Source organism: Neolamprologus multifasciatus, chromosome 17 (assembly GCF_963576455.1).
Source record: "Neolamprologus multifasciatus chromosome 17, fNeoMul1.2, whole genome shotgun sequence".
Classification (NCBI taxonomy): Eukaryota; Metazoa; Chordata; class Actinopteri; order Cichliformes; family Cichlidae; genus Neolamprologus; species Neolamprologus multifasciatus.
The window spans coordinates 275,904-420,082 of NC_140455.1; the positions used below are offsets into that span (position 1 = coordinate 275,904).

The 144,179-nt window shown below is 42.1% G+C and overlaps 4 protein-coding genes and 2 long non-coding RNA genes across 13 annotated transcripts in view; 4 read left to right on the forward strand and 2 right to left on the reverse strand.

Moving 5' to 3' along the window:
* The first annotated feature begins 7,035 nt into the window (after nt 1-7,035).
* Nucleotides 7,036-53,729, forward strand: slc38a2 (solute carrier family 38 member 2). Of its 2 annotated transcripts, XM_085136998.1 has the most exons (16): nt 7,055-7,413; nt 8,622-8,726; nt 8,845-8,923; nt 9,024-9,139; nt 10,690-10,763; nt 10,854-10,946; nt 11,295-11,370; nt 12,715-12,797; nt 13,000-13,058; nt 13,332-13,484; nt 13,582-13,661; nt 13,783-13,883; nt 15,186-15,310; nt 15,411-15,555; nt 15,649-15,746; nt 16,130-17,888. In XM_085136998.1, the coding sequence occupies exons 2-16, from the start codon at nt 8,629-8,631 to the stop codon at nt 16,229-16,231; spliced, it is 1,482 nt and encodes a 493-aa protein (XP_084993124.1). In that variant the 5' UTR covers nt 7,055-7,413; nt 8,622-8,628; the 3' UTR covers nt 16,232-17,888. The 2 variants fall into 2 exon arrangements, with proteins under 2 accessions (XP_084993125.1, XP_084993124.1); XM_085136999.1 differs by lacking the exons at nt 15,411-15,555; nt 15,649-15,746; nt 16,130-17,888 and adding an exon at nt 52,471-53,729 and having other exon boundaries at nt 7,036-7,413.
* LOC146498621 (uncharacterized) lies at nt 40,497-41,146 on the forward strand. The gene is made up of 2 exons (XR_014870061.1): nt 40,497-40,901; nt 40,942-41,146. It is a non-coding gene; the product is annotated as an uncharacterized LOC146498621 (long non-coding RNA).
* LOC146498622 (uncharacterized) lies at nt 46,503-48,423 on the forward strand. The gene is made up of 2 exons (XR_014870062.1): nt 46,503-47,108; nt 48,153-48,423. It is a non-coding gene; the product is annotated as an uncharacterized LOC146498622 (long non-coding RNA).
* Nucleotides 53,730-57,903: 4,174 nt separating the features above from the next.
* On the reverse strand, nt 57,904-72,072 carry scaf11 (SR-related CTD-associated factor 11). 3 transcript variants are annotated; one of them, XM_085136981.1, is made up of 15 exons: nt 71,872-72,072; nt 67,674-67,720; nt 67,404-67,549; nt 66,596-66,673; nt 66,152-66,231; nt 65,962-66,041; nt 65,840-65,877; nt 65,675-65,745; nt 64,571-64,696; nt 64,113-64,213; nt 61,170-63,473; nt 60,393-60,721; nt 60,078-60,251; nt 59,849-59,968; nt 57,904-58,724 (listed from the first exon to the last, which is right to left on the reverse strand). In XM_085136981.1, the coding sequence occupies exons 2-15, from the start codon at nt 67,690-67,692 to the stop codon at nt 58,629-58,631; spliced, it is 3,762 nt and encodes a 1,253-aa protein (XP_084993107.1). In that variant the 5' UTR covers nt 67,693-67,720; nt 71,872-72,072; the 3' UTR covers nt 57,904-58,628. The 3 variants fall into 3 exon arrangements, with proteins under 3 accessions (XP_084993107.1, XP_084993106.1, XP_084993108.1); XM_085136980.1 differs by having other exon boundaries at nt 66,596-66,679; XM_085136982.1 differs by lacking the exons at nt 57,904-58,724; nt 59,849-59,968 and having other exon boundaries at nt 60,393-60,602; nt 60,683-60,721; nt 66,596-66,679.
* Nucleotides 72,073-76,868: 4,796 nt separating this feature from the next.
* On the reverse strand, nt 76,869-116,116 carry arid2 (AT-rich interactive domain 2). The gene is made up of 21 exons (XM_085136979.1): nt 115,584-116,116; nt 115,367-115,460; nt 114,299-114,396; nt 100,938-101,071; nt 94,431-94,649; nt 94,028-94,095; nt 93,092-93,161; nt 92,730-92,980; nt 89,395-89,491; nt 89,085-89,294; nt 88,604-88,768; nt 86,696-86,774; nt 86,445-86,579; nt 85,891-86,120; nt 81,954-84,397; nt 80,108-80,262; nt 79,887-80,025; nt 79,692-79,777; nt 79,460-79,583; nt 78,710-78,801; nt 76,869-78,611 (listed from the first exon to the last, which is right to left on the reverse strand). The coding sequence occupies exons 1-21, from the start codon at nt 115,673-115,675 to the stop codon at nt 78,500-78,502; spliced, it is 5,094 nt and encodes a 1,697-aa protein (XP_084993105.1). The 5' UTR covers nt 115,676-116,116; the 3' UTR covers nt 76,869-78,499.
* Nucleotides 116,117-125,222: 9,106 nt separating this feature from the next.
* gas2l3 (growth arrest-specific 2 like 3) overlaps nt 125,223-144,179 on the forward strand; it is a 28,080-nt gene continuing 9,123 nt past the window's right edge. The window contains exons 1-2 of one of the 5 annotated variants that reach the window (XM_085136984.1): nt 125,223-125,467; nt 138,439-138,494. In XM_085136984.1, the coding sequence (XP_084993110.1) occupies nt 138,471-138,494 (24 nt within the window). In that variant the 5' untranslated portion in view covers nt 125,223-125,467; nt 138,439-138,470. The other 4 variants (XM_085136987.1, XM_085136986.1, XM_085136985.1 and 1 more) reach the window with 4 other exon arrangements.

The following is a 144,179-nucleotide window of genomic DNA, read 5'->3' on the forward strand; positions in this document are numbered from 1 at the left end:
AACATTTTTACACTCTGAGGCAAAAATGTAAACTTGAAACTTCTTCTCATTCATGAAGACCTGTTATCAGTGTTTTACACCTTTATCTGCAAAGGTGTGGTGCCGCTAAATCCCTCATGATTCGCTCTGAGCACAAACACATACACACGCCCATGCAACTTTGGTTTGTTGAGTTGCATTGTTACAGGCTTTGCAGACAGACAGCTCATTTTTGCTACAGTACAGTCTCTGTGCAGTCACTCAGATCCAGTCATTGTTACAGTGAAAGCATTGTTTCTTTAACTTCTCAGAACTGGATGTAATTGAGCTGTCACATGCCAAAGTCAGCAGTTATAGTGGCAGCATCAGTATTACCGCTTTACACCAAAAATTTATTTACGTTTATTTAAAATGCACATAATCCTATTTCTGCTAAGACCGCCCATCCCTTTGTTGTTGTTTCTTGAGGTTTAAGAAAAATTTAAAACTTAAAAATATATTTACTTTATAGTATATTCACTAATTGTACATTGTACATACAGAATAACATTAGCAAACTAATTTTCTCTTTAAAAAAAAACACCTATATTCACAGAGATGACCCCATCATACCTGTTTAGGTTCCCTGTCCCTCAATTTTAAAAGCTCTTATGCTCTACTTTAATATTTTTATAGGAAATTGTTTATTATTGTAATTGAAAAAGGGAGATGTCATTACTCATTGGGTAATGACATCATTACTCGTTGTGAAAGTGAGTGGAAGATGACCATCCACTCACTTTCTTCTGCTTAAAAGAACATTTCCCCGCCCTATAGCCACCTCCACCGGCTTATCCAGGGAAGCATCGAGGCATTCCCAGGCCGGCCGACAGATGTCCTGGATCTATACAACTGCATACTTCACTACCCAAATCGTAAAACCAGAGGTGAGTGGAGTCATAGACTGACTGGTAAATTGACGCCTTTCTTTTTACGCTCAGCTCTCTTCACCACAATCTCCAGTGTAAGTTGGAGACCACCACCTGATGGAGCAAACAGAACCACATCATCCACAAAAAGCAGTGATGACATTCTGAGGCCATTAGAGTGGAAGTCTTCCACCATAGATAGCAGTGCCCAACATCCACTGGAAATGAGTCTGACTTATTGCTGGCAATGTGGTCCAAACCCTTGCAACAGTTGCACAAGGACTGAAAGGCTCGTATCAATGGGCCAGAGCTTTTCGGTCCATGTGCAACCGTTACAAGGGCTTGGACTGCATTGCCGGCAATAAGTCAGGCTCATTCCCAGAGGATGTTGGAAACTGCTATCCCATTTTTAGAAGCACACCGAAAGGATATTCCGAGGGATAATGTCGAAAACACTAGTTGGGCTAACTCCCACATACCATGAAAGGATAAAGAGCTGGTCCGGTGTTCTTCAACCACAATATCTGCCAATCCAGAGGCACCACACCAAATCTTCATGCAATTCTGTAGAAGTGTGTCAGCCAGAACAGCCTTACAAAGTACCCATATACCAAAAGGTCATAGCAGGGCCCTGAGTTTTGCTTTCCTGTCTACTCTACTGTGCACTTTAAAAATAAAGGCTAATGTGTCAATAAATAAATGTTCATACAGCTGGTACAGTCAGTTCTCTCCCCTGGGGTGTTACTTAATTCTGTTTTGTAAATACTAGTGAAGTGGCTTATTTAGTAGAACGTGTTCTATTGTATTAGAGACATATGACTGTCACTCCCAGCTCATCATTTATCAAACAGCATGAAGGCCAGAAAATTAATGCAAACCACAATCTTCCTAAACCTGACCAAGTTTTTTTTAAAGTTCAGTAAGTCAAAGAAAAAACGAGCTATGCAAAGTGTTAAACAAGTGAATCGGGAGATTCTGCTTGACAAACCTGCAATTTATGGTTTCTTTGAGAATAACTGCACACTGGAATCTAACAAGTCTGTCATTCAGTCCCTGACATGATAACATGCTTGTTTAATGTTTTCTTTTGTTTTTTGTCAGTGTCTTTGGATGGGGTAAAGCACCTCTGTCCCACTTCAATTTCCTGATCCGTCTTAGACCTGCAGGGTCAAGCCAAAGTCCCAAACAAAGGCTCACACAGAGAGCCACACACAGTCTCATTCTTGTTTGACTGAGAGCAGAGGAATGCAAATGTGTGAGTGTGGGCGAGAGGGGGAGAGAACAAGAGATTATGAAGAATAGTGAGTGAGAACATCAACAGAAGTTCTTTCATTCATGAATGTCTCGTCTTTACACCGAGAGTGTGAATATTTGTTCACTTTCTCTTTCATTCACAAGGAAATTACTGTAAACATTTGATTGTTTTTATGGTAAATGGACTGGTTCTTATGTAGCGCTCTTCTACTCTACCTGAGCACTCAAAGGTCTTTATACAACATACCACATTTACACAAGCACCTTTTCATTCTTTTTCTATGTAAGTACTTTCTAACATTTAAACACATTCATACTCCGATGGATGCATCAGAGAGCAAACTGGAGTTAGTATCTCGCCCCCAATATTTGTCATGCAGACTTGACCAACCAGGGATCAGACTACCAACCTTCCTACAACCACACCTAAATATCATCTATATCTTTTATATTTTTTATCAGATAAGTAATAGATAACTACAAGTCATAGAATGGAGTCAGACAAATTATTGAGATGCAGCAGCTGTTTTAGCTAGCATCTCTCTATTTTGGTTTTTTACTGTATACACACTCGGCCCACTTGTAGCGGTTGCATTCAAAAATTTACCATTACCTGCTTACCACTGGGTACAAGTGGAATACGTTGGAGAAAAATGGAAATTTGCAGCTTGTATTATCTTGGAATGTGAGTAATTCAAAAAACTGAGTAATTTTACATTAGCAGCTGGCTAAGCTGATGACAGTAGCATGCTAACCTTTGCTTTCTAGCAGCTAAATAGACCCATCATGCTAACATAATGCTTTAGCATTATTAACTACTGTGATGTAGTCACCCCAACCGGTCGCAGCAGATGGCCCCGCCCCTCCCTGAGCCTGGTTCTGCCGGAAGTTTCTTCCTGTTAAAAGGGAGTTTTTCCTTCCCACTGTCGCCAAAGTGCTTGCTCATAGGGGGTCATATGATTGTTGGGTTTTTCTCTGTATCATGAAGCGCCTTGAGGCGACTTTTGTTGTGATTTGGCGCTATATAAATAAAATTGAATTGAATTGAATTGATGTTACCCATCGGTTTTAGTTTCTGATTGGCATGTTGTTTCTTTCTTTTTATTTATTTTATTTTATTTTTAGACAGAAGTCACTTTATATAGAAAAGCCTGATAAACAAGCTGCATCCATAAACAGTACTGGTGCACTGTACAGATATGCATATAATAAGTATTTGGTAACAGACTAATGCAACTCTAGCATTTCACTCACCCAAACTGAAATCTAAAGTTTTGGGTGAGTCCGTACCACAAAGAAAGCCATAATATTAGTTAGATAATTTATTAAAAATGCTGCAAAAAGAACCATCATTACAAACACGGTGGAGTGACTCGAACACAGCTGACTACAGACATATTAACTAGACAAGACAAGATGCAGAAAGGCATGGAGAACTGAGAGATCAGTTACGGGGACATGACCAGGCAGACAGAACATATAACAAAACATGGAGATGAGACTAGGACAGACTGGACTCGAAAGGGGCATTCCCATACTAAAAACAAAACATAAACATATCAGAAATTCGAAGGAATGACTAAAGCGTCGTTCAAACTCAAAAACTGGCTGAACAACTCAGGACAATGACAATCAGTGGCTAACACCTTGATAAGCCACTAGCCAGAGGACCAGTAACACCAAACACCAAGATAGCAATGCTGAAAACCAATTCAACCAATTCAAAATTTCACAAACCAGTGTGTGACGTCACAGTAGCTGGATCCGTCTTTTATAAAGTCTGGGGGGACTGACTCTGTTTTGGCTAATATGACACCTGACTGGGGAACAAACTTCAGTCAATAATAGCTGAATACATGGATGTTTGTATATGCCCACTTCCAGAATAAACTAAGCTGTCGCTTTCCTGCTTTGTGCCCTTTTTTACTGAAAATGTGGCTTTAGATAAACAAATTCGCTGCAGCTTTCACGGGCTGTTTTTATTCCAACCCAGTGTCCCTCATCAGGCTGTAAATTGGTTCACTCTTAACAGAAGTGGAATGTGTGTAATTCGAACTTGTGTCACAAGATCACAAAGCCAAAGTAAATGTGAGGCCATGAACATTAACATTTAGCAGCTCAGGGTGTAAAGAGATAATAATGTTGCATAATGTGTAGGAGAAGAAAGTTCTCTTTACGCGCTGCTCCTAACGTTTCCCCTCCAGCTGAGACATTGACTGCGCACTGGACTTGCTTTTTGCTTGTTGTAAGCAGGTATTACAGACAACTTGTTCCTTTTTTTGCAATTCAGATCAGCTTCATGAATCACTAAATTCCACTGAAGATGTTTAACCACAAAAACCTGAAGTTGACCTCTAATTCCACTTTAAAGGGAGGACAAATAACCACAGACAACTCCCAACAGAAGTCACACTCAGCACACTGTGTTTAATAATATCCACAGTAGTCACTGTAGTATTATAAGTAGTAATACAAATCCAGGCAATACCTTTTCTAAAAATTGTTAGATGTTGCACAGCCGGTAGTTGCAATCCAATCTTAATCTTAATCCAATAATACATCTTGTATTATTTCAGTTGTATTACTGATAGTCATGGTTCAATGAATAGTATTAGCCATATGAGTAAGCAACTGGGTGGCAATGAGACAGTACAAGAAGGTGTAATAAGCAGTTTTAAAAGTAATATTACCAATAAAAACAATCTACAAGGTGCTAAGAGTAACAGTAGGAAGTCCAGTTCATGCAGTGGTATAATGCTATGTTTTTTGTAAGTTAAGTAGTTATAGTAGGAAGTGCTTAACCCTGAGCCTGGTTCTCCTGGAGGTTTCTTCCTGTTAAGAGAAGAGAGTTTTTCCTGCCAAATGCTTAGTTGCTGGGGTTTCTTCTCCATCACTGTAGGGCCCTAACCTTACAATAAAAAGCACCTCAAGTGAACTGTTCTGGTAATTTGGTGCTATATAAATACAACTGAATTAAATTGTATTGAATAGTATAAAGTCGATAGCGGTATTACAATTTGACTATTAGATAGTAGTAAGTCATTTTATAAGTAGTATAACCTGTACAAAATGTCTATTAGATGGAAGTAGTAAAAGTAAAGGGCTGCAAACACTACTACAACTAGTATGTGTACTTGCAATGCTTCTATTTGGACTTTTTACTTTTTACCACATATTAATACTACTACCTTTATGTTGTGGCAAAAATCGTTAATAAATTTTAACAGTACAACTAGTTCTGCACATGCATCAGTACATTTAGTGGTTTTATATATAGAAACAGTACTCTGGTAGAAGTAGTACTAGTACAAGAACTACTGAGAGTAGCACTGATGCAGGTAGTAGATCTTGTAGTAATGGATATGTTGTCCACACCCCACCAGGTGTGGTTCTGAACCTCACTAGCATATTCTAGTATGTTGTGTATTGAAGGGTGTCATTGAGCTGGCTGTTGACCATTGAACGGTTGGAATATGGTGGTTGGAATATGGCGGTTGGAATATGGCATGCATGTGGTCGGCTACTCAACGTTTGGCGGTACAGTTGCATCAGTACAATCAGTTCTCATCTTCTAGGCATCAGTTAATGTTGCTGCTTCACAGCCTCTGAAATGCCATATATAGGCACGAGTTGTCCTTGGGCTGTATTTAAGGGCTTATGGCATTGGCAAGACAGGGATGTCATTCCAACTCGCCAACGTTACCAATAAGCATGGTTCCTGCTGCAAAGGGATCAAGCCCAGTGGGTGAAAATGAAAAAACCAAAGTGAGTAAAAACAAATACATTGAGATAGTGGGGGGAAAGCCAAACAATGCACAAAACACAAAAAAGGTCAGTGGGATGTTAAGTGAGTGTACTGACTAAAAGAAATTTTAAATCCAATTCACTTCCATTCAACTAAAGATGAACTGCACCTGTCTGTCACTCAGTAGCCACATGTGTGATTATGGGTTTATTGCTTATATTGTTTAAACAAATAAGAGAAGGACAGAAGAAACAGTTGAAAATCTAACACATGTAAGAGTATTGATAACACTGTAGCAGTGAGCATAATCTAAATAGAGGGTAGTGAACAGCCCAGTGCTAATGCAAGTACTGCCTCCCATGTGTTGTATATGACTTCTGTTTGGACTGTTATCTGAAGTGTAGCAACAGAAGGAAATGTTTTATCTACAGGTAAGTCAAAAGCCAGACCATAAACTGTACTGTTCTCAGTCAGCATTAATAATAAACTTAAAACCAGAGCAGTAGAAGATTATACACCACACACACACACACACACACACCTGACCTGGCAAGATGAGCCAGCAGCGTGAATAAGGATCAGGATAACCGTCACATGATGGCGTTTGTGCGTAATCTCCTTCAGACGGGGAGGTCTGCTTTGAAGCTCCGCGCACATCCTGATCTAGACTGACACTAGATCAGAGTGCACTCTGAGTCTTCACTTTACCTTAATTTAAGAAAAAAGAAAGAAAGAAAAAGCGTTTAACTAGCTTCACAGTGTATCTGTGGGGTTCAGCGAGGCCAAGTTCTGCCTTCAAAACAGAGCAATCCTAATCGCAAAAAGAAGCCATGAGAGAGTTCCAGCGTAGAGCTACTTGAGAGTAAAAATAAAATTAAACAAAAGTAATGAGAACGTTTAAACGGAAAATTCTGAACTGATATAAATGTTACTATAAAAAAATAAAGTAAAGCCTAGTTATCCACGGATTTAGACATTTGTGTGTGTTATGTAGCACTGGTTTAGTGTTTATGTGGTTTGACTATTGTAAATGTATCAGAGAGCGCTCGTGGTTTTCCAGCGAGGGAAAGTCAATCTGTTTGTACACAAACCACGTCACTGTGCGTAAAAGGTCTCCACCCTCTTCCTCCCTCTTTGCTGGTTTGGGCTGATGCAATGTTCATCTATAAAAGGAAGAGCCCTCGCCCCTTTTTTATAGCAGAACAGGGTTTTCTCTCCGAGTGCGCCGCATTTCTTGGACTTTGTTTCAAATAGTCAATACATCGAAATTCTTTTCGCGTTTTTGTTTCGGTTTATTTATCTTTTTGCTCCTTGGCCTGTTTCAGTTTCTGCTTTTTAAAGTCAGATCTGGTCTACTAGTAGGCCCATTCATTCATTCAAAATTTCAGTCTTTATAAATATATATATATATTAAAAAAAAAAAAACTAGTCTTTTCAAGGATCAGCTGATTTTTGTAAAGAAATCGTCTGGACGTTTTTTTCTTCTTACTGAAAGGATCTTCAGGCATCCTAAGACATCTTCAAAAGGTAAGAATGTCGACATTCTCGTTTACCGGCAGAGGGAAAATTGGCGGATGTGGGCGGAACAGTATTTGAAATTTAAAAAATCAAATCTTTACAAGTTTTAACACACTGCACAGTTTCTGATTGCACATTATTACAGCATTTTATGTCTTTACCTTTTTATTTTTAATGCGAGGTATTTTCTTTAATTAAAAATCGTCTGTTATCGGGTGTTAAAAGCTAATCAGTGTGAAACAGAATGATTTCCTGTCACAGTACATGTGCAGATCTCTCACTAAAGACTCATAACATGTCATTGTCTGAGAATCCCGAGGCGTTTTCTCTTATTAGGTCAGCCCTGATCCAAATAAACGAATAATGAAGTGTCCGCTTGACAGTGATGCTGCAGTGCTGGGCATGTATTAGGACACGGGCTTTTTACTGCCACACAGATCACAAAACACACACAGTGCGAAATGGAAGACATATAAAAGTGTCTCTTGTGTGTAATCTGAAAAGGCTCTAAAGATAACCCTGTGCCTGAGCCACGGCCGCTGCGCAAAATGGGAGAGCCATGCCCATAAAGGGACAACACGTGTCATTGTTTCCAGTGGAGCCGGTCGGGTCATGGGAATAATGGCATTAAATGGCTCTGACCATTTAATGCCATTGTGGCCCTGTTTGGATCTTCATGTGCGTAAAAGTCATCCAAGAAGGTTATTTTACTATATGCCCGATTTAGACAGCTATGTCTGATTGTCACCTCGTTTTTGTTTCATTGGCAGTTTCTAAAATGTGATGTTTCAAGAAAAAGGAAAGTGAAAAGTCCAGATTTTAAGACGATTTTTAAGGGGAAATGTGCGCAAAGTGTCACATTTGTCCGCGTGTACTGCGGCTTTTTTCTTTTGTATGTGTGTCAGTATCTACGGAAGAGTTGGGGTGATGCCGGTCTGGTATTTTTCCACTGCCGGTGCGTCACCCCTCCTCCCTCCTCTCTTCTTCCTCATCTGACTCCGCCGTAGCTAAAGCATGGTCACGTGGTCTCAGATTCCTGAGTAACGCTGCGGTGGAGCCACTATAATATTGATTATTCTCAAGGCAGCGTGAACGCCCACAGCTAGAAATGGGGGGAAAAGACTGAGGAAATGACGCAGTATACAGAAATATAAGAAATACAGTTAATTTACAGTTAAAATAACTTTTTTTATTTTTTTATTTTTTATTTTTTTTAGCTTTAAAATGCCCGAGATGAGAGATTTCAACAATGCTCCAGAAGATGACAGCAGCAGCTCAAACAGCAGTGAATACCCATGCCCAAAGAAGGTGCCACTGGATGGGTAAGGCTCACTTCACACACACTATAGTGAAAAATATATACTCAAGAACTGAAAACTGCACATGGTATAAACCACACTTCACAAAAATAACTCTTGATTCTTCTCTTTTCTTTTAAAGCCAATACCCTGATTTTGACGCAGAGTGCCAAAACTTCCTCCCTGAACACACGGGCAAGAAGAAGTATGCTACTGAATCTGTAAGAGCTTCTCTTTTTCCTCCAGCACATTTATCTTTTCTCCTTTAACCAGTGATGTGATGTCTCATCTTGCCCTAACCGTCCTGCGTCTTTTCCACAGCACCAGGGTAGTGCCTCCTTTGGCATGTCCGTCTTCAACCTGGGCAACGCCATCATGGGCAGTGGCATCCTGGGTCTGTCCTTTGCCATGGCCAACACTGGCATCGCCCTGTTTGTGTAAGCATCTATTACTTACGTCTGTCCAATGCAAAGAGGCAAAAGGAAACAAACAAAGAAACTCCTTAAGCTAACACCAGAGTCAAGAGGTTAAGATGTAAAGAAAACCAAATAAGCATGACTCAAAACTGGTGTGTTTTTATTTCATAATCCGCATTCGGCTCAGACGAGCACGGGCAGGTATGGTCTGTTGCGTTGGTGTGACAGCTTGTGCTGTAGACCATCTCTGCACGACGACTTTTCGCCGCCAGCAGAGTGTTTATGTGTCCTTTATGCAGCTGCTCGACCCTGAGAGTCAGGGTTGAAAGTTTACAATTGTTCAAATGTTGCTCAGCTGAAGTACCAGCAATCTTGAGATTTTTTTTAAAGTGCATCTCATTGTGAGTGATAGTGCCCCCTGCTGGTTATTCAGCACATTATTTGTGTGTGTGGAAACACTGAAGCCACCTTGCATCAGCCGCGTGCTGCATTTCTTAATTTTTCCTTTTTAGCCCTCCGTTTCTCACTCACGGTGGCAGCATCTGCTGGAACTTTTCACAATCAGCCTGTCAGCAACCAATTGAAAGAAATCAGATTATTGGGTCCAAAAAAAAATCTAATATTTTTTTGAGTCCACTCGCAGTATTCGACATCTCTGGGAGTCAGAAACAAAAGGGAGTGGCAGGAAAAGCAGCTAAGTCGAGTTAGTTACGTAAATGGAGAGATAATGTACGCTTGCAGGAGATCATGAATGGAGCTGCAGCTGACCAGTCTGATCCCTGCATCTGCAGGAAGCTGGGGATTACAAACACCTAATGGCTCCTACCCAGCTGACAAACCTTGCTACCTGCTCCTTATGTCTCTGTGTTTATATGCTGAAGTACTGTCTGGTGCTAGTAAAGCAGATCAAGCCTTTGCAAACTGAGATGAGACAGAATAAGGACGTCATAGACAGACGAGCAGCCACCAAAGCAGCTGGACACACAGCTGAACATTGCATTTATCAAAGACAAGTCTCAGAAGGCCAAGAGATTTACTTTCATCTGAACTATTAATAATGCCGAGTGTACAGTGCTGCCTCTGCAGCATCCCAGGGGCAGGGAAACCTTTCGTCCTTTGTATTCCTGCTGATGCTGCTTGTGACTCAAAGAACTTAGAGTTCTGGGTTTGTTTTTGACAAGGCAGATTGCAAACTTGCGCACGCTCAGGTCTCGAAATAAACACTAAAGGTACTGACACTTTGCTCTTGGAGCAGAAATCATCCTAACGGCAAATTCTCCCAAAACACACGAGATCTGAGCCATCACAAGAGAGAAGGGATGTGAGACATGATCAGTAAACCCTGCACAGCAATATGTGACCTTCACGTCAGCCAAATGTCAATGTGTTTGTTCACCAGTCAGGAAAATACATTTGTCATTCAACTGGCCTTCAAAGGCCCATGTTCAGCACTTCAGCCTTGATCAGAACATTTCATCATTGATTTTTCTGCTTTTCTTTTTTTTTTAAATCTAATTATATCAAGGTCGCAGGTAAACATACAGCTAAAGCTCTCCCTTGTCTGTTTACAGGATTCTTCTTGCGTCTGTCGCCATCTTCTCCTTGTATTCTGTGCACTTGTTGCTGAAGACGGCCAATGAAGGGGGTAAGTCTATCAGACAAACATCCCCAAATGCCAAGTGTGTATTTTTTAAAAATACTGTTGTTCTAAATCCACAATTCTTTGTGTATTTAGGTGCACTGGTGTACGAGCAGTTGGGTTACAAAGCCTTCGGAACACCGGGGAAACTCGCAGCCTCCCTCTCCATCACCATGCAGAACATTGGAGGTAAGAAAAATGAATGTTATGTAACTGTAATAGATCCAACATGTGCTCACTCAGAAAGCTAAAACACTGCTCCTCTGTGTCTGCAATGAGAGCATAGAGGGGGGAAGGCACGGGGGGAAACCTTGGTTGATAGAAACCAGCTTGTTTTGTTTGTTTTTGTAGCTTCCAGTAAAACCTTGAGTCATTTTACAAGCATGCCATGATTCTTTTCTTTGGAACATCTGGGCCCCTTGCCAAATATTAGAGATCGCTATTTTTATTTTTCCTCCTTTTCTTTTTTCTCCCTCAGTTTTACAGGAAAATGTGCTAACTGCTGTTGTTGTTGTTTTTCTGTTTTTTCCCCAACAGCCATGTCGAGCTACCTCTACATCGTGAAATACGAGCTGCCCACTGTTATAAAAGCTTTCACAGGAGCCAACGACGAGTGAGTGACTTTGATATTTTAGCAGCTTCCACACACAAACGCAGGTCTGGAAAAGTTAGAAATGACTGCATGTCTGTGCGCACCGCTCCAACAGACACAGCGCCTCAAACTGGCCGACATGACCTCTTTAAAGGCACCGTGTGGTGTTTTCTTGTAAACAAACATAAGCTGTGTTTTCATGAAGAGGGGAAAGTCATACAAACACTGCTGGATGGCTCCACTAGCAGCTAAACACTCTGCTTGGTGGCTTTGAATTTTCAAGCTTTATAGTAATACTAGCCATTTCTTCTTTTTTTTTCATGTTTCACTGCTTTATTTCACCTAACACAAGAAACACTGCTGAAACTGGCGCATTACTTATATGAATATTTTTAACAAATCAAATGATGAACCTGGAGGTTGTAGACTTATTTCCAAGAAATCCAAGGACAAATCAGTCAAGCTGGCCTCTGTCCAAGGAACATCTGATTCGATTTTGGTAGTGGTTCAGATCAGACCACCAGACCATTTGTCGTGCAGCCAAAGATGTAGATTAAATGTCAATACAGCATGGTTTACTCGCCCCAATAGGAATGTTTGCTGGTTGCACTAGGACTACAAAAGGGAGGTGTTGGTGTTGGTGAAAAAGATAAATTCCCAGAAGGAATGAAAGAAGCACTCGAGGTGGACATGTTAAGCAAAATGGCTGCCAGTTGTTTTTCAAGTGCTGAGTGTCGGGGAAGGTGAAGCAGCGCCTTTGTCGCTCTGCTTGGAGCACAGGCGGGATGTGTAGGAGGACTGTCTGGCTGTTTTTAAATGGACGGACAGTGTTCTGTCTTTCTGAGCGGCTCTTTCAAAGAGCCCTTTTAGAAAATGCAGCTGGTGCCGCACAGAGATGGAGCGCGGGATGATCTCACCGCCACCCGGCTTCGAGTTTAAAAAATTGATGTAGTTCACTCTCCTCTGTGCCTCTTTGTTACATCTATTTTTGTAAGCTATGCAGTCATGCTTGCGAAGGCCAGTTCTTGTCAGCTAGTGCGCAGAGGCCTAGCAAGACGTGTCAGAGCAGCAGCTGAGAGGTTTGATCAGCCCTAAAAGCTGCAGAGGATTTCACAGGAAAGTAGATTCAGCGTGCTGCTTTCGGCATCACGGAGCTAATTAAATTACTTGTGGTTCTTAATATGCAAGATATACACAAGAAAGATGATAAAACTAACAAAAAATTCAAACTCATTGACAGTAGATTTCACAGTAGAACACTGCAAAACAACCTGTGTTGCCCCTTTAACACAGCTACAGAAATCTTTACCTATTCATTGGTGATCTCCATTAGCTAACACTGACATGCTCTGTCTTGTATTTCAGTCAATGGTACGTCAACGGTGACTACCTGGTGTTGCTGGTTAGTGTTGGCATTATCCTGCCCCTGTCGCTGCTAAAGAACTTAGGTAAGGAAAGTGTGTGTGTGTGTGTGTGTGTGTGTTTTGTGGGTGGGTGCTGCGAGTCAGATGCATTTCTGAACAGGGTTGGGTTCAAAGTCAGTGACGCACTTGCACGCGTACAAGATTTCAAAAGCTTTAAAATCTTAATACCATAGTGTGACGTGATAGAGGAGGGCATCGCTAATGATTGTGTTTTTCACTCTTTCAGGTTACCTTGGTTACACGAGTGGTCTGTCACTGCTGTGCATGGTCTTTTTTCTGATTGTGGTGAGTATGACACACCTTTCCTCATTCCTCATGTTAGCGCATCACCGCACATCCTTTACGCTGTTCTTGTTTTGCCAATTGAGTTTCAGTCTTCCAGTGAAATCCCTTCCTCCTACACAACAGAGCGGGATTCCTTTGTTTTAAAAAATGTAGTCAAATGAATAAAACAGTCAAGTCTTTGTTTCTGATCATGCCGTAAATGTGGTTTTAATGAACCTTTGCTTCTTTACAATAAGGAGCTAAAATGGGAAATTTGCTCTCTGCTACTTCAAGGTGATCATCAAAAAGTTCCAGATCCCATGCCCTCTCCCTGATATTAACGACGACAACTCGACTCATTCGTTGAACATCTCACACAGCTTACACAGCGACAATACTTCTGACGAGGACACCTGCAAGCCAAAATACTTTATCGTCAACTCACAGGTAACGACTTAGAACATCTGTAGAACTGAAATAAACCATAATGAAATCATTTCTACTTTTTAGACGTTAGTTATAATGAATTTTTTTACCTCCCTAGACTGTTTATGCTGTCCCTATTATTACCTTCGCCTTTGTGTGCCACCCCGCCATCCTGCCCATGTACGACGAGCTCAAAGAGTGAGTATACACTGCTGTCTTTTTAAATTTCCCTGACATATAAAACACAATTTACAACTTTTGTACAGTCATTTTTGTCTGCTGTCTAAATAAAACATGTCTTCAACTCTCTGCTGAACAGCCGTTCCCGCAAGAAGATGCAGAATGTCGCCAATGTTTCTTTCCTGGCTATGTTCATCATGTACCTGCTGGCTGCCCTTTTTGGATACCTGACTTTTAACCGTAAGTCAAGACAGTAAAAATTTAAATATGTACACTAATTTTTTATGTGGGGAAAAAATGTAACCAAATTTAGTTTCTTGAGGCTGTTAATGTCAACACACACCTATACCAGTTCACAAGAAGTTATACGAAATGTTAAATGGGCTCTGTCATCTGAGGTTAAGCGAGAAACTTTCAGGAACAGTAGTTATGCAAGACTGTGAAAAAACCCACCTGATGCCACTGAGCAGTGTGCTAGCATGTTTGTGTTCCCGTGCTTCATGACAAAAACAACTGATAGACCACCAAGAAATGTTCCCGGAACTTACCAGCAGTTATACAAGAGAGTGATAGTGAAAACTGTGACAGTGTGGCGTGCCGTCCCCCCCCCCCCCCCCCCCTACCAGTTTGTAGTCGGGATGAGTCGACATTGCAAAATGATATTTGTTTTACCTACTTAAATACTCCTAAAACAACATAGAAGTCTAGTGGTCTGTGGTCGTAAGCCTCTTGCTTAAATATACATGTAACAAAAAATGCTTTTTTGTTCTAGTAAAACACTTATTTTACATTAAAATATCATAACAGGGTGTTAAAAATGAAACAAAATGTTTTTTGTTGCTGTGCATGCTAATGTCAACCTGCAAACCTTTGTAAAACCACAAGGCTGAGCAAACCATTGTTTCAGTTAGCTAAGCTTGCGGTTTACCACTTGGCTACATGTTTATTATGTGGAACATAAATTTTAAATGGGGAAAATTTAAAAAATCTGAATAAGCACACAGCTTAAGGCAAAGGAAAATGTAAAAACTAGACCCCAAAAAACGGAGTGAAAACATGTTTGCTTTTTTTCATTAGCTGGTTAGCTTAGCTTGATCCAGAGACGTCTGAAGCGCTGCATTTTTCTCATTATTATTTTACTATTTATGTAGTAGAGATTCTTAAAAATCTAAATAGCGTGTAGCCAAATTACTATACTAAGATAAGCTAATTAGCAGCTACTCCCACCTTTACACTGATTGCAAAGATATGAAAGCGGAATTTAGCTTGTCATGAAGATAATTTTTATGCTATTAATCCTAATGGCACATATACACATATAAATATGGGTGATATAATATATAAGGTTTTACTTACTTTGCGTTTATAGAACTTCATAATAAAAAATCTTTGACTAACAATGCAAATTTAAATTTTTTCTAAAATTTAATTTATAAAATGGTATCAGGTCCTAACCATTAGTTATCCATATACAGTCCTCTAGATGAGTAGATGACTTTAACCCTGACTTAAGTGGAGGACATCTGCTGTCTTTGTCTATAGAGCACGTGGGAGATGAGCTGCTGCATACCTACACCAAAGTGTACAAGTTTGATGTGCTACTGTTGATTGTCCGTCTGGCCGTGCTGACCGCCGTCACCCTTACTGTTCCTGTTGTCCTCTTCCCTGTAAGTTTGAAAAAAAAATGTCACAGAGATTCTAAAATATGAATTACAACAAATAATAGGTCATGTGGAATAACCTCCCTGTGTTTTTCTCATTGTGCAGATTCGTACCACTGTCAACCAGCTCCTGTGCCCTTCTAAGGGATTCAGCTGGGTTCGCCACACTGCCATCACTGTGTTCTTGCTGGCTGGCACAAATGCCCTGGTTATTTTCGTTCCCACCATCAGGGACATCTTTGGCTTTATAGGTATGTGTCTGCATACAAGATACTGTAATAACATCTTAGCAACAGTAAAAGAAAGGATTGTGACTAAAATGCCAAATATCTTTACTCTGTCAGGCGCTTCTGCTGCTGCCATGCTCATCTTCATCCTGCCTTCAGCTTTCTACATCAGACTGGTCAAGAAAGAGTCCATGAAGTCTAGGCAAAAGATCGGGGTAAGATGGAGTTCGATGAAATGAACAGTTTTGGAACTTTACACTTATTTGTTTCCTTGCCAAGAATTTGACACGGTTGTAGCTGCAGTAATTAGCCCTTTAGTTTAACTTCATATTAAGCAAACACTTGAATTAACTCTGTTCAAAACCACAATTCTTATGTTTGATTGTTTTTTCTTTAATTCTCATATTTTTAACTAAAGGATAACACAAATAGTGCAACAAATGAGCTTTATCTTCTGCATTGCTAAGCTAAAGTAAGATAATTAGCTTTATACTGAACCGAAGACAACAAATTACACATTTGTTGAACTGTGAAAGGTTTCATTTAACTTGGTGTGAATGAACACATTAGCTAACTGTGATCTTGTTTTCCTCTCTAGGCATTAGTCTTCCTCATTCTCGGTATCGTGGTCATGCTTGGCAGCATGACCCTCATCATCCTGGACTGGATCAAGAACGCCACAAGCGACAGCGGACACTAAACCTCCAGCTCTCCTGCTGTGTGCTGCTGGCTCTTCGACATCCTTGTAACCAACATCAAACCTATTGTAAACAAAGAAAAACACAAGAACTCACTTCATGTTCAGCATCGACTCGCTGAGCGACGGACCATGCCATTCCAAGAGAATGTATCTGAACTTTGTACAGTATGCTGCGATAGACCACAACGTCGGCGTTTTACTTTTTTTGTTTGTTTCTCTTTTTATTGCAACTTTTTTAATTGTCATTTTCGCTCGTTTTTATTCTTCGTGTTTTGATAGTTTGAGGTATTGTTTTGCTTTTATTTTTGAATAGTTACTAAAGGTACAGCTGAAAACAAAATTCTTTTAACGTGCCTCACGCCACAGAAGAAATAGTCAGAGTTCAAAATAGAGCTTACGCTCAAGTACGCTGCAACTGTGTCCTCTGAGCTCGGCAACAATAGATCCTGCTGACAAAACAAAAGAAAAACCTTGTGAATTTTCCAAATCCTGACAAGTGGGAACAGACTTGAAAGTTTAACCTTCTTAGTTACGTTCTTTACAACAGTTTTTCTTTTTTTAACTTTGCCAAAACTGTGTTTGTAAAGCATAATTATATAGTGAAAAGCACTTAAAATCAGCACACTTGTCAGTTTTCACAGGCAAGGCCTAACACAGCCTATTTCAGTATTTGTACCAAGTCTCTGCAACCTTGTTAACAGTGTCAGCTTTCCTTGTAAAACTGTGCGTCACTCAACAGAACCTGCCCTTTCAAACCTAGCACTGGGCGCTGCAGAGGTTCTTGCGTGAGGTCTCTCCTGAAACTGTATTTAGTCTTTATAACCTGCTGAAGGTCTGCGCAGCGACGACACTACTGCTTTGAGAAGGCCTGCGAGCCTCCCAGTTCCACTTCCTCTATTCAGGGGTTGTGGGAAACTTGAAATTTTTTCTTTATGGGAGAATACTTTGAATTTTGACCACATGCCGTGGTTATAAGATACCTGTTAAACTTGCAAAAAACCAACAACCTAAGAAACAACTAAAAACAGGTTGCACTCTTGAACACCTTCAACCAAACAATAACGAAGAGAGCGCGACGCGGATTCCTTCCCACCGAGTGGAGAGTCTGTCGTAGATGGCACACTGTGCTTCCAACATTCACACGTCACCGAAATGTTGTCATCTATTTATGGAAGACCGTGAAATCAATGTAATTTAAAATATTTTACTATATTTATATAATATTGTACGTGTACATGTATATGTGTGTATATATATATATATATATCTATTGAGTTCACCTGTAAATATGCTTTTTTTTGTACAATGTTGTATTGGAGCTGTAAAACAAAACAAATCCCAAGGTGGTTAATACCGAATTTGTTTCAGTGCATCGGAGCTTCAGCGGTTCTTCTCCGTTAAGACTGACTGAAATTCTCGTTTAGGAACTGTGTGAAAGCCCCGTTGTTGAGCGGTATCAGTCTTCTTTTCCTTTTTGGCCCCTGAACACAAACACAGCAAAATGTTGTTTCTGCACATCTCTGCTTGAGAGTACGTCAACCATCTCTTGACCTCAGGAGCAAAGAGGGCTTTGCCCATCAGTGTTACACTGTTGTTTCAATGAAACACTATGTATATCCTGTAATTACTGTCCAAATAAATCAAAGACAAATGGTAACTTGAGCTATGTACACTCTTTCTTGTCCTCTGGTGGACTGGGTTTTTTGTTTTGTTTTGTTTTTTTTGGAGGGGGGGAGGGGGGGGATGTGGAAGAACTACTATGTTTAGTTTTTTTATGTCCAAAACTCCTATGCACTGTGCTAAAGACAGTGTTGGGAAGGTTACTTTTAAAATGTATTCCATTACAGAATACAGAATACATGCCCCAAAATGTATTCTGTAACGTATTCCGTTACGTTACTCAATGAGAGTAACGTATTCTGAATACTTTGGGTTACTTAATATATTATCATGCTGTTTACAACTACGTGAATGTCCTATTGCTGTGATTTATTACTGTTACTGAAGGTTCGCGGCTCCGAACCATAGTAAAGGGACCTCTGGCTAATATGATGGGTTCTGTGTCGGGCTCGTAGCCGAAAACTAGCTTTACTTTGTTGTTTGGGTCAACTTTGCTAGCGAGAGACAGAGAGAGGCGTTGAAAGGCTGCTCCAACGGAACTTATTGTTTCGGAGGAAAACACGAACACAGCGTACAGTCGAGTCTTAATAGCTTACTTACAACTGGGCTCCTCAGGCACTCTTCTTGGCTGCAGTGGTTATTATTATATTTACATGCTTCCAGCTCCCGTTTTTGCTCGATGACAGCTCATACTTTTCCTTTATCTCCCTCCCTCACTCACAGACACATAACGTGTATGGCAGTCCATTCTCCCTGCAGCACGGACTACACTGCCTATGATGCTACATTCTTTAGCACTATACCTGTAGCATTCTGCCTATTAGCTTAGCACAACAACAACAACAGGCGCTCTCTCACCCAGGAAACACGCAGAGACCCTGTAACCATGGCAACCGTAACGCTGCCGCCTGGAACAACAGAACGTAGCTGTCAAACAAAACCCAAACAGGCCTGACCCGCGACAATATGAAACAGGGAAGTACCGCCGTGTAATCCATTTATTTCAACAAAGTAACTGTATTCTAAATACCACCTTTTTAAACGGTAACTGTAACGGAATACAGTTACTCATATTTTGTATTTTAAATACGTAACGGCGGTACATGTATTCCGTTAATCCCCAACACTGGCTAAAGAGAGAGACCAAGTTCAGCTTAGATAGACCCAGGCCATATTTTGCTGTAATACCATTTTGTACCATGAGATGGTGCAGCAGGTCAATGTAAACTTTATTATCAATGAAAATAAATTTTTATTTACAACAGTGTGAGAAAAGGAAAAGCTTCATGAGGGAAAAGAGGACCTAAAAAAATTAAAAACATCTGTCAAAAAGAACACTGCCGGTGCGTCACCCCTCCTCTCTCTTCTTCCTCATCTGACTCCGCCGTAGCTAAAGCATGGTCACCTGGTCTCAGATTCCTGAGTAGTGACCCATCACTTCCCATACCTGTGGCACCTGGATGTCTCTAAACCACATACAATGTCCCCACTTTGAAGGTGTGATAAACATAAGGCTCACTTGTGATAACATTCTACATACATGCAACTAGTTTCTGTCAAAAAACCCATATCTTCAGTATTTCTAGGAATTAGAATTTTTTTTTTTAGAAATATTTAAACTCCTCCAAGTGGAGGAGTTTAAATATCTCGGGGTCTTGTTCACGAGTGATGGAAGAAGGGAGCCGGAGATCGACAGACGGATTGGTGCAGCGGCTGCAGTGATGTGGACGCTGTTGTGGTGAAGAGAGAGCTGAGTGTAAAAGCAAAGCTCTCAATTTACCGGTCGATCTACACCCCTACCCTCACCTATGGTCACGAGCTGTGGGTAGTGACCCAAAGAACAAGATCGGAAATACAAGCGGCGGAAATGGGTTTCCTCCGAAAGGTGGCTGGCCTCTCCCTTAGAGATAGGGTGAGAAGCTCGGCCATTCGGGAGGGGCTCAGAGTAGAGCCGCTGCTCCTCCACATCGAAAGGAGCCAGTTGAGGTGGTTCAAGCATCTGACAAGGATGCTTCCTGGGCGCCTCCTGGGTGAGGTGTTCCGGGCATGTCCCACCGGGAGGAGGCCCCGGGGCAGACCCAGGACACGCTGGAGAGATTATAGCTCTCGGCTGGCCTGGGAATGCCTTGGTGTTCCCCCAGATAAGCTGGAGGAGGTGGCTGGGGAGAGGGAGGTCTGGGCTTCTCTGCTTGGGCTGCTGCCCCCGCAACCCAGCATCGGATAAGCGGAAGAAAATGGATGGATGGATATTTACTATATGCAATAATGAATTTCTATACATTTTACATCAGATGACCACTTTCGTTGTAAGATTCAGATAATTATTTATTAAAAGCTGGACATTTAAAATGAAAATAAGAAAGAAAAGTATTTCTTTGTGCCCCCCTTTCCCTGTTAATGCCCTACCTGGCCCACCTGGCAAAACTTTGCTAGACTCACCCCTGCACAGTTACCAGCCGCCAGCTACATAAAAAAAGGATCCTGGTGTTATTTGTCTCTCAGAAACAGTTCATAACTTCCCTTCAACTCATTCATGTCACCTAAAAGGTAAACTTGTTTCTCCATCACCTGTTCAGCTCTGATGATTCAGTAAGGACATCTCCTGGTTTCATCTTCATGTTTCCCTCTCACCACATATCCAAACCGACATCATGACCAGCAGCTTTTACAGCTGTGGCTCCAGCAAACATCAGCTGATACTAGAAAGTAATATTAAATCAATTCTAACAACAGCTGATCAAGCTTAAATGTGCTGCTGTTGTTTAGCGCGACCTCCACCTGTTTCCTCTTTCTGGCGCAAAGGGGACGATAAACAAACAAGAGAGAAAAGCTGATCAACTGATCATTGATCAATTTCATGATTGAAATAGCAACAGGAGAGGGAGGGGGAGAAAATGGGAGAAGAAGAGGCAGCTGTGCAGCATAAAGACGCAGAAAAACTCCAGCTTTGCGTCTTTTTTTTCATTCTAGCTGAAGTATGGGACAAATCGCGTTCCTTTTCACCTCAATACAGAACTTTAAAGTTCAACCTCATTGGCTGTAATTGGTCCAGCCTAGAGTTGATCATGACCAATTAGCCAATCCACGCCTTTAAATGTTTATACCATTACAAAAAACAAACAGACAAACAAACAAATAAACATCAGCCCATAAAAACAAAAAATCACCATCGGGCATACCAGTCCAGCTATGCTGAGAGCCAGGGTTAAACGTTTACACTTGTTCAAATTTTGCTCAGCTGAAGTACCAGCAGTCTTGTTTGCCTCATATTTTTTTAAAAAATGCATCTCATTGTGAGTGAGAGTGCCCCCTGCTAGTTATTCAGCACATTATCGTCAGTCTGCTCACTTGTGTAGAAAGACTGAAGCCATCTTGGATCAGCCAGGTGCTTTTTAGCCTGCTGTTTCTTACTCACACTGGCAGCATCTGCTGGAATTGATCACAATCAGCTTGTCAGGAACCAACTGTAGAGAAATCAGGGTCAAAAAATTGGGTCAAAAAATATTTATATATATATTTTTGATAGTCCACTCGCAGTACTCGAGATATCTGGAAGTCACCCAAATGGTGTCCCTTCAGAGACACAAGGGGGAAAGCAGCTAAGTTGAGGTAATCCTGCTGCGCCAGGCATGAGTTACGTAAATGGAGAGATAATGTACACTCGCAGGAGTTCGTGAATGAAGCGGCGCTTCAGCTGATCCCTGCAACTGCAGGAAGCTGGGGATTACATATGCCTAATGGATCCTACATAACTGACAAAGCTGGCTATTTGCTCCTTGTTTTGTGTTTATATACTGAAGTGCTGGCTGGTACTATTGATGGTCCAATAATCAGACAATTGACATTAGAATTCCACCTTTAATGGTCGCCTTCCTTTTTACAACAAGTGGAAAGTCCCCACATAAAACCTCCGCCCCCCCTTTCCCGCCTGCGCATAGCCAGTAAGTAGGTTACATACATCTTAACAATTTCCCCTTTTTCTTTAAGAAAAAGAGACTAGAGATTAGAACAGAATGTTTCCTTTTTGAACAATATACCAGGCTAACATAATATAGCAATAAACCAGAGGTGGGTCGAGTATCCAAAAATTGTACTCAAGTAAGAGTAGCATTACTTTAAAATATATTTACTGAAGTAAATGTGAAAAGTAGTCGTCAAAAAAGTTACTCAAGTAAGAGTAAAAAAGTATTTGGCGAAAAGACTACTCAAGTAGCCAGTAACTGTTTGAAATGTCCGATTTATTTTTTAAATAAATGTTATTAGACAAACAAAAATAAATAAATATACAAATTTTACCATTTTCAAAAGGAATATATGTAAAAACATCAACAAAATAAGGCACAACAATTTAATTTCCAGATTTCAGTTTTTCACAACATAAAGCTTTTTTCACCAATACCTACAGTAAATAATATAAATATATAAACACTGCAAACAATTTCCAGTGACAAGATATGCTGTAAACTTTATATTCATTTTGGCTCCAAATGGCACAGCAGCCTCAGAGAAAACAGAACGAGGCATCTTCAACGTATGTTCATACAAGGCAGCTCAGTTGACCATTAGTTGTGTGGGTGTGCATTTATTTCTGCATATTTAGCAAAAATGTGTCATTTCATCACTCAGTGAGGTGATGGTTAAGCTTCAGCAGCAGTTTGCTCTCAAGGTTCTTTCTGTGAAGCTCTAACTGTTTAGCAGTGAAGAGGAGTCCTGCATGACTAAGAAGTCCTTCACAAGCTCCAGATGCAGAAAGAGCTGTATTGACTTTGATCAACAGCTTCTTGATGTGAGGAAAGCCATGCAATAGATCCACACCTCCAGTGAATGGACATGAAAGGTACCTCTCCAGCTCCCCTACTTCTGGCTTTCCTTACCCCATGTATCCTTCATCTTCGTCGAATAGGCCGCTGTTTGTGCTGGCCTCATCCAGCTCTGTGTCTAGTTAATGTCTGATGAAGTGGAGACCTGTGGAAAGATGTAAGGTTTTCAAAAGAATTAGGTCTGGTCATTATAGTGCTGTAAACACTGCCAAGCTGCAGATGTTTGTTTGGAGCTAGCCTCCAAAAACATGACAGACTGGTACACCGTCTGCATCATTGCAGCCAGAGCACCAATCCACTTTCGATCTCCCGCTTCCTTCTCCTGTCACTCCTGAACAAGACCCTGAGATACTTAAGCTTGTCCACTTAGGGCAGGTACTCGTCCCTGATCTGGAGTGGGCACACCACAGCCACGACCATGGCCTCAGATTTGGAGGTGCTGGTTCTCATTCGCACTTCTTCACACTTGGCTGCAAACCATTCCAGTGCGAGCTGGAGGCCATCACCTGACAAAGCCAACAAAACCACATCATCCGCAAAAAGCAGAGATGAGATTCTGAGCCCACCCAAGTAAAGCCTTCCGCGACTTGGCTACGCCTAGAAATTCTGTCCATAAAAATTACAAACAGAATCAGTGACAGAGAGCAGCCTTGGCAGAGCCCATCACCCACAAGAAACGAGTCCGACTTATTGCTGGCTATGCGGACCACTCTTGCAACGGTCATATAAGGACTGAATGGCCCGTAGCAATGGGCCAAACACCCCATACACCCCATATGTCCACAAAACACATGTAGACTGGTTGGGCAAACCTCAAGTATTTTGAGAGGATACAGAGCTGGTCCAGTGTCCCTCTTTTGGGCTGTGCCCGCCAGGGACCCATGGACTAAGGCCCGGCCACCAGACGCTCACCCTTCTGGTGGCCGTGATATTCTGAAAACATATAAACAATACATAAAAGAAAAGAAATTCCCTTTACACACACTAGCACACGTGCAAGATTTCAAAAGCTTTAAAACTTTAATAGCTTAGAGTGACGTGATACAGGAGGACATCGCTATTAATTGTGTTTTCCCTCTTTCAGGTTGCCTTGGTTACACAAGTGGTCTGCCACTGCTATGCATGGTCTTTTTTCTGATTGTGGTGAGTATGACACACCTTTCCTCATTCCTCATGCTACCATATCATCCTTTACGCAAATCTTTGGCAAATGCCTGTTCTTGGTTTGCCAGTTGAGTTTCAGTCAGAACATATTTCAGTCATCCAGTGAAATCCCTTCCTGCTACACAAAAGAGCAGGATTCCTTTTTTTTTTTTAAAATGTAGTCAAATGAATTAATTTAATAGTGGAACAGGACAGCACAACAACGGTCAAGTCTTTGTTTCTGATCATGCTGTAAATGTAGCTTGAATAAACCTTTGCCCCTTCACAAGAAGGAGCTAAAATGGGAAATTTGCTCTCTGCTACCTTTAAAAACTATTTACTTTGCCTTGTTTGGTATCATCCTTTTCAGCACAACCTCACGTGTCTGAATTTACAGTTATGTTTTCATTTTGACAGACTGTATTAACACAATTGATCTAAAATCAGACAAAAAACATAAAATCCGAGTAGAAAGTTATATTTTTTACTGTAACAACCACAAACAAGTTTACTGAATCATATTTCATAACTTTAAATGCAAATATAAATGGTCAATTTTATTCTTTATTCTTTTATTCTTTAATTCTGACACACAACACAAAACTATCCACAATACTACACACTAACTACACAAGACAACACACTAACTACACACTCCAAACACGCTAAATGTCACAAATCTCTCACATCTCAAAACTCGCTCTCTCTCTTTTTCTGCTGTCTTTCTCGCTCTCTCTCACTGTCACTCCAAAAAATTCCCCCTCTTTCTAAACAACCAAATGTCATGTTGCCATATCATTTTTTGATTGGTCGACATGGTACATTTTTCCACCAACACAAATGGGCTGTTTTTTGTTTTGTTTTTTAAAATTTTTTGCTCATAAGCAGAGAGTGCTTGCTAGCACTGTCCTTAGACAGTAAACGTGACGAAACTTTGAGAAAAAAACACATATATATTGTTTATCATGACTCTGGTTTCACGAGGCCTATCAACACAATTTAAAAACTGGTATATATCACCTTGCTGCTTTGTCATCTTGAAGTGGTCATGTGATTGGCTTACCAAGACTACTTCCTCAGTCAAACAGCAGCACTCATGCGATTGTTTTGCCCCCCTGAGCTCCAGGTGTTGCGCCAAAAAGTGATCGTGATTGCCGTCCGCGGAATCGCGACCGCACTGCCTTTTCTTGTTAGTAACAGTAACGGCGTTGTAACAATAGAAATAGTAATTAGTTAGATTACTGGTTACTGAAAAAAGTAACGCTGTTACTTGTAATGCCGTTATTCCCATCACTGGAAAAAAACCACCTGATGCCACTGAGTAGTGTGCTAGCATGTTTGTGTTCCCGCACATCATGACAAAATCAACACAACAAAAACATGGCAGTGCGCTAGGTCTCAGCGGCTACACCAGGTCCAAACTATGGTGCTATTATTTATTTTTATAAAGTTCTATTTAAGTTCTGGTTTAATGTAAAGTTGTAATGTGTGTTGGAACTACAGGCAAACACGTCTATAACTGCCAACAACTTTTAGAGTTAAGAAAACGCTAGCAAACTCAACTAGATCGAGACACACTGGAAAAACTGTGCTGCTGCGGCATTTTGTGAGCTCTGAACAGACGGTTTATGGCCCCATCGTGTCTCAGCATCCGCCGGGAAGTCTGTCAAAAACCGTGTGCAAGGAGGTGAAAGCGCAATAAGCAAGCCGGGATCCATGCTAGGATAAAAGCTAACCGTAGACAAGCGGCGCTTCCATCTCTTATGCTCTCCAATGTGTGCTCCATAGAAAATAAACTGGACTGTTTAAGGCTACTTCGAAACTCCTAGAAAGAAATAGGACACCACTGTGTTCTTATTTGTACTGAAACATGGCTACACGGAGGCACGCGGACTCGCAGACTGCCCTATTCAGCTAGATGAGCTAGCCAGCTACCGTACCGACAGAGACCCCTTATTATTTGGTAAGACACGCGGTGGTGGACTGTTTACTGACATCAAAAACAGCTGGTGTAGAAATGCAGTGATTGTTTCAGTGCATTGTTCAGAACTTGTGGAGGTCTTGGCAGTCAGATGCCCAAGAGTGTTTACTGTGGTGATCATCATTGCTGTTTACATCCCACCGAGTGCTAGCATTAATGATAAAGCTAGTGGAGCACTCAGTGAACACTACAAGATTATCAGTGATGTGCAAACAGTCAATGTGACAGCTTCTTCATTGTCACTGGGAATTTTAATAAGTTTGCACTTAAATCAGTTCTACCCGAATTTCATCAAAACATTGACCTTGCAACAGGAGATGACAACATGTTAGACCTTGTTTACAGAAATATCCCTCCCTCACATTGGACAATCGAACCACATCTCCATACTTCTCATTCCGGTCTACAGACCTATCAACAAACAGACCCGACCAGTTTTGAGAGAGGTGAAGACATGGCCAGAGGGGGCCATACCTGTCCTGCAAGACTGTTTTGAACGCATAGTCTGGCACATGTTTAGAGAAGCTGGTACATATACGGACACCATGGACCTGGGCCTTGTAGGTCACTAAAATCAATATTGAATCTGTGTGTAACTTTGCCAAAACAATGTCAGACTCTGTAGTTTTCTCTGGTCCCCTCCCCAATCAGACCAGGAGTGACATGTTTAGCCGCATGTTCTCCTTAAATTGCTGGCTGTCTGAGTGGTGTCCCAGAAACGATGTGGGCTTCATAGATAATTGGCAAACCTTCTGGAGGAAACCTGGTCTTGTTAGGAGAGACGGCATCCATCCCACTTTGAATGGAGCAGCTCTCATTTCTAGAAATATGGACACATTTATTAACCCCCCCAAAATATGACTATCCAGAGTTGGGACCAGGAAGCAGAGTTGCAGTCTTACACCCCCTCTCTGCAGCTTCTCTCCTCCTGTTACCCACCCAAAACCCCATTTCCATTGAGACTGTGTCAGCTCCCAAACAGACAAAAAACAAACTAAAAACCAGCAATAAACAACTTAAACATAAAAAATCACAAAGAAAGAACAATACAGTGAAATGTGGATTATTAAATATTAAAAATTAAACAATTCGATTTACTCTGCCTTACACAAACCTGGTTGCAGCAGGATGATTATGTTAGTTTAAATGAATCAACACCCCCGAATCATTCTAACTACCAGAAATCTTGAAGCACAGGCCGAGGGGGCGGTGTGGCAGCAATTTTTCACACCAGCCTATTAATCAACGAAAGACCAAGACAGACTTTTAATTCATTTGAAAGCCTGATGCTTAGCCTTGTCCACCCCAGCTGTAAAACTCAGAAACCAGTCTTACTTGTTATCATATATCATCCACCTGGGCCTTACACAGAGTTTCTGTCTGATTTCTCAGACTTTTTATCTGATTTAGTTCTCAGCTCAGATAAAATAATTATTGTGGGTGATTTTAACATCCATGTAGATGCTATAAATGACAGCCTCAACATGGCATTTAATCTGTTATTAGACTCAATTGGCTTCTCTCAAAATGTAAAAGAACCCACCCACCACTTTAATCACACTCTAAATCTTGTTTTAACATATGGCATAGAAACTGAACATTTAACAGTGTTTCCTGAAAACCCTCTCCTGTCTGATCATTTCCTGATAACATTTACATTTACAATAATTGATTACACAGCAGTGGAGAGTAGACTTTATCAAAGTAGATGTCTTTCTGAAAGCGCTGTAACTAAGTTTAAGAATATAATCCAGCCACTGTTATCATCTTCAATGCCCTGTACCAACATAGAGCAGAGCAGCTACCTGAACGCTACGCCAACAGTGGTTGATCATCTTGTTAATAATTTTACCTCCTCACTACGTACGACACTGGATACTGTAGCTCCTGTAAAAACTAAGACTTCAAATCAGAAGTACCTGACTCCATGGTATAATTCTCAAACACGTACCCTAAAGCAGATGACTCATAAGCTGGAGAGGAAATGGCGTGTCACAAATTTAGAGGATCATCATTTAGCCTGGAGAAATAGTTTGTTGCTTTATAAGAAAGCCCTCCGCAAAGCCAGAACATCTTACTATTCATCACTGATTGAAGAAAATAAGAACAACCCCAGGTTTCTCTTCAGCACTGTAGCCAGGCTGACAAAAAGTCAGAGCTCTTTTGAGCCAACCATCCCTTTAACGTTAACTAGTAATGACTTCATGAACTTCTTCACAAAATTTTTTTTAATCATTACAGAAAAAATTACCAATAATCATCCCACAGATGTAATATTATCTAGCGCTACTTTTAGCACCATTAATATTCATTTAGACTCCTTTTCTCCAGTTGATCTTTCTGAGTTAACTTCAATAATTTCTTCCTCCGACTTCCGGTCGCTAGGGGGCTGTAGTAGGAAGAGGAGAAGACTGCTCCGCTAACTGCGTATATTTTATTTTACGGGTTCCGAAATTGTTTTTTTGCTCGTTCTAACATGGCCTCAAAACGCACTAAAGCGGCAGAAAAGGAGGACGATGCACCTAAGCTGAACATGGCGGCCATCTCCTCCCTTCTGGAGCAGCATAGGGAGGCATTGGCCAGCGATTGGCCTACTGGAGTCGAAGTTTGACGAAGTCCGCTCTGCGGTAGAAGATCATGATCAGCGGCTCGGATCTTTAGAGCTAGCAGCGGACGACTTAAGCCAGCGGGTTAGAGACCTTGAGAACGTTTCTTCCAACCTCAGCCAATCTAACACTAAACTTCTGGCTAAAGTTACGGACTTACGGACGGTATCCTGGGACTCGAGGAGGGCGCTGAAGGTGGGCGTCCTACAGAATTTTTTGCAGATTTGCTCTGCAAGGTTTTCGGGAAGGAGAGGCCCGCCCGGAGATCGACAGAGTCCACCGTATACCTGCCGCTAAGCCGGCCCCAGGACAGAGACTGCGCCCTGTAATTATACGCCTTCATCGGTACCAGGTAAAGGACCTTCTTATCCGAGAGGCCCGGCGAGGAGGGAAACTAGAATCCCATGGTGGGCAGATTCGCGTGGTGGAGGACTACTTCCTGGAAGTTCTGAGCAAGCGAGCGGAGTACCGTGAAGTGATGTCCGAGCTGTATAAACGAGGTCTCAAGCCCGCTCTGCTGTATCCTACACGACTTCGCATCACGTCTCCTGACGGCGCAAGACGCTGGCTTCATTCGGCCGATGAAGCAAGGAGATACTTGGTCGACCTGCCTGCTACAGCCGAATCACCCTGAGAGCCTGCTTGTCTGGTCCCAACGTTTGTCCGCGGGACAGCCCTGTGAGTAGACTGTTCTGACTACCTTCCTCTCCTAGGATATGCAAGGACTTTCGTTCATACTCAGACATTGCAGACGCCTCTTCTTTTTTTCTTTTCTTTTTTTTCTTCTTTTTCTTCTCCTCTGCTATTTACTAGCAGGGAGGCTATTCATATCACATTGCTTCTATTGTCCCCAAAGTTGGTTATTGGTTGTGTTGTGGTTCCATGCTGACTGCTTTAAAAATTCTACTGTTTATTTAGGAGTGTTGTGTTTACTGAAATCATTGTTATGGGAGCTAAAGTTAGTTCTTAGTGTTAGACAGGAAGAGTTTCTTTTTCTGGAGGGTACACAGTGTGTGTTTTGGAGAGCTTGCTGCTTTTTTCCTTAGCAGCTGTCTTGTGGGTGGGGGGGTGGATGGGGAGTGGGGGGAGGGGGGAGACACCCTTCAGAGCTGGGGTAGTTGTATGTTGTTTTGTCAAGTTGGGGGATCCGGGAACCATTCTACTCTCTGTTTCAGTCTCTTATTTGTCTTCTTTCTCGTACTCTGTTTTCAGCTGCACTTGTTTTCTTACATTTTTAGTGCAGGACTATGGGTAGTCGCTTAAACTTTGTAAGCTGCAATGTCAAAGGCTTAAACCACCCTGTGAAAAGAAGGAAGGTGCTCTCACACATAAAGCGGTTTAGGGCAGCTGTTGTCTTTCTACAAGAAACACACCTCCGTGATTTGGATAACTCTCGTCTTTTGTCCTGATGGGCAGGGCAGCATTTTCATTCCACCTTTCAGGCTAAGGCCAGAGGCGTTTCTATTTTAATTGACCAAAATATTCCCTTTGAGAAACATAATGCAATTTCTTATACGAGTGGCCGGGATGTTTTTGTTTCGGGTAAGCTTTACAATACGAAAGTAGTGTTGGCCAACATATATGCCCCCAATATTGATAATGTAGATTTCTTCCAGCGTGCTTTCTCATTGCTGCCTGATCTGAGCTCATACTCTCTCATACTTGGTGGTGACCTCAACTGCTGGCTGGACCCTGTGTTAGACCGTTCCTCCCCGAATCCCTGCACTGTCAGTAAATCTGCTCTTTTCATTCAATCCTTTTTATCTAACTGTGGTGTCTCTGATGTTTGGCGCTGCTTGCGCCCCCACAGAAGAGGGTACTCTTTTTTTTTCACAGGTACACCACACTTATTCTAGGATCGATTATTTTCTTATTCATAATCAGCTGACCCCATGGGTCCAATCCTGTGAATACCAGACCATAGTAATATCAGACCACGCCCCTGTTGTGCTATCAATGAGTTTCCCAGACATCCCTCAACCCAGACAACACTGGCGTTTTACTTCGACTCTCCTGGCAGATGTAAACTTCCTGGAATTCATGAAAGAACAAATAACCTTGTTTCTTAAAACAAATGCCACAGGAGGAACTTCTAGCTTAATAGTTTGGGATACACTAAAAGCCTTTCTCAGGGGACAAGTTATTTCCTATACTGCTAATATGAAGAAAAAGGCCCGTATAGAACGACTCGATTTAGTCAACCGAATCAAAGAAGTAGACCTGCTCTATGCTAAGGTAAAAAGCCCGGATCTATACAATAAGCGCGTGGAGCTTCAAACTAAATTCTATCTCCTCTCAACACACTCAATTGAACGTCAGCTCCTGAAGAGTAAGAGTTTGTTTTATATTCATGGCGATAAATTGGGTAGGATGCTTGCCAGCCAGTTAAGGGGCTTCCAGGCGAAACAACATATCACAAAGATTAGAATGGCTAATGGTAAAATCACTTCGGACCCTTCCAAAATTAACAATACGTTTAGGACTTTTTACTCCCAACTTTACACCTCTGAATTCCTGCAGGAAAGCACCTTAATGGATAACTTTCTAAAGACTGAATGTACCTACAGTGGGGCAAAAAAGTATTTAGTCAGCCACCGATTGTGCAAGTTCCCCCACTTAAAATGATGACAGAGGTCAGTAATTTGCACCAGAGGTACACTTCAACTGTGAGAGACAGAATGTGAAAAGAAAATCCATGAATTCACATGGTAGGATTTGTAAAGAATTTATTCGTAAATCAGGGTGGAAAATAAGTATCTGGTCAATAACAAAAATACAACTCAATACTTTGTAACATAACCTTTGTTGGCAATAACAGAGGTCAAACGTTTACTATAGGTCTTTACCAGGTTTGCACACACAGTAGCTGGTATTTTGGCCCATTCCTCCATGCAGATCTTCTCAAGAGCAGTGATGTTTTGGGGCTGTCGCCGAGCAACACGGACTTTCAACTCCCGCCACAGATTTTCTATGGGGTTGAGGTCTGGAGACTGGCTAGGCCACTCCAGGACTTTCAAATGCTTCATACGGAGCCACTCCTTTGTTGCCCGGGCGGTGTGTTTTGGATCATTGTCATGTTGGAAGACCCAGCCTCGTTTCATCTTCAAAGTTCTCACTGATGGAAGGAGGTTTTGGCTCAAAATCTCACGATACTTGGCCCCATTCATTCTGTCCTTAACACAGATCAGTCGTCCTGTCCCCTTGGCAGAAAAACAGCCCCATAGCATGATGTTTCCACCCCCATGCTTCACAGTAGGTATGGTGTTCTTGGGATGCAACTCAGTATTCTTCTTCCTCCAAACACGACGAGTTGAGTTTATACCAAAAAGTTCTACTTTGGTTTCATCTGACCACATGGCATTCTCCCAATCCTCTGCTGTATCATCCATGTGCTCTCTGGCAAACTTCAGACGGGCCTGGACATGCACTGGCTTCAGCAGCCAGGTCACTGATGGTGACCTTTGTTACTTTGGTCCCAGCTCTCTGCAGGTCATTCACCAGGTCCCCCCGTGTGGTTCTGGGATCTTTGCTCACCGTTCTCATGATCATTTTGACCCCACGGGATGAGATCTTGCGTGGAGCCCCAGATCGAGGGAGATTATCAGTGGTCTTGTATGTCTTCCATTTTCTGATGATTGCTCCCACAGTTGATTTTTTCACACCAAGCTGCTTGCCTATTGTAGATTCACTCTTCCCAGTCTGGTGCAGGTCTACAATTCTTTTCCTGGTGTCCTTCGAAAGCTCTTTGGTCTTGGCCATGGCGGAGTTTGGAGTCTGACTGGTTGAGGCTGTGGACAGGTGTCTTTTATACAGATGATGAGGTCAAACAGGTGCCATTCATACAGGTAATGAGTGGGGGACAGAAAAGCTTCTTACAGAAGACGTTACAGGTCTGTGAGAGCCAGGGATTTTCCTTGTTTGAGGTGACCAAATACTTATTTTCCACCCTGATTTACGAATAAATTCTTTACAAATCCTACCATGTGAATTCATGGATTTTTTTTTCACATTCTGTCTCTCACAGTTGAAGTGTACCTCTGGTGCAAATTACTGACCTCTGTCATCATTTTAAGTGGGGGAACTTGCACAATCGGTGGCTGACTAAATACTTTTTTGCCCCACTGTATGCTTTCCTCTGATAGTAAAAACAAATTAGATGAACCCATTACACCAGAAGAGCTGGGTGCAGCCATTTCTTCACTGCAGCCTGGAAAATCCCCTGGTCCTGATGGCTTTCCCGTAGAATTTTTCAAAGCATTTTCACCCTTGCTTTTACCCCAACTACATTTAACCCTCTCCGACTCATGAAAGTGTGGTAAACTTCCACCATCCTTTTACGAGGCAAGTATTGCTCTTGTCCCAAAGAAAGGTAAAGATCCTATGGAATGCTCATCCTACAGGCCAATTTCCCTATTAAATGTCGATGCTAAAATTTTGGCCAAAGTTTTGGCACGTAGACTGGAAAATATTTTTCCCTCAGTTATATCCGAAGATCAAACAGGCTTCATTAAGAATTGTTACTCTTATTCCAATATCTGCTGACTATTGGATATATTATACACCCCTTCCGGTCAGAGCCCTGAGTGCATTCTCTCCTTAGATGCGGAGAAGGCATTTGATCGGGTCGAGTGGAAATACTTATTCACAGTTCTAGATGAATTCAATTTTGGATCAAAATTTATTTCATGGATAAGGTTATTGTATATGTGTCCTAACGCTTCAGTTTTTACTAATTCCATACAGTCGCAGCCTTTCAACCTCCAACGAGGAACCCGTCAGGGATGCCCCTTAAGCCCCCTTCTTTTCAACCTGGCTACAGAGCCACTTGCCATTGCACTCCATAGCTGTGGGGAGATCGATGGGATATGGAGGAAGGGTGTTGAACACAAAGTATCCTTGTATGCAGATGATCTCTTAATCTTTATCTCAAACCCCAAAATATCTATACCTACATTGCTATCCATACTTCGCCAATTTGGCCAGTTTTCAGGATACAAGCTCAACCTATATAAAAGTGAGTTGTTTCCTGTGGATGGAGATGCATCAGTGTATGACTATACTACCCTCCCCTTTAAAATGGCAGGAAATTAATTTACATATCTAGGTGTAATAATTACAAGGAAGCATAATTGTCTCTTCAAAGCGAACCTTTTCCCTCTGTTAAATAATACAAAAAAAACATCTGGCACAGTGGTCCCCTCTCTCCACCTCTTTGGTGGGAAGAATCAACTCAATCAAAATGAATATACTTCCTTTTTTTTTTTTTTTTTTTTTTTTTTTTTTTTTTTTCTTCGCCTGTCCCATTTGGTTCTTTAGCCGTCAGAATTGTTGTCTGAAGACCAACAAGGATACCCAATGGATTTATTTTGCCAAATGGATCATCATGGCATTGCCGTATTGGTCCATTTGATCGACCTTTGTTTTTATTATTTATTTTATTTTCAGTTGTTACAGACGGGACAGACATGAGTGAGGGATAGGAAAGGGAGAAAGAAAGAGGAAGGAAAAGAAAAACAGAAGGGGAGAGGGACAGTGAGAAAGGGGGGAAGAAAAAATATCTCCGGGATCACCTGTTGAGAGAAAAAGAATAGAAAACAAGCAAAAAAAACAAAACAATGCAACATACTATACACAACACCATCGCATTAATCTAGCTAAGTGTAAACAGCAGTAAATACTAAATATTGAATGTTGTTGTGCAGCACGCAGGACAGACAGCGCACAATGTGCTTTGAAGTAGCAGCCAAGAAAGGTGTGATTTAAGTCTACGAACAGTGAACACCCATGTGCACACCTGTGTGGATCGGCGCGCTTGTATTCAAATGGTTTCCCCATGTAATGGTCTGCTAGAGGATGTAGAGAGCCATAGCCCTGTCCCCCAGGGCATGAAGCAGGCATGGAGGAGATCCAGGCCCCAGACATCCAGAGGCCCCAGAGTGCAAGAGCCCAAGGAGGACCACCGGAGGGGCATCCGTGCCACCTTCATGGGAAGGGCTGAGGATCCCCAGATGAGGGGTCACCCAGTAGCCACCGGGCAGAAGCTAGAGGGGGCTGCACCGGCGTGCCCGCCGGCTCCGCCGGCAGCCAGCTGTGCCAGAGTGAACCGAGCCGCAGGCACAGAGGCCGGAGGCCCGAGGGCCCCCCACGCCCCGGAAGAGGCCTGACCGAGCAGCAGGCGCCAGGCCCCACCAAGTAGCCACCGGGAGTGAGCCGGCACATGACCTGAGCGCCCAGCCCTGGACACCAAGAACCAACAATGCACCGACCCCTGAGGGCATCAGTCACCGGCAGGGAGTGTGGTGAGGGGAGATAGGCCTCCACACTTTGGAGGGCCTTGGAGTTCCCAGAGAGGTGGAGTCTAAGACCCGACCTGACATATAGACACAGACAAACAGGCACACACAGACACAGACATGCATTCCCACCCTCATGCACACATATACAAACACTCAGCACTCACCCAACGTAGGAATAAACGTAAATGAACATGTACACACAATCACACTCCCCAAACATACTCTATACCCCGGGTCCAGGCATCCTCACCCCCAGAGATGGAAACGGCACCCAGACCCAAGAGATGTTACCCTTCCCTCCGGGGTGGAGGCAAGCAGACCGCCCCAGGCTCCGCAGCAGCAGGGAGGCCAATCGGACAGCCAGCATCTCTTCCCAGCCCCAAAAATTTAGGAATATACTTCCTAAATTTTTGTGTCTCTTCCAATTGTTACCAGTATTTATCCCCAAATCCTTCTTTGATTCATTGGACTCAATTATCTCCTCTTATATATCGAGAGGTAAACGCCCTCAATTTAACAAGGCTCAACTCCAAAAACCCAAGAGTCGTGGAGGCTTGGCACTGCCTAACTTTCGATATTACTATTGGGCAGCAAATATGCGCTACATTATTTCTTGGCTGTACTTCCAAAACAAAGGTAATTGCCCGTCCTGGGTGCTCATGGAGTTGAACTCAACTACAGACTCTTCTGTCCTGGCCCTGATTGGTTCTTCACTCCCCTTTCCCCCAAACAAGACAATTAATAATCCAGTTGTCTGGCACACGGTGAGGGTGTGGGCTCAGATGAGGAAGTATTTTCGATTTACAGGCTTCTCCCTTCTGAGTCCGATTTTTTCTAACCCTTTTTTTCAGCCATCATTATCTGATCCTATATTTCGAGATTGGCGTGACAGGGGCATTACATGTTTCAATGATCTGTTTTCTGACAATATCTTTGCATCTTTTGCTCAGCTTTCTGAAAAGTTCAATCTCCCACGTACACATCTTTTCAGATATCTTCCTACAAAACTGCTCAAAGAAGTCCTGCCGTTAATTAATGCTTCAATCTTAAATATGATCAACCTATCTTTAATAATCGGCTCTGTACCACAGGCCTTCAAGCTGGCTGTAGTAAAACCTTTACTTAAAAAGCCATCTCTAGACCCAGCAGTCTTAGCTAATTATAGGCCAATCTCCAACCTTCCTTTCATATCAAAAATCCTTGAAAGAGTAGCTGTCAAACAGCTAACAGATCATCTGCAGAGGAATGGTTTATTTGAAGAGTTTCAGTCAGGTTTCAGAGCTCATCACAGCACAGAAACAGCTTTAGTGAAGGTTACAAATGATCTTCTTATGGCCTCTGACAGTGGACTCATCTCTGTGCTTGTCCTGCTAGACCTCAGTGCAGCATTCGATACTGTTGACCATAATATCCTATTAGAGCGATTAGAACATGCTGTAGGTATTACAGGTACTGTGCTGCAGTGGTTTGTATCATATCTATCTAATAGACTCCAATTTGTGCATGTAAATGGAAAGTCCTCTTCACACACTGTCAAGAGATTTATTCTAAATGACACTTCTTCAGCTGAGAGTCAGAGAGTGGAGACACACACGCTGCAGATTTTACTTTCAAGGGCGGTCATAAAGCGCTCACATCAGAGTGGGGGCCCTGTGAAGTGCGCTCTGTTACCGCTCTGGTCTTTTTTTATATACAAAAAGTAATACAATAGTGAATACATCTGTTCATAGACAGAGGAATGTTAGTGCGTATGCAGGTGTGTGTGTGTGTTGTGGGATTCAGAAGGGAGTGGAGATAAGAGTGGTTCAGCTCTTATTATCGCTGTGGGAAGAAACTAAGAAACTAAGAAAGAGAACAGATTTTGTAGTGAAACTAAGAAAGAGAACAGACTTTGTAGTGAACAACAGTCTAACACATCTAAAAGGTCATCATGCAATATTCTGTCATATGCAAACTTATATCATTAAAAGATTATACTGACTAATAAAAATACAATTTTTCATTGACATCCCCTCCTGTTGTCATGTATAACTTTTAAGTTAGATATCAGTATGTAACATCTTGTTGTACATTTTCTGTCACACCATCATTAATCACACAAAGTCTTCATGTTCCAACAGGTCGGAGTCATCATCATCATCATTTGTCACGGCTATGTATGCAGCAACAGTGGAAACAATTATGTGGTTAATCATGAGTTTTAAATATGGCAGGATACATGTTACAAAAACACAAAATAGTGTAAAAATACTCCAACTCCAATGAGTAGTCTTTTTAGCACCTGTAGCCAGGAGCCAGTGTAAAGCCAAGAAAACCAGTCACTTGTATTACTTACATAGTCCTGATTTTGGGCCTGCTGGATCTGTTTCAAGGCGTTCAGGGCGTCAGTCATGTTTGATGAGTGTACATTGTCTGGTATGTAAGTGCAGCAGGTGTTGTTAAAGAGGACGCAAAGTCACCCTTTTTCTGCTAGTATCATGTCCAGAGCTACTTGATGTTGCATCACTGCGATCCGTAAAGCATCAATTTCCTGGTTCTGCTGTTCGTTGATTTTGCACAAAGCGTTCAGGAAAAGTCCAAAACGGTAGTCCATAATTTGAATTTCTTGGGTATGTCGCTCCCCCATATTGGGTCATGTGATTGAAGTTTAGGGAACGTTGATCTTCTTTTCCGGTGTGCTGTAGATGTGGCGTTTACTGCGGTCATCCTGAAAGTGTGGTCTGACAGGAATATAGGAGCACATGTTCCTGTCCAGCCTGGGGGCAGTATGAAATATGCCCGTTGTCCACATAGCCAGGCCATTCCTTGCACCCAGTATGTGCCATTAGATGGTCCAGTCATGTTCACAGGGGCACCTTCTCCTGCTCCAGCGGTCCGGTTGCAGTTGGTGGTGTTTCCAAGCGGCCTGTTTGTTTATAGCACATGGAGTGGTTCTTCCCTGGAGTTGGGTCCAAGAACACTGGGAAATGGATGGATGTATTCCGGTTTGTCACATTGAAGTTGATCCAGAAAAGTTGATCACATGCTCCTTTTATCAAGTACAACTGTCACGGACCCGGCTCTGGGGACTCGGGGTCCGTGGGCAGTGGGGACTATGACTGTTGTTGTTATTATTGTTATTATTATTATTATCGTCATCATTATTATTATTATTATTATTATTGTTGTTATTATTTGGTGTGTTGTCTGCACTGCCCCTGTGCACATCTGTATGTAGGCAGGTATGTGTGTGTGTTGCCTTTCTTCTGTGGCCAAGTTACAGGCACCTTCAGCCCTGGGGGCGTGGCCTGACTTGAGGGCTGGCCACACCCGAAGTCCTTGCCGCACACCTGCTCCTCATCTGGGCTCGTCGGGGGAGCTATTTAGATGAGCGATGGAGCTTCCACCGATGCTGGATTATTGCGTTTGACTACACGTCAGTCTTCAAGCACAGTCAAGTGTGAGTGTATGCCTGCTGGGACAAGTGTGTAATGGCTGCCTCTATTGTTTTCCCCTCAGGAGGAGTGTGGGACGAGAAGGAGCAGTGAGCACGGGGAGTGCAGGGACACTGGGGCAGAGAGCACTACACGGGGACTTTTGGGAAGAAGACACTACACGGGAGTCTGGGAAACTGGGGATTTATTGTTGTTTACTTCACCACCTTGTAAATAAACACTGTTGCACTGAAAAGTCCGGCGTTTGGGTGCCATTTCCCCATCTCCCCACGGTCTGCCAGCCAGACCGTGACAACAACGTCTTCAACGCTGATTTTCTTGTGTTGTAACCCTCCTTGAAGGTTGACGTGAAGAGTGTAAAAGGTAGATGGGTTTGTCTCTTCGATGATGATTTGGCTGTGTTGGAATCCAATGTCAGCGAAGCTAGCGGCACACTTGGCTTGAGTCTTGTTCATGTATTTGCCATATAGTGTGGGGTGTGTCGACATGCTGGGCATATAAGAGCAGACATAACAGCCTGTATTTTTCGATTCTGCCCTGGTCCTGTCGTGGATGTATCGGTACCAGGCATTGTTCATCCAAGGGTGGATGTGGTCATGTGTCATGTCTCTTAGGTGGGAGTTGTCATGGGTCCATCTTTTCTGTCTGCCTCGTGGTTCAGCTGTTGTCGGCATCAGCTGGGGTCCTGTAAGGGTGAGCATCGTAGTCAAGGTAAACAAGAGGGTCTACCTTCCCATGGCTGTGTACAGGTCCGTCACACCCTACTACTTGGTTACTCTAGAGTTGGCCAATGGCTGGAGGTTGAAGTGCGAGCAATGCTCAATCAGCACTTCCCCCTCACCACTGAAGCAACCAAGTGAGGGTGAAACTTTCCTAGTTGATTTCTGTAAAGGAAGTGGAATCCTCTGGGACCTCAACTTTTTTGCAGTGGCTCTGATGTATCCAGGAGGGTCTCTCCGCTATTTTGCAGGCAGTTGGAGTGGTCAGAAGCACTTGGTATGGACCCTCCCACTGTGGCGAGCTCCAATTTTTCTTTGGAGTACTCAACACGGATCCAATCACCTGGCTTCAACCAGCAGGAAATAGAAGAAGAATCTTGCGGCAGTTTATTGTTCAAAACAACTTCTCTGTTTGTCAACAATTGAGTTATCCAATCTGCCAGAGTGGTTTCACAGATTGATTTATCTAGTGGTAACTACCAGTTACTAAACTGGTAGTGAAAAAGGTCGCCCATGTATAATTTCAAATGGGGACAGTTTGTTATTTCCTTGTGTTATTCTCATCCACATTTTGACCAGGCCTACACATTCTGGCCATGGTCTGCCAGTTTTTTCCACTGTTTTCCTGAGCCTTTGTTTTATAGTGCCATTTGTTCTCTCCACTAATCCTGCACTCTGTGGATGGTAGGCACAATGGTGTTTTATACTGAAACCTTGTGCTTCAGATACTTTGCTGATCACGTCATTTACAAAATGGGTTCCATTATCTGATCTTATCAGAGTAGGAATTCCATATGTTGGAATGAAATGGTTGCATAGTCTGTTTTTTCACTGGGTAGATTTCTGGCCATTTTGAGAAAACATCTATAATTACTAGAGCGTATTTTGAGCCCTGACACTCATTCAATTCAATGAAGTCCATGTGAATTGTATGAAATGGGTGAGGTGGTGTAGGAAAATGTCCTCTTTTTGGTCTTAAGTTACCTTGGGTATTGTGTTTTTGGCAGGTCATACATGTTCTCACATATTCTTTTGCTGAAGTTTCAAAATTTATAGTGTAGAATTGTTGGCATCCCTCAGATTATCCCTCCTGATGAGCCATGGCTCAAAACCATGGCTCACTAGAGCGGCTGTTTTGTGTTTTGATTTGGAAGAATGGGTTTTTCTGTTATTTTCATTATGTCATCAGTGTCTAGTACTTCTCCGTGTTTTAGCCATTGCTTCTGTTCTCTTGGTGATGCTGCTTTTTGTTCGTTCTGCAATACAGATAGTGGAATGGTGTGATTTTCATGAGTTGTTAGTAAGACTGTGGTTGCTACAGCTGCTGCTTTTGCAGCTTTGTCAGCAAAATTGTTTCCCTTTGTAATTTCGGAGTCATCCTTCTGATGTGCTGCACATTTGCAAATTGCTAAATGTCGCATCACATAAGGAGTTTCCTCCCATGTAAACAGATGTGTGCCATGATAAAACTTTCCTCCACACACTAGAAATAAGAAACTAATTTCAACCCTCTGTTACATTTTATTTACTTGTTTTATAATCCAGTCATTTTTTCAAATCTAGTATCAATTAACTAATTTGATAATTTAATAAACCTAGTTGATAGGTCAACAGAAATGCACATTCAGAATATTACCACAAAAGAGAATTTCCTTCATACAGTAAATTACTTGTGTTGCATCAATCAAACAGAAAGCATCTCACACTTTATTGTATTACCAACTAAATTTATTGTCTGATTACTGCTTGGTCATACCAGACTCTCTCTGTGTCTTTATTTATTTATTTATTGCAAACGTTTCACCTGTTGTCCTGCTGAAGAGTTAAATGTCAGCAGTGGATAAATTCAGCATTTGATAACAAAACTCTGTTAAGTTTTCCCTGCTTTAACACCAATGAGAGATATAGGCGCATGTATAGTCCTCTCGCGTGTGCTAAGAAAGGCAAATGTGCTTGTAGCAGTTGAGAGATTATTATGCTGTTATATATTACATTATACCTGTAATCAAAATGAGTACTGATACTGCTGTAGGCCACATCATACTTCTTGTGTAATCAGTACATAGTTTTAGTTTGCATCATACTTCTGAGTTAAAAGAATGTGAAAATCATTAGATTTATTAGATAGGTTTCTATTATCCTATACTGCTGACTTACTGTGAGTGAGTTACACTGTTTCATGACATTTCATACTGCTGAGTTATAAAAAGAATATTGTGTTCAGAGAGTCAGGGCCTTTTTTTTTCTTTTTCTTTTTTTTTGATAGTAGAGACAACAGAGCACATTGCACGGGAGCTTCACCCCCACCTTTTGTTGAAAGCAGAAAAACAGGGAGCCAAGGTCATAACTCAGGCTCACTGACAGTTAGAAAGAATGTGAATGCTTGGTTTGTGGCTGTGGCGCATTTTGTATAGCTTCTTTTCTTTTGTTTAGTAGCTTTCTGCCTTCACCTGAGAGGGTGTGCCCTAAGTATGTGACCTCAGGTCTCCATAATTAGAGTTTATTTAAAGATACCTTGTGGCCCTAACTCAGCCAAGTGATGTAACATAGCCATAGTATTTTGCTTACACCCTTCCTCTGTGTGGCCAGTCACTAAAATGTCATCTACGCAGAGTAGAAACTATCTCTGCCCCTCAAAAGTGAAGCCAAAGAGGTGTTGTGGGTCGGGGTGGAAAGGCAATTCAATTCAATTTTATTTTTATGGCACCAAATCACAAAAAAAGTCGCCTCAAGGCATTTGATAAGTCTATCACTGAGAACCATTGTTCTTTTGGAGTGACTTGATTCAGTATAGTGTGGGGATTTGCTAATTCTGGTGGCATCATTTCAGTGATTTCATTTATTGCTCGCAGATCATGCACTAGACGGTATTTTGCAGTATTAGCTTTATTCACCACTTAAACAAAACATCAGTCTTTGTTTTATTATTATTATTATTATCATTATTATTATTATTATTTAAATTCTCCTTTCTCAATAACAGAAAATGAAATTGTAGCTGTTCTTGGCTGAGAAACACAAAACCTCCTTTTGTTTTTGTTTTTTTCCTTTCGAGACAAGAAACTAAGTTTTAACTTTTCTGCCTTATCACCTAAAGCAAAGCAGACAACCCATCTCTCAGCTGGCTCTGAACTTATCATCATCAAGGTCACATGGTGAGGCCACTTCAGAAGTCACAGTACTCCTCACTCAAGCAACATTTCAAAAAAAAAAAAAAAAAAAAAAAACTAAACTCAGCACACTACACAGAGAACAACAGCCAAGACACAACTGAAAATGCTGTTCTTGTTTGTCCTCCTTGAACTTTAGAATAAACTTATTACATCTGCAATAGTAAATAATATGCCTAATCATTATATGTCACTGTGATCCACGATGGTGATCACAAATTTACTTATTTTTCAACCCAACAAAACAAACAAAAAAAACCCCCCAAAAAACAAAAACAAATTGCTGATGACATGAACGCTTTACACACGAGTCAGGATGCAAAAAAAGGATGCTGCCAAAAACAAATCAGAAGTATGAGGGGAAAAAACTGAGCTCACAGACAGCTGCATGTTTGAGCTCTCATGCAGCTCCTGCTCTAAAAAAAACATGTTACTTGCTCATCAGCTTACAGTGACCACATATTTAATTCAGCTTCTCAATTTTGTAGCTTTAGCTGTTGTATACAGGGTTTAGCTTATTAGTTGTTAGTATAGGTGTGCTCTATATTTCAGCAATGTCTCATCTAAGATGACAGGTTTTCAAGCAGGTCAAGTGCCTCTATGCACTTAATTAGTTTAGATATTTTCCGTATTTCCTTCATCTCATATGTCATTGTACTAAATTTGAGCAAACCTTAAGCTTGATGCAGACTACTTTTAACAATTATCCACCTCACATCATAACTGACTGAGGTGCCCCTTCATAATAATATTATTTCATTATTAATGCTATTATCTTTTTATATAACAGCAATAGTATATTACAATATTTTATTTATATTTTATTTTGCATCTACCAAGGGCTGCGGGTGATCTGCAGTTTCACCCTTTCCCAAGCTGGAGACATTTTCCTTCTCACACACTTTCCTTGGCTGAACAATGACACAACCTTAATATACTTTATGCATCTCTCTATTTCATTTAATATGTGTTTGTGTGAATTATCTGCTTTCTTTCATTCTATTCATTCTGGGCATGGTCTTCATCCTAACTATGTTTCATTGTTAATACCAGTTTACAGGTTGTTATCCTTGCTATTATTAGTTTGAATACATTAAAGATAAGCTCTAATGTAATTTAGCCTTTTGTTTATTTTACTTTATTCCTCTTGTATTTATATTTATTCAGTCGGGTCTGTTTCCAACCCTTTTTAAAATTCAGTCGGCTGATAATACAATCCTGTTTTTGTGATCTCTACTTTGATCTCTAATTTTCAGTTCTCCCTTCAGTTTCGATTTCTCATGCTTGGAAAAGTCTATACTCTTCCTTACATTTTTTAATGATTTTACTTTTTTGTCTGTCTCTCCCTTTCATCTGTCTGGGTGGTGGCAGCCACAGTGGTTGCAGCTAATCATTCTGTGTCGGGTGTTCTCTGTCTTACAGTCCCTTTCTTTTAGGATTACTCCTGCTTCAGCTTGTTGTTTTTCTAAACATTTCTCATCAGGTGTTAATTTTGCTTGTTTATTCTCCATTTTCAAAGATTTTGCTGGGCCGTCACTGGCACACTTGACTTCAGAGTGGTTTACTGATACGGCCTTCGACTTCACCCTACAGGTGAAGCGCTATCAGTTTTATGAGATGAAACTCAACCGTTCTCCTTTGTCATCGTCAGACTGAATCCCACCGCCGTGGACCAGACTATAAACACCGGCCTGGACCTGAATTCACATCCCGGGGCTTTCGTCCTCGTCTAAGAGGGCTGTGCACATATACAAAAAGTAATACAATAGTGAATACATCTGTTCATAGACAGAGGATTGTTAGTGCGTATGCAGGTGTGTGTGTGTGTTGTGGGACTCAGAAGGGACTCAGAAGGGAGTGGAGATAAGAGTGGCTCAGCTCTTATTATTGCTGTGGAAAGAAATTAAGAAAGAGAACAGAATAAGTTTTTGTAGTGAACAACAGTCTAATACATCTAAAAGGTCATCATGCAGTATTCTATCATATGCAAACTTATATCATTAAAAGCTTATACTGACTACTAAGTACAATTTTCCATTGACACACACTAAGGTCAATTATGGTGTTCCACAGGGTTCGGTGCTAGGACCAATTCTGTTTACATCATACATGCTTCCCTTAGGCAGCATCATTAGAAGACATAGCATACATTTTCACTGCTATGCAGATGACACCCAGCTCTATCTGTCCATGAAGCCAGGTAACACACACCAATTAGTTAAACTGCAGGAATGTCTTAAAGACATAAAGACCTGGATGGCCTCTAACTTTCTGCTTCTTAATTCAGATAAAACTGAGGTTATTGTACTCAGCCCTGAAAATCTTAGAAATATGGTATCTAACCAGATTCTTACTCTGGATGGCATTACCTTGGCCTCCAGTAACGCTGTGAGGAACCTTGGAGTCATTTTTGACCAAGATATGTCCTTCAGTGCACATATTAAACAAGTATGTAAGACTGATTTCTTCCATTTGTGCAACATCTCTAAAATTAGAAATATCCTGTCTCAGAGTGACACTGAAAAAGTAGTTCATGCATTTATTACTTCCAGGCTGGACTACTGTAATTCATTATTATCAGGATGTCCAAAAAACTCACTGAAAAGCCTTCAGCTAATCCAAAATGCTGCAGCAAGAGTCCTGACAGGGACTAGAAAGAGAGAGCAGATTTCTCCTGTTCTGGCTTCCCTTCATTGGCTTCCTGTTAAATCCAGAATTGAATTCAAAATCCTCCTCCTCACATACAAGGTCTTAAATAATCAGGCCCCATCTTATCTTAATGACCTTGTAGTACCATATCACCCTATTAGAGCACTTCGCTCTCGCTCTGCAGGCCTACTTGTTGTTCCTAGAGTATTTAAAAGTAGAATGGGAGGCAGAGCCTTCAGTTTTCAGGCCCCTCTTCTGTGGAACCAGCTTCCAGTTTGGATTCGGGAGACAGACACTATCTCTACTTTCAAAATTAGGCTTAAAACTTTCCTTTTTGCTAAAGCATATAGTTAGGGCTGGACTAGGTGACCCTGAATCCTCCCTTTCTTTCCTCACCTTTCTCACTCACTATGTGTTACTAAACCTCTCTGCATTGAATCATATCTGTTATTAGTCTCATGTCTTTCATCCTGTCTTTTTTCTCTCACCCCAACCGGTCACAGCAGATGGCCCCGCCCCTCCCTGAACCTGGTTCTGCCGGAGGTTTCTTCCTGTTAAAAGGGAGTTTTTCCTTCCTACTGTCTCCAAAGTGCTTGCTCATAGGGGGTCATACGATTGTTGGGTTTTTCTCTGTATCTATTATTGTACGATCTACTGTGCAATATAAAGCGCCTTGAGGCGAGTGTTGTTGTGATTTGGCGCTCTATAAATAAAACTGAATTGAATTGAATTGAATTGAATTGAACTGAGGAGTACACAACTTCAGTGACCAGCTACATCAGGAAGTGCATAGAGCATGTCACTGTCTCCAAGATCGTCATCAAACGTGCAAACCATAAACCCTGTTTTTTTGCGAAGCTACATAGCCTGATGAAAATCAGAGACTCTGCCTTTAAGTCCAACAATAGGGAAGCTTACACTACAGCCAGAGCAGACCAGGCAAAGCAGGAGTATGCAGAAAAATTCAACACACACTTCACAGGTTCAAAGGACACTCGGCGCATGTGGTAGGGCGTTCAAACAATCATGTGCTACAAGCCAACACCTCCGGCATGCAGCAGTGATCCCTCTTTGCCAGAGAAACTGAATGACTTCTTTGCAAGTTTTGAGGCAGAGAACAAAGTGCTAGCAAGGAAGATGCACCCCTCCCCCAAAGACCAAGTACTCTGTCTGTCCACAGCAGACATCAGGATGACACTTGGCAGAGTAAAACCATGAAAGGCTTCTGGACCTGACAACATACCTGGCCAGGTGCTTTGGGAGTGTGCTGACCAGCTCACAGGCATCTTCACGGACATCTTAAATACATCACCGAGCTCAGCTCTGGTACCTGCATGCCTCAAAACCACAACATTCATCCCAGGGCCAAAGAAGTCCACTGTGATCTGCCTCAATCACTACTGACCAGTGGCACTTACACCCATCATCACAAAGTGCTTTGAGAGGCTGGTATTGAGGCACATGAAAACTCAGCTTCCAAAGAATCTGGACCTGCTACAGTTTGCTTACCGCCCAAACCACTCCACAGATGATGCCATTTTGTCTCCTCTTCACCTTTCTCTCTCCCACCTCGACAAAAGGACACTTTTGTCAGAATGCTGTTTATTGACTTCAGTTCAGCATTCAACACAGTCATTCTCCAGAAGCTTGTAAAGAAGTTGGACCTACTGGGAATAAATACCACTCTCTGCAATTGGATCTTGGACTTCCTAACTGACAGGCCCCAGTCTGTCTTCATAGGAAATAATACTTCCAAAGCCCTCAGACTGAGTACAGGTTTGCCGCAGGGCTGTGTGCTTAGTCCACTGCTGTTCACCCTGCGAACACATGACTACGGTGGCCCTGAGAGGCCAAGCGGACTGCAACTTCAGAAAACACTTGCAAAAAGAAAAACACTTGCAAAAAGAAAAATGCTGCAAAAAGAAAAACACCTGCAAAAAGAAAAACACTTGCAAAAAGAAAAATGCTGCAAAAAGAAAAACACCTGCAAAAAGAAAAACACTTGCAAAAAGAAAAATGCTGCAAAAAGAAAAAACACTTGCAAAAAGAAAAGCGCTGCAAAAAGAAAAACACTTGCAAAAAGAAAAACACTTGCAAAAACAAAAAGCGCTGCAAAAAGAAAAACACTTGCAAAAACAAAAAGCGCTGCAAAAAGAAAAACACTTGCAAAAACAAAAAGCGCTGCAAAAAGAAAAACACTTGCAAAAAGAAAAGCGCTGCAAAAAGAAAAACACTTGCAAAAAGAAAAGCGCTGCAAAAAGAAAAGCGCTGCAAAAGCACACACAACACAACGGAAATAGGAAAAAACACAACGGAAATGTTTCTGGGGAGACAATAACCGGACGGACCAGTTGACCAAAACATGCTAACAAGTGCACTGGGACTGGGAGGCACTTCAACGAAGTGGAAGCAGAGCGGCCAAAGAGTAAACTTTCAAAAGTAAGTTCTGAATATTATGTCACTTATTTATGTGCAAATGTTTAATAACGAGGAACATTAAAACATTACTGTTGGCCACATGCCGGCAAAGTTATGTGACATTAGCGATGTTTGTACTTTCAGCGTTTACTTTGTTTTAAAGTCTTTACTTTCTACGCCGTTAGATAGTCAACCTTAATCTTACAGAGAATGTGATGATTTTGTGGATAATTAAAGTCAGTCATATATCCACAAACACAACAGGCTGAAAGTCAGTGATGCTGCTCGGTTTGCAGTCCTGAATATCACGGCACAAGCAGGATTCACTGCACTGTTAATGTTAACTATGTTATATTGCTGCCTCTGTTCGGTGGTGTTGAGCCAAACGGACTTTAACGTGTGTTTGAACGAGCTGACGGTTCACTCATTGTAGCGACTTCCACAGTCGCTAGAGCCCGGGGATGGAGCCCGCCTATTTGCCTGACGCGCTGTCAACTTTAGCAATAATGCGAGAGGTGGAATTGTTTGCTTGTTTATTAAAGTGTTTACAGAGTAATGTCATCTCGAGATTTGGACTCTTACAACGTCACAGGCTCTAATGTAACAAGACGAAACATGTTGTGCAGCGGTCAACAAAAACTACGGCTACCCAGCCCTCCTCTCTGTCAAAATCAAAACCAGTGAATGACAGACTGACAACGCCCTCTTAATGTCACCGCTAGCACCCACGTGACTCCCATTACACATCACCATAGCAACCAAACAAATGAAAACCCAGTGATCATCAAAAAATTCAATACATTTAATTATGGTTCCTACACTCATTAAGCTGAAAGAAAGATGCTTTAATCACAGCAGTCACACATGTGTCCACTGTACCAGCTGGGAACTCTTCTTGTTTAGCACTAGTAATAACACTAAATCCTTCTGTTTGTAGCAGTGTATACACCTGAGACTGTCACCTGTATGTCTGTCCTGCACTCTGTCTCTGTTTCTTTCTCTCTGATTGTGGAATAAAAGTATGAACATGTATTTATAAATTACACTTGTGTTTGAATCCTGCAGCTTATCACACATTTGATTTCCATGTGTGACGACTGCAAGTGTCCAGAGTGAGGACAGACTGAGGGACCCACTGCTGCACATCATCTGTGAGGCTTTGCATCCCCAATGATCCACCAGGACAAACTCAGCAGTGTGTGAGGAAGAGGAGGAGGAAGAGCCAGCAGCAGCTGACAGATGGAGAGAATAGACAGACTGTTCCCTGTTTGTGAAGGACTGCTAGGAAAGTTTAGAATAACTAATTGTCTGTCCTGAATCAGTCTTATTAGGTAATGTTCAAATAATGTTATCATCCCAGTGTTTGCAGTGTGGGAGAAAGTACTCAGGGCCTTCAAGTTACACACTATGAAAGGCAGCAACAAGTTTAATGTTCAGAAACCTAAAGTATGTATCAGCAGCTGAATGGAGCTAAAAATAATTGTTTGTTTCAGTTCTATGAAGCTTTGAGTATTTTGGATCAGTAGTACTGCTGTTTGTTGCATCATATTGCTGTAATTGTTTATATGCTTTATATATTCTGAGGTAAGTTGATCTATAGTGTTACATCATATTCTATAAGGATGTTATGTGTTTGTAGACTTTCTGCCCAGTTTGACCCATTTAGCAGAAGTCAGCCTTTTTAAGGCTCTGATATCTATTCTGTATGACTTAAAGCAGTTATGACATGGTCTGATTTTCTCACCCAATAAAGGAATATTTCATATATCAGTCTACTCTTCATTCTATCAGAAACAGTTATCACAGCTCGTACATTTGCTTCTTCCACACATATATGTAAGCATTGAGCCAAATTTAGTAATGCCAACATGGGCAGCGCGACGGAGGCTAGACCGTCCCATTTCAGACCCTGAATTGGGAAACAGTCCCTGAATTGCTGTATCCCAATTCAGGGTCTGCAGCCTTAAAGTACGCAGCCTCAACGGTCCTCAAGGGCCGCGTACTCAAAGACCGCTAAGGCCGGAAGTGTGAGGCTTGTGAAATGGGACGGTCTAGCCTCCGTCGCGCTGCCCAGGTTACCTAGCAACCATGATAGCGGGAAACGTGTGGTTGACAGAAATGAAGGAGAACATATTTTGTTCGTTTGTTTGTTTCTACACGAGCTTTGTGTGATTTAATAAGTATCTGAGGCTGAGACCACAGGACTGTAAAACATGATTGTTGGGCTTCATATCTGTACTGAACAGTCATATAAGATTAGCTAGTAAATAACAATTAGCTAATGTTGTTCATGAGACTAAAGTCAGTGTAAATATGAGATGGCCAATATTATAGTTATTATATTAATCATTATCAGTTATTACAGCAGTGAGTTTGAACTCTCAAATCAAATCACTTCTATTGTCACATCACATGTGCAGGTACACTGGTACAGCACATGTGAGTGAACTCTGTGTCAAACACTGAGCTTCAGTAAAGATTCAAGTTGCATTTATTTATATTTCCTATCACCTTAAATCTTCCCTTAAAGACACTCAAGTATCTGTGACAGTGTATATATAGATGTATTATATATAAGAGACGAATATTGTTCTTTTAATATGTTGGCATTACTAAATTTGGCTCAATGCTTACATATATGTGTGGAAGAAGCAAATGTACGAGCTGTGATAACTGTTTCTGATAGAATGAAGAGTAGACTGATATATTGAATATTCCTTTATTGGGTGAGAAAATCAGACCATGTCATAACTGCTTTAAGTCATACAGAATAGATATCAGAGCCTTAAACAGGCTGACTTCTGCTAAATGGGTCAAACTGGGCAGAAAGTCTACAAACACATAACATCCTTATAGAATATGATGTAACACTATAGATCAACTTATCTCAGAATATATAAAGCATATAAACAATTACAGCAATATGATGCAACAAACAGCAGTACTACTGATCCAAAATACTCAAAGCTTCATAGAACTGAAACAAACAATTATTTTTAGCTCCATTCAGCTGCTGATACATACTTTAGGTTTCTGAATATTAAACTTGTTGCTGCCTTTCATAGTGTGTAACTTGAAGGCCCTGAGTACTTTCTCCCACACTGCAAACACTGGGATGATAACATTATTTGAACATTACCTAATAAGACTGATTCAGGACAGACAATTAGTTATTCTAAACTTTCCTAGCAGTCCTTCACAAACAGGGAACAGTCTGTCTATTCTCTCCATCTGTCAGCTGCTGCTGGCTCTTCCTCCTCCTCTTCCTCACACACTGCTGAGTTTGTCCTGGTGGATCATTGGGGATGCAAAGCCTCACAGATGATGTGCAGCAGTGGGTCCCTCAGTCTGTCCTCACTCTGGACACTTGCAGTCGTCACACATGGAAATCAAATGTGTGATAAGCTGCAGGATTCAAACACAAGTGTAACTTATAAATACATGTTCATACTTTTATTCCACAATCAGAGAGAAAGAAACAGAGACAGAGTGCAGGACAGACATACAGGTGACAGTCTCAGGTGTATACACTGCTACAAACAGAAGGATTTAGTGTTATTACTAGTGCTAAACAAGAAGAGTTCCCAGCTGGTACAGTGGACACATGTGTGACTGCTGTGATTAAAGCATCTTTCTTTCAGCTTAATGAGTGTAGGAACCATAATTAAATGTATTGAATTTTTTGATGATCACTGGGTTTTCATTTGTTTGGTTGCTATGGTGATGTGTAATGGGAGTCACGTGGGTGCTAGCGGTGACATTAAGAGGGCGTTGTCAGTCTGTCATTCACTGGTTTTGATTTTGACAGAGAGGAGGGCTGGGTAGCCGTAGTTTTTGTTGACCGCTGCACAACATGTTTCGTCTTGTTACATTAGAGCCTGTGACGTTGTAAGAGTCCAAATCTCGAGATGACATTACTCTGTAAACACTTTAATAAACAAGCAAACAATTCCACCTCTCGCATTATTGCTAAAGTTGACAGCGCGTCAGGCAAATAGGCGGGCTCCATCCCCGGGCTCTAGCGACTGTGGAAGTCGCTACAATGAGTGAACCGTCAGCTCGTTCAAACACACGTTAAAGTCCGTTTGGCTCAACACCACCGAACAGAGGCAGCAATATAACATAGCTAACATTAACAGTGCAGTGAATCCTGCATGTGCCGTGATATTCAGGACTGCAAACCGAGCAGCATCACTGACTTTCAGCCTGTTGTGTTTGTGGATATATGACTGACTTTAATTATCCACAAAATCATCACATTCTCTGTAAGATTAAGGTCGACTATCTAACGGCGTAGAAAGTAAAGACTTTAAAACAAAGTAAACGCTGAAAGTACAAACATCGCTAATGTCACATAACTTTGCCGGCATGTGGCCAACAGTAATGTTTTAATGTTCCTCGTTATTAAACATTTGCACATAAATAAGTGACATAATATTCAGAACTTACTTTTGAAAGTTTACTCTTTGGCCGCTCTGCTTCCACTTCGTTGAAGTGCCTCCCAGTCCCAGTGCACTTGTTAGCATGTTTTGGTCAACTGGTCCGTCCGGTTATTGTCTCCCCAGAAACATTTCCGTTGTGTTTTTTCCTATTTCCGTTGTGTTGTGTGTGCTTTTGCAGCGCTTTTCTTTTTGCAGCGCTTTTCTTTTTGCAAGTGTTTTTCTTTTTGCAGCGCTTTTCTTTTTGCAAGTGTTTTTTCTTTTTGCAGCATTTTTCTTTTTGCAAGTGTTTTTCTTTTTGCAGCGCTTTTCTTTTTGCAAGTGTTTTTTCTTTTTGCAGCATTTTTCTTTTTGCAAGTGTTTTTCTTTTTGCAGGTGTTTTTCTTTTTGCAGCATTTTTCTTTTTGCAAGTGTTTTTCTTTTTGCAAGTGTTTTCTGAAGTTGCAGTCCGTTTGGCCTCTCAGGGCCACCGTACATGACTGTATTGCACAGTAATTCTCAAATCACATCATCAAGTTTGCAGATGACACAACAGTGGTGGGTCTCATCTCCAGCAACGGTGAGTCTGAATACAGAGAGGAGGTACAAGACCTGGTGGACTGGTGTCAGAATAATAACCTGTCTCTAAATGTTCAGAAGACTAAAGAGATGGTTGTTAACTTCACGAAGAGTTCAACGACCCTGCCAGTTTGTAGTCGGGATGAGTCGACATTGCAAAATGATATTAGTTTGACCCACTTAAATACTCCTAAAACAACATAAAAGCCACCAGAGAATTTAGGTGGTGTGTGGAAGTAAACCTCTTTTGCTTAAATATACATGTAACGAAAAAATGTTGTTCTTCCCTGTGAGTTTGAAAAAAAATGTTAGAGATTGTAAAACATGAATTACAACAAATAATAGGTCATGTGGAATAACCTCCCTGTGTCTTTCTCATTGTGCAGATTCGTACCACTGTCAACCACCTCCTGTACCCTTCTAAGGAATTCAGCTGGGTTCGCCACACTGCCATCATTGTTCTTGCTGGCTGGCACAAATGCCCTGGTTATTTTCGTTCCCACCATCTTTAGACTTATAGGTATATGTCTGCATGCAAGATATTGTAATAACATCTTAAAGAGCAACAGTAAAAGAAAGGATTGTGACTAAAATGCCAAGTGTCTTTACAATGTCAGACATTTCTGCTGCTGCCATGCTCATCTTCATCCTGCCTTCAGCTTTCTACATCAGACTGGTCAATCCTTGTAACCAACATCAAACCTATTGTAAACAAAGAAAAACACAAGAACTCACTTCATGTTCAGCGTCGACTCGCTGAGCGATGGACCATGCCATTCCAAGAGAATGTATCTGAACTTTGTACAGTATGCTGTGATAGACCACAACGTCGGCGTTTTACTTTTTTTTTTTTTTTGTTCCTCTTTTTATTTATTTTTTCATTGTTATTTTTGCTTGTTTTTATTCTTCGTGTTTTGTGGCTTTGCTTTGCTTTTATTTTTGAATAGTTACTAAAGGTACAGCTGAAAACTAAATTCTTTTAACGTGCCTCACGCCACAGAAGAAATAGTCAGAGTTCAAAATAGAGCTTACGCTCAAGTACGCTGCAACTGTGTCCTCTGAGCTCGGCAACAATAGATCCTGCTGACAAAACAAAAGAAAAACCTTGTGAATTTTCCAAATCCTGACAAGTGGGAACAGACTTGACTTGAAAGTTTAATCTTCTTAGTTACGTTCTTTACAACAGTTTTTTCTTTTTTTAACTTTGCCAAAACTGTGTTTGTAAAGCATAATTATATAGTTAAAAGCACTTAAAATCAGCACACTTGTCAGTTTTCACAGGCAAGGCCTAACACAGCCTATTTCAGTATTTGTACCAAGTCTCTGCAACCTTGTTAACAGTGTCAGCTTTCCTTGTAAAACTGTGCGTCACTCAACAGAACCTGCCCTTTCAAACCTAGCACTGGGCGCTGCAGAGGTTCTTGTGTGAGGTCTCTCCTGAAACTGTATTTAGTCTTTATAACCTGCTGAAGGTCTGCGCAGCGACGACACTACTGCTTTGAGAAGGCCTGCGAGCCTCCCAGTTCCACTTCCTCTATTCAGGGGTTATGGGAAACTTGAAATTTTTTCTTTATGGGAGAATACTTTGAATTTTGACCACATGCCGTAGTTATAAGATACCTGTTAAACTTGCAAAAAACAACAACCTAAGAAACAACTAAAAACAGGTTGCACTCTTGAACACCTTCAACCAAACAATAACGAACAAGAGAGCGCGACGCGGATTCCTTCCCACCGAGCGGAGAGCCTGTCGTAGATGGCACACTGTGCTTCCAACATTCACACGTCACCAAAATGTTGTCAACTATTTATGGAAGACCGGAGATGTGCAGAAAATGTTGTTTCTGCACATCTCCGCTTGAGAGTACGTCAACCATTTCTTGACCTCAGCAGCAAAGAGGGCTTTGCCCACCAGTGTTACACTGTTGTATCAATGAAACACTATGTATATCCTGTAATTACTGTCCAAATAAATCAAAGACAAATGGTAACTTGAGCTGTGTACACTCTTTCTTGTCCTCTGTCAGGCTGGTTTTATGTTTTGTCTTTTTGACCTGTGGCCTAAGAACCTAAAAAAAACCCTCCAAGCTAAAGCCAACAACAGAATGTGGAAGAACTACTATGTTTAGTTTTTTTGTTTTTTTATCTCCAAAACACCTATGCACCGTGCTAAAGAGAGAGACCAGGTTCGGCTTAGAGCCAGGCCATATTTTGCTGTAATACCATTCTGTACCATAAGATGGTGCAGCAGGCCAATGTAAACTTTATTATCAATGAAAATACATTTTTATTTACAACAGTGTGAGAAAAGGAAAAGCTTCATGAGGGGAAAAGTGCAGCTAAAAAAATAAATAAATAAATTTGTCAAAAAACAAAAACAAAACAGCAACAGCCCTTTTAAAAATTAAAAACACTGCCCACTGGTGGATGAAATTTTAGTTGCAATTTGCAAAAAGTACCTTTGAGGGCTTTGTTTTAGAAATGTAAGCCAATCAGTGCCTGTAGGAGGCAGTGTTTATTTCAAATAAAAGAAAAGTTAAAACACACACACGTCTTTCAGATTCTTTAGTATTTAACAAAGTGAGTGTTTGTTCACATGGAGACAATTTCAACTCCACTGTCTTTTAAAAATGAAGCAGTGGCCTCAGATAATTTTGAGTTTTAGTTTATTTCTCCAGAGAAAGATTTCTGCAGAGCTGAAACGTAAGCTTGACAATGCTGCCCCCAAGCTGACGGAGGTTGACTTTGTGCTCCAAGGATCAGACACCAAGGTTCATCCATGGCACCAATTCAGTTTGCTAAAGCGCTGTGTGTGTGTGTGTGTGTGTGTGTGTAGGCCAAGGAAGATGGGTTTTTCACTGCAACTTGTTTTACTGAAGCTATGCAAGTTTGTTGAGACTTCATTTCAGGATTTGTGTGGTGTGTACGCTGCATAGTTTTAAGGGGCAGGTCAAAATGAAACTTCATTCTGATGCAAGAATACCTTTAACAGCTGGTCAACCTGCCATCGTAACTGAAAGTCTAGAGGTTACGTTTCTGATATTTGCAGGGTTTGACTGCCATTTTTTAAGCACAAATGGGGGGGGGGGGGGGGGGGGGGGGACCAGAGTTGTAGCTCATAGTTGTAGATACTCCTCCCTCCTTCAAACATGGGCTCAGAGTTCACGGAAGGTCACCCACAAATGCAGATTTCATGAATATTTTCTTACCTGATTTTGTGAATTCATAACAATTTTAGGTACACAAATGATGTCGGCCTGAAAAAACAAAAACAAAGCATAAACATCTTTTAATGAATAGATGCCCTATCATCAGCAGGACTCTTATCTCAGGCTGGTCCCTGTCCTCCACATGCTTTTCTTCTTGTTCTTTTTGGGGATGAGTCTACTTTAATATGAGTCTGTTTGTTACTGAGCCAGTCTGTAGTCCAGGGGAAGGAACTCTGTAAAATCAGTCAAAAATGGTCAATGTGCCTAACACATGAATTGGATGATAGCAGAGTTAAGACTCAATTTGTTTGCATGTCTAAGTGAAAGAGGTGCATCTTCAACGTGTTTATGTCTGGATGGGAAACAAAAATGTGTCATAATCGTGCAAACTGGGATGTTTAATCTAAAACATGAACATTAATGTGAAAGAATAGTGGGTTTAACACGACGGTAATGTGGAGTTCGTCACATAAACCACCTCCAACTCTACACCTCAAAGACCAAGGAACTGGTTGTGGACTTCGGGAGGTCCAGACCAAGTCCACTGCCAGTTCAGACAGAGAGAGAGGAGGTGGTCAACGCCTACAAGTACCTCGGGCTGTGGGTGGACAACAAGATGGACTGGTCATGCAACACAGAGCACTTGTATAAAAAAGGCCAAAGCAGACTGTACTTCCTCAGGAGGCTGAGGTCCTTCAACATCTGCAGGAAGCTCCTGAGGATGTTTTACCAGTCTATGGTTGCTGGAGTACTGTTCTATGCTGTGGTGTGCTGGGTGAGCAGCACAGCAAAGGAGGACTCATCCAGGCTGGCTCTGTGGTCGGCATGAAGCTGGACACTCTGGTGACAGTGGCAGAGAAAAGGACACAAAAGAAACTGCTGGACATTATGGACAATGCTGGGGATCCTCTGCACACGGCCATAAACAACCAGAGGAGTCTGTTTAGTGACAGGTTGCTTCTCCCAAAGACAAGAACCAACAGACTTAAAAACTCCTTTGTCCCACACGTTATCAAACTGTTTAAGTCCTCTCTGGAGGGGAGAGGGAGGGGAAACAGGAGGACAAAGGACGGGGGGACAACTAAGCTGTAGTGTCTTTTCACTGTGCAATACTTTTTGTTAATATCCAACAGTGCAATAGACTCACAATACTGTGAAATGTGCAATTCCCTTGCATTCTTATTCCTATTTATTCTATTTATCCCTTTTGTATACTCTGTATTTATATGTCTCTGTATTTATGTGTGTGTATATGGTATATTTCTGCTGCTCACATTCTGTAACTTCTGTCGGTGCTGTGCTATTGGAAACTAAATTTCCCGGAGGAACCCACCCGAGGGATTAATAAAGTTTTATCTAATCTAATGTGTGACTGTTTTACAGTACTGTGCAAAAATCCTGTTTCCAAAGAGCCAGACTGCATTGTAATTTTGTTAAAAGCAGTCATTAGCAACAGCACTGCAGAGGTCAGTCCAGTCCTTGTACCTGACCATTTTCAGAGGAATGCTTTAACATTCCTCTGAAAATGAATTATTATGAATTATTCAAGCATAACTCAAGGGATGAACCAGTGTTGTGTCTACAGAGTAACAAACAACTTAGCAAAGAACCCATTTTAACTTCTTTAAGCACTTAGATACTTGCAGCCTGTTGCAAAAAGACATTTTCCCCAATTTCTTTAGTTTATCTATAAAGCTGAAAAGATGAAACCATTTGACAGCCCAAAAAAAACCCCAAAATGAAACAAACAAAAAAAAAAAAAACCCAGGAAAAATAGTATCGCTAGTAGCTGAAAAATTGGTGAATCCCAGTCGATATAAGGGCACACAGATGTTTAGTGTGTCCTTCTACAAATTTGAGGAAATTTGACATGTGGCGAACAAAAGCAGCCAAAGAAGACTTAAGGAAAGCCTAAAAACTGATCTACAGCAGAGGAACAGTATTCTGAAAGTCATGTCCTTAAAAGAAAAATCCATCTGTCTACTGTTCACTTACACCTCATTAGAAACAGGGAGAAAAGACTGAGGGTATGCCAAATTACTCAAGAGCTGGACTGAAAATCAGGGCTTATTGAGATGTTAATTCCACATTCCTGTTTTAAATTATTGTCACTAAGCGCAGACAGGATAAAACAGTGAGTGTCTACAACCATGTGTAAAACACAGGGAAGGCTTTGGTTTTGGGGTGCTTGTCAGCCAGTGGTGTTGGTGATGTTCCTGTTCCATCATGATGATGATCCCAAACACACTGCTAATACAGTAAAAGCCAAGACAGAAAAAGACACTGGAACTGTCAGACTCACAGTCAGCTTTTTTGTTTAGACCCAGTATGTATCCATGTATGTCTACACGTTTCAATACATTGTTGGCTCTAGACTTTTGCACAGTACCGTAAAAGAAACCTAAGAAAAAGAGCATTTCTCTTCACGTCACGCTGTTCTCCAACGACCATGAACGCACCAACGCTGTTGGTCACTCTACATATATCTACCTTGATATTGTTTATTAGATTCATGTCACACCGTGTAGCCTGCAATTAAATCTTACAGTGACCCGGCGCTCTAACAGGAAGTCTTTCATGCAACTCCTGTGACAAACACACAGAAGCACGTTAGGAGGCAGCTAATTTATTCAACTACTCTCTGGATAGCTTCCACAGTTCATGTATACTCAGACACTTATTACACATTCAAGCAAGGGGGTGGAGTTTCTAAACTACCCCCTCCCACCCAGGAGCTACAGCTCACATTATACACTCACTGCTGATTGGTTAACCCAGTTTGGGTCCAATCAGGGCCCTGATTACAATCACGTTCATTAGATTCCAGCCCATCACTGGGCCACACAGATTGATAAAGGCAATAAACTAGGATCTCATCTGAAATATTATTTAACATTTAAAAAAGGACACTGACAATATTCAGTTCAGAAGCGATCAGGATGCCCTAACAGAGAAATTCATTGTACCAGCCGGCACCCTGGAAATGTCTTTCACTGAGTGGTGCATCTTTAACATTATCCACCCCACCCACCCCCTCTCCCCACACTAGCCTGCGCTCTTTACAGTAGTTCCCAAGTCACATGATCTATGCAAAATAAAGGGCTCTTGCATTACAATTTCTGATTGGGTTGTTCTTTTCTGACAAAATATGAAAATCTATAGAAAAAAATCTTCATTCAATAAAAGGTAGAGATATCAAAAAAAGAAAAGGGGAAAAAAAGCTGGCTCTCCATCATCTTTCAGCTCGGAGGCCAAATTCCAAGGAGAAGAAATTGCACTTGAGCAGCTCAATGGGTCTTTGAGGGCTTTTGCCACCTCAGCAGCAGGGCGACGTTTCATTTCTTGCGGGCATGCTTGTATTTGTCCACGTAGGCCTTCACCAGGTTGGCCACCTTACCAGAGTTCACCTCCCCACTCTTGCTGTGACACACCTGAAGTGGAAGAAAAGCCAAACACATAAAGTCAGGAAATACTGATCCCTAAATGTAACAGTCTGTATGTGGTTGTTTTAAAAAGCAGCGGCTTTTATTTGAATTTGAATTTATTTATTTATTTAAAAGGGACAGTGCAGTTAAACATAGTTCAAGTGCAAGACATGAGACTGATGTACCGCACATAGGTTTATAGCTACTGCTAATTTTCAACAATTGTCCCTTGTTGGGCTTACAATCTAAATAAATACATATTAGAATAAAAAATAATAAATAAATAAATAATAAAATAAAATTAAAATCATCAGATAAAATGACTACAACTTTGGTTTCCCTTTAACCTTCAATGTAAAGGATCTGATGTCTGTAATCAGTTTGATATCGGTTGGAAGTGTGCTCCACAGATGGCAAGCCTTTATAGAAAAAGCTGACTGACCGAATGTAGATCTGCGATATAATATCTTGCAGTTGCCGTTCACCTTACTCCTAGTAACACGATTACTGTCTTGTCTCTGAATGTATCTATTGAGACACTGGGGCCATCCTATTTATACATTTAAAAACTAATTTAAGATAACACCAATGATTAAAACTCTCAAAACTAAGTAAGTTATATTTCTGTAAAATGTGACAATGATGCCACCGAACCAATTTTTTATCCATTATTTGTAAGGTTTGATTATATAAGGATACCACAGGCTGAATTGTAGATGGTGCTGCTTGGGTCCAAACTGTCATACAATTCGAAAAATGCGAAAATATCATAGAATGCATAAATAACTGAGCTGCTGAAGTGGGTATATAGCGCCAAATTAACTTAAAACAATTCGTATTAGCCTTGACTGTCTTAGAAATCTTCTTTACATGCTTGTCAAATTTAAGATGTGAATCTAAAATTATTCCTAAAAACTTTGGCCTTCACAAAACCAAAAATATCTAATGTTAGCAGCAACTGTTGGCAAATACACTCAATAATGATAACAATAATAATAATAAGCTAGCTGCTCTCAGAGTTTGTGTGAACATTACACCTGGTTACCACACAGCTAGGTATCTGTATCTAATATAATTTAAAGGCCGTGTATTGGGTTGTGATTGCATTAAAAAGAAATCTGAGGGTTTACCTTCTCTACTGCCTTGCGCACAATCTCCTTGTACTCCTCCTTTGTAATCTCCTTCTTTTGGTAAAATGGTTTGATGGCTGTCTTCACTTCATTTATAGCTTTCTCTTGGATCTGTTGTTTCTGCAACAGTAAGAGGAACTTGGATTATCCAAAAGACAAAAAACAGAAAAGGGCAGAGAAGAAAAAAAACTTTACTAAATGACCTTTGATTGAGTGACAGATAAGTTACCTTTTCCTTTTTGGAGCTGTCAGCCTGGGCCTTGTTCTGCTGGCCGGGCTGCGTTGTAGAGGATGGCAGTGCCTGGCTTGGTGCCGGCTGGCCTTGTGTCACTGCTACAACCCCAGCTTTGGTTGGGGTTGGAAGCAGGGCTGGTTTCACAAAACTCACCTTGGTATTGGCCATCTAATGCAAAATGGAAAAATCACAGAGAGAATTATGGGAAGAACTGCTTGGAGACAGTTATTGTGCCCATTTATAAAATAAATAAATAAAAACATTAGACATTCAGGAATTGGAAACTAATCCTGCCCAAGACTACCATACCTGTGCAGCGTGGCCGTCTGGCTGAACCGCTGCAGTCTGGCTACCTTGCTGCATTGGTGGAGGTGGTGGTGGAGGAGGTGGGAGGCCCTGAGCACCCACAGCGGGCACCTGCAGCAGCGGCACAGCAGGGTGAAGATGCATGGGGACCTGAGGAGGCATGGCATAGGGTGCTGCAGGCTGCAAGCTGACCGGCAGGGCTCCTCGTGGGGCCTGCATGGGGTAGTGATGAATAACATTAAGCTGCGGAGGATGAGGTGGAATCACGTTCATCAGAGGCACCGGAGCATTACCGGGGACTGCCTGGAGAGGAGGCTCGCTTTTTGGAGGATCTGGAGAACAAGGACCACAAATAATAATGAAAAAATGTGAGGGGACAGTGAATCATCATGTGTGAGAGGCTAAATAAACTTTGTCTGTGCTTATTCAGGTAGGTTTATATAAAAAAAAAGTGCAGGACAGGATTCGCAGAAGGCAGAATGAAAAGAGCCGCATTATATCAAAAATAGATGCTGTGAGACTTTCAAAGGAATAAATTAACTTCAAAGAAATCACAGTTTCCTCTAAATCGAATAGAGTGCAGATACCTGGGGGTAATTTCCAGTTGTTCTCTCCTCACAAATGAACTAAAATTATCTTCTTCTCGTTGGCTCAAAGAGAATATTCAACACATACCACCATAATGTATAGCATGCTTCTTTACTTTTCAACTCTGCAGTGCAGACAACACAATGATGCCTGATTTTTTGGAGGTGTATCGACAAAATAAAGAGGTCTCACCTGCTGCAGCTGGTGGCTGCTGCTCTTCCTCCTGCCGGCTCCAGGTGCCCGGGCCTCTCTCCCTTTTTGAGTAATAGTCTTGAACATCTGCAGGCAGTGTTCTCCTGACAGCCCAGCTGGATGCAGAGGACCAGCCTGAGCGGTCAACCATAGACTCGCCTGGCTCAGGCTCTTTCCTGCGCCCGCCGCCTCGGTTTTCATTGAAGCGGCTGTATGCGTCGTTCCCTGAATTGTTGCCTGTACCTGAGAAGTTGTTCCTCGACTGCCAGCGGCTGTCAGACATTTCTTCCTGTTGGTTGTAAAAGTTGCGGTTGCCACCACCACGTCCTCCTCCCCGGCCACGTTCAAACCCTCCAGGGCCCCCTCGACTTCGTTGTTCTCCTCTGTTCCCACCACTTCCACGATGGTCTTCCCAGCGTGAGCTGCTGCTGTACCCGAAGTCCCGGTTCCTTCCATCAGCATCTCCTCGAATCTTTTCTGTAACCCAATCGGGATTGTCTGAGCTCTGGCGATCAGGAGAACTTTCTGCAGGAACACCATTTTCAAAGTGGCCAGCGCTGCCATGATACCTCCGTCCTTCACTGCCAGACCCACCACCGGCTCCAGATCTCCAGCTTCTACGCTCCTTCCTCTGAGGAGACTGCTCTCTAGATGTCGACCATTCAGGGCTGGGCCCTCGTCTGTGTGATCTTGTTCTAGATCGAGATCTAGACCGGGACCTTGACCGGGATCTTGAGCGGGACCGTCGCCTCCTTCTGTCCCGACTACGATCTCTCCTAGAATAGTCTCTGTCTCCATCCCGGTCCCTGTCTCTTTCTCTGCTGCGAGCCCGTGAAGAGCGCCTCGGGGAAGGGCTGCTGTCACGTTCTCTAGACCGTGAACGCCTGCATGTTTCTCTCTTTGAGTCCCTCTTAGGTGACCACGTGGAAGTTGGAGAGTGGAAGCGAGATCTCCGCTGCTTGCCATTCTTCCTCTCTTGGCTCCTGTCTCTCTCCCTTTTGTCCTTGGCGCCTTCATCTTTGGTGACGTGGCTTTCAGAAGTTGTAGGAGGTGGTTCTACAGGAGCAGGGGAAGCAGTCTCACTCGGAGGTTCCAAAACGGGGCTGTTCCCATGCCCGCTCGTGGGTGAACTGCAGTCCATGGGGACAACACTTGTGTCATCCTTGGATCCTTCCACAGAGTTGTCGACTCCTGAATGCTCTATTGATGCCAGCATTTCTGCCTCAATGACCTCTGAAGCTTTCGCTTCTTGGTCAGCTACATTTTCCTCTCGAGCAGAGGGAGAACCAGGTTGTGCTAAACTCCCACATGATTCAGCCTCCACTTTCTTTGAAGATTCTTCATTGTTGGCATCTTCTGACTCTGCACAAATGTCCATTTCATCATCCTGCTCGTCACACTGTGGAGACACTACATCTTCCACAGCATTCTGGGTGGAGGAGTGGGATGGGGATGGCGAAGTCCTTTCCTCTGGATGTTTTTCTCCAGAGGAAACTGGACTGGAATGCTCTTCCTTCTCTTTTTTGCTCTCGACCCCTTCAGAGCACAAACCAGGGCTGCTAACAGCTGATCCTGAAGGGCATGAGACGTCGCTCTCACCTTCGTCGGGTTTCTCTTCTTGCTCGTGTTCATCACTTTGTTCCTGAGCTTCCTCACTCTCCTGTCCCACATCATTCACAGCTCCTCCGGCTTGCTGCTCATCAGAGGAATTGAAACCATCCTGTTCCTCATTGAGACCATCTTCAGCGTCAGACTGCTGCTGTTCTGAGTGACTTCCATCCTGCTCCTGTTCAGTTTTATCTTCCTCTTCTTCTTCCTCCTCCTCCTCCCTGTTTTGACTCACGTCATTTTCCTCCTCCTGTGATGCTTCCTGTGCCTCTACCTGTGCTTCCTCCTGCGCTTCCTCACATGCCTCTTCCACTGCATCCTCCTGTGCTTCCTCCTCACTAGCTGCTGGACTGTTAACAACTTCCGGAGAGCTTTTTTTTCTCGTTGTAGCTTTCCGTTTGCCGCTAGCCTTTCGGTTTGTCACTCGTTTCCCTTTCCTCTTGGCCGGCACCTGAGAAGCCTTGCCAGGCCTTGTGGACTGGCTAGCAGATGAGTCGGAGTCTGACAAACTGGACTGTGGAGGTGTTGAAGGGTCAGATGCAGGAGTCTCTTCTTGAGTTTTGCTGCTGTTGCGTCCTGATCGTCTCGACGGTAGAGACTCTGACTCTTTGGTGGGGGCTTTGGAGGTTGAAGCTCGGCCACCTCTCTTCTCTCCTCCTTTGGGACACGTGATGGCGCAGACAACACCCTGAAACACTACACGGGAGAGAGACTGGTTATAGAAGCCTGTGATTCACTATTATTTTGGTCCAGTGTTTCCTATAAACAGCAGCTGCCGTTGGAATACAGTCATTTGATTTTACTTCTTATTGATATCTAGTTCAAGACTTTAATGGTTCTTCTACATTTCACCCATCCACACAGTCACTACAGTCACCTAGAGACGGTACAACATGAAACAGAAAACCCCAACAAACAGACAATCCCCTATGAGGATTGTCTGGTTGGCGTAATAAGCATATGCTTCAGCCAATACCTTTAGCGCTTTCTTGCTTTGTGGTAATCTTTATTCTGTATTCACTGAGATATTTGAATGCTAATCAATAAATCAAAATATCAAAATGAGAAAGAACTTGGAAGTGTTTGAACTTTGTAGCAAAAATTAAATGTGGGGGCAGAGCAGGTCTACTAAAGTCAGAGGTTCAAAAAAACTGAAATCCATATTGCCATCACTGTGTGACAGTGTAGGCAGTATTTGCATAAACATTTAACAGAAAAGAATAAAGCTCTGTATCATGTGTACGAATGGAACGCTATAAAAGTACTAGTCTAAGTAAACGAGACATGTTCACCATGATCATAGGAAAAAAGTCAACTGTGTCGGATGTGTCTCACCAAAGTTGCTCGGGGTGAACGGTGAGCTGGAGGTAAATGGAAATGAGCCAAATCCAAATGGAAACGTGTTGTGATTCCAACTGGTTCCATGGAAACTCTGCCTGTAAAACCAACAAACAGCTAGAGGTCAGATTTTATCTCAGTGCGTTCTTCATTCCTACTTTTGCACAATTTTAAAGTCCCAAAAACTCAAAGAAGAACTCATTCTAATGTCCTGTTTGAATGGACCCCAATCAATGTTACCAAAACAAACTTTTCAAGAATTTACCAAATGAAACATTTCAGTGTGCAGTTTTAAAGCTCCTGTGTTTTATACTTAGGACAATTACTTGAGTGCGCTGTTCTATAGTCCTGACTGACAGACTAAACCACTAGTGTCAAACTGAGGCTGTGGATAGGATCTAATGAAAGATGTTGTCAGTTTGTGAAAACGGTCACAGCAGTGGGAATTTTATTACCTTGAGATGCCATTAGCAGGGATGGGAGCAGCAGGAGAGAGCCAGGGACAGTGCTGCACCTGGGGCTTGCACTGCTTGAGTCCAGTGTCATATGGTATATCTTCTGCCAGCCACTCAGGATCTGCACTGAAGGACAGTGAAAGCAGGGTAAGAGTTACAAAAGTGCTTTCTACACAGCATTTCAAATGTAAAGTTATAGTCCAAAATAAATTGTTCCCAGGTACCCAAAATATCTCATGTTCAGAAGCAGATTTACCCATCTGACCTGCCATCCTGCTTCTGAACATGAGATTTGGTTTCTACAGTTAAAGTTGGGTCTAAACTGTAATCTGTCAATTATTTGATGTTACCTATTCTCAGAAGAAGCAGACTTTATATCTATAAAAAGGTCTATACTTACAGATAATTTTACAAGTTAAATCCCTGACTTTTTAGGTGCTCCTCAATACCACTTCATGATGCGGTGATGACAAAGATCACCATGGAAACACAAACGTAAAAACATCTGTCTAATTTTCATGTAATGCACTGATGATAGTTCAAAAATAAAAGCAAGAAGCTAAAGTATGTGGTTAAATTTAACAACATTTTTCTAACTTGTTTATCAGTGTGAAAAGAAGAAAAAAAATCACTGGCGCTCCAAACGATATCCGAACCGAAACATCTTCCACACACAGTGTGGGGAGTTTCAGAAACGCTTTCAGGCACCCGTTTTAACGACCACGAGTTGTGGTTTTCTTCAGGAGTGTCATTAAACTTGCACCTTTCCATATCCAAACACCAACTTTTTCTGGCATGTCTGCCTGAAGTCAAATTTGAGTGAACTGAAGGTCAGCACATTACAAAATCAATGTTTATTCATCTTAGTTTCCCTGATGTTTCCACCTTCAGTTGCTCTAATGTGTTTAATACCATAAAACTTTTTAAAGATCCACCTACTATGTTTAGAATTCAACCCAATTTTTTGACTTCTCCAACTGATCGTCTGAGTGCACTTTAAACATGATCGCTGTAAGCACCATTTAAAAAAAATCCTGACAAAGAGTACAAACTATAAAAAAAAAAACTACTAACATATTATTTCATTAAATCAGTGTCACTTACACGTCCTGTGCTGACGTAACTAATGAAACACAGGGAGGAGGTGACCACGTAAAGCAGTCTGTTCCTCTCACCTGAAGAGAGAAATGCAAAGAATCAACAGTGACATCAAACCTAAGAGTGAAACATGCGAGTGGGACAGATAAAAAAAAAAAACAAAGCAGTTACCTTTTTTCTGCTTAGTGAGGAGGGATCCTCATCGTTACCTATAAACACATTTAAAGACGTGAGATTGCTGACACAATGCGTGAAAAGGCTAGCCACATTTCTGGGGCAGAAGCACCACATACATTTCCTCACAAGTCCTTTTGTTTTAGCGCCTGCCGTCCTCTCCACCTTTTGCCGTCTCAACCTTCTTGTGGGCTTGCTTCTGAAAAGATAACCATTTTATCAGTTCTTGGTTGCACTCACAGTCAAATGGCAAGGGCCGGCCTAAGAGGCGACCCAGTAATGTTAAGAAAGAAACAGTCTAACACTCACTTGAGACAAACTTTTTGTTCAGGGTTTCTACAGCAGCAGTTCTCAGCATCACTTTGAGACAGTCGCTTCCTCACAGGGACCTTTGAGGATAGATGTTTATTTTATTTTATTTTTTTTAAGTACATATAAAGACAGAAGTCATGTGAGGCTGTGTGGTGGCTTGACAGCTGGCCTACATGTGACTTGGAAACAAAACTAATTTTGACTGCTGGCTTTACCTTCTAGGTCAATCTCAGGCTACCTCAAAACCACTTCAACCAAACTTCAACTTTTTTCAGGTGTTAAAATTCTTCTTAAATACACATCAAATAAACTGACATCACAGGAAAATAACGCTCCGTATTTCTCGTTAACAGGAGGCAGCGGGTGTCTCAGCTTTACAGCACAGGAAATTTTAACAAAGCTTAAAACAGCAGCAGTAAACGGAGAAAACAGCGCATTGACCTGCACACAGCCGAGAATCCTGTCCCATCTGTAAACATGACTGAAAGGTCTTCTATCCACGGGGCAGGAAGGAGCCATCTGCAGCTTCAAATTAAAGCAAACAAAACATCATTAGTACACTAATACGAATGAAAGGCATGCATGCTTAAAGGCTTACGGGCTTTTCCAGTCTGACATGAGGGAAATCACTAAATGCTATTTTTGGCATGAGTACTGGCACAAGAATATCATTGCTAATACCTTTGAACTTTTCCTTCTGTACTCAAGGCTTTTTACTGTCAAGTTTAAAGAGAATAAACATAACTAAAATCATCAGACCTTCCCCAATTTCCCTGGTTTCCTCCAACAGTATGTGGACCGGGGCCCAGTGTCAAAGGTGAGCAACACTAGCTAAATGTAGCTCAAAAATCCACTAATCACTAATGTCAACAAACACCCGGCACAACAAAAACTTGTTATAAGGAGCTTCAGGTAACATTTTGCCTGCAACAACTTTAGTGAGGGTGTAAACTAAGGTTAGCTTGCTAGCTGTTACACTGATATGTGTCTTAGCTAGCAGGTAACGTTAGCCAACATTAACAAACAGAAAGCCAGTTTTAGCACATCAAACCGGGCTTTGATGGCATTGGTTGCTTTCTCACATCCCAAGTCACCTTTGTTGTCAATGCACTAATACTCATTAAAATATCATTCTGGATCTAAGACAGAATATAGTGATTAATTCACAGACAGACCAGATATATAATTGTTCACTACAAAATCACTTCCACTTAGATAACGCTAATATAGTAGTGGCACTGAGTGTCACCTCTGCCCACGTGAGGAGGCATCTGAGGCAGAAGACATGGCAGCAGCTATCAGGCATGGCGAGTTCGCCTCCAGCCAGGACGCCCAGGCAGATAGGACACCTCTCCGCCTCCTCGCCGTCTGCCCCATCAGGCGGGCCCTGGCCGCCTGTATACGCCGCAGAGGAGACACACAAGTATGAAAAATATTTACTTACACCAATCAGTCTTAAAAAAATAGAGTCTGATATGTTTATGCAACATGCAGCTAAACGAAGGTTAAAATTTCTCACCGCTTCCAGCTCCAATCATCTCCGGCCCCTGGCTGTCGTGATCCCCACTACAACAGAGGGAAGGTGACAAATGAAGATTTGCTGATAGGAAAGAAAGGGGCACAGCTTATGACATCATCAGGTTAAATACTGCAAGATAATGAATGTAGCATGTAACAAAACAATCTCTTTTTTTTCCCCTCAGAAGGTTAATGGTAGATAAACAGCCTTAGTTATCAGTTATCAGTTTACTATGAAGCGTCTTTGTTAAAGATTTGCATTTTTATCAAATCCTCTGAACAAACCTGTCAGACACTTCCTACTAGCAGGTCCCTTGAATTTTGACAAATAAATAGTAAAAAAAATACAAATGAACTGCAGAGAAAAACTCCCACCTGGCTCTAAACAATATAAGACAAGATTGAGGTAAACCTCTTTCATATTTTAGAAATAAGCAATGATGTCCAAGCTCAGTTTTCTCTGGGAATCAACTGTGCACATCAAACCTGGTTCATGCTGCAGAATAGAGACATGCAGGTATATTTACGTTTTAGGATGATTACATTATGCTGGATCAACATCCTGCACATGACTTTGCGCAATACAATTAAAGGATACTGTCCTTTCTGGAAGAGGTACATTCACTTTTAAATCCACATTTATTCAGTCTTACACAAAAACAAAATCTGTCAATGCAACATCAGCTTAGTAGAAATACAGCAAGTCTACCCATGGTGAGTCATCAAACTGCCACTTTCACACAACACATATTCTGCAGAATAAGCAACACTAAAGTAGAAATCTTTATGACAAGTTTCAACCTGAGCTTGTGTGATTTACACTGCCATCATATTTTTGCAAAGTTCTGTATATATTTTTAGGGCCCATTAGCTGGTTCCAGGACTGAGAGAGACAGAGAATGCTTTAACACTGTCCTATTTTACAGAGGAGGGATGAAAAAAAAACAAAAAACAAGGACTACAAGCGTTCCAGTCCCGCACACAAAGCAACACGCTTTATAATGAGACTGACAAGAACCAACAACAACCACGATTTTCAGGGGCTAATTTGAGGTTGGCATCTTTCACGGCTCTGCATCGATCCGTGTCTGAGAACGGTGCCTCCAAATGTTTGCATGCAGAGTTTGCATGTTATCACACAACAAAAACATTTCTTTGTGTCTTCACAGCAAATTTGTGAATGAACACTGTGTTCAAGAGAGTTAACAAGACTGAAAAGCTCGGTCAATGGCTCTTTCCGTCTCACTCTCTCATCATATTATCACAGGTTTACCACTTAACACAAAGCTTTGACTTAGCTGGATTCAATTCAGTTAACATCGTCATTGCTTCTCATGTATCAGCTCAACTCTTTGTGCATGAGCAGGTGTGTTAAATCGCTAAATCAGCAATCAATAGATACTAAAACACGAATAAATGCAGCCTGGCCAGAGAAACTCCTATCTGACAAAAAATACTGGAACCATTTAAGGGCTGTACCTTTAATATTTAATCAAAACAGACGGCAGAAAAAGGAGAATCAAGCATGACCATAAAAAAACAGCATAAGGGAATAAGGAATCTTAATGCTAAGCATAAGTATAAAGCATAAAGCAGTCCAGAATGAAACATGCCTGCGGAGGCAGATGTTGCCTTGCCTTAATCAAAGAATGATTCACCGTGTATTCCTCTCAGTGAAGAAAACAGTTTGTTGATCTAACACGAAGGGATCCGTACTTTGTATGAGCAGATCCCAAAGCCAAGGTGTATTTATAAGAAGTGGAAGTTAAGTGCATCCCACTAATAACTGTAGAGACTGAGTGAATGGTGACACTTTCTGTGAAATTTTGAGTTGTTTTTATTTTACTGAGACGATCAAAACTTGTTTGAATGTCTTATTGATTAAAACTTTGAGTTTGAGAGAGTTGATTCTCTCAAATAATAGCACAAGTAGTTTTTAAGAGTACAGTTAGAGTACTGGATTGGATTGGAAGCAGTAAAGTAGGAGAAGTAAAGTTGCTAAAGTCTTAACAATACAATCAAGACGTGACTGAAGTGCTGACTTTCAGCTTGAGTTCAAGGGGTTTAGCAGAAGTACTGGATTAACTGTTCAGGAATTACAACCATTTTTATACATAGTCCTAATACTTTCAAGATACTCTGTCAGGCTTTTACTGTAGCCACCTTCAGCTGCTGTGTGTTTGTTGGTCTCTCTGCCTTCAGTTTTGTCATTAGTAACTGCTGCGTTAAGGTGATTAAATGAAACTGAAAAATATCCCATTTCTTTGTCTTGACAAACTCTTGGGTTGCTTTTGCAGTATGCTTTGGGTCATTATCCATTTGCACTGTGAAGCACTGCCTCATCAGTTTTACAGCATTTGACGCAATCTGAGCAGAGCGTCCAGCTCTGTACACTCCCAACTCCTCCTGCCACTTCTATCAGCAGTCACACCATCAATAAACAGTAGTGACCCCGTTCCTCGGCTGCTCTCGACTTGGCTACAGATTATGAAGTTATCTTGCACTAACAACATATCGGTGGGACTGTCAAAAGCTAAATGTGTTTTATCAGTTGTGACATGGTACAGTTTTGTATTTCTCGTAGGTTTTATTGTTAGCATTCTAGTGAGAAAGGCCTTGTGCCAAAAAGTGATTTCTGTTTTTATGTGTAATGTCTTTTCTTATATTGGTAAAAAAAGACTGTAGTCATCAGGGTTCATGGAGGGATAATATATAACTTAAAATATGTTTATACAACTATTGTGTTATATTTGTTGCAATTTCTGCTGCCCTCTTGGTCAGATCACTCTCATAAAATAATTTTTTTAATGTAAATAAGACTGTTTAGGTGAATGAAGGATGTATAAAACCCACTTTCAAAAAAACTAACTGCAGCTTCTACCTTGTGACAGGAATGTTGTTTGTGGCTCAAAATGACTTAGTATCATTCATGACATAGGGTTTGACAGGTTTCACAAATTATAGGACAACAAGTCAGCGACAACTGTCTGAATACAAGCAATCTTTTTTTTTTTTTTTTTGGGGGGGGGGGGGGGGGGGTAAATACCGGAAATCACTTTTTTGTCACAACAGGGGAGAGAGAGTGAAAGGTTCATTAAAGGCCCCACAGACACAATTAAGGCAACAAGGAATCCCCCCCCCCCCTTTTTTTTTTTAAATTACTCCATAATATTCATCTGTGTTGTGCTCATTTGGTCTGATATCTTGGCGTGGTAGATGTATTTTTGGAACTGATGAGGGAATTTTTCACTACTTTACTATTACAAACCTACTACTGTTAGTTACAATTACCACTATAGATTGTGTTTCACTCAGGCCAATAAGTGAAAGTGAAATGGTTTAGATTTGATTTATTCCAGCATGCTTGGTTGGGTAACAGTTGCCTAAAACCAATACAAACAGGTACAGACAAGATTTTTGACCAAGTCCATGTTATAGCGTCTATCAGTTGAAGGAATGTTTGTAGCCTTCAGGCTTCAATGTCCTGAACGCACACTTGAGTGTAACTAACAGCCTGAGTCACTGTGAACAAACCCAACTCCGCCAGGCCACCACACTTCTGAGAGTCTCCCATAACTGACCCAGAATCAGTCAGGACATTCCTATCCTCCAAATATGAACACTTATCATTTGTTTAGCTGAAGCCCCTGCAACGGACTAAGAACACAGCCGCATTACTGAACAATTCAAACAAACGAAGTCAACACAGGCCATTTCAAGTGTTTCCACTCGGAACACCGGTTAAATGCGAAGCCCGAAGGCAGCTTGAAAGTCAGTCTTTTAAATGTAAAGGCTAACTTAGTTTAAAAGTCGTACTGCATCAGTAAAAGGTGGGGTATTTGAAAAGCTTGTTGCGTGTTTTTGCCAGTACGGCCTGGCTGCTGGAGACACAAAATTAGCTCCAACTTGTTCAACCAGTGCCAACACGACGGCCACAACACGGTTGTTGTTGGTTAGCTAGCGAGCTACTGCTAGCTAAAAACACAGCTACATTTGGAGCTAGCAGACTGTTAGCACGGCAGTAAATATGGCTAACTACCGTTTAATATCAGCCACGACGATTGTACTGAAGGTCACAAGTTAGCTAGCGAGTTTAGCTGAGAGCTAACTAGCGGCTTTGAACAACAGCACCTGCTTACGTTGCTTTTAGCCTCCTAGCAGCTAGCTCCGCTTAGCTAACGTCAGGTGTCGTTACTCACCGTTTAAGCGCAGCTGCGGCTGGTTTGCGCCTAGTAAACGGCTTTTTAGCGTGCAAACTCCTTCTAGGGAATGCTGACCAGTCACGCAATCTGGGAATTGTTTTGGACTAAAGAGCGAGTGTAGCTTTCCGAAAGTCCCAGCCACATGTCTTGCAGTCGGGCTGCGAGTTGGTGCCGTTGGCGCCCCCTATGGGAACCGCCGAATATTACAAAGCGAATACCTTCTATCTGGCATTTATTTACATGGAAAGAGAAGCAGCAACAGGTGGATGAGAAAGCAGACTTTTTTCAGCATTCACTTACGCTTTCTTTGAAGTTATAGGGGCTTTGGCCTATATTGCCGATTTATCTCATTAATCCAATAACTCCAAATGATTAAGCCAAATAAATCAGTACACAATTATAATAACACTCTTACTATAATTTAAAACGTGAATAAATACATATGAAACTTACATACAATCAAGCACACATGATAAGTCATGATGCAGTAAACAGAGAGCTGAAGTTTAGGGTGTGGTAGAGTTAGTCCAAAGTCCCAGGTCCTATCAAAGATACATTTTATACCGACTCTGTCCAGTCTGATGAAAACAACATAATAGCAGTGTACAGATGTCTGTTTTCACACAGTAGTCTATTTCTCTGCCCACCTACTTTAGAAAAACACACATCTACACAAACCATCGCTTACTCGCTTAATGTTACCTGAGGCAGAGCATGTGCTAGTAGTAAAAACAAATGTAGGTATAAGCCAGAAATTTTAATCAACCACAAATTCTGTGCTTATAATCACGCAACCTTGACTGAAATGAGATTATTTGTTTGGAACAAAGACCACAACAGTCAAAATACTGCCAGCACTTTCTAACTGACTGAAACTTTATAGCAGGGAGCAGAGGTGTGTTTAAGGATGAACTGGGTTGTGGCTGCACACTCCGAGGAAACATCTGTCCACCCACTGAAACTTCTGAAAATAAATTACAGTCTCATCTGTCATTTTGTTTTCTGTCATTTTGTCTTTGGACTAGAAAAACCAACAAGAGTTCTATTTGACATTTTAAAGTTTTAGTGTGCTTAAATCAGTTTGGCATTTCCGTTTCACGATCCCCACACACTTGGCTATTATAAATAAGGGTATTAAAAGTCCATTTCTACCCATACAGGTACAAAGTAGATAAATGTATCCACTAGTGTGGCTTTTCAAGGGCAGGAGAGGTAGATTTACACACAATGGACTTTACTGTTTTTAAATACTGACTTAATTTTTCATGGTATAAATTCAGCTAGATGCTGGAAAGATTCTGAAACCAGAACGGTGTCTTGAACCTGGAAAGGTTCAAGAAATCAGTTTGAGATTTGTGATATGGTGCGTTATCCTGCTGGAAGAAGCCATCAGAAGATGGGTACACTGTCATAAAGTTACGGTCATAGTCAGCAACAGTACTCAGATAGACTGTGGTGTCTATACTGTGCTCAATTGTCAGTAAGGAGATATTCTCTGCACCATTACACCAGGCTGACTGGCCTGAAGACGATTGGACTAGACCAGTGATGTCACAATGAGCCTAACAGCGCGAGGAATTAGAAGTGATGTAAAGCTTAGATTAGCCACCAAACACCTGGTAAGCAGACAGATGTGCCACTACAGATCTTCTTTACTAAACGTACACATAAACTTCATAAAGAAGTCTTGATATTGTTCTATTTATTTTGTTTTTGGGGGTGTGGCAGTAGTTATAGTAGTAACTTCTTCCCCCTGAGCCTGGTTCTTTTGGAGGTTTCTTTCCCACTGTTGCCAAGTGCTTGCTCACAGGATGTTGTCTGATTGTAAAGGTTTTCTCTGTATTGTTTTAGGGTCTTTACCTTACAATATAAAACACCTTGAGATCACTGTTGTTGTGACTTGGCATTACTTTTAGAAAATTGAATTGAATTGCTAGAGGAACTACTGAAACCTACCAAAGATCCAAACCACAAGATTTGTGGCACAGTTGCATTGCCTGTTGCTAAACTAAACCTACATTTATGTAACCTAAAACCAACATTTTTCTTGTTGCCCAAACAAATATCATAAGGACGGCAATCAGGTTAGCGCCTCAGCTGGGCACTGAGCAGAATCAAAAACCAACACAAAGTGTCAGATTACTGCTGAATGCCCCAACACAGTGTGACTTTTGATGAATCCTGAAAGCTTTCTGCAGTGTCACATTATGCACAAAAGATGTTTTGGGAGCTGTGGGAAGTGGAGCGCTGAGCAAAGTCATTAACTATTCAATTATGTTAAAAGGATTGAGCCAAGAGAAAGTGTCCGGTGGTTAAACGGAACAAAAGGTTGAGCTCGCCAGCAAATGGAGGTTGTTGGGTTGTATCAGAAAGGAGTGCTGTTTGAAGTCCCAGCAACCAAGCATGAAAACAGAGGGTTGAATATTAAAAGCACTGGCATCTGTTCAGATCTCTCTGAACAGAGAGACGGGCCCAGGGAAGGAGTCGTCTGAGGTTCACCGTGTTACCAATTGTTTAGACCTGTTTTTAACAGACTGTCATGTCCCTCATTGTAGATCATTTAGATGGGTTTGGAGTAACAAGAGCAGGATCCTTCCACTCTTTGATTCTTTTATGTTTTTCCCCACTCATTCATTCATTACTATTCTCCTCCCTCTCACTGGTTACATCTTTGAATTGCATCTGTTTGAAGTCATTCCTTTGAAAAATATCTGTGGTTGTGTGAATTTTTCAGCCTTTTCTGTTTCTTGTTTCAGTATGCAGTTACCACTCAGTCGATTGATATTTTTTTCCTTCAATCATTCTACATATATAATGACATTCACAACTATTTTTTTTTTTGGTGGATGTGTTCAAGCTCAGTCAGGTTGGATGGGAAGTGCTCATACTCAGCATTTTTCTCAAAGCCTGTGGAAGCTTCCTGAAGATTCCTCTTTTCCTCTCCCCTGACGTCTCCCTGCCACAGCTGCAGGAAGCCATCATCACCATGATCCTGCTACCACTGTGTCTTACTATAAGGATGCTATTTCCTGCTCAGTGTCTGTTGTTTGGTTGTTTGTTTCCTATATGCCACTGGCAGTTGTGGTCAAATAGTAATCTTTGTTTCATCAGAATGGAGGATTGTACTCTTCGTGCTGATTCGTGGGCTTTTTTGCTATCTCTTAGCAGCCTGTCACGTGCCTTTTAGTGAAAAAGTCTTTCAACTGGGACATTACTGTAAAGGTCACTTTTGTGAAACACTGCACTGGTGTTCTCTCATGCCTACAAAGGAACTCAGTGACTATGCTGTTCGTTCAGGTTCTGGGTTACCTGTCTGAAAAAAAGGCTCTTTGTCCCAAGCACTCAGTTTGGCTGGGCAGCCAGATCTGGGGAAACTGGTATTTGACAGCAAAAATGTAATGATAATTGGAAGGCTCCAGACTTCATCCGTTTCAGAATAATGGAGGCCAGTGAGCTCTTGGGTATTTTCTGTATTCCTGTGTATCTCCAGTTTGTTCCTTGGCATAAGCTTGTTTCCAAATTTACAGACAACTCGTTTGACCGCATGCCTTTCCCACTAACTGAGACCTGATAGACGTGTGTGTGTGGGTGTGTGTGGCTTTTTGCATCTAGTGCTTGACATTAGGCACAGGTAGACTCAAGGAACTAATAAGAATGTCAAACAGCTCATGTTGATATAAATTCAATTAACAAAACAAATAACAGTGCAGGTTACATTTTGCCTTTATTGATTTGAGTGCAGATTGAGAAATGAATTGAATACATGCTAAGAAGAACATTACTTTGTTCATTTATCAATTATATTTTTCCCCCAGTGAGGTTTGGTTAAAATATATATGTTTAGGATTACCCAATTTCTTAACTATTCATTGCTAACTTTTAGCATTCAGTTTATCCACTATTTATCCAGGAGTTATTCATAAGCTAACAATATATACTTAGAATACTTGGTAGTCTCTTTCAATAAGCTGTGATGGAGACAAATTTGTTTGGGCAAGCAGCATGAGAAATGTTCCCCATCAAAGATGTGGAGTACCCGTTATGGGTAACCACTTGGACCGTTCATCCATGAGTCTTACAAGAAAGGCTTTGTGTGACCCTGACAAAAGACAAAAACAGCAGAGCTACCCAAGTGTCAGAATTTTAAATATTAGAAACGACCTTCTAGACTTTTGCTAGTCTGGTTCAACAATTTACCCTCTTTATTGTTATCCACTACTCTTGGCTGACCGCTTAAGTGTAATTTTCACACTTTATTAAAAGCATTTCATATTTAGTTTATTCACTGTCAGTTAATTTTAGCTACCTTACGGAGAAAGTTAGTGTAAATTACTTCCGCATTAACCGAACCAAAACGTGACTGATAGCCTTGAGTTTGAAAATGTCTTGTAACATGTGTCATTTACGTATCACTCCGCGAGGCTCCTGACTACGGTAGCCGTAATGCTCCAACAATACATCAAGCGGTGCAGCTACGTAGCTTACCAAAGTTGTACTAAAATATATTTTGACAGATTTTCGAGCGCCGTGTACCACAAAAAAATCGATTTCTTGGTCAGTAAGCACAACCATAATTAATACATAGAGTGCACTGTCGATTTTTGAGAAAATTAAAGGATTTTAAGTGCACCTTAATGTCTTAATTTTTAATTCTTGTCTTATATATAACAACAGTATAACCACAAACTGTTGAGCAACTAAGTATTGTTTTAGTATTTTAAATGTTCACCTACAATTTTCAGCAATTTAATCCTTTGCTCACTTGCAACTAAACTCGCCAACAGTCTTTACACATGCTCAATCACAGTACTAGAACCATCTCAATAAATGGTATTATAAAAAAAAAATATAATTTTATTAAATTTAAATAATTGCTGTTCAATTTAATCCACATCCGTAACACACCGAACGCACAAAGTATACGTGGTGCTAACCTTGGCAATCAGTGCTAAAGTGGGAGAAAATGAAGCAAGAAACAAGAGTAAAACAAAACAAAATGTTCAGTGTTTTATTTAAAAACTATAAACAGTCACCAAAGTAAATAAAGCCAATCTCTAACAGACTGTTAGGTCTATGTATAGTCACACATCCTACTGACACCGCAGAAATGAGGATGGTTGGGTTGCCCCGGTCAGATGCTAATACGACAGGCAGTCATAAATGTTACACAACACACGGTAGAGAGGACAGTCTGAGGACGTGAGCCGGAATGTGGCATGGTATTAAGAATGAAAAAATAGTACAATAAAACTCCACACTATATTAAGATAGAAAAAAGTAGTGAAGAAAATATCATACCTGCACATAAAGCAAAGAACACAGGAGAAAACCTGTATAAAAACTCCATGTATTTAAACCAATTTACAAATACAAAAAAATTTTGGTACGCGCACTGTGCCCGTACAATGACAAAACGCTTACAGTGGATATATGTTACTTGTTTGTGTGTCTGTGTGTGTGTGTCTGTGTGCGAGTTGAGGGGAGGGTGTGCGAGGGAAGAGGAAGGGAGGAGAATAACTTCAATATTTTTTTTTCTTCTACAAAATGACATGAGATATATTATTCCATACTCTTTCAGCCAGCAAAATGAGTTCTACAAGGTATTATAATACAAAAAATGTCACAGTTCCACAAAAAACTGTTTTCCCCCTCCCTAAGCTTTACAGCATCAGTACCTTTGCAGAATTATTTACAGGTTTTTAAGTACATTCATCCACTGCTGAGTATAGAATCACATTAGATACAAGTGACCAGGGATCATAAAAAAAGCAAAAAACAAAACAAAAACATACTACTTTATTCAATCCTGCCAACGTAATGCTTCTATTACTCCACAGAGCAAGATCTCCAGTGGCTGCATCGGCATGAAAGAGGATCTTCTTTATATATATTCACAACATATTTACAAGATTCTTTTTCATTAATTGTAATGGTATTTATTTCAATAATAAATAAGTGAAAATATATTGACTCAAGTAAGAAAACCAAGCTACCAAGTGTCTAAAGAAAAACAAACAAACAAAAAAACAAATAAAAAAATTCTCTGCGCCAGTTGCCAGCCGAGTCCTCCTCCACCTGACCCAGTGGGACACCTTCAGTAGCCCTGCCCCTTGCTCGACTCCCCGCCCACCCGTAATCTTCAGTCAACCGCCGCTCACGCCACACATTAGCTCACGTGACAAAGAGAAAAAAAAAAAAAGAATTACGATAAAATAAGAAAAATAAAACTTGAACAGAATGTGCTCGTGTTTGGGGTTTCGTCGGTGGAGTCCCGTCGGTGAAGCAGTCTTAATGAACTCCCCCTGGTGGACAGCTGGTGGAAGACCCCATGGCAGTTTTTTTGTTTTTTTTTCACCCCCCTTTGTGTGTGTGTGTGTTTGCATGTGTGGAGATGGAGCAGGGCGGGGGTTGTGAAACACAGGTTCAGCAAGGAGGGGAGGGGCGTGGTTTGGGGCGGGGGGGCCGGCAGACGTGGCAGAAGGAGGGTTCTTTGTTCCGCTTCCCACCCTCTGCTCTCCCCCTGCGGACCCGCTACGGCTCACCGGCGGCTTACTCCTCTCGTCACAGGAGAGGGACAGGTGGGTCGGTGGGGGATCAGAGAGTTGTAGAGGTTGTCCTTTTGCCGTCAAGCCTGGAGCGAGCGCGTCAGTTCGTAAAGGCATTTGGCGAGCGTGGTGGAAACCTCCATGTTACTTAGCGCGAGTACAGAGAGGTGCGTCTCATGCCTCTTTAACAACCTGAAACAAAGAAGAAAAGCCTTCAGCTTTTTTTTTTTTTGGGGGGGGGGGGGGGGGGGGTAGTATGCTGAATTCACTTAATGCAGCAGGTTACTCACGTGCGACCACAGTCAGAGTGCTTGGCGATGTTCTTTAACGTTAAGGCAGCAGTAAGTCGTATGTGTTTGGTCACTGGTCCCTCTTTCTCATCCTAGGAGAGGAAACGGTTAAGAAATAGAGCCGCGTACTTATACACTAGGACATAAATTATAATCAAATATACTGACACTTTTGCCAGCAAATAAAAATAAGATACAAAATTTTCGGAACGGACGAGATCCAATCAGAACTAGTAAGTTGTCTAGAAAGGCGGGACAAGTTTGGACGTGATCCAATCCGAAGTCTGCCCTCGGGATCAGTACACCTGGCTCATGAAAACATGACAAAATATCAACACTTAGCAGGAAGAGAAGAGCAAATAAGAACTCTCATCTTAGTTGCTGAATAAGCTCAGATTTAGTCTATTATAATCTTATGACGTTTAATCGACTAAAACTAAAGGAATTTGATTACCTCAATCATGACTAAAAGAAAACAAGTGTCAACTTGAGCTTCTCCAACCCCTCACAGAATAGAAAACTACCATATTCCTTTAGCCTCGGATTTCCAGTCAATCATAAGCAGCGAGATGATGGAAGCTTCAGAGCAGCTTAAGCCCTCCTCAGTCAAACAAAAGTGTGTGTGTGTGTGTGTGTGTGTGTGTGTGTGTGTGTGTGTGTGTGTGTGTGTGTGTGTGTGTGTGTGTGTGTGTGCGCGCGCGCATATATGCAGGGAGAGATGAAGGTATGCGTCAGCCTTGTTCTACTCACAGTGAAGTCCCTGAAGACCAGGTTTCGAGAGCCTCTGCGTAGGGCCATGAGAGCTGCGCTCGGATGATTGACGATTGCTTTTGGTGCTCGTGGTGCCGGAGTGCTGCCTGCCGCTGGCGGGGTCCTTCACAACACATCAGGCATTAATATTTTTCGAGCAGCATGACATTTCCTTCTATGTTGAACATGATTTGTCTTACACATTATGATAAACAGAGACGGGTGTACATACTGGGAAGAAGTCTGATTGGGACTTTGCGCCTGCTGCTCCTCTAGTTTGAGTCCGGCTAGCAAAGCCTCTCGAGAACAGTGCTTATCCTGGGAACACAAGGAGCAGAAGCTTAATTTCTTTTTTTTTTTTTTTAAAAGCCACTATCAAATAAGTAACAGCTAAAAAGTGCAAGAAACAGAAAGTAAGGAAATTTACCTGCAGATGTGTGATGAAGGACAGTCTCTGCCGGGGAAAAGGTTCACACCCTTCCCACAGACACTGCCCTCCATACACATCTTTCCCCCCGTGTTGCGTTGCTGCGTGGTAAAACACTTGGGAAGGTGTTTCAAACCACCTGAATAGGAGAAATTGGGAATAAATGAGGAGAAGCCTGAAAAAAGCTCAGTGAAAGTTAACAAGAGTGTGAATGCCCGTACCGTTTACAGGACTGCCACAGACACTTAAAGTTCTGCCCTGCTTTCCGGCTTTGCTCTGGCGGCACTGCGGAGGCTTGCTGCGCTGGGAGGTGAGGGCTGTGGTTACCCGCTGGTGCAGGCTGGGACGTGGGGGGCGGGGATGGGATAACAGCAGGCTGCAGAAGAGAGAGGGTTTCAGAAAAGCTGCTCCATTAGAAGAACGCTGCGGGCAGCATCACAGACAGCAGCTCATTTCAGCGAGAAAGAAACGAAGGCGTTGCGATTGTTGGCTGAGATGTAACCACGGCCGGCTAATGGCAGGAGTTGTTCTCTCAGCCGCTTTGCTGTGGGAGGTGGGTATCAGCGAGAGCCACATGGTCTTGACTGGCCTCACCTTCTTAACCTCCAAAAATTCAGCGCTTTCAGAATTGGGTTTTCTGGTCTATGAAACTATGAGAAGTTTCACACTGAGCAGCAGCTTAAACGAGCAGGGTAACCTGTATCCACCTGCTGCTACTACTGTCAGACATTACTCTTATCCTAATGTAATGCGCACTCAAATTGTATACATACAGTTACAGCGCCAACTTAAAAAAAACAAACAAAAAAAAAATCTTAAGCTTTTGACCAGCGTATACTAGCAAGAACATAACGAGGGACCCTTTTTACAGTGTTCTAGGGCTGTTCGATATAACGATATATATCGGCTGACGATATAAAAACGTCTATCGTTTCATTTTACGCTATCGTTTGTTTCGTGGTATCGCAAAATAAACTGTTTACAACAATATTTTTTCATCGTTTTGATGGTCACTGTAGTGGCTATATTAATTTCTTAAAGTTCTCTCTTTCTCTTATATTTAATATAACCACACTACGCACGGACAAGCGCCTGTTTTTATGCGTTGTCGTTAGCAACAATGACGGTAAAACCATCACGTGTCCGCTTGTTTATTTTCCACGAAAACCTTCCACGTAAAGCTCAAGATCCTGTTGAGACTTTTCAGAATAAACTGAATCACGTGAAAGAGTACGCAGAGTATTTACGGCAAAAAACAGCCGTCAGGTGCTAAAAAACTGAAATTCAACTCAAACGTTAGAACAGAACATTTCCCCGCAGCACGCTGTGTAATAAATACTCAAAGAAAACGCCGGCCGTTACAACTTATGTCTAAAAATGTATCGTTTCATGCATCAGTTAAAAACACTCGACTCTAGATAAAGGACGCCCAGTTGGAAACACTTCACGCAAGTCGAGCTGCCCGAGATTCACAGAATTTACAGAAAATGTTAAAGATGGCGCTGGCATGGCTGGCAGTCTCAACCCAATTTCCCTCGGGATGAATAAAGTATGATCAATCAATCAATTTATGTCGTTATCGGGTCGATAGATGTCTTATATCGGGATATGAGATTTTGGTCACATCGCACAGCCCTACAATGTTCTACATGACAGTCAATGAAGCATCTTATAGTACTTCACAGTCACAGAGATCAAGAACAAACATAATTTCAGGCATTTCAGGCTCATTTGTCATCCAGCAGAGGCATTTGGTATCATGTATTTGGCAAGAAAGAAAGCAATGCAGAATAAAAAGCAAATTTTTCTCTTTCTCTGCCCATCTGTACCATGCTTTGGAGCAGGAGATTTGAAAGAGTAAATGTAACTTTTAAGTGAAGCTGACACAGGATTTAACAAAAGACAAGCTACTGACACAAGACTTGCTGATACAAATGCTTTAGTATTTACTTAGCGTGACAGAAAAATCAAGACAAATTTTTGTGGCAGACCTAACACAGTCACACTACGAGAAAACGGCGTGGATAAAAGCGGTTTGTGGCGACACTAACGCTACAAGTGACTCACCGCTGTGCCAGCTGCCTGTGTGGGTGAGCAGTTCCTCTGCTGAGTGGCGTTCTCTATTGCTACTTTGGCTACTGTGCTTGGGTCTGTTCCTGCTGGCACCGCCACCATCGTGGCACTGCTGCCGGCGTTGTTGGGGTCGCTGATGGTGATGATGCGCACTCCCACTTTGTTAGGGATCCCCGAGGACGCCGTTGTTGAGCTGCGGTCCTCGTTCTCGGCCGGCCTCTTGAGGCCTCGAGCTTCGAGGGACACCCCATTAGCAGGAGAGCCTGCAAGACTCTGGGAGGTAACAGTAACAGAAGGAGGGAGGGATGAATTGGGGAGCAGTTGCTGTCTTAGCACAGGCGTAGCATGGGCCGGCCCCAAAGGTCCGTTGGTTAATTCCGAGGGGGGCCTGTTGCCTATTGCCTGGGGTCCGTTGGCCAGGCGCTCAGCCTGCTGGGCTTTGGCAGTGTCCTGCTGCGGTGGAGGAGGACTAGGAAGAGGGGGATCTGAGCTGTTGGCTTTCTCAGAGGGGCCCACCTCCCCATTCCCCCAGTACTGTTTGGAAGCGATGTGATTTGGAATGTTTTTGTTAAAGTTGCCGCCACTGTCACTCCGATCAAAGTCACACACCCCATTGACAAGAGTCTTTTTGGGGTCAGGGGTTCCCTCAGGAGGGGTGTTTAGGCCTGGAGAGAGAGCCTGCTTCCCGTTAGCAGGGTGACTCTCCGTAGCGGGGCCATTGAGTGCTCCCTGGCTGTTCCCTGAGTGGTATGGAGGTAGATTCGACTCCATGCACTTCCGACCATTTAGCAGCTTGGCACCTTCCGCAACGTCACCGTTACTGGTTTTGCCCTTGGAGGCGTCTCCTTCTGCCAACGAGGAGTTCTCCATCACCTCTATCTTCCTCTCATGGACGTGCAGCCCTGTGGCATCTTTGGCCTCCTCCTCCTTTTGACAAATGATTTTGTCTCCTCTGAGTGGAGCTGGCAGTGGCGGTGGCGGTGGGGGCGGCGGCGGAGGTGGAGGAGCTGCTGGAGCATGTTGGGGCACAGTTCCAGTCGAGAATGAAGGAGGAGGGACGCCTGGGGCCACAGCTCCCTGGCTGACAGCAGCAACAGCAGCAGTAGAAGTGGTGAAGCCAGTGTTGGGGACCACGGTGAATGTGACTTGTCCAGGAGGGGCAGGGCCCTGAATGATAGTAGCTCCCCCTGAACTGCTTGCAGAAATAAGCTGGCCTGGCAAAAGCTGAACTGTCTGGAGGCCCGGAGCTCCAGCAGCTGGAAGCTGACTGGGAACTAGCTGAACATTGAGCTGCTGAGGTTGAGACGAAGGATTTTGGGTGGTGTAGCCTGTCTGATAGATGACCGGTGAACTGGGGGTTATCGTGTTGTTGGGAGGGGGCACCTGTGGAGCAGGTAGGATTAGCTTTCCTCCTGGAGTAGAAGGTCCCCGCTTTGGAAGCAGTAGCTGTTTGATCAAGCTGGACTCGGTGGAGGTAGGCTGAGAGGAAGGAGGCTGGGAAATAAGCTGGAGAGGTGGCTGTTGTTGGTGCTGCTGTTGATGCTGTTGCTGCTGCTGAAGCCGTTTCATGGACAGTGCGTGGCTGACAGTTTGACTGGGCTGGACCTGGGTGTTGGAGTGAGAGGTGGGAGGTGGGCATGGATTGGAAGAAGCCCCGGGTTGCCCTGCTAGCTGGATAGTTTGGGTGCCAGGGATGGCAGAGGGGTTGGCGAGAACAATCTGGTGGATGGCAGGGGTGTAGGCTGGGCTCTGCTGGGGGTTGGGACTGACTATTACTACACTCTGCGCTTGCTGCTGAGGCTGCTGGTTGGGAGTAGCTATCGTAGCTGCTGGTCCACCTGACTGGTTTGGAGCTGGTTTGGGGGCGATATTCTGAAATGTGACTCGTGACCCCTGGGAATTGGGCATGCTTGTAATACTCAACGCCTGAGCAGCTCCCACCTGGATGGAAGAGGCGGGTGTGGATGCAGCTGCAGCAGCACACTGAGGTTCTACCTGGGGAGCTCCACCCTGAGGCCCAGACAGAGGAGGTGTTTGAGGCAGGGGTGGGTGCTGAGTCACGCCTTGTACCCTGGCGGTGAGGATGTGGCCCTGTGGTACCTGCTGAAATAGCGTGACAGGCGCCCCCGTGGGGAGCATGGGGGAGTGTTGCTGCTGCTGTTGTTGCTGGGCCGCTCCTGGAGGGGCGTGGTTCTGGGTGGCCGGTGCTGATGTTGGAACCTGGACCACTGGACCAGGCCGGACCTGCTGTGGCTGCAGTGCTGCCAGAGGATTTGGTGGCATCTGTGGAGGCACCTGCGGGGGCACCGGGTGTCGGGGAACAGTCGGGTGGCTTGCGGTAGGAGGTTCCTGTGCTGTGGACGCCATGGATGGGGTGGAAACACCGGGGTTGAGGCTGGGGCCTGGAGGCCGGACGAACTGGGGCCCGGGAGGTAAGCCTGGTAACAAATGAACAGAGAAATACAAAAACATTGAGGAACAGGGTGAAACTCGTGTCCTATTTACTTACAGTATAAATCAGTAAATAAACTGCCTCCCATGACCTCCAATTAACGCAAGGAAGACATTTCTGTTCAACACGCATCATCGTTTGATTAATCACCCCGTAAGCCAGATTTTGTGATTACAGTTTCCCCATTCAGCACCAGCTGTAGTGTCTGTGATGTTCAGAAGCGCCCCACAATTTCAACAAAATCCTTAAAACAAAAGGGGATAGTGTAGTTTTGGTCATTTGGGCAGGCTTTGCACCTGCAAAAGAGAAAACAGCAGTGCAGTGCCTGTTCAGGGACAACTTAAAAGACATGTCCTAAATGCAACACACACACACACACACACAAACTCAGTGGGGACACTCACTGAAATAGCATGTGTGTGTCATTTTGCTAGGGCAAACAGGCAGTTTGCGAGTTGCAGCATTCTCAAGAAGCACTTACACAAAGAACAGTGATGCAAGTGTTTAGTTAGCACAAGCCACTGACAAATAAGTGTTACACAATTAAAATGATTAAATGTCAGGTTTTTTTACAACCCTCACAAGGCTCGTTTCAAGATCATCTTGGTTCTCGGGTTAAAGCTCGAAGTAAGTTTAAGTTGGTGTAAAGACTTCAAACTTAGATATAAGACTCTACGCTACGAATGTAATTCAAATCAGTTAAATCCGTTATTCATTTAGCGTCAAATGAGTCATACGGAGAAAACAATCAGACGACCACTTTTGGGCAAGCGCTTGGCAACAGTGGGAAGGAAAAATAAATAAATAAAATGAAATAAAATACAACTCAGTCAAACAGAATGTTGGGAATGCATCAGTAGAGCAGCAGACACACTGCTTACAAATCAACTTTTAGCCAAAAGATGAGAGCTGCTCATCCAAACAGCCTCAAAGTTAGCATTGCGCTAATGCAGGCCCTCAATAAATCTGCCAAGCTGGATGTGGATCAGGCAAACAGTTAAAGAGACTGACACGTTACAATAGTTATCAGCAAGAGTGTAAAAGACTAGCTCTAAATAATCTCTTCACTGTTCATTTCATGACCTGACACAGCAAAGCTGCACTCTCTCAATTTCACTAGCCAGCTCCTCCAAGTAACTTCTTTTCCTTTGATCATTTCCTCAATATATTTGCTTTTGTAATTAGTTCAGCCATCTCAGTCCCAGCGGTACCAGCTCTGCTCTCTACAACCCCGCCAGCATCCACCTCTGCACTATCACTATTCTGGTGTGTGTTATAGCTCCTATGACATTTAGATGTTTTCTGAGTTGTTGACCAAAACCTTTTTCTATTTTTTCCTCCTCTTTGAATCCCATCAAGTCTGAGCCACAGGCAAACAAATAATAAGGTCAGCATGTAAAGTGAGAAAGCAAAAGCTGGCTCTGTGTACAGGTTTATGTGTAGCTTTTATGTGAAAGTGATTCACTGTTATAGCTTTACCTGGGGGTGGGGCCTGAGGGTCTCCAGGTGCATCGTGTCGGGCTGATGGAGGTGGCGGCGCCGATGCTGCTGCTGCTGGAACCGGCTGTTGCTGCTGCTGAGGCTGCTGGTAGTACAGCTGGATGGGCAGGGGGATCGACCGCCGCCTTAGCCCCACCAGGAGGATCTGAACTTGCCCGTTGGCCTTTGGCTCTTCTTGCTTCCGCATCGTGTGGTTGGGGAACACAGTCCTGTGGTGGCAGGAGTAAAGACACCCATAGAATTCTAATACTTGATTTGTGTATCTACACATCCATCTCTGACTAAATCAGACATTTAAAGCATACAATTTTCACATTTTCTGCTCCTTCAAACCATCAAGAAACGTGTGTCCTACAAAGCTGGAGGATGCATGTAATTATTACTTAAACTGATTTATTAAAGTTGCTCTATAAAATGAGAAAACTGTAGAGAATCTGTTGTGGCTCATCTCTGTTCAGAACACAGACATTAAGTGGTGTTTTACGCTGGAGCAACACAGAAAGGATCAGACAGGAGGAGGAATCAGGACTGACCGCAGGCATTTGAGAAAGCCGGTGGAGTTCAAGATGTTGCTGCGGCCCATTTTACTGCATGTGGCCAGGTACTCAGAGTACATTTCAGATCGAGACACGGAGCCCTCTGGGTTTGTCTCAAAGTGTGCATTTAGCCTGTTTGGAAGAAGCAGAGAGCATCGACGGAGAGGGTTTAAAGCAGGGAGACACAGCAGCTGTTTTTCCTTTATTCAAATTAAGACTGTGCACGACTAGGAATACATTCATCTCACCACTGCAGTGTAAACTTCTCCCCGTCCAGTTCAACAATGCCAGGCGGAGGTTGAGAGGATTGAACTGAAACTCTTGTTACTGAGGAGATAAAAATGGAAAAACCCATTTACATTAGAAACTGATTTAATGCTACAAACTGCACTGCAAAGCAAAAGGAAAATATGCACATTTCAAGAAGGTAGTGCTACCCAGGCAAACCACTAGATGGCAGCAAAGTGATAACTTTGCAGTAGCAGGCCTGCAGAGTACAACTTAGGAATGACACTGCCAAGGTTAGAAGGGTTTCACACACACACACACACACACACACACACACACAGAGCTCTGAGGAGTTGTTGCAGTTGTTTTACATGTGCACTGCCTTTTTCCTGACACACGGACGCGTGTAGTAAAAACGCAACCCCGCATTTATTTTTAGATAAATCAGTGACTTTCTGAAGTGTTGCATGTTTGTTTTACTTAAAGTTTGTATTTTTCTGTCTGCTTCAATGCACTGGTTTCACCACAGACACACAGAAAAAGCTCAAAAACATTTTACAATAGCTTCTTGAGTTGTTTTTTTAAAACTGTGCCCCCTCTGCCATGGAGAAAACTGCAGGCCTGCTTTGAGTACTCATTGTGTAAAACCTGATGTAAAATGATACAAACAGACTTCTGTTTGGTTTCCTGTTGGTTTCGTGCTGGTGAAGCTGCACTCCAGTAACTCACACGTACAGCTCACAGTTCTGAGGAATTATCCGATACCCTCTATCTGTACAGCACACCAACGACAGAGTAATCTCTGGTGGATTTAGTGGTGGTGCTTTGAGGGCATTTGCATTATCTAAACGGCTTTCTATGCTCTTTTTGCATAAAAACTCCTCTTCCATCTCGACCCCTTAGTATCAGATGAAAATGATACAAAGGCATACCAATTGTATTGACTTAAATTCCAGCTGTTAAAAGTTTTGATGGCATCTAAAAATATCTTGTGTGAAGATTTTGAAAAAGGCCAATAGCGATACAACAGCTGTTCTTCAGCAAGCATGGTGTTTACTGCTACGTCAGTCTTTGTTGCCAGCAGCACATGGCTTCTCTGTAGTTTGCAGACACTATAGAGGATCAATGCAAAACCCGATGAGGTCACGGGATCTGATGTGCCAATCAGATCCGTGGTTTGATCCCTGGCTCGTACAGGCTGCGTGCTGGACTAAGGGCAAAATACTGAACCCCCTTAACTGCCCCGGATTCATCCATCAGAGTACAAACACTCTATACAAGAACCCTTCCATTTACCATAACATCTACTAAGAAACAAGATAACTGCTTTGAGATGGGTAAACATCAGAAAACAATAAGAGGAAAATGTGGAAAGACTTCAGGAGTAAGCAGGAGAAAAACTAAACCATTCCTCTTTAAAAAGAATAAAAAACCCATCAAAGAGACTTGTGTCCTCTCTGTGAAACACTGCTATACACAGATGTAATTACTCATGTTTGCAGAGGTCTGCAGGATCTCTCACAGCTCTTCATCAAGTTCAAACAGGAAACCCCTCCACCCTCTCCTCTGTGTGCGTCCAGCAGACCTCTTTTGACTGTCCTGTCTCAAAGTCTGCTTGTTGTTTACAGACTCTTACAAGCTGTACAGTAACGACCTGTATCTGCACCTTTTCCCTGGATGATGCGGCTGGCATAAATATTAAGTTGGACCCAGAACGCTGATGTATGACTGACAGCCTGAGACCAGGTGAACTAACTGACAGCTCCAGATCAGGTGGCCACACTCAGCACCGTCACCATTTCCATCTGTTTGCTCTACATCACACCACTGAATGCAAATCAAAGCAAAACAAGCTATTTTTAAATCTCCCCTCTCACTTCCGGGTGTGACTTTATTAAGCCATTCAGCTGTGTCAGACCACTGCTCACCTGGTGCTGGAGCTCCCTGCACGGCCGCGGGTACCTGCTCGACCAGCTGTGGTCGGACCTCAGCTGCCTGGTCGGCGTTCGCCTGATGCTCAATCAACCGCACCGCTGTTAGGGCATCAGGTCCAAACGTATGAAGGTCTACAGATACTAACCGAACCAACAAGTCTGAGCAGGAGAAGAAAGAACATGGGGGAAAAAAAGATTAAATAAGGAACTGTGATTCATGAACAGCTACTTTAGTACAAGTACTCCTTGTTTTCGCTGCTCCCTTTAGAGGTTGCCTCCATCTGACACCATCCCCAGCATCCTCATCTGTCACACCAACCCTCTGCATGTCCTCCTTTATCACATCCATGAATATATTTTAGAGCTGGAAATGAGCCTTCTTTAAAAGTCAGGCTAGCGTGACAAATTGGGAAGCAGACATTACCACAAGTGACTTCCGTGAGTTAGAAAGCACGAGGTAACGGTCAATTGGTACCTATGCTGTGGTCAACGAAGGCGATCTTGCTGCATGGGATCTCTCCGAGCTGTGCCAGCAGGTATAGCACCTCCAAGGAGGCCATGAGGAGCATGAGGTCCGGCAGGGTGAGGAGCAACATGACCTCCCTGTATGAGTCCTGGTCCACGTACTCACAGATTAGCACACCATTGTCCTCCACTTTGCTGAGGTTACCCAGGATCTCCATGGCTAAAAGACGCACAAAACACACACGCAGTTAATTAACCCAAGATCCTTTGTACACAAAAATACTTTGCTAGAGGCAGAAACTCAAGTAGCAAACACCCACCTCTCATTTTGAGAAACCTGTCCCTGGACATCAAGCATTTAGTGATCGTGTGAAAGATCAGATGTGTCGTCCGAAAGTCAACGGGATCCAGCTGGAGCTACAAGAAGTCAGACAAGATTTATACAACGGTGCCACCATCACTCCAGCAAGTCAGCTGGCAAGACCTGCAACATTCATTAAAGACGTTTTACAGTGGACTCGCTGCCCCGCCGTGCTGAGAGCATAGGAGGAGACAGGAGAGCCAACATTCAAATATTAAGTGCACTCAATCAAATCAAAGCACAAAGTTACTGTAATTTTAAAAAGAAAAAAATTACAGGGACACATGAATTCCATGATGGCAGCAACGATGTATTGAGTATAACATATTAGGAAAGAGAAGGTGTTTGAAAATGTTCATATTTACATTCTTGCGGTATCGCATCTAAACCCCGCCACTCAATTAATGACATCAAAAGCTCAACTGTCTCTGTGAGGCACACAGTTTCCACTAAATATGGGCCACACAGACATGTTTTTTATACCAATGAACATTCAGTTTAAAAGGAAACAGGCCGTGGCCAGTGGCCAGGCTGTGATGCTCGGACACTGCTTCCATTCTCACAACTCTCTTTGAAATATTTCTGCATGTTGAGTCTTCAGTATTTGTCTAAAGCTGATAAAAAAATATGAGAATTCACCCCAGTCTAATAAATATGTAAATGTTATGCTGAAAGGCCAACAGTGTGGAAATGATGCTGAGACACCATCTGTTGTCATTTCTCCTGGAAACCTACAGCTACAGCTGATACACCACGTGTCTTCTAATGAATCTAGTAGATATGTCCGCATAGTTATGAGCAGGAACTAATTTAATCATTAATCCATCTGATTTTGGAAGAATATAAGCATGTTAGCCTGTTCAGCAAGTGAAAGTTCGACAACAGTCACTGCTGATTTCCACTGCTGAAGTCCAGGAGCTGGCAGCGGTTAAGCTACTCTGGTATTCTTTATTTTTTGTCATTTATACACTCACAGGGCATTTTATTATTAGGGGGTACCGGGTGGGACCTCCTATTGCTTCAGAACTGACTTAATCATTTTCAGCAAGGTGCTGGAAACACAGGCCAAAATCACTGTACTGGATCTTGTGGCTGTGGAAACCTACTTGAGTGCAGTGAACTCATTGTCATATTGAAGAATCCAGTTTGAGATGATTTGAGTCACTGTGAACTATAGCCTCGGTTTCCTGTTCTTTGCTAACCAGAGTGGCTTCTGTAGCTCATCTGCTTCAAGGTTCGATGTGTCGAGCTTTCAGAGACGCTGTTTTTCATACTTTGGTTGTAGTGAGTTGAGTGAGCCTTCCTATTAGTTTACAGTCCATCAGCAGTCTCTGAAATACTCAAACGCCTGTCTGGCACCATCAACCAAAAATAATAATACAAAAAATTCACCTTCCTTCATTATTCTGACGCTTGGTTTTAAAGCAGGTCATCTTAAACATGCCTGAATGCTTAAATGAGTTGCTACTATGTTGTTGGCTGATTAAATAGCTGTGTCAGTGAGCATGTGAACAGGTGTACTTAATAAAGTGGCTGGTGAGTATATATACACCGTAATTGTCGGGCTATAAGCCACTACTTTTTGCACACGCTTTGAACCCTGCGGCTTTTCTATGGATTGTCCATGATTTTTGTGATATTGTAAGACGATTTGTTTTGTTTGTTCCGCTGTTGTACGGCACTACGTTGCCTGGCGGAAGGGCATGTGATCAGACACACAGTGTCGGGGTTCAAGAGTGGTATGTTGGTCACATGTCCGTCCGCCAGGCAACGTAGTGCCGTACAATTAGCGCGAAAAACAAACTTCAAAGTAGCGCTACCCGTTCAGCGGGAGGCGTGGATGACGAGCGGCGATAAACTTGCGAAAAGCAAGTTATGCTCAACTCCACCGGTGGAATCTGACAGCGTGGAAAAGTGTGAAAACATCCATGATCACCAACGGATTTTGAAGGGCTGGACTGCTGCATGATGGAGACACCGCCACGGCCCTTCAGAGGGTGTTCGACTCTGACACTGACAACGAGGATTTGTTTGGTTTTGAAAGTGACAACGAAGGAAAGAAGCTGAGAGTGGATGACGAAGCCATCCTGAGCCTGTTCATTTCCGACACTGGAGAAGAGGACTTTGGTGGTTTTAGTGCGCAGGAAGAAGAGAAAGATGGTGGTGAATGACTGACTTTTCTTCTTGTTAAAGCCGTGTCACTGCACCTGAGCCTAAAAGGTAGTCCGAATCTCTTTGTCTGGTGTGCTGTAGGTTATTGTTATGTACTACATTTGTTACTCGTTTATGAAGCACAGTACATGTTTCGTACTTGTAATTACCAGTACTTGTACATATACCTAAAAAGTTATGCAAATATGTACCCGTGACTTGTTTTTCAAAATATTAATTAAAGGGGTGTGTCTCAAAACAGCCATCTCTTTCCTGACAATTCCCTTTGTGCATATTCTCTTACATATGATAAGTCAACATTGAAACATCTGCGGCTTTTAGTCAGGTGCGGCTAATGTATGTACAAAACAGGATTTTCCCCTGATTTTAGCTTGTGCGGCTAATATTCGGGTGCGCTTTGTAGTCCGGGAAATACGGTGCTGCTACAGCAGTGGACACTCATTAACCACAGGCAAAGTTTCAGATAATAAGGCCAGCATGCATGGAAGTAATCCTTGCCTCTAGTAAGGTCAAAACATGAAATCACTTAGCTTGAAATGATCCCAGACTTTAAATATGTGGCTAACTAATGCCGGATACACCCGTCACGCTGTCATTTCTTGCATGCCACACTGGCAGTTTAAAAGAGAGAAATTGCAGATTGAACTAGAGTCTATATATTTTTGCTGCTGTGTTTTGGTAAGGCTACAAAAAAAAAGAAAGAAAAAAAAACAACAACACCTACACAAATCAAATATAGAGCACTGCTTTTACTACAGCCTAACATGTGCCACTTCAATGAGGCGAAACCCACAGCTCCACAGATCTGCTGGCCACAGATGCTGCTGTTATGACTGGAAAATCGCTGCAGAGGGGAGGGGTTTAGCTAACACATGAACTGCACTGAAGGACGCCATCACACTAACATCAACTCAACTTGCTGTTCTCAAGCTCCACTGAAGTATTTTGGGTAAGAAATGACAACTCGGTGTGTCACAGTGACCTACATTTGAAAGCAAATTTCCTTCATTTAGTGTTCAGCTTAACTACTTCACTGATCTGACACATATCCCTAACACGGGAAAGGGTACCTCCATGTGAAGCTATTTTTAGCACATTGTACCATCACAAACCCACACCTACCTCAGCAGCCACGTTGCCCAAAGTGTCCAGTCCGAGCTGTCGGAGTGAGATGAGGTTACAGTGGGCGCAGAGCAAAAGGAAGCGCAGGCACGTTCGGTTGGCCGCCAGCAGCTTGACGTTGGCCTCCTCGAAGGAGAGGTTACGCAGGATGACGGCAATCTGCAGCACCCGCTGGGCCTCCATGTCGCTGATGCCCGCGATCCGCGGAGGGTGGAACAGGCTCTGCCAGCGCTCCGCGCACGACGTACCATCTGCAGAGAGAAGAGGAACAACTTGCAGCGGGTGAGGGTATAAGCACATAGTGTATGAATGGGAGGGGTGCTCAAAGGAGGGACACGTGTACTGTATAAGTGTGCATTTACCTTGTGCTGGGTTGTTCTTGTCCCAGATCAGCTCCCTGACTTCAGCGTCCTCCACCACCTCTTTCCAGAACTGTGAACAAATAGAAGCTCTTAGCTGTGCACTCCAAATTCAGCTAATAATTCAGCTGGATCCAAATTCAGCAGCAGTGAGTTTTTGGGAGGGCTGCCTCGAACAGCCCTAATAAATCTGCAGCTACCACAGCGTGAGCATAAAAATGAACTAAGCTGGGGTATGAGTAAGTCAGTTAGACTTACTTAAGGAGCAACCTTAACTTTAAAAAGAGGGTGACCTCTGTGGTTGCAAAACAAACTTGAACTTTATAAAAGTGCAAGAAAGAAAAATGACCATACTGCTCTCATGATTTATGCTAGTAAACATTGTCAGTGGCATAGATCAGATCAGCTCACTGTGAAGCTGTAATCTGACACAAGACCTGCTGCCAGTCTTGTGGCATGATTGAAATATTACAAAAACAGACTTTTGCACAAGACTGTACAGTTTCAAAATAAATAAAAACAAGTCTTCAGTAAATTCAGAACAACCTGTAGATGTATTGTTGATTTGAGGTCAGCCTTCCAACTGGATACAAAGTATCTTTGACCTCACTGTGACCTCCTGACTTGGAGCCAAAGTAAAGCCTGTATGACTGAGGTGAAATTAAATCCTACAGTGCATTATTTGTCAGTCCTGACTCGACTTTTATGCATGCCTCTTAAATCGACTGAGATCAAAGTCATTTGACCTCCATTCTGTCTTAAAGATGCCTCAGAGAAATCCCTTTGTCAGGATTAACTGCTGGATTCCTGCCAATCTTCACACTGTACAGAGTCACACGTGCTCTGTGGCTTCTCAGTATAAGCAGCGCACATTTAGCAGAAAAAGGTTGGAGAACATTAGACTTTTTGTAAAAAATAAATTAAAAATGTAGAACTCACCCTGACGAAGTCTCGGGAGGTTTTCTCCTTCCAGTCCGTCCCAAACACCCCGGAGAAGCTGCCTAGCGCTGCAAAGACACAGAGGGATGTTAGAGGGAGCGCCTGGGCTTAGCATGGTATTATCCCTCTCTTTTCCCTTCTTCTTCAATTCCCCTTTGACAAATTATATTTAGGGGGTGCTAAGAAGACAGAACCTTTGATCCTAGAACAAAGAGGTGAGAGAGGGGAGGCGGCAAACTGGGAAAATATTTGGAGATTCATGCCCACAGAATAATTGCTCCTCTTTAGTGAAGCACAATTAAAATGAAAATGCTTTTTTACTAAACCAAGGTAAACAACCTCAGTCTTTTTATCTAAATGTTATAATGCTACTGTTCAGAATGTGAAGAGCTGAGGAACGTACAGTCATCAAAGACGCCGGCGTGTGCCAGAAGCAACGTGACCAGTTTGGGGTCCTTGTCCAGCTGCATGGCGTGCTTGCTCTCGTTGGAAAGCAGCGTGCAAACGTTAACGGCAAAGTCCACTTCATTGGGTAGGCCCGAAAGGAGAGACAGCACCAGTTTGTTGTAGTCACATGGTGGAACGAAGTCCGTAGACAGTCCATAGCTTTGGCGGAGATAGTCTGAAGGGGAAAAAAAACACAAAACGAGAATTAAATATCAGTGAGGTGGGAGAAATGTCACATACCTGCTTCTATAGCAACCTCAAGCAAACAAACTCAGTTGAGGTTATACATGTGCTGTACAGGTTATACAAAACATATTTTATACATAGCAGTCACAAAGTCACAATAAACACACTACAAATCATCTAAAGTAAATAAGGCTGTTTGCTCTTTGTTAAGTAAGGTGTCACCACCTTACTTAACAGATCCTGGATCCTGAAACTGATTGGAAGTCGGAGTGAGGAGGCCAGCGTAGGTGTGATGTGATCCAGCCGTTTCTCCCCGTCAAAACACGAGCTGCTGCAATTTAGTGCAGCCAGGCGACAAAATAACGAGCAATCAGAGCCAACATATGAAGAATGCCAAGAGGTAATAAAAGCATGAATTACTCTGTCAAAGTCTGATGGCAGGAGCTAGGCCTTCACCTCACTGAGGAGCTTTAGCTGCCTTATTCGCTGTAGTCATTTTTACACGTGCTCTGTAGCCCTGAACCTTTCCAGGAGAGAGTGGGAACAAGCGCTCAACACCTACACTGAAGCGTCTTTAACTCGCCAGCTTTGTGGTACAAAGTCTGTGTGCTGATGTGAGAGCAGTGCAGGTCACACAGCAGTGAAGCGGTGAGCACTGTGGCCTCACAGTGTGGAGCCTGTATGACACCCTCCCCCTGCAGTCCAAAGACAGCCATGTTAAGATAAATAGTGACTGGCAATCTGTCTAGCTCACGACCCTGACTTTGACAAGCAGTTAAGATGACGGATGGAGAACATGGCTGACAAAAACTAATGCCGTGTGCTACATTTTTACAAAAGGGTAAGTTCAGACTGTGTCGTGACATCTTTCAGAGTTCAAGTATGAGATCAGCTTCTGATTTAGCTGCGACGCTGTGAAGTAATGTCACTTAAAATAAAATAAAATAAGACGCTGTGATAGTCACGACACGAGCGGGTGACAAGTGTGAAAGAAGCCAAAGTTTTAATTAGGAGGTTTAAAGTCAGGTAAGGTTCATCATGGGCCTCCTGTCATCAGCCATCCGTGACTCTGCAGTGGGTTTGGAGTTTTATTTGAATTTAAATGATCAACAATGAAGCAGGACAGCACATTGCATGAGTGTTTTCAAAGTAATGACAACATCATGTAAATCTGAGCATCTGAGCAGTGAGAAGGCGGCGGCCTTCAGCCGGTCCCTCAGAGGACTACATTTGCCTGCACACTTTCAGCAAGTTCAGCCCCTGTTTCCATTTCCTTTAACTGAAGTTTCAGCAAACGAAATGGGCACGAAGATGTTTTTAGCTCAGATTAGTCTGATGTGTCTAGTCTCGACTTGTGAACACCCTTTAACTTTTAATTGCATCTGAATGCGAATCAGTTAACCTCCATGATGAAGGTTTTATAATCAAAAGACTTGTAATCCCAACTGCTAGCTGTGTGGGGAAAACAAGGCCCGATTTCACTATTACTACTGAGAAGCTCTCCGGTGTGGAGGTGCAATCATTTTGTAAGCAAAGACCTGAGATTCCTCCTGTGTTACTGCCAGATTTTCTGCCATCCATCATTTTGTGTGCATAGGTGTCATTTCCCTCCCCCAAACAGTGGCTATTTCACTGTGGTGCTGGGTCTTTGTAGACTGCTGCCTCTGGAAACCAATCATAACAGAGAGAGAGAGGGGGAGTCCTGCTGAGTGAATCTGATTTCCATGCTGAAAAGGTTTGTGAAGCCAAATGTAATTCAGCTGAGCTGCCATTATAGCAGCTACGGCTCTATTCAGAAGCTGCCTGCCTGAGCTTGTCCTCCAGCACCTGCAGCGAGCCGGCCGCCGAACAGAGGCGCAGAGGACTGATAGACATCGGCTCGTCTGACGGGTGCAGGCTTTATGAGCAGGAATGAATTAACAGTTGTCGCGGGCCTCGGAGACAACAGCGTACAGAGAGGCTCGGTGAGAGGTTTCCAGAAAAGCTGTCAAATAATTACCGCTCACTATGCAGTATAGTTATATTTAAATTCAGGGCCTGTGGTACAAATGGGCTTCATTTCTCAAAGATCTACCAGAGGCAGTGCACAAAAATCAGCCAGTATCCGCTCACTGCAGACACATCAGTGTCACTGTGAATAAAAGATACCTTTTTGCCATCAAGTATGTATGTAAGGGATCTTCATGATCACACCAACCAGCTAATATCGGTCTTCATAAACAATTTTATGGTAGCTCCAGCTTCAGTAAGTGTTGCAATGAGAACACGAGGGCCATCCCACTTGCGCCGAAGCTTTGCTGTCATGATGGAAACTGGCAGCTGATAAATCAGCCATACATTGCAAACACCAGCCAATAGCAGCCTTGTTAATTGTTACTGGCCTGGCAGCGAATCAGAAGGCAGCGTCTAATCGGAATCTGTTGTGTCAAATCAGTTTTACAGCAGTTAAATGTTCAAAGATGGCGTGATTTCAAATGTTGGAGTTTACAACCAGCATCAAAATGTTTAAATAAAAACAAAAATTCTAAATCAGCTCATAAAAGAAGGTAAAGAAATGCACATTTACCATTTATCGCTGTGACTCTTAAATAATATAGCCAAGATGACCATGTGCCAAGCCTACAAGTATGCTAGCAGCCTGTCAAAAGTCTCAACTTCAAGTTTTGCAAAGATGATTCCCAAAACGTTGAGGGCCAGACGTCAAACCAAAGAGTTTGGTGCATGGCAGCAAACATTCATGGCACCTTAAAAAGGCCTCATAGTTCCACATTATCCTAATAGAGCACATAGTTCTCACACTTAAAACTTACTTGTGATTCCTAAAGTTTCTAAAAGCAGAGCGCTTTAATCATGAGCCCCCTAGTCTGTGGAAACAGAGCTCATAGTTTGCATTTGGGCAACATACAGGCTCTACGTTTTCTACTGTTCTTTTTAGGCTCAAAACTTTATTTTCATATAGCTTCTGTAAACCCAATTCTGAAAATGTTGGAACGATGTAAAAAATTTAAATAAAACCAATTAAATGACTTAAAAAGCTCATAAACCCATAAATGTTTTCACAATAGAACAAAGAAAACATGTTTAAACAGATGTTTTACCATTTAATGGGGAAAAAATGAATTCTAAGGCAGCAACAAAAGGCTAGAAAACTAAGATATCCAAAAAAGACACAGCTGGACAAAGATTTTGCAACTATTTAGATCAACTGGCAGCAAGACAGTAACATGCCTGGGTATAAAAAGAGCATCTTAGAGACCCAGAGTTCCACTCATCTGCAAAAAACTGTCTATAAATTGTAGAACACTTGTGTTCCTTAACATAAAATTGCAAAGCCTTTGATCATCTCATCATCTACAGCAAATACCATCAAAAGATTTAAGAGAATATGGAGAAATCTCTGTGCGCACCGAGCAAATGAATGCCGGATGCCTGTCATCTTTAGTCCCTCAAACAGACGTGACTCTGACATGGAAATCACCGCATGGGCTGTTTAATGCTGCAATTAGCAGAGCAACAAACTGATGAATTCATTAATCTTCTGTAATCTATTTTCTTCTTAAATATACAGCTTGTCAAATGTGTTGATGAAAATATTTTCCAATTCATTTGTAAGTTAAGTGCTAATATATTTACAGGCAAAACCTGAGAAATTAAGCCAACAATGAAGCCATGATGAAATTGGTGGTTGCAGCTCTAACTCTGTGGTGGTCAGGTTATTACCACCTTTGTGTGCTGCTTGAAGTTAGGTGAATGTACAGCTGCTGTTTCGACCTTTAATGGTGAAAACAACACGCTGAGAGAACCACAAGCATAAAAAGTGTGGGCGTCGAAAATAAAAGTCGCCGTAAAGCTACGCAGAACTGTTACACTTTGTCATCATGAGCTCTCCTTCCATCATACAGATTACAACTGATTTAAAATGAATGGTTTGAGCCAAGGGCATGCAAGAGCGTTTGAGTATTACAAGCACAGAATTAGTGAATCATCACCGCTCAATACGACATAATACTTACAATCACAAGCTTTAGAAGAAGAAAAAAAAGCAGGAATAAAAGTGTTCTTTGGCTGGTGAATGAAGGTGGAAGGGGGAAAAAAATAAATAAAACCCTTACAAGCCACAGTTAAGTTCACCACCATTTTTTCACCAGTTTTCTGCCCCTCCATAGTCGTGTTTTGGAGTCAATTAGCTCAGCGGGCAGCAAGGAAAGAACCTGCGACTGAAAGGCTGGAGACTCTAATCTAAAGTGAGGCAAAGGGAAAACCAACAAGTGCTTCCCTCTTCCCTTCATCAATAACTGTTGTCAGGACAGTCAATTACCTCTGAGAGCAGCCCAGCGGTCAGCTCTACAATGTTGTGAGGCTAATGGATATCTCACACTGTGTGTGTGAGCGCCGCCTGACAAAACAGACAAGAGGCCGGCCTTGGATGCATACGCAGAAACATTTTGTGTGAAATATAATGTGACTCTTCAGGGGCTGCTTTTTGTAAAGAAAGTGGCTGCATGCCTGGCTTTGAAAAATAATTAGTCAACGCTTAGGTGTGTGTAAGCAACTTCCAAGAAAATGCAAAAGGCACAGACAAATCACTGCACGCTTCGCAGGCTCAGCTCAAACACAGCAGCACTTAGCAAGGTGAAAACTGAATTAAATGAGTCACTGTGTAACAAAAGGGATTAAATGAAAAGTACAATAAAGCAGAGTCGTGAATTGGACCAACAGCAGAGAGGCTCGACTATCCCACGGGTCGTTTACTTTAGTTATCCTGACGCAAGACCAAAATGCAGACTTCTGCTAAAATAACGCACATTGGTCTCTTTGGTTTTACTCGTACACAGACCAATCATGCTTAGATTGCTAGTCAACCTCTAAAGGAAAAAAACACTCATATTTTAGAGTCTTTGAGCCTCTCATCATGCCATCTTTCTCAGCAACAAATTGATTAGCCATCACAGATCAACAGTGACCAGCTGGTAGATGTCATTAGGTTTGCAGATATAGGTTAACAAGGCAGACGCCGACTGTCTGAAGAAGCAACTGAAAGACTGAGACTGAGGCTACGCCTCAAGAGCAACCTGGCAGGCGAGCCGGTCCATTCTCTCAATTGGACCAAAAACTACATAAGTCACCAAATACACTTGTTAAGAACAGTTCACGCACCTGTGCAGCCAAGCCAAGCAAAGTCTATGTGTGGGGTAAACTGGGCTGACACCAATGTCTGGCTTTTCCCGGCAAAGAATAGACCTTCACTGAGTAACTACACGTAGCAGTAAAGAGACAACACAGGGCGTTTGCAATCTTGTAATATACTACAGCCAACCCTGCCAGGAGAATCAGGACTGAGGGGGTTTCCTGTGTAGTATTTGGACTGCAGAGAGTATAAAGTCTTGATTATATGCAGTCGTCGACACCTGGTTATTCAATGGCTGAGCAGTCATTCCTACCATTCAAAGTCTGCTGCCATGGGTAGTTGAGCTATAATGTAAATTATCCACAGTCAGGAAAACAACCAGGCACGAGGTCATCTGCGTTAAGTCTGCCGATCACTGTAATTCTACATCAGACGGACCCAAGTGGATCCTGGTGGACTTGAGGTATAGTTGAGCCTTAACAGACCCAGTCTAAACAAAAACCCTGCATCTTAGCAGGCGGATCTGGCATCTGCGTATAGCACAAAGGCTGTGGATGAAGGGAGAGCTGACTGCCGAGAAACACACATAAGGATGCCCTACGCATGCTTAAAGGCTCAGACGTTTAAAACTAGAAAATTACAATTAGACGTTTTACAAAAGGCTGTATCACATGAGCTCATTAGTGTTTCTAACCTCCACAGCAGGAACGAGCAACGAGGAAATGAAGCCTGCTTGATGCCAGAACATGAAAAGCTCACATGAATTTGTAACGCACCACAGCGTGTTATCTAACACTATCGGAGACAAAGCTCTCAGATTCGTCACAATAAATTCAACTGATGAAAACAAAAATCCTAGAAAAAAATGGCAGAGTCGTATTTCTGTGCATATGCTTAACCTGAGGACTGATCAGCTCTGCATTTGTTGCACACACCCAGCACTGATGAAATGATGCGCTGCTGCAATCATGCCTGTGTGAGGACTGAGTGCTTGAGTTAGCTAAAGGGCAGAGACAGACCGAGACACAGATGGGATGAACTTCAGAGAAAATAACAAGTGAGAAAGAAAACGTATGCAAGCAGAAACTGGATACCCGTACGTGACACAGACGTGACAGAGAAACACAGTGATCACAGACAGGACTTTACCTGATACAATGTGTTGCTGGTAGTTATAAGAGTTGGGAATTGCACCGATTGGAAGAGAGGCTTTGGGATTCCCTGGCTGCGCTTCCTCGTCATCCTCTCCGAAGTGGTGGACTTTCTCATACTTCTCCAAGTATCTGTGCGGCGGGAAGAGACAGAGAGAGGGAAAAGAGGATAAGCAAACATCTGAGCTACTTCCTTTTCAAGGTGCAAGGTATGTTTGTTTTTTTTAATGCACACGGGCAGATTTTTGAGAGCACAGAAGGGCTGAAGTCGATGTTTTAGAGTTTTAAATTAGTTGTTGGCTGAAGCTGTTCTAAGAAAGAGGGCAAACAAAATTCCAGATTAGCTGGAAAACGCATTAGTCTGCGATTTTCTCTGTTTCCTTCAGCAGCTCCTGGTCATACTGAAGAAGCTACAAACACACTCAAAATGCCACTAACAGCTAAATGGGTTAAAGTATGCTATAAAGCAGAGGTGTCAGACATAAGGCCTGGGGGCCAGAGTCAGTCCGCTAAAGACTCCAATCTGGCCGACTGGACTGCTTTAGAAAATGTGAAGGAGAACTTTATTACTCTTAACTGCATTTTCATCAGTTATACTTCTTTTCCTGCTGACAAAGGCCTCCACCCATTCATGCTACAAAGTGAATGCCTAATGCAACAATTAAATGGCAGAAAGTTCCTGTTTTTTCAGTATCCACTATAGAAATGTATGACTTTTACAGTAGTAAAAGATTACTACTACAGTAGTAGTAATCTTGCTATTTTTTATTACAGGACAGTCTGTGCAATGAGCTAACAGAACATTTTCAATACTGTTACACATTTATTTCTTACACTTTAAGCCCAAAGCATAATTTCTTTATCATGTCAAAAAGCAGAGATATCATTTTCTACTTCTTTTTCTGATATTTAAAAATACCTGAGGGATTAAATGTGTCGCTAAACTTCCTTACACTGACAGAAAGGAGAGCTTACGCTGGTCCGGCCTGCATAAGATCAAAGAGGGACCGATGTGTGCCACAGTGTAAAATCAGTCTGACATCCCAGCTCTAAAGCTTTAGGAAACAGAGGCAACGCAAAGACCGTTTTCAATTTCAGCTTTTTCTAAATCCGGATCTCTGAGTCGGAGAACAAAAACAACAAATAACTTTTCTTCATACACACATTTCCTTCAGTGATACGGCTTTAAATAGCTTGGCGAGAAGAAGCCACAAAACAAAAGAGTAGCCGTGATGGCAAAGATAGAAAGAGCACAACTGGCAACGATTTGTTTATATAATAAAAAAGAAGAAAAGAAAAACCCCAACACAAATAATGCCCTGTGATAATCACACACTCCTGCATGGTGAAAAGTCCACTCTTGAATTTTCAGATAGTGTTAAACATGTGCAACTATGCCCGATAAAAAAAACGAACAAACAAACAGTAAAACTAAAAGGAATGAAAGAAAATAACACTGTTTGTAGTTACTTCTCATAGTTGCGTTGGAGTAGGTTTATATTGTAAAGTGCCAACACTGAAGTACTACCATCCTTAAAGACACAGCTACTAGACGATACAGCCGACCGCATCCACAGTAATCTCTCACTGCAAAAAGCCACTGATTGGAAGAAGAAGAACCCACAAGCATAGGAGAAACTACACGTGGAAGACAGCAACTAGTGTGGCTGCCAACACGGATCTGAACAGACAGGCTGATAAGAAGAGAGTCGGGTACGGAAGCACTTTGCGTTTGAAGCGGATAACCACTAGCTGATAACTGATTCTCAAATGATAACATGCAAATGATGCAATCATCCTTTTCAGACCACATGAGAAAATGCTTCAAATTTAGTAAAGCACCTAAAAGATCTCACAGAACTCAAGGTGAATGAGTTTCAGTTTGTATTAACATTAATCGCATGTCATCCTTAAACACACTTTAGCATTTTGTTGACATTCCTGCTGTGAAGTCAGCTGTGACCCCCTGTGTTTACAATGGCTAACGTAAGATAAATGCTTAAAGCTAATGTACTGTAACTAACATTACACCTTGTAGTCACATCAGTAAGCTACTCAGCAACCATCCTAGCATTTCAGTCTGTCCTGTCAGCTAAACATATTCTTAACATTTCCTGTTACTTTAATTTACAGATGAATGCTTTTATGTCCATTTTTGTGATTTATTTAGGCTAATAAGTCTAGCAGGTGGAGGGGATTTAGGGCAGTGTGTCAGATTCAGTTAATCTAGAGCTAAAGCAGAGTCTCTTTGAGGAATGCCCACATCGTTTCTGCAGACTCTCCTTGCTGCTGTTATGCATGTTGCAGACAGACGATTCACAGCTGGTCCAGCTGAAGAACTAAAAATGCACGTGCTGAGTGTCACTGCGTCTCCTACTAGGATGAGAAAACGTTGATGTGATCGACTCTGGACGTCTCTGTGGGAAATGTGTTACAATAAACTATTTGGGAGATACTAGAGTGAAGTAACTACATGAATACTGGGCCATAAGGGAAATATGTCAATTAACGTAACACACTTCAAATTACAAGCAGAGTTGAAGAATGAGACGATGGAAGTAAGATCAACACCTGCTTTCACTGGAAACAGCAAAAATTTATATAAATAATGTGCTCAAATTAAACTCAAAGCAATACAAGTAAAAGGAAAACAAAACAAAACAAAACAAAGGCAACTAAAATTTCCGCAATGAATGCGACCTGTACACAAAAATGCCCTGAGGCCTTTGGGGTCACTTTACTGCTTTACTTTATTAAAACTATGTTATGTTACAGCATTACCTGCTGGTGTTATTATGAGGAGTGCTTTGTGTCATCAAAAGGAAACGCCCCTTTGCAATAAACTCTCTCGAGGGTGTGCAGCCTACTACCCATTTACTTTTGAGTGATCTGACTTTACCTCATTGCATAACAAGGTGATATAGGCAGTATTTCCTCTAACGTAAAACTAGGACCGAGTTTGTTTGTTCCCTGACTGTGGCAGCTAAAAGCAAATGTCTGCAACACCAGCATCACAAACAGGCCAACACGGCAGTGCTGCGGCCCTCAAACCGGTTCTTTAAAATGTGAAGTCAAGCTCCTTACTGTGTGACTTATCACCCTGGCACAGAATCATGCAAATACTCAACTAGCTCCCAGCTCGCCAAAGGAAAAGGCAACACAATAAACACACCAGATTTCTCTCCCCCCCCACAAAAATGCAAGAGTTCATGTTCACTCCTAAACTGCCCTGCAATCACTAGAACTGCAGAAACAAAGCAGGGAATGAAAGGAGCTAAACATCCTTTTATGGGCTCTGAAGTCTTAAGTAAAGAATGACGCACAATGGAAATAAGCACACAAAAAGAAAGTACCGTCTTTGCATAACATGCACACCTCTCACAGTCATATAAAGGGGGGCTTTGCATGCTTTCTTAAATTTTAAATGCCGCACTTTCCATGCACCTGAACTGCCGGTTGTTAGGCAACTTTGATTTCAAATGAATGAGCTACATCCACATTTTCCTCACTTTTACCTGCTAAAAATCTAAGGTAGAAGCAGCTGCAAGCCGAAAGCAAATTCCCTCTCATTCTTGGGAACTTCTCACTCAACTTGCATGGAAAAGAAAAAACGTTCTGAATGAGCATGTGACTGCAGATTCAGACTTTCTTACATATCATAAATACCTCGTAAAAATGTGCCAAAACTGCACACACACACACACACACACACACACACACACACAAAGTAAAATACCTTAGTATTACCAGTGTGGCAAGCCCAGCTTGTGTGGCTGTGAGTCACAGAGCGAATGCTGTTTCTGAATTAGGCTCTGCTAGTTCATCGTGGCCGAGGTAATCCCCCGTTTGCTGGCTGCCGGGTGACACGCTGGACTATAAATACACTCAGCCTTCATTTGCAGAGAGAGAGAGAGAGAGAGAAAGTGAGTGAGGGAGGAAGAGCAGGAGAGCGATAGGGCCTACTCCCGACTGCAGCGTCATCAACTGCTGTCTGAGTACAAGCATGAAGAAAGAAAGGGGAAAAAAAAAAAAAAAGAGGCTGTGGGTTAAAAAAAAAAAAAAGAAGAAAAAAAAAGGGGGGTGCATGGGAAGAGGGGAGAGGAATCGGCTGCAGATGCTTGTGCCTTCACTTCCTCTTTTTCCCCACCCTCATGCGCGCATTTTGAGAGAAACATCAGTCCCCTGCAGCTTCAGTAGCACGCGACCACCAAGCAGCACAAACCGCCGTGGCTTGCCTCAATATTATTACAACCGTTTAGGGAAGTGTGTGCATGTTTTTTTTTTGGTGTTGTCACACAGCGCCTATTTTCCCTCCAAAATAAATGGGCTGAGCACGCCGGCATGGGGGAAACTCGCAAAGCGCGAGCAGTGATGAGCAGACGCCAGCGCAGACAGCTACTGTCATTAGCGCGGCGTTATTTACGGACATCTGGATCAGGGATTGGCACTCTAGACTTCAGTTACTACCCAAATGCCCCCAGTGCGTGTCAGTGTATGAGAGTGGACTGCCCCCTGCTGGATGAGGACGCTGAGATTACAAACACACACAAAGTGAAAGTTTCTGCAGAGAAATGTTTGCTGGGGTTTAATGGAGTTGGCTGCCCAGCGCAGGCTGAGGGTGGTTTACTTTGTCAATAATCACAGGAGCGATTATGGAGGTCACTGAGCCAACTGAGAGCGGGATCACTGACAGCACTGATCATTTGTTCAACTTAAAGCCAGTACAGAGCATGCATGTCAACTGACTCATGATGATGCAAAATGGCTTAAAGAAGACCAATCTTTTCCTCACTTTCTAACATGCATATAGCGTATATAAAAAGGGTGGAGACGCACACTTTTTCTCCTTTTGGCGCTGAAAAATGTCAGTAAGCGCAGAAATCCTCATATGGTCATTTCATGCACTGCTTTGTTTACGAGTGGTGGACAGTCAGAAGAAAGCTGCCTTAAAAGCAGAGCAGCTAAAGCAGAGGAGATGTATCGATGCCCAGAATGAGACATGTAAAGATTATTTTGAACTGTGAGTCATGCAAAGCCACTCCTGTAGAATCCACTAATAAAAATATGGCATTGAGAATGAAAAGCGCCACATTGGCACTGTGCTCTGCTGAATGGAACCAATGTGCATCACTGTTAGAAGGGTTTCGCTTTATGAGTCTGGCCAATCAGAGTGGGATAGTAACTCAGAGCAAAACAGCGTTTTCTGGGGCCAAACTCTTTACTTTTGCAGTTCCTCCAGAAACACCACTAACTCGTCAAGAAAAAGTGTGACCCGAGTGTCTCTATCTTTTTTGGAAAATCCTGACATGAGCTGTTAAAGGGTCCTTTCCGCTGAAAAGGATGCCTCGGCTACGTCGGACTTTGCGATTATAGCTTTTCACCACGCAGGCACATCATCGCCTTGAAAATGGAGATGGTGACCACTCACACATTTTGTCTAAAACCAGTTATTTTGTAACACTATAAATAGTAGGATGAATCACTGGTATGGCTGTATATTCAGAACTAGGGCTGCCACGATTAGTCAACTAGTCACGATTACGTCGACTATCAAAATTGTCGAAGACTAATTTAATAGGAATAAGTAGTAGGGTTTAAGAGTGTAATAACAGACTGAAACAGAAGATGGCAGCACTGCATGTACAAGGATGCCAGCTGCCGTTAAACCCCGAAGAAGAAGAAACTGTGTCCCAGAATTCATAGCGCGGCCCAGCTCAGTTTCCAACAGTGGCGGCAGTTAGTTAGTTTTAATGTTACTCTTATTACTCTTTCTGGGTCACAAAATAAACGTTTAACATATTTTCAGACGAGAATGTAGCTGTGTAAACTTCAAACATCTGCTCAATTTATCAAGACACCACACACACACAAGCGCTCCGACGTTTTCGGAGACGTCTGTTACCGACTAGCTCGTTAGCTAGCCGGGGTTACAGGCTCACTAGAGCCCGTGAGAACACCGGACTCCCGGAAAATCGTTTTCAAATCCACCGCCGTCTTTCGCTACTCAGGTTAAATATATATATATATATATATATATAAGTCACTTAGAGAAATTTTATTGTTTGGTTTTTTTCAGTATTTTATTTGTTCCTGAGTAAATCGGTTTGGCTGAGATTAAAGTTATAGTTTTTACACAGCTGAATAAACGTCAAGCAGACAACTGATTATCAGAAGTGTGAGATGCTCGAGAATTTACTCCGGTGTCCTGTTATATTTTAGATAGCAAGGAGTTTATTAAACTTCACTGAAACAATCTGCAAATGTCATTAAAATTTAATAAACTATCATCTTGTCTTTATTTTTAGTTAGCACATACCTTAAACACTTAAAGCTGTAAGCTAATGATCGTTATATAAGAGCAGATGCTGCTGGTGCAATAAGCTGTACGTTTTACGTGCAATGGATGATGATCTGATTAGTCAAATAATCGGTGACTAGTCGACTATCAAAATAATCGTTTGTGGCAGCCCTATTCAGAACATGCTAAAGTGTGATCCATCCAAACTGTAGCTGTGATTGGTTTTGTGGGTTTCACTATTGCCCCGACAAGAAGAAATCAAAAAGTATTTCTATTTTTTTCCCCAAAATAATCACCCTAATTTCATTACTAAGGACATTTGTTTATATAATAAATGTAAAAGCTGCAATATTACACTGAGGGATTTTCTAGGCTGTTAACTGTCTGGCTGATAAAATTGGAGGGAAAACAAAAATCAGCCTAAGTGGTTAGTCTGAATGTGAGAAAACAGTTCAAACTGAGCACAGTCTAATGGATGAGGTTAGAGACAGTCTGTGCAAATATTGTATGTGCATTTATGAGTAATTTGAAACAGTTAATTACATTCTTCAGTAAACCAGTCGTATTTTAAATGCAGTTCATACATGTGGCACTTTACGCTGTGCATAACACAATGACACGTGTTTACTATGTGTGGCCAACGCGATCAGAACGACAAGAGTCATTTAAAATAAATAAATTAAAACCTTCCCAAAAGCAGACACATTTTCTCGCTTGGCTCCGAAGTTATCTGCTTTCATTTCTTCTTCAAATCCCATCTGCCTTCACGGGTCCCGAATGCAGCAACGAGACCCTTTTAGACACTTAAGGGGGATCCACACAGCAAGCGCATGGCAAGTGGGACCAGCGAGTGGGCTGGTCGCTAACTGACCCATCAGGTTCTGGTTGACAAGGTAACCCTACTAATATGTCAATCATTATTTTCCTTCACTCTTATTGGTAGATGCTTCGATCACTTGTGTCAAAGCTGTGGAAAGCTTAATCTGGGAGGCACGCCTGCAGAATAATGACTTTGGTCAGACAGACAGGTATCTGTAGGTCACACTTTGGAATCATCGGTTAACTCAAGCTGTACACTGACTCATACTTCTAGGGGCCGACAAGCAACATGCAGTTTACCTGTATGGTCGACTAGTGGCCCACATTCCTAAAACACAACATGCTAAAAAAAAATATTGAAGTCAGAGCTACTTCAGCTTACTGGGAGCGTGCTCAGCTTTAGGTTGCCAACTGGCTCTGGCTCTCTTGTAATTTGCCTCCCCCACCCCTCCTCACTCAGACCATCAGTCTATAGATCTTCTCTGCACAAGGTACTTTGACTGCTCACGACTTTGAAGCCACATCTATTAATGATGGCTCAGTTCACTTCAGTAAGATGTGATGGTTAACCTGCATGCCACCTTCCCTCAATTTGAATGCAGCCATCAGTGATATGCCTGTGCCTCCCCAGGTCAAAGTCTCCCGTGAGAAGGCCTATGAAAACAATAACACTTGTATGGGCTTATAAAGTGTTTCTTACTAGTGCTTGCTTTAATTGTCTATATAGCATGTACATAATCTTATCATGGGTGTCTTCCAGCACTAGAACATTAGAGATTTACTCTTTAGAGAGTTTACTCTTTTAAGACACGGGTTGCTATTGACTTGGGATTGACTAAAATACAGAGAATAATCTCCAGTTAAAAGCAAACCACAAGCTAAGTCATGCAGTTCTGCTAAAGAGCTTAAGAAAATGGTAAAGTCTGGTTGTGGCTCTGTCAAATACATCTGCCTGTTAGCAAGGAAACTGAGAGAAGGAGATTAGGCTATCAGTGGTGGCCAACAGTGCTGGAGGGCAGGTCAAATTACAGACAGACCCCAAAAAAAAAAAAAAGGTCCCAAGAGCCTTCAGATGTTATCTGTGATAGAAAGTTTGCTGTTGTATTATGCAACATCTTCTACTAATGTGTATAAAACCACAGGAGGCGGCACTGGTCCACATGCCTCTCTCGATAACTCATCTTCATTTAGGCGACCCTGAGCAGCAGCTAGGATGGAGCAGGAGGAATACAAAGAGAGCTAATGCAAGCCAGATCAAACGCCACTTCATCCAGATGTTTCAGGAGAACTTACAGGAGGCTGTGTAGCATGGCACAGGAAGCAGAGTGGCACCAAACAGCCATCACGGTGCATGGCATAATCTGATAAAAAGGTGTGAAAATTAACACCTGCTAGAAAAATATGTGTGCAGTGCAAAAGCTGGGCAATAGTTCAATGTTGTGTTTTCATTAGTTTGTTGCCTTCTAGAAACAGGAATATCACGTGTGTAAAGCTGAGGACCTGATGTTTAACGAACTGCACAGATATGTGTCGTTAGCGGTGATTCCACACTTTATCTGGAAGATCCGTGTAGAATGTGCAACAGCTGATTTATTGGACATTCATCAACTCGTTTGTTTTTACCATTAACCATTACTCTAAGAGGTCACTACCATTTGAGATTTATTTAATAGATCCTCATAGGCCCTTCTCACCCTTATTCTGCAAGTTACTGCTAACCAGCTAACCTCAGCCTTTCCCATTTTATATTTTCCCTGACTAGAATCAGCCCTTAACTGCTTCCCCAAAGAGGATTTCGCCCTATACCGGACATACTCCAGCTCCACCAGCTCTGAAAAGCCATTCTAACCAGAACCTGCAGCAGGTGGAGAACTGGTTGATGTGTCATGCTCACCAAAGCTACAATAGCAGAGGAAGAGTCCATACATGGCTACAAATAAAAGCAAACAAACAAAAAAAAACAGGTGTGACTTCATATTTAATTTGAGAATGCATGCATGTCTCCTGTTGCAGTGCACATGCACTCAAATGCAACCTACCATAAATAACACATCAATCTAAACCGATTGCCACCATAGACAGTACAAAAGATGGCTTTTCAGACCCAAAAGCTACATCAAAGTCAAGGTTCAAGTGCCTTAGACATACATGCTTTCAGTGCACACCAAGGGGTGATCCCCGGGGTAGGGGGGGGAAGACTAACCAGAACATAAAGTCCATGTTGTGAATTTTGGTCATTTTAAGAGTCAGAAAACGTGTGACCGACAACTCATTAACCAATGAGTTTTAGTCATATCCATTCCTACTCGTCAAATCTAGTTTGAAAACACCAACACGGCAGCAGTGAAAGTATCCCAAACCAAAAGCAATGTCTATATTTCATTCTTCGACTGCAATGTAGATCTATTAACAGATGTTATCCCTGAAAGTTGCAGTTACTTCAAAAGGTTTCGGTCTCTTTGGGCAAAGCATGGTTCACTATGCAGACAGAGTAACAGGACACAAGATCCCCAAGGCTGATTCTATTCATTTGACACTGTCTCCTAAGAACATACATTCAAATAAGCATAAATTTGCATTAATCATAATCCACTAGCAGTGATGTCATGCTCACATGAGTGTACCACCTTCTAATTGTAAGGGTCTAAAAGAAGGGTCACATGGCAGAAACGGTTGAGAAATGCACAGCTAACAGAAGAGGACTTGATGTGAAACATCCTACTATTGAGTGAAATGAGTAAACCCATGAGCGGGATTGCACCTGCTTCTCCGTGTTGCTGTTAGCTTTTAAAGAGTGGTCTGCACAAGAAGCACCCTGCTGAACTCTGCAGACAGATCGCTTAGTGTTGGCTGATTCAGCATCAAGCAGTATACACAAAGACCTGTTTCTGTTTGTCTAACCACAGTATTGAAAAAAAGAAGAAGAAAAAGCAAACTCATAAGCATAGCATGAGTCAAAAGGTGAATCCAATTTGAAACACTCATGAATGAACGTGTCAACAGATCACTGTCACGTGTGCTCATCAAATCAGACTTATGATTTCAAAATAAATGCATTTTTAAAGAAGGCATTTGGATAAATAAATATAACATGAGGGGCTTTCTGAAAACTCTCCCTGTTTAACAGTTTAAATGTGTTACTGAAAGCCAGAATAAGCCATAAGTACAAAATAAAACAACTGATGAATTGTCCATTTGAGCTTTTGCAGAAGCTGGAGTGAATGTTCCTTGATGTCAGGCTCAAGGGCCCTATTTCCTCCCAATGGGGTTGCAGCAGCGAGGGCAAACAAAGGTTAAAGCGGGGTATCCGTCACCTGACTTGGTTTCTAGGTACAGCACACCTCAGTTTGGGAACAAAAAGTAGTCGAAGACTAAAGCTATTTCAAAACACTCTTCATTCACTCTCAAATTACAGAGTTTGCCCGAACAAACTGCATGATGGTGTTTTAGTGGGAACAACAACAAAAAAAAAAACAAGGTTGTGGAGGTTCAAAGTTTGCTCCAAACCACTTCCAAATAATATGAAACTACTAATGGAAGAGAAAACCGTGGGAGATGTGAAATTGTGTTGACTGAGAATCAGTTGAATCGTTGCAGCCGTGGGAAAAAGTGGAAGCAGTGTTGAGTAACTGGAAGCCAATCCAGCAAAATTCAGGGTAGAGTACATATAGATATGTCAAATTATAGAAAGGGTTAAGGTAGCAGGCTGACAGGAACAGATTTGGAGGGGAAACGTATAAACTGGCTGCAGTGATGTAGCAGACTGTCCTATCATCTGCCCAAACTCCTTAAATCACTTAAAATTTTCACACTTTTTCATGTTGTGTACAAGTCTTTAACACTCTCCTTCACCGCCCACCCTTGGACAACATCCTTCTGTATGTCTGACTGACTGATCAGGGATTTTCTCAATGTCGCACCTCTTATTTACATATGTATCTCGTGCCCCGACACTGCCAGTAAACGAGGCCGAAAACAGAGCTGCGTCTTGACTGCGCCCTCAGAGTGTCAGAGTGATCTGAAGCTGGCGCTTTGATCCAGGCGCGAATCCGTCCACCCCTGAAGTTGACATGAAATCAGCGCCATTGGTGAGGATTGATGTCAAAGCAGCGCTCACAACACGTTGAAAACGAGCTGGAAAAATGTTTCTGGCACGCGTCACTCACTTATTACAGTGACATTCAGATATCAAATAGATGGCAGTGGGAGCTGGCACTGAACTTCAGCGCTGCTTATTACTCTGCGCTGAGTGGGAAGCACTGACCAGAGAGGGGGACCAGAGAGGGGGCCACATCGTGATCGTCCCATTCATTCAGAGAAAAGAAGTCAGGGCAACAGGCGGCGCGATCCTGGTGAAGATTTTCAGAGCTGTACTTTTCTACCTGCAAACTATTGGAAAATAATGCAGAGAGTGGATAAAATAAATAAGGAATGAACACTTTAAGATGAGCCTGTTTAAGATAGCAGACTAATAAAAAAAAAAAAAACTAAACTGCACCCAACCTGACAATGCCCTTAATCATCACTTATAAAACAAACTGTTGCCTGTGTGTTCACAATAGTTAAAGGAGCAAACATTGCTCACAAACTGCCAGGCTGTCAGTGGTTACAGCTGGTCATTCAACTGGATAATCAAGGTTAACTGATATTAGCAAACATCCACCCAGCTCAAGTGTCCTTGAGAGAGAGAGACACTGAATCAGACACTGAATCTGAACCCTGTGTACCTGCCTATGACCTCTGAACCCCCCTGCGAGACAGCCAAAGAGAAATTTCCTCCACAGCATTTACAACATTCGCCCACTTTTTGCCAGGCAAAACTAAAGGGGGAAAGAAACAGCACGCAGGGGAGAGAGAATAGTCTCTTCATTATCAGCGGCAGTTGAAGCAAGACAAGCCCTCGCTGCCCGCTGCCTCTGACATCCACTACACCGAACCGCCTCAGATAAACTTTAGAAAGCAGCTCCGAAGGCTCTCGTGACACAAGAGCGCGGCAGCTGTAAGCGAGGCCTCCTTTCCTCTATGTCTCATCTTCCTTCCCAATATTATAGGCAATAATTACAGTGACTAAGCTCAGCGAGACAGGTGAAAGAGTCTCAGATGGCCGTAACGTTTATTTATATCATTTTCTGACTCAAGTTTGCATCTGGTATTTATGAATGTGGTGTTGACATAAAATAACAGCTGCATTTATTGCTCAAATTGTCCACGCAAAGCAAACTTAAAGAAATTCAAAAGCTGTTTAATACTAAACCTGTTAGATGCAGGCCAAAAAAAAAAAAAAAAAAGGGGGGGGGGGGATTCTTATGTCTGTTAAGTTTTACTTAGGCTGTGAGGATATCTGCATAAATCCCAGCACAGAAAACCAAACAACTTTGCACTGCAGCTACTCGCACTGTAGTAGTAGGAGGACTAGAGACGACTAACTGCTGTCTTGTCAGAGGTCAGGGCTTCCAAGTGGACCATTGCACCAAATCACATGATCATTTGCTTGAGAAAAGCTGTCTTGTAACGCATTCTGCCATTAACACTGATATGTAGCAGGTTAATACTTTGTAACCAAGGTGGTATTAAGACTTTGACCAATTCTAACTGCACTATTCTAACTGCATTATTTTATGTCTGTGGGTAATCTGTGAACTAGCAGCAGATAACTTGTTGACATAGAAACTTGCAAAATATCCACGAGCGGATTACAAGTGTTTCACTGCAGGTGTGATCCCTCGTAGGCAGGTGCTGGTGAGGGGAACAATCGTTGCATGCATGAGGAAAGGAGTACAGCGAAAGAAGCCAGCACCAAAACCACAAATGCCAGCTGTTGGAGAAGGCAGACTCTCATCATGACAGATAACTTGGGTTAAGAGTTTTGGAGGGGGTCTGTGTGAAATGCACATCAGAGCCCACAGATCTGCTCAGTGGTGCATCAAAACCAAATGTCCTCTCCTGGCTACAACATTTTCACCAGTTTGACATACAAAAATCCTGCTTTTAAAAAAAAAACAAAGCTAAGATCCACACATGACAGCCCTCACATTTAAGACTGGTGTTCTTATCTAGCCCTGCCACAGCAAAAGTACACAATAGAAACTTAAACTGCCTGACACAATGTTGTCCTAGTGCAGCTTCCCAGCAGAGAGGCGCAGAGAGGGCTGGATCCTGCATGCTGACTCCATCTCTACATTTGTAAACACTTCCCACATGCTACCTGAGAGGACAAGAGCTGCATGCTCCGTGCCACTTACCGAAGGTAGTACTGTTTTAAAGCGAATGCAGCGTTGGAACAACTCCTCGGAAAGTTAAACTCCTCTCCAAGTTCAATCCATTGGTTTTTGTCAGATACCTGAAAAGAAGAAATGAGTTCGTTAAGAGATGAAAAACACCGGCGAACCACAAACAAAAAAGAGCGGTTACACCGACAGCAAGCCATCTGGTCTGCCACAGGTTCCCCCCGCAAAAAAAAAAAAAAAAAAAAAAAGAGGCAACACTAGAATCATTAATCAATAACTTTTGGAAACTGCTCTAAAATATTTTAGGAGGAGGGAAGAAAAAAAACAGAGTGTTTAGTATAAAATTATTATTTTCTATAAGTTTAGCCTCACATGTGTTTATTAGCCGTGCTTATTTACAATTGAGTACAATAGGTACAACTGCCTGACTCCCTTTAGGACATTATCGTTACTGTTCAGGCTAGTTAGCACTGTAGCTAACGAGCTAACTTGACTTTCCTCATTTTTGGCGTTAAAACCTAGCGGGGCTAAACTCCAGCAAACTGCCCCCGGCGGTAAACAAATGCTTTAGCTTGAGGCGACCCGTTTGAATTAGGAGTGGGCTTTTGGTAGCGTTTACTGTATGCACTGCATGGGCCTGTGAGGCCTACATTTTGTCATCAGCCATGAAGCCGAAGAAAGATGGCTATGGCGAGAAAGAAAATTCAGGCTTCCCCCCCCCCCCTCCCGGGTGAAAACTACCGGTAAAACCCCGGGCGAGACGCCGCGACCTAAGCGGTGTTTTCCGAGGCCGGGCTCCGAGCCGATAATCGATGTTAAACGTGCCCGCTAATTTTGAGTCGCTCCAACTGCACTCTGACTCGGAGCGGTTGTACTCTCAATTCAAACCACACACAACAACACAAGCCACCACATTACATAGAGATACATGGCAAACTAGCACAAGGCCAACACCGACCCACTAACGCTGTTCTGGAAGCTTACACTTGTCCCGTGTTACCCATACAGAGTTGTGGAGTGGTCCACCGGGAAGTCCACGGAAGGCAGAGTGTGGAGAAAATAACACTTTTAGTTCGCACTCACCTTAGCAAAGCCACCTAAAGAGACGACTCTGATATAGAGAGCATTCAGATCCAGCTCTTTCCCACCCACGATAGGAATCTTCTTGAACGGCGATCTGTTGGGAAAACACAATAAATAAATCCACATTTGTTTAAATAACACTTCTGGCAAACTCGCCGCTGCATGCAATGGTGATTTAAAGTTATATTTCTTGGAAATAAAGACGCCCCAATCTCACCCTCTGCTTTGGTGAAATTGCCGCAGCTCGTCCAGGAAAGCCTGTCCTTTCCTTCGCTGATCTAGTAGATTTTTCCCCGTCGAATTTGCCATTGTTTTTGCATGCAAAAACGGTTATACCCCACTTCAGTCGCTTCTTAAGACACCAAGGATCCCATACTCCGCCGGCGCTCAGTCATTCGCCAAGCTGAGTGTTTAAAAAAGTTAAAGAAATAGCTGATAGCAAGAAGAGCGGCAGCTCGCTAATAAAGACTGATGCACACAGAAAGCAAGCCCGATTCAAGCCCGTACTAAGTTCCAGCGAACAGTCGCAAATACGACCGATTTACCGGCAGGTTAGAAACGCCATGGCAGAAGGTGTTGAATTAATGCTTTTGGTCGCGGTTGTATTCGTTTGGAGTGGTTTGACAGTGTGTTACGGACGCAGCTCCGAGGCTATCGCACACACTGTAGAGCGGCAGAGGGATCCAGTTCTCAGACAAAAAGATGTGAAGGCCGCGGAGGCCGGCCTACCATGCGTGCAGCGACCTCTATGCCCGAAAGGGGAACTGCACCGTCCAGAACCGAGCGACCGCTGGAACAATAGAGACTGTTTTCTTTTTTAGGGACCGTCTGCCCTCTTCCCTCCGTGTGGAAAACGGGTCAGGAGGTACTTGGAAATGTCCCGTGGGGGAGGGGATAATACTAATTAATTGAGCACCCTTATTTTACCAATAAAATACGAGAACATATTAATCGCTGAATATTTTTATAAAAACAAATGCAGTAAAATTATTTCAAAATAGCCTTTACAGAAACTCTTTATAAACTGACAAGATATTTTTATTATGCTTTTCTACAGTAGAATAAGAATTAAAGATACACGGTTCATCTCCTTCAGAAATGAATGAATATAGCGATCAAAAGATCAGTAAATTAATAATAGTCTTTATATATGTTTTTTTAATCCTGTAAACAATTTCCATTTTAATGGTGATATTACCTAAATGTTTACATTGCACACTATCCTGGTGCAGAGATCAGGGAAATCTTATATGTTCACGGCGACTGTGTAGCATTTATGGTGGTGCAAAATTTCCCTGCACACTGTAATTGCTAACTTTAAAGTTAAGGTTTTTGGTAGTTTGCATATGTTCAATACAGTCTTCAAGTGTGTTTTTTTCCTGCCATGCTGCTTTCTTTTTTCTGGTAAGCTGCCACTATCCCTTGCTGACCACTTCAAAACGACTTTATCTCACGGGATGGTTGGAAATTACTCCTGATCCCTTTTTCCTGCAACTGCCAAGCGGATATCTTCTTGATGGGGTTACATTCAACCATTACACGTACCCCTTTGCTCAATGAAAAACCTGTCACAAAATGGCGGAGACGTACGTTAGCAGACCCCATTTTGAGGAATTGACACTAGACAGTGGAAAAGTGCATGTTCCTGCGCGTGGTTTTCGAAATTGGGCTCTTTTTTGCAAACAATGTGCGGCGCAGCGGAGCTCACCTCGCGCCTGTTTGGACTCCTCACCCGTCAACCGAATTCTGGGCTAACGTGTCGGTTAGGCGCTAGCCCGTTAGCTTTAGCGAGCGTTAGCAAAATTCGTCACTAATCTTTTCTGAGGGAATCGCGCAAAGCCAGCTACTCTGTCATATTTTACGCCGACGTGAAATCTAGTTCTACTCTTTTTCGCTGCTACTTGATAATAAGAGCTTTTTCTGGAAAGAAATTGTTGCCTCCGTGAACTCTTTGGACGGTAGCGGTGCCTGCTTCCTACTTTAGCCTGTCAGATTCCAATCCCCTGTAATCACTGCTAACAAAGTTACCTCTCCGTATGCCAGCTGCTTACATAGAAGCTCACAAGCAGGCAACAAGGATGCATATTATCCCTACAATCATCAACCGCTAAAACCCTTTTATTACTCTCAAGAGATTTGAGGAAAGGCTAACACTGTTAAGGGCGTGCTAAGTTTTGTAGCTAACAGGCTAGCCGTGGTGCGTGCGTGCGATCACAGGGCAGTTGTAGCTAAGCCAAACAGCATTTAAAACTTAATTTTAACAGTTGAAAATTGTCAGTAAAATGTTGTTGTTTTTTTTTTATTATTATTTTTGGGTTGGTGCTACCACCACCGACCGGTTTTGCCGAGATAGCAAATGTAAATGCAGAGCGAAATGGACGTTTATTACGCGTTGTCAGTAAAATGGATCTCTGCTAACATTTAGGGCAGAAACGTTCGTAAATGCTGTGACAGTTTACTGTCAAACACCAAAATGTTTATTCTATGCATTTGAGTGTCATAAGTAAACAAAAACCAGCGGAAATGATTAACAATCAATAAAGAGTGGAATTGTTGGATACTGCGTTCAAATTTTAGAACTATTATTTTAGAATAGTTAAGATTTTAACAGAGCCGGCGTTAGTGGATTTATTCTTATAGTGAAGTACTTTTGAGGATTTATTTGGACTAAACAAGTGAATAAATACTACTTCTAAAGATTAGCTGTTTGTTCTACTAAATCCTTAGCCTGTTGTATGATAAATCACAGGAACCTTGAAATGCTTGCATGGTTCAAGAAAGTCAATCACCTTATACTTGTTTATAAGTAGAAAAGTTTTATCAGCTAATCTCCAGCTCATTTCCTTCCTCCCACAATCATAAATGTACCAACTAAGGTGAAAGACAAATACTACAAATCACATTCAGCATTATTAATTAATATCCCTAAAGCGCACATTGGGGAACCATATAGCTCTGGCTTTCCTCCATTTATTATAATACATTAATGAAGCGATGAATAGTGTGCTGTGGCTGCATTTGAAAGCTCCACAATCAGTTATGCCATCACTACAGAGGTCCTCATGTGATGTGACAGTCAGGCCTCTCATGACATATGGCGCAAATGGGGGCAGTTAGCCCAAGCTGCCTGCAAGCACGCAGACAAAAGATCCCAGTGGGATGCTAACCGCATGTAACGTCCTTACACTTCCCTCCACCCTGTGGCCTCTGCCGGAGGTCTTATCGCACAGGAGTCATAGTGTTGAGGAGCCGTTTGGTGGAAAAGGGCTCCATCTTCTGGTAGACAGGCATTGTGTGGAGGGGTAGTGAAGAGTCCCCTCATTGCCTTAGGAACATAATGAGGGATCAGTTGAGAGATTTTAAACTGGATACAGTGCTACAGTTGGAGCAGGATGCATGCTGGGAGATTAAGGGAGGGAGCTGCATGGGGTGGAGACTGATCCTAATGCAGATGGAAATAGTGTAATTTGAAAAGTTGGTTGTAGAATGAAAATAAGTACTTTCATTTTGGTTATTGATCAGGTTGCATATTTGTGTTAGTATGTGAATCAGTGAGACAACAGGCCTGTCTGTTTACTGTGAACATGACTTCAAAAATCCCTCCAAGATGGAAATAAAAGGACGTTGTGGAGGACGTTGGAGTCGGATAATTCTCTGCGACACTGATACATTGTATCATAGTTGGTGATAATATGTAACATTAAAGTGTTTCCATATCTGTTTTGTGGCAGAAGACCTGAGTCAGTGACCCACTGCCTGTCAAGTAAGTGGTGCAGGAGGCGGTCAGGATTAGTCATGGCAATTTTATTTATATAGCACATTTCATTACATGCCAGCTCAGTGTGCTTAACAGATAAAAGCCTATATAGATCTAATATACCTTAAAGCAACAACAATAAAACCTTGCCAAGAACCCTGGGAAGAGTTGAAAGATGTGCAGCTGATGACCTGAGAGGTTTGACTGGGTTATAGACAGCAAGTCAGAGATCTACTGTGGTGCAAACCACTGAGAGGTTTATGAAGTAACACAGGGATTTTTAAAGGAAATTCTGTATTCATGAAGTGATGTTGATGTGTTTAAAGTTCTGTACATTCTGAACAAGCTGGTGTCGTTCTACTGATGGATGTATGTGACGAATGACTGTTCAGGGACCTCCTCTCATGATTCAAAAAGCATTTCAGAGTTGCTCTGTTGGAGTCACCGTCTCTGATGATGCTCCGCCAGCAGATGGAGAAACTGAAAAACTGAAGCCCAGTAAAGAGAAAAAACTTGGACTAGAACAATAAGCGAAACTCTCCTCCCCAAGCTGCCAAGGAGGAAAGATGTTATTCACATGATTCTTCTCTACGGATACAATAGTTTGGTATTTTACTTTGGTAAAATAGAACATAAAATTCAATGTTTTCATGCTGTTAATTTTTTGGGTGATGCAGTATCAAATATGTATATATTTTTAAGATGTACTAATTAGTTGATATTATCATTAATATATATATTTATTATAAAAATTAATAATGTGAATAAAACTTATTTTAAAAAGGTTCTGACACATTTGTGTCACAGCTAAGGGAGGGTCAGTGCCACCCCAAGGCCCCCTTCAGACACCCTGCTCTGCACCCACACTCCACCATTGCTGTAGAGTGATCCAAATGTAATAAAATCACAATGTTGTCGATACTTAATAATTTTAACATTACAAGGATCATTCCAACTTACAAAACAGTTAGAGCTTTCATCAAATCATATTACAAATTATAAATCATAATTCAAATGAATTAAAAACCGGGATTTGGACCCAGCCGTCCAAAAACATGACCCTTCTTTTTTAACCATTTTGCTGTTGTCTAACTTGTGCCCTTTGGGTCACTGCCTCTCTTTGCAAGATAACGTGGTGCTTCAGTGGTTGCACTGCTGGTTTTTCAGGAAAGTGTCCCAGGTCATGGTCTGCACTTGTTAGGTTGAGTTAGGCAGGCATAGTTCCTCCTGTGGGCGGAGCCTCGTCTTCCCGCTCTTAGGCCACCACACCTGTTGCTCACCTGCCGCGTCATTTAACTGAATTTTTGAACCAGCCTCTGGATCCGGCCTCTGCCTGGATATTCTGTGTGGTAATTGGACTCCTCGAGTGTTCCTGACATTAATGTCTTTGTTTCCTTGCAATCCAGAGCTCTCTGTGTGGCTGAGGAGCGGCCTTCTCGCTGGATCTACTCTCTTGCTGAAGCCAAGCTGGTTCATTTCGTCTGAAATCTCCCATTAGTTCACTCCCTGCCTTCATCCACCTACCTGCCCACCCTCCTGTCTCCTCCACTACCACCCTCAAGCAAACTAGTGCCGCTTACAGGAGTCTAAGCTTATTTTAGATTGCTAACAATCTAAAATAAGCTGTTCCTTACACATCTAATCTTTAAAAGGATCGGAAATTGTCACAACAGGTTACGATGGGGGAGATCTTAAAGGCGTGGTAGAATTGCTATGACTGCTTTTAATGTTGCTCTTTTAGTGATATGTTGTTGCACATGACGCACATGTTAGTGTTCACTTATCTGTACTGAATATCAGTTGTGTTTTCTTATTATTGTATGTTGCAACATCTGCTGCCCTTTAGACCAAGTGTCTCTTAAAAAATACATTTTAATGTCAAGGAAGCTTTTATGTGGACAAATGAAGGATAATTACCCCAAAAGCAAATCTAAAAAGATGAGATTGGAAGTGCTTTGTAAAAAGAAATCACTGAATCCACAGATCTCAGCCTTAGAAGGAGAACGTGCCAGAATCTGGCACAGTGTTGCAAAATCTGTGTCCCCTTTGGTGCTTGTCTAAAAAGTCAAAACCTGAATCTTAATCCTGAATTTTCTGTCTTGGCTTTTTCATCTGATTTCACGAGAAATGTTGAGGCAGTCCTAAAATAACACATGTGCATTTGGACACAAAACTTAGCCCAGACTGGGAACCTCTCACCCAATGGCAGACAGGCTGGCTGATGGGGATAAGCTCACTAACCCCAAATTGTATAAGTGATGGACATTAAATGTAATTTCTTCCATTAAACCCTACCATCAGAAAGTGAAAGCAGACATAAAGCGAATAAGAATGCAATTTGCAGAAATAATAAAGTGCAGTAATAAAGTTTTAAAAGGTTCAAGGTAGAATCTAGTGTTTTGTGCAATTATAAAATGTCACACCTCTTTAAGTGAATTTCTTACTCTAGAAGCACAAACTAAAAGGAAAAAGCAGCACAAAAATGATGCTCCCTCCACCATGCTCTCCTCACAAATGTTCTTTGGTCTCTTTTTGTCCTCTTTTTCAGATAGATTAGCAGCAGACAGTAGGATTTATAGACAGGTGCTGTTATTAGGACTGCTGAACACTCACTTTCTGTATTTTCTGTAGTCTTTTCCACTTTTGCAGGGACTCATCAATGGTCCTGTGAAAGTTTTTGCAATCCACATATGATCCACACCAGCCATTCTTTCTAGAAAAGAGCAAACTTTGTCAGTAAACAGACTTGACCTTTTTTTTTTTTTTAAGTGGGATGATCTCTACAAACCACAGTTTTTTAAATTATTGGATCACTGGACTCTCAGTAGATTATGGAGGAGCTGTTTTTTCGGAATTCAGATACCTTTCCATGCATCAAAACATGAAAAGTAAATTATGTGTTTTTAATTTAGTTGAATTGTTCGTCTAGATTTGTGAATTCTGTGAAATTCCAGTAATCCCAAATGCTTCACAAACATTTTGTCCCAGTTGGATGCTGATTTAATGTCACAATGTTGTGGCAATCCCTTTTGGCCTTGAATGATTAGCTGAGCGCAACTATGAAGAGGATGAAAAGTGGAAAGGTTTTTGGTGCAGTTGACATACCTGTGGAGGGATGAAGATTTGTAGGAGAGAGATCAGTGGACTTTCTAACCAGACTGTTTAAGACAATCTTGGAGAGTTAGGATGACTGAAGAATGGAGAAGACGTGTACTGACTGATGTGCAGAGCTGTAGTAACTAAAGAGGGTTAGAGGGAAGTTGCTTAACCAAATCATGAAGCTGTGGGGAAGAGCTGTCGAAGCTAGGCTCAGAACAAAAGTGACAATCAGAGAATAGCAGTATGACTTCATACTAAAAAAGAAAGAGTGTACAGATGTGATGTTTGCTTTGAGTTTGATGGAGAAGTATAAGAAAGTCAGAAGGAGCTGTGCTATATCTTTGTAGATGAAAGAAAGAGTATGATAGGGTACCAAGACAGGAAGTCAGGAGTGGCAGAGGAGTATGAGGACAGTGAGACAGTATGGAGGTGTGTGATAGGAGTGACAGATCAATCAATCAATCAATCAATCTTTATTTATAAAGCACTTTTCATACAAAAAGAAAATGTAGCACAAAGTGCTTTACATGGTTAAAAGCAGCCCCCCCCCCCACACACACACACACACACGCACACACACTACTAGATGGGTTCAAGGTGCTGCTGGTGGGATTAGATCTGCTCTGACCGCCTTCTTGTTTGCAGCGGTGATGGGCATGCTGACAGTTAACGTCAGGCAGGATTCTCTGTGGACTATGATATTTGTAGATTGTGATCGATAGTGAGATTAGGGGGCAGGTGGAAGAGAGGTTGCAGAGGCGGAGTTATGCACTGAAGACAGAATACATGTGTGTGAATGACACGGAGACCGATGGAAAGGTGAACATGTCAGGAGCAGAGATCTTTAAGGTAGATTTAAATCCCTGGGGTCAACCATCCAAGGCAATGAACAGCACACAGGAGAGGTGAAGAAGAAAGCATAGGTAGGATGTAGTAAGTGAAGCAAACTCAGAAAAGAATGAATACCTGTATGTCATCTCTGTTGCAGTGCAGACAAAATGCTTGTATGCAATGACAACTGTTCACTGTCACTAGGTGGCACTTATGTGTCACTTATGTGTCACTAGATATTCTGGTCTTATGAATGGTTTACAGTCCGACTTAACTGGAGTGGATAATCATTACTAATATTAGTAACAGCTCTGTTCTCATAAGGTGTTAAGCTGAAACTGGCACGGCCGAGTAAAATCCAGAAATTGATTGTTAAACGTCTGAATTACCACCATAAAAAGGCTGATCTGGCAATAAAAGAACACCCTCTGAGTCACCCTCTTACTGCCAACCGCCACTTTCCCGGTTTGTAGGAAGTAACTGTGGCTCACTTGTAATAACAGAAACACACAGATTTGAACAAACAGAGAAAAAACATCACAATGCAGAAAGACCTCAGCAGTGAGGAGTGAAACATGGATTGGAAAACAGACTTTGTCCTCGGCTTCAACTAGTATTACAAGGCTGTTTCAAGCTTATTAATAACACCTGGTTTGGCTTGAATTATGGTAGTATTAGCAAATATTGTATGGCCATCATGAAATTTCATGATTAAAAATGAGCAGCTTGTTGTGAAATGTCAAAATCCATTACACCAGTAGCATTTAACAAGTTTCACGTGTGTTTTCTATTTGACAACTGAACATTATTCAGTTTCAGGAAACTTCTGGCATCTGACAAGGGTGTGGCTGAAACTCAACACAAACCTGACCTCTTTTCCCCTCAGGAGACCCTGAATAGTACATGAAAAAATACTTTGATGTGTGCGAAGGGACTCATCCTCTTATTGTTGGCTACAAAGTAGGGCAGTGTTTGTTCTTCTTCTTCATGTGTTTGACACAAATCAACCAGGACTGGCACACTTTTCAGGGACTCAAAAACATCAAGGGGTCCTTCAAGCTAGACGTCTGCCTTTGCATCTCCCACATTTTCCAAAATAATTTTTTTTTTTTTGCTAATCCTGTAGTGAACATGTTTAAATTAACCCTCATTCCCCATTTACCTTACAATTCCTATGTTTGAATTGCCACTCTACTGCCATGTGAACTATGTGCCACCAATAACAGCACAATACACTTGTTTATTGTTGTAATGTTTAGTCACTTCTTGTTAAAACATCGGTGCCCCAGCATTTATCTTCTTCTCAGTCTTGCCATCTTAATACAGAATCAGCTGGCTTCGCTCAGCATTTCAATGTATTTACTGTGAGCAGATCAATGTAAATATCGATAGCAATCCTGGTATTGGTATCAGATTGATGCTAGTGCGATAAAATTGATACTGTCAAGAATCGGCTGTGCACAGCAGGCAGGAGAGGACCCAAATGCAGACTCGCAGATGGAACGTGAACTCAAAACAAACCATTATTTGCTTAAAGGAAAGTAATACAAAACTATGCTGGGAAATTATATGAACTGAACACACAGAGAGGCACACACAACCATCAGGGAAAGCGTGGAGACACTGACAAAAATAATTTGCTGTATTGCACACCAATACCATGTGCACCAGTATTTCTGCCACCTGTCTGTATCTTTGAGAGAGAAAAATGCACACAATGAAACTCAGTGATGAAATGTTTGTACTTTGGAGCAAGCAAGCCCATTTTATCACAATATTAAAGGAACATTGGAGTATTGTTAATGTGAGGTACAGGTTTCTATATGTTTGCGTTTAACTCTGCTCAAAGTATTTTGAAGAGGGAAGCTGAAAAAATGGGCCGGAGCCCTCAAAATCCCCTAACAGTATAAAAAATTGGATTGTAGAATACTATATACGCTCATGTTCAGTATATTTTTACAACTTTAACTAATTATAACTACACAAATGCTTGGCAATTTAATTCCAGAGAGAATTGTTGTACTCTTTAATACAACATGACCAAGAAACAAAAACAACAAAAACACAGAAGAAGAAAAGGTGAATGTTTGAGCCTATAGTTCATTTCAGTCATTGGTTATTTCAAAGAAAACTCCTACTGGAACGCCTTCACCGCTGAGTTATGCACTTTTCCCATGTTTTTTCTTTCTGTGAATGGATTTCAGTAAAATGACCCTCAGGTGAGGCTGAGGCTCCGCCCCCAGCAGAGCGAACGCTCTGATTGGCTGGTTCGAACAGCGCTGCCCACAAACATCCAGCAGCAGTGGCGACTCTGGAGAAAATTAGTGGCGAGGAGTCACACAAGTCTCACAAGTCAACATTTCCACAAGGAGTAGAAGTTTTTCGTCAAGAGTCTGCTTCCTGCTCAGCCGCTGGTAAGTCTGACACTGTTACTTTCTTTGTCACAGGAAATAAATAAAAGAAGGAAAATGTATCTGAAAGTTTTCGCCTGTGCAGAGGTTGTCTGCGGGTCCTCCCGAAAATCTTTGAGGGAGCCTCGTGGACTGTGCTAACACGGTTCCGACTAAAGCGCCGTTATTTTTTCAGAACCAGAGAATATAAACTGAATTATATGTGGTTTTTAATAGGTCTCGGAATTAAAATAAAATATTCAGACGTCTTCCTGACTGTGTCTATTTTGTATTATTTTGTTTTGGGTATTTTTTGTTGTTGTTTTTTTTTTTTTTAGAGAAAACTCTGTTTTTTGAAGCACACGTCAAGTTTGCTTTTTAAAAGTTGGTTGCCTATTTCTTTTTATTATCGTAGTTAACTGTTCGGTAGGACAGTTGCTTTTCTCTTCATACAGACTGTAATTATGCTTTGAGGCACTTTGCAAACCATTTCGCATCCTTGAACTGTAAAGATTCCTCTTGACAGGTCTGTGCGTGCTGCTGCGGTGTGTGTGGCGACGCCTCCCGTTATGGAGCAAGGCCAAATTTAGGGTGGGAATAAATAGTTAAGAGGATTAGCAGTTTACTAGTACATATCTAACCTAGGAGACTGTGTGTGTCGAGGTGTTGCAGGGATAGAGGCTGAAGGCGATGATGTGTTTGTCGAGGTGGGTGGATCGATATCAACACCGGTGTTGGTATCGATACTAGCTTGATAGGATCGATACTTTGTTTCTATCCTCTAATTCAGTATGTAGCCAGCTGACCTGTCTTAAATAATTACATATTTTTAAAATATATTTTTTGGAAATGCAAAAATACACTTCAAACATACTTTATGTAAAATGTATGAACTTTTTGTGTTGACTGTAAGTTCTGTTTTATTTTTAGCCTATAGCACGTTTAGACATAAAACGTTGACCCAAAAATGTGTGCAGAATTTGGTGAACCTTGCCCTGTATTTATTTTATATTGGATCATACCAACATTTGCAGTATCGCACAGCATTATGTGTTTGTTGACAGTAGAGTAATATAAAGAGTAGGTTAGATTAGCGGCTCTCATGCAGCTGTTTTTGGATCAAAGAGCGCCCGCTGTGCCCACACAGTGAAGAGGGAGTACTTTTACATGAAGTCTCAGGTCCTTGACAATCCTCCTTTCCTGCTGGAGGAAGAGGGATGAAGTAAAAGACCTGCAGGTGCTTCCTGCAAAGAGTGTAACAAAAGGGAAGGACCATTCACACATTGCACCATAGGTGCTGGCAATCAGTTCATGGTTGTTTATTTTTGTCTCACAACAACAAGACTTTTTTCTTTTTCCCCTGCTGCCTTTAGCTAGTCAGCCTCAATAACAAAAAAAGAGGCAATCTTTATCTGTAGCTCATGAATATTTTAACATTTTATAGACAGATCCTATATAGTAAATCATATCTGTTAATCTCACCATAATTGCTGGGTGTGACCATGCCACTGGTTTGACCTGCACAGTCCGTTTAGAAAGTGACTTCGATCATTAGGATTAGCATCAGTGATCAGGTTAATGCACTTGTTGTGCCATGTTTAGCTCTATTCACACTGCTGCTATTCTTAGATGCCCAGATGAAATCCTGTTATCAGGCTGGACTTTATCCAGCATTTGAAAGTTGAGCCACGCAATCCAACTGTTAATGTAGTGCTTGTTTAAAAAAACAAACAAAGGGCTTCTTATTTTTTTGCTCCTTGTTGGACTTGTTGAAACCATTACTGTTCTTGTTAGCTGAAGTCTGTAAAGTTGTCATCATTGGTGCACCACGTTAATGAAGGGGGGGAAAAAAGTAATAGTTTTATCTCAATTTTCTCACAAATCATTGGGGGCATTACCATTAGGCTTACCATTAATCACATCATTACTATGGTTCGGCTTATCATATTCTTATACCAGCGCTAATGCTGAGTTTGGGGTTTTGTTTTGTTTTGTTTTTGGTTTTTTTTAGGTTGTGACAAGTCCACGCCATCTGAGGCTGACATGTAGCTCTCGCTGTCAGATGTTCCTGGGCTTATCTCGTAGTTCGGTGTGCTAAGAAAACATAAATGCATGGCGTCACTGATAACGTAATGGAACACTTTTCTATCTCATAAAAATTCATACCTGTGTTTATCATTATTATGGAAGATGTGATATGCCCCACCCCTGCCATAATCTAAGCTTTGGTATACTCTGCTGGAGGAGACCAAAAGGAAGCATAAATGAGACTGATGACTACATTTGTTTGCAAGGTGGTCTCAAACACAAATCCAGATAATTTCTAATGTTGATTTATGTCTGATAAATGTGTAAATATTCAAATGTTTGAAAATGCGTATATGAGTGGTGTGTTCACAGGTTTCTTTGCTGAAAAATTGCTAATCCACAATTAAATGGTTTTTGAAGTCCTCTAGAACAGAGGTCCCCAACCCCCGGGCCACGGACTGGTTACCGGTCTGTGAGTCGTTTGGTACCGGACCGTAGGAGTTGAGGCTCAGGTGTGAAATTTATGGTTTTCAGGGTTTTTATTGGTTTTAAACAATTAAAAAAACTTTTTTTTTAATTGTGTTTATCATTAACTCTGTTTCCCCGTAGCTTTTCCCGTGTGTTATGAATAAATCTTCCTTTTTTGGTACCGTTACTGGTTTTATTTTGTTGTATTTATTTGAGACACCTTATAGGCCGGTTTTGTTGAACTTGTTGACTACTTTTTTTTTAATTTGATTATATAAAATGTTTTGTTTTGTTTCAAATTTGTTTTCATAGCTGATATTTGTATATCAAGCTAAATGTAACATTCCCTTAGCACTGTATGTAGATGTAGACTGTAATCTGTCTCCAGATTGACAACAATACAGTGGCTCACTTTGTTTCAGACATGGCTGTCGTTGGCCTGCTCTTGATAATTGAGTGCACACATGAGCAGCAACCTCATTTCCAGCTATCTTCATAATCACCATCTGCTTGATCTTTGGCATCAGGCCTCATGTTTTGGACCTGCCAAGGCTCCCTGAAGCCCCTCATCCCCTTCCTGTAAGCTATATCCTAAATAAATGAGGGCTAATCCAAGATTTCATTACCATCTCTATTGTGTCCACACATGCAGCATCTCAGCCCATATGTGCCCACAGCATGTTTAACTCATTAAGGCCTGCTTTGTCTTGTGTGTGTGAATTTAAAAAGAAAAAAGAAAAAAGTAAGGGATGATGATGCTTGATAGGTAGAGGTCTGTAAATGGTGCAGAGTGCAGCTGACATGCATGCATTATTCATAGGTGGTGTTTAATATCCAGAGTCATTCAGTTGTGCAGTAATTGGAATAGTGGTGGGATCAGCTGGAGCAGCAGTTAAACCATTAGTGTCTGCAAGAAGAACTCCATTGATGATTGTCTTCAGATCTATTAAAAATCTACAACTACTTGGTCCTCGGTTGAGGAATTGTTAAATAATATTGTTTGTAAGGTGCCTCTCTCTAAAAATATTTAATTCCCAATTACTTTGTTTGCAATTGGTAGCAATCAGCTGCCCCTTCTTTAAGCCTCTTGCAGCTTTAGTGGGTGCAGCGTAGCTCAATGTGAACTTTTGCTACGCCTGCTGCACGCTCTGATTAAACGCAGGGCTCGCCGGTATTACTGCTTTCTAGCATGTGAACTGTCTGAACAAGGTTGATCATTTGTTAGTAAATCTTTTGGGTTTTTTTTCAGATAACAAAAATTGTCTTGTTTCAGTTGCGCCATTTGGGGCTCACCTAAAACTGTAACTTGGTGTGAGTTATCTGGCTTGGGACGGGCAGTAGGAGTGTCGGGGCTGGTGACCCAGTGGGCAGGCTTATATAATATAACTGTAGGGAACACAGACTTTGAAAAGGTGCATGTTTATGATTTATCTGAGAGGGAACTTTAGATTTGTATTTTTTTGTTAAAACTGTGTACATACTATAGAAATCTGGAACATTCAGCACTCTCTGAACTAGCTTAACTCAATCATTTCACGATTTCACAGTTGAGTTAAGCTCATTTGACTAGTTCATTTTTTTAATGCAATGAATAAAGGATCAGCTGACTAATTCAGATGTAAATAAAGTTTTGTTTTAATGCATAAATTAATGTATAAACATTTAAATATACTATAAAAGTAAATGTGTTGTAGGCAAGTCATCTTGCATTCAGATGCTGTAGTTGCTTCTTTTCCCCTCCTGATCAGTCCTTCCACCTGATCTTGGCACCAGTGAGGCTCCAAGGCTCCCAAAATTTCAAAATCTCTGGTAGCCCTTCGGGCAGGCATTCTTCGGTTTTTGGTAGCCCAAAATAAATTTAAGTAGCCCGAATAAAAAAGAAAGCAAATTTTTTATGTTTTGTTTCCATTACAATATTATACATTAAAGTATAATATTGTAATGGAAACAAAAATTAATCAAAAAAATTGTTAAAATACAAATCACAACAACTGTATAAAAATTACAATCATCAACTCAAATACTTGGTTCAAATTGAACAGAAATTTCTATGAACTTGTAAGAACTGTGTAGAACATGAATCAGTCTGTGTCAGATCCTGAATCTGAAATTTCCACTGAAGTCACGGGTAAGAAATAAGTGGAACCAAGATCTAGTCTATCTGCTTTTTGAAGTTTGCAAAGACTGCTAAATTTGGCCAGTGGTAGTTCACTCTTTGCAATATAGCACGCTGTTCTAAACAGCTTTTTCAGGAGTTCTTGTTGTACTTGGTTTATTTTTAGTATTTTTTTGCAATTGCTGTTTGTTCTGAGAAAGATACTGCAGACTGGGCAATAATGCATTTCTTGCATTTCTCATGGGTTCTGATGGGGTCTTTCTTAAAATTACTAGTTCCAGTAACAAAGGCGCTTGTCGACTCAGATTGTCGAGTCATATTCCAGGCACAGAAATTCTTTTGTCCATGAAACCAAAAACGCTGCGCTTTCTTTTTGCCTCATAGTCTGATTTGTCATAACTTTTCCGTTTTGTGGTAAGCTTTTCTTTGGCTGCCCCTTCTTCACCCTGACCTGTCTTATTTGGCTGAGCAGAACTAAAATACCAGCGTAAATCCTGCTGCTTTTGCACACATACTTACATAACGCTCAGCGAACATTTGCACACTCAACCTCTCACATGTTTAAGCTTGCTGCGAGAGATTTCACTTGTCGCGTTTGAATACGAGGAATTGGTGCGCAATTAATCGTCACTCACCAATCAGTGCTGCTGCTCTCTACACACCTTTCGCGCGATCGCAAAATGAAAGTGAAAGCAAAACACAAGCGCAAATTCAAACGCGATTTCAATATGTCACATATTGACAGTGGCTCATCGATGCCAATGACATAATTACTCAGCTACATTGGCGAAAGAATGCAAAAGCATAGACATATATTTTCCTTCCTATGATAGCCCGACGGGCAGGGCTGAGTTAGATTTTGGTAGCCCGACTGGAGAAATCGCTAGCCCCGGGACGTCGGGCTAGCGATTTTGCGAGCCCTGGGCTCATTATGTTAAAGGTGCCCCAGATTTTAAAAGCTTCATGGCCCCTTAAACTGATTTGTTACTGAACAAAAATGTGGCTAATTGGGCTGAGCTCAACAACCACTCGACCTTTCACATGTCTCTGGCCTGACTCTGTGAAGAATTGATAATGGCCAAGATGGATGTTTTGGGCTATAGGGACTTATCTGAACTGACCCTGATAAGGCCTATAGCATAGCAACACTGAGGCTCTGTGTGTGATTATTGACAGATGTCGGACATGGCAAAAGATAATGGCTGTGTGCCTGATTTTTCATATTATCAGTAAGGAAAATGATTAACTAACATGTTTAAAGTGGAAAAGCCGAGTCTGAGTCTGGCCACATTTCTGCAACTTTTTCCTTCCAGGTTTAACTTTCAGTACGCAACGTCACATCCCAGGTCACTATTAATTCAATGAACTCATGGTGTTTTGCTTGTTCTAGCATTCACTAATCTGTTTGGCTCTATTCTTCAACTGTGGTTGAATTGAAGAGGTCAGTGTAGTTGGTGTACACGTGAGGTCAGCAGACACAGCTCAGAGTAGGGATCTTGCAAAGTGTGGTGCATTTTAAGTGTTGCCTTACCTCGTTAAACACTGGTGATTGACGCAGCCAACTGACGGCTGATGTCACACAGGAACTTAAATAAAAAAAACAAAGTCGACTGTGAAATTGGGGGAAAATGTCTGTTTGAACTGATGTTTGAAGCTTTGCAGCTGGTGTAGAACTTGGTTAGAGAGGGGGCTTGTTGCATTTTGGCGAAATCAGAGTCTTGACCAAGAATATTTTATTTTTTTTAGTAGCTGTTAAAAGCTTAAAGCTCACTACAGATGAACAGAGTTGTTTGTCCTACAGCGGCCACTATAGGTAGGATTGTGCACTTGAATTGGGAGCAATAAGAGAACAGAATTCATACTGCAGTCTGCAATCTACCGATCCCTAGTGGTGGTATTTTACACAATGTACTAAATAATGATGTGGAAGTCGGAAAGGTTTTTCATAGATATGAGATATCTTTTTGAATAACTGAACTTGGTGTGTTTTGGATAAATGCATGACTGATTATATCTTTTGTGGAAAAGTTTGACTCCTAGGATGATTTTATTTGTGGTATTCCTTTTTATTGACCTAGAATTGGCTTCCATAATTTTCTTCAGTGGTCAAGGTTGTGGAAAGCTGGGTAAAAAGCCTGATCCTGAGTCAGCAGAAAGGGGTTTTGAAATCCTACAGTTGACCCGGTAACATGTATTGAGCCATGGATTAGCATCAACAAATCAAAATGGATTGGCAGGTGGCTCACACTCATTTGAGCCTTTAAGATGGGCTTTGCTCCCACTGACTCACCTCTAAGGAAAGGCTGCTCCAACGAGGACAAAGGAGTCAAGTCCAAGAAATGATTGAAAGGGAACGAGTCTTTTTACGGTGTAAAACCACGATTAGCAGGCCCGTGCAGGCCGGGGGGGAATGGCTTTAGACAGAATAGTTTAATTAAAGATGCAGGGCTCAGTTAACTCACAGACTATTGAAGTATATTTACTTTTTCATTCTCCTCAACTGAATGAATTTCCTTCTGAACACAGTGCAGTTGGGCCCCATCTGTAATGAAAAGGAGGGAGGCCAGGCTCCAAATGAAATGCTCCTTCGACAGAGTAATTAAGTCCAGACACAAAGGGCTCAGCAGGAAAGAGTTTAATAGGGGAGGAGTTGGTATTCTCTTGGGGTTAGTCGGGTCCAGCAGAACTTCTTTGGACTGCAGGAAGGCAAGGCAGCAGAGGGTTCACTGGCCCACAGCCAGTTCACACTGTGGGTAAAAAGGACTGGGATATTACTCATCTATTTTCTCTGCTGGTGGTATTACATTAAACAGGGCATTGCTTTCGCATTAAAAACATCTTAACTAAAAGGATGTTTAGCAGAATCCTTGTAGATTTCTAATTTATAGAAGGCCTGAATGTCATAGAAACAAACTGGCTTGTATGATTGGTATTACTGGTATTGGTCCGCTTCAATCAATCTCTATGTATGTCCATGCTGACGTCCTGATTAGATATGTTAGCACGTTGGAGAAAAGAAGGTATGTGGCATCCATAACACATTTTTATTTTTTTAACACTGATGGACTTAAGTCATGCACTAATGAGACATGAGTTTTTCTACATCTCAAGAGATCCCTCGAGGACTTTTGGAGTTCACATGGCTAACTTTTTCTGTATCTTTACTCATGTTTACTCCATTTCCACCCCCCACCCACCAACACGTACACAGTGTCATATAGTGGAAAATCAAAAGGACATCACCTCCCGAAACATTCTACTTTTAACTCATTATGTAATCTGCTCCCATTTCTGTTTTGCACTTATGCACGGGTGATCGCATGAATCGCCGGAGTGCTGCAGGCAGCATGTGTGCGCCACGTGCTGTGTGTGTTGTGGTGACGGAGCGTCGTGGAGGTGGATGCGCTCTGCTGTCTGGAATAGCGTTGATCCTCTTAAATGATTACTGGCTACGACTGGAGAGAGGCGATCTGTGTTGGTAACATGCGGACAGATGCCTCATCCCCACCCTCAACAAAATGTGCACACAGCATCTATGTTGAGTTTACGCTGCAGGGAAGCTCCAGCTAGAAATATTTCCTTTAACGCCTATTAAAGTCTGAATATTACACATTATCTGAAACTGCATACACACTGAAGACTGCAGTGGTCATGTAGATGGACCATCTTGAAAGGGCTTCTTTCCACCCCGAGGGAGTAAAACCTGTAACAAAGTTTTTCTTACTCATAGCTAAGGCTGGGCCATATCATACTGTTCACGGTCATACTGGTATAATGTTGGGCAACGATAAGAAAATGAAATATCGTGATATGGGTAAAACGCGCATGCGCAGTGCTTTTGTTTTTATACGCACACGGCGGAAAAAGCATGGCAGTGACGGAGAATGAGAAGGGTGAAAGTGGATCATTGAATGAAACGGATGAACCAGAATTGGTTTGTAAAAATGCTGCAACTTCAGTGGTGTGGAACTGGTTTAGCTTTTGTCCGTCAGATACACAACAAAGCACTATTTTTGGTAGAGCATGTTAGCGGGCCGCTGTTATTACCGTGTTGTTTGATTTTAAGTGTGCCGTATTTAAAAAAACAATCCTTTGATTTTTCTAAAAATCGACAGTGCCCCTTATAATCCCGTGCGCCTTATGTATGAATTCTGGTTGTGTTTAGTACGACTTGGCTAAGCTACGAACCCGCACCGCTTGATGGCTCTTGATTTTAAGAGCCAGGATATTGAAAAAAATCCTGTCGACAAGAGCTGTAAGTTGATGAAGACTCATTCCATATGGATTGAAGAGTGCTGATGTTCCCTGATGTTTTCCTCTTATCTAAATGTGAATGGGACATTATCACCAGCCTGAATTAGTCCGAGATTGATAAAATTGATCCCAACCTTACCCTGATCCCAACCAGTTATCTCTGCTATGCCAAATCATTCCTACCCTTAAGCTTTACCCCAATGATAAGTGCGCTGTAGCAAATGCACTAAATTACATGGAAACGCGGTTTAAAGAGGGGAACAGACTGGGCCCCCCCCCCCCCCCCCCCCAGACGACCTTGGAGGAATGTGCGTGGTAGTTCTCAGTGTCATAGAGTTAAACACTGCCCTTTCCAGTGTGCCACACCAAAGTTCACCATAATGAAACGTGCTTTGTCTTCGCCTCCCCATTTTTTGACTTCAGCTCTCGCCCTCCTCTGTGCTTGACATTTGACTGTGTGTGGGTGCCTTTGGTCTCTACAGGAAATCGTGCTCTCAGGCTCTGCTGGAGCCCCAGATGCACACAACTGGAGTCCAGAGCCAAAGATTTGCCCTTTGTCCAGTGTTGTTGAGTGTGACCCGTCACAAATGCATGTATGCCGAAAAGAAGCAGAGCCATTCTGGATCTTTAGAACTCTAAATGTCGCCATGTTTTTCCACTGCCTCTGGGTATTTTGCTTTGTAGCCCCGAGGTTATGTCCAAAGCGTGCTTTAAAAGACTTCACTGAAATCCTCTTAAGCTTGACGTAGATGTAACAAATCATGCTTCTCAGTGCTCTGTCTCTGACCTAATCTGTCGGTTATTGCCAATAACCATACTGCAACTGTCACACACATTCCCCTGAACTCATCTCAAATCTTAAAAAAAAAATGTTGTTTGATCTTGAGCAACACCAGGAATTACTCGGAGCATGTTGTGATATCTTGCAGAGAATTAGACAATCTACAGATGCTGTGGCAAATCAACAATCTGGGTTTGATTGTCTACTTGAAGCTACTTGAAACAACTGTGTCAGACCAACATCTGGACATCTGATCCGATGACGTCATGTGTTCTGCTTTTGCCGCCTTGAAGTTTACTCTCTTTGAGGCAGTTTTCTTGAAGCCCTTTCCACATGGATGCTAATGTCATTTTCCTTTGCACCTGCGGCTTAACAACTGGAGAGGTTCTTACTGTTGGCCTGCCTCCATCCTCAAACACTCTGCTGGGTACTGGCTTGGAAGATTGTGTGGATGCTCTGGTGGGACAAGGCTGGGGGGGTTAGGGTTAGGCACCCTGATTGGAGAGTTCTTCGTTTGGTTACTGGTTTTGAGGTGTGTGTGGTGGGAGAGTGGCAAGCTAACAAAACAATGGATGCTTTGTGAGAGGGGTCCCACCGTGACAGGATTGTTGGGGGGAGGAAGCAAGGGGGTGGTCAGGGCTTAGCGAAGCATAGCCACTTGATTAGTCAGGGCTCTCCCTTTGCACCTCCTCCCATCCATCTCTCGTCCCACCCTCCCTCCTTGTCATTCTCTCACTGCCTTTCCCTCCCCGCTAACTCGTGGAAGCAGAGACGTTGGAGCTGCTCTGCCCGGACACATCGCAGGGTTTTCGGCTCGTCATTGAGGATGTTTTGGAGGTTGATTAGAGTTGCTTGTTGCAGCATCTTCCCTGACTGTCCGAAATGTTTGTTGTTCTCAGGTAAGTTGTCTCGTGTTGTCATCCTTTCTAGTCCATCCCGACCTGTCCTTGGTCGCTGACTTGCATTTCCTCTCCGCTGGGCTGCAGTTGTGGTATTGGATGACTGTGCACAGCACTGTCGGGCTGGCTTCTGATGAACAAATCATTTCAGTGTCAGTTGTAGCAGTATTTTTATGTAAAGCTGCAGGAATGTATCTTTTTATGTCAGTTTTATCAATCTGTTTATGACAACATCAGTGGAAAACACCAGAACAGTGAAATACTGCAGTGTAGAAGTTTCACAAACCCATTTCACTTTCCATTTTGTGGTGGATATAAGCTGAGGTTTGTGTGTCCAAGGAGAATGTAGGGGTTGGTGTTGACAGACTATTGCCTCAGCTGCGTTGACCAAATTGTCAGTGTTATTAGGATCTCCATGCTTGGGATTGCTTTCTCACCCCACCCACTGTCTTTCTTTGTCAAACACACACACCCTCGGGGACATTGGAGGGTCAGTGTAATCCCTCACATCCTGTGTGGGGAAAGATGCAGAGCAGCACTCCATCACTCCCTTTGTGAGAAAGTTTGATTCCCCCTAAACTCATTGCATGTCCTGCAAAAACAGCATGGACCTCCTTTTTAACGCAGAAGGTCGTTTGCTGTTTATATCTTCTTTAACTTCCTTCTGCTATTTAACTCAGCACAGTCACATTTGGCTTTCCTGTCTAATTCGTTAATAAAACAGGCCCTCTGTGACTGAGAGATGAAGGAAAGCTATGAAGATTAAGTTTTGGGAGAAGAGCCACATGGAATGGACTTTGAAATAATCAACATGTGTCCAAATGGAGCTTAGAAGTCACTGTTCTCATATGACTCTGCCTTGACTCCAGAGTCTGCATGTTCCAGTGTAGGGTTGGCCAATAAGCAAAATGTATTGATTATAGTGCTGCACCTTCATTATTTGTATTGATTTCTTTTTTGTACAGTCAATGAAATGTCAGAAAGTCCTGATTGCTAACAGCACACATTATCTACTCTTAAACTGATTTATTTTTTTATTTTTATTTTTTGACTCGCCAGCAAGAAAAAACAGCTTATGATTGGCTACATTGCCATTTCCACTTTGGATAAAGTTTGTAATGATGTTGTCATACACATGAAGCGGTAGTATTGGCAATGCACTTGATTTTAACCTAGCTAAATTACCAACCGTGTAAATTCTTCCAGCTAATTCATAATTTGTCATTTTATCCTCACCTAGCTTTTGCTGTATGGGGGTTTGCCAAAGTACTGATTAAAGAACTAGTCAATTGATTAGTTGCTTGCATCATTCATAAAAATGATATGCCAAACTTTTTCCAGCTGTATTTTATGTTCATCATATTAATGGATGCAAAGATGTCACTTTGGTGTTTGGGGAAACTGAGATTTATTACATTGTTATTTTTAGGCTCATCATTAAGCAGGTTTAGCAACAATGAGTGGCTGTCTAACTTGCAGGTCTTTTCTTTTTTTTCATTCAATTTTATTTATATAGCGCCAAATCACAACAAAGGTCGCCTCAAGGCGCTTCATAGATACAGAGAAAAACCCAACAATCATATGACCCCCTATGAGCAAGCACTTTGGTGACAGTGGGAAGGAATAACTCCCTTTTAACAGGAAGAAACCTCCGGCAGAACCAGGCTCAGGGAGGGGCGGGGCCATCTGCTGCGACTGGTTGGGGTGAGAGAGGGAAGACAGGATGTCTTGTTGGCACACACAGTTTACATGTAGTGAAATGTGCTGTATAAATAATATTAGCTTTCCTGGATTTTACCCAGCTCTGAATATTAGTGCAATTTTTTTTTTTAACCCTCAAAGTTGGATAAATGAAGAACATTTTCCCCCTCTGTACGAATACAGAACGCCATGTTCTCAGAATGAGTTTCATGGTGGAACCAGTTTTTATAGAGAAGCCGGTTAGTCATCCACCTCATACTTGTGCAGCATTTCTCTTTGCTGTCCAGCAACACCAAGGTCTCAAGACTCTTAAGTGGATACCACTCCCACTGCTGTTTCAAAAGAAACGCCTAAAAAGCATGTCTTTTCATGCTGCGCTAAAGTCAGCTAATCACCTCCAGATCCATATTAAATGCATCAACATGAGGTGTTTATGCAGGAGTTGGCTAAAACGGTGAACTCTTCCTTTAAAACTCCCTTAGGTAGCTTTTAATCAGTTACCCTGTGCATCTTGATTAGCAGTTTTCAGGAACGCAGATGCGGCTCTCTGGAATTTCTTGTTCGCATTCTTTATGTAAAACGTAAATAAAAACGGCACAAGGATTTTTATTAAATTGAAAATGGTGCAAAGACAACACAAGATGTTTAAACACATTGTCCTTATTAGAATTTGATGTTACGTTTTGCACTGTTGTAACTTCATTTAGTCTGAGACCTGTTTTTCTTTTTTTCCTTCATGTTTCTACAGAATGAAAAGGGGAATCATCTAGGATCAAAGTAATGGCTGTCCAGGCTGGCATCCAGGTAGGCTCATCTCCCATCTCAAGTCTGATATACATGAAGCTCACAAACACATGGATGTTTAGTTTCAGTTTAAACCAGTGCTGTCCTCATTCTGGGCTTGTACAGCCACTATATATTATAGCACATGCTGTAGGGCTAACTTGATTTTGAGTCCTTATCGTAGCGCCCCCTTTGGGCCAGTCAGAGCCTCAGTGCCATGCTGAGGGAAGAAGTTCCCACATACTGCACGTTGTAGTGTTCAAATTAAAGAAGTGCAGACATCTGTCTTTCCACTCAACAACTGTGGTGAGCCCACCTGTGCTGCAGCATGCCATCTTGTTTTTGTTATGCATGTCTGGCGTTCCACTGCTCGGACCCTGAGGAGTTTCCCCGCACATTTTTAAGGGGGGAGTGGGTGGAATGCACAATGGTTTTTATATATTTGTTTTTTTTCTTTCCCCCTCTCTCTACCCCTCCCAGCAACGAAGTGTTACCCATCCCAAAAACCAAAACAACACATGTATCATATTACAAATTTGTCACATGGCAGCACCTCCCTGCTTTTCTCTGGTCTGGAAAGTCCTGGCTCTCGCAGCCCGTCTTGGACTGAAGATATGCAAAACATGTATCTCAGTGCTATGTGGATAACATGTGGCAGGAAAGCTCTCTGGCTGATGCCGATGTGTTGATGAGGCTTTTGGGAGCTGTTGATGAACTGCGGTTGGATGCTGCAGATTAAGAAAAGATTACATTACTTAGAAAGTTTGCCTGCGCCAGATAATATTCAATTTCCTTTGTAGTTTATGTAGCACAGTCTCTTAAGTTTTCTTTTGTTTTCCCCAAATAATGGTTTGGTAGCACCAAACTATAATCTCAGTGAAATTTGGAATGTAAAAAAACAAGCTGGGTAAATGAGAGTATAAAGGAAAAGATTTTGCTTGCCCAAAAAATGCATCGGTTGTTCACATGTGAAAGGAAGGTGTTTCATCCTTCTTTTTTAACTTTTAACTTGGATTATCAGACCTTTAGCAGCATCTCAAGCTTCTTCAGTGCCACAGAGCAGACCAAACAGCGACCAAACAGACCAACGTAGATGGAGAAGAAGGGTATTTAGTGGGTTTTATTTTCCAAATATCAATCAGTCACCCTGTGAGGTTATTGATCCGTATCAGATTGTAGTGATGATGCAGACTGTAACACTGCAGCGACTTCCACAGCTCGACTCAGAGCTTCACTGCCCATGTAGAGCACCGTCACATTCGATAATCGGTCACACACTGACTGCTCTGCTCACTCATGCTGAAGATGTTATTCACTCATGGAAGTCTAAGCGGCATATGCGTTCATCTATAATAGCGTCAGTACAAATGCAGCGATTATCATATGTAATGTCTGAGGCTTTGTTGCCCCTGAAATCTCTTGTGATAGTAGCTGTGGGTTAAAAATCACACCAAGATAAAAATAGATGGGTTTTTAGCAGAACTTTCCTTTCACGTAAGAACACAAGTGAGAAACTGAGATAGATAGTGTGTGTGTATATGTGTGCGCGTGCGTACATACAGATGTATGCATTTATTTATTTATTTTTGGGTGTGCACTGAGAACAAAAGTAGCAAGAGTGGGGGGGGGGGGGGGGGGGGGCAACATTAGCTTGAATTTGTAATGACCACAGTCACACTTTTAGCTCTGCTTTGGTCTCCACCACCTCCCGGGAGAGGGGGGGGGGGGAATCAAATTCCTTAACTGCCAAATGCTCAATATGCTGGTTGTCGCTAAAACAGAAAATAGATTAGCAGAAATGACTACAACCACTAAACCGACATAACAGACAGGAAAAACTTTGGTAAGATGATAATGGTCACCTATAAACTTGACCAATCAGAAAGCTCGTGTCATTCTGAAAAGAACAGAGTGACTTTGCTAGCTTAGCCTAGCCAAACTGATCTGCTGTGGGTTAGTTATAATCCTAAAGGGTTTAAAGGTCAGTCAGGCCATGGGAAGTAAGGAAAACTCTTACATTGGGAAATTATCCTTCAGATCTGGTTGAGCTACACAACATTTAACCTGATAACGTTAGTTGAACATTGACAAAGTCAAGATTCAACTAAATTCAATTCAAAGTCAATGTTCAACTAACGTGTTTTCAATGGACGTCTTTTGCATGAGTCATTGAAATAAAGATTAAAAAAAAATGTTTTGCATTCACGTGACTCTTTCCTAGCTCGGTGTGCTCAGAACACTCCATAAAGACTCTTATTCACCCATTCACACACTGCTGCTATTGGGAGCAACTTGGTATTTAGCATTTTGCCCGAGGACACTTGGAGGTCAAACCACCAATGGTTTAATCAGGGGTCAACTTCTTTTACCACCCTCAGGATTAGTTAAAGAGAACACATCAAGATATTACTAGATGGAGAGAGATGTATAGATGTATCTCAGTGTTCCCCTTTGACCTTCTTACTATTTGCTATTGTTTGAGGGAATTGAATTGCCCTTGGTGTAAGTGGCTTAAGGTAAGAGCATCAGAAACTAGTAATTCAAGTAATTGGCAGCATACAGGCACAAAGCCCCCTTTTTTTTTTTCTTTTTTTTTTTCTTCTTTTGGATTACCAATACACAATCCTGTACCTAATGAGTAAACAGAGAAGGGTTGTTTGGGGAGGGGTCAATGTTGAATTCCCCTATACTCGCCTTCATTAAGCTTTAAAATCTGAATGTTCACTGAGCCTACATACAGTCAGGTGCAAGTACTAGTTTGAGAAGTGACGTAAAAGGCGCTGTGCCGATTAGAAATGCTGCCTGACCACTGGGGATAATCCAAAGTTGCACTACGCTGCACGTTGCAAAAAATAACATGCGTTGTTGTGACTGTAGAGAACACCGCGGGCAGGTTAAGCTTCTGAGCTGTTGCATAATCGGTGTCTTTTGAAGCGAGACAACCTTGAGACAGCGGGACCATTCTGAACATCGGGCGTTTTGCCACTTTCCCGTGTTTTTAAGCTCCTCAACACTTTGGGGTCAAAGGTGATATGACATGGACGAACATGGGGCTTTATCACAGGAATGATATCTCCCCTCTCAGTTCAGACAGATCCACTATCACCAAAGGGTTATTTACAGTGGGGCAAAAAAGTATTTAGTCAGCCACCGATTGTGCAAGTTCCCCCACTTAAAATGATGACAGAGGTCAGTAATTTGCACCAGAGGTACACTTCAACTGTGAGAGACAGAATGTGAAAAAAAAATCCATGAATTCACATGGTAGGATTTGTAAAGAATTTATTCGTAAATCAGGGTGGAAAATAAGTATTTGGTCAATAACAAAAATACAACTCAATACTTTGTAACATAACCTTTGTTGGCAATAACAGAGGTCAAACGTTTACTATAGGTTTTTACCAGGTTTGCACACACAGTAGCTGGTATTTTGGCCCATTCCTCCATGCAGATCTTCTCAAGAGCAGTGATGTTTTGGGGCTGTCGCCGAGCAACACGGACTTTCAACTCCCGCCACAGATTTTCTATGGGGTTGAGGTCTGGAGACTGGCTAGGCCACTCCAGGACTTTCAAATGCTTCATACGGAGCCACTCCTTTGTTGCCCGGGCGGTGTGTTTTGGATCATTGTCATGTTGGAAGACCCAGCCTCGTTTCATCTTCAAAGTTCTCACTGATGGAAGGAGGTTTTGGCTCAAAATCTCACGATACTTGGCCCCATTCATTCTGTCCTTAACACGGATCAGTCGTCCTGTCCCCTTGGCAGAAAAACAGCCCCATAGCATGATGTTTCCACCCCCATGCTTCACAGTAGGTATGGTGTTCTTGGGATGCAACTCAGTATTCTTCTTCCTCCAAACACGACGAGTTGAGTTTATACCAAAAAGTTCTACTTTGGTTTCATCTGACCACATGACATTCTCCCAATCCTCTGCTGTATCATCCATGTGCTCTCTGGCAAACTTCAGACGGGCCTGGACATGCACTGGCTTCAGCAGCGGAACACGTCTGGCACTGCGGGATTTGATTCCCTGCCGTTGTAGTGTGTTACTGATGGTGACCTTTGTTACTTTGGTCCCAGCTCTCTGCAGGTCATTCACCAGGTCCCCCCGTGTGGTTCTGGGATCTTTGCTCACCGTTCTCATGATCATTTTGACCCCACGGGATGAGATCTTGCGTGGAGCCCCAGATCGAGGGAGATTATCAGTGGTCTTGTATGTCTTCCATTTTCTGATGATTGCTCCCACAGTTGATTTTTTCACACCAAGCTGCTTGCCTATTGTAGATTCACTCTTCCCAGTCTGGTGCAGGTCTACAATTCTTTTCCTGGTGTCCTTCGAAAGCTCTTTGGTCTTGGCCATGGCGGAGTTTGGAGTCTGACTGGTTGAGGCTGTGGACAGGTGTCTTTTATACAGATGATGAGGTCAAACAGGTGCCATTCATACAGGTAACGAGTGGGGGACAGAAAAGCTTCTTACAGAAGACGTTACAGGTCTGTGAGAGCCAGGGATTTTCCTTGTTTGAGGTGACCAAATACTTATTTTCCACCCTGATTTACGAATAAATTCTTTACAAATCCTACCATGTGAATTCATGGATTTTTTTTTCACATTCTGTCTCTCACAGTTGAAGTGTACCTCTGGTGCAAATTACTGACCTCTGTCATCATTTTAAGTGGGGGAACTTGCACAATCGGTGGCTGACTAAATACTTTTTTGCCCCACTGTACATCTACCCTCATTCAGGTTTACCTGTACGAGTCTGTTTTGGCTCTTCAAAGTGCAGACATTGGAAAGCTGCAGGCAGGGACCCCGACACAGAGCACATCAGCTTTCAGCAAAAAGAAATGTGATGATCGTTAAGTTAGAAATAACAAGAAAAGAGGTCCTGTTTTGGAGGTGGGTTGCAAAGTGGCTTGTATGTAGGCTAAAGCCTCAAATAGCACCTCATATAGCATCATTGTATCATCTAATTTAATTGATGCATGGAAGTTCATCAGCTGAGCCATCAGCTTGTTTGAGCTGGCACTGTTGAACCCAACTTTATGACTCGTCTAACACTGTGAGATCAGATGTGATTGAAACCTCTCACTCTACAAACAGGATTCAAGTTGGATGTTTGAGATGGATGGGAAACGTAGGCTATGATGGTTGTGAATTTTGACCCTTACTGGTTTAAAAGTCAGAAAGTTTGGGCCTCTGCTGCTTTGATGAGCTTGCCTCTTGAGAATCCCCCAGCTTAATGGCTGTGCCGTATTAAATCACCGGAGCAGAACTTCAAAGTCAAAATGTGATTTGCAAAAATGGAGGGCACACAGCATGATTGTGTTTTTATGCAGTTAATCTGTATAGGAAGAGCGTGTTTTTGTTTTGTTTTGTTTTTTCCCCCCACTTTTCTCTCTGGAATCCTCATTATAAGACTACATATTGACATTGAAGGTTAAAGACAAAGTTCACACAGTCCTAATAAGTTCTTAATCTCTTATAACCTAAAATGAGGGACCATCATGCACCCAGTTCCTTGAAATTCCCTCTTTTAATGTAGTTTTATTTACTATAAAGATAGATGCATCTTGCCAAAGACTTGCTAAAGATTCAATATCCCTAATTCAGTGCTTCATTCTTTACAAGACTACTCGAAGCTTGCACATACAGTATCCTGAAGAGTGTCTGGGATAGCTCAAAGTATCAGTACAAGTCCATTACTGT

Coding starts and splice junctions, on each gene's coding strand:
- slc38a2 (XM_085136998.1), top strand. CDS start 8,629: ATGCCCGAGATGAGAGATTTCAACAATGCTCCAGAAGATGACAGCAGC. Junction 8,727..8,844: donor AAGAAGGTGCCACTGGATGG/GTAAGGCTCACT, acceptor TTTCTTTTAAAG/CCAATACCCTGATTTTGACG. Junction 8,924..9,023: donor AGAAGTATGCTACTGAATCT/GTAAGAGCTTCT, acceptor TCTTTTCCACAG/CACCAGGGTAGTGCCTCCTT.
- scaf11 (XM_085136980.1), bottom strand. Junction 66,680..67,403: donor GCCTCCTCACGTGGGCAGAG/GTGACACTCAGT, acceptor TTTAATTTGAAG/CTGCAGATGGCTCCTTCCTG. Junction 64,214..64,570: donor CCTGCTAATGGCATCTCAAG/GTAATAAAATTC, acceptor TTGGTTTTACAG/GCAGAGTTTCCATGGAACCA.
- arid2 (XM_085136979.1), bottom strand. CDS start 115,675: ATGGCAAATTCGACGGGGAAAAATCTACTAGATCAGCGAAGGAAAGGA. Junction 92,981..93,091: donor CAAGAACAACCCAGCACAAG/GTAAATGCACAC, acceptor TTCTCTCTGCAG/ATGGTACGTCGTGCGCGGAG. Junction 80,026..80,107: donor CTGTGGCAGTCCTGTAAACG/GTACGGGCATTC, acceptor TCTCCTATTCAG/GTGGTTTGAAACACCTTCCC.